Source organism: Sinohyriopsis cumingii, chromosome 8 (genome assembly GCF_028554795.1).
Source record: "Sinohyriopsis cumingii isolate HCF-2022 chromosome 8, ASM2855479v2, whole genome shotgun sequence".
NCBI lineage: Eukaryota > Metazoa > Mollusca > Bivalvia > Unionida > Unionidae > Sinohyriopsis > Sinohyriopsis cumingii.
In genome coordinates this window covers 108,456,253-108,578,148 of record NC_142968.1, presented here as the reverse complement: position 1 = coordinate 108,578,148, position 121,896 = coordinate 108,456,253, and the positions used below count along the sequence as shown (strand labels likewise).

At 34.8% G+C, this 121,896-nt stretch overlaps 1 protein-coding gene across 1 annotated transcript; it reads left to right on the top strand.

The window, feature by feature from the left end:
- Positions 1–327: 327 nt before the first annotated feature.
- On the top strand, positions 328–116,294 carry LOC149794351 (uncharacterized). The gene is made up of 15 exons (XM_089969103.1): positions 328–378; positions 7,198–7,314; positions 13,641–13,761; positions 34,631–34,906; positions 38,264–38,551; positions 40,170–40,454; positions 44,243–44,358; positions 45,745–45,898; positions 49,110–49,218; positions 52,629–52,807; positions 64,311–64,391; positions 67,261–67,548; positions 84,234–84,371; positions 91,287–91,335; positions 103,211–116,294. Exons 1-15 carry the CDS (start codon positions 328–330, stop codon positions 105,096–105,098), a joined length of 4,140 nt encoding a protein of 1,379 aa, XP_089825229.1. The 3' UTR covers positions 105,099–116,294.
- The last annotated feature ends 5,602 nt before the right edge of the window (positions 116,295–121,896 follow it).

Below are 121,896 nucleotides of genomic sequence, written 5' to 3'. Positions count from 1 at the left end.
CTTAACAGTGTGATTTCAATACAAATCAAGATTGTCTTACATATATTAAAATACATAATAATTCTCTGATGACAAACCCGTACTTGATGATAAGCACATTTCCCACTTCATGAAACTTTTATTTGATTTTAATAAGAAAGTTTGAATTGCCTATTTATAAATACACCCCAAGTTTGCTACAAAATTTACAAGTTAAGTTGTTGTTGTTTTTTTTAAATTTAAAATGGCATAGCAACAGAAAGTAGTGCTAAGGAAGTTGGAGTCTTGCCTAAGGACATACCATGGTAGCCAAGGCATCTGGAGCAAAGTGTCTTGCCCAAAGACACCATGGTAGCCAAGGAAACTGGAGCAAAGTGTCTTGCCCAAGGACACACCATGGTAACCAAGGCAACTGGAGCAAAGTGTCTTGCCCAGTGACATGCATTGGTAGCCATCCTTGTCTGATCCAATGCTAGGATTCAAACTTGCACCCTGAAACTGCAAGTCTGTTGCACTTTTTACTGAGCTATCAAGACTCCCACCTCCATTAGTTACCTATACAACTTGCAGAATGGGAAGCCATTCAACACTAGAAAGCTATTTGCTGATATCATCTCACAATTGTACTGTTACAACATACCTATAAATTGTCAGCTTGGATTATAGAAAAGGTCATGTAGGTACACAACTTATGTCTACATACTGGATCTGTCAAAAGGCTTGGATAATGGCCACTTAATTGATGCCATCCAATTGGATTTATCCAAGGACCATATTTACTTGCTTATAAGTCAAGTCCAACTGCAAACATCATACATCCTGATCTGCTATTGCATTGTGCACTTGCAGATCAGGGTCTCTTTTGTTTGTTCTACTGATTACTCCTAACAATCTGCACAGACCCTGGATGGTATCAAGTCTTATTGCAACTTCAGTTATTTTAATGGAATTACTGCAACATTTTAAAAATAATTTCTGGCAGGAAATTAATTCCTTTTTTATCAATCAAAGCTTGTACTTAGGATCAGTGATTGAATTTTACAATCTGGCACTGACCGTTTACAACCTGTTTCATATGTTGCAGCTCAAATTGATAGGTAAATTGATATGTCCTGACTAATTAATTAGCACATTTTCCCAGGCAGGTGATTAGTATCATAGCACATATATATGCATTATTACTTGTTTATGAGGACAGACTGACTGGTTTATGAACCTCTATAATCAGTTTTGACATGCAGTAGAAAATTATGGAATATTAAATGTCAGTCTAGCTGTGCCATTCAGCCTCAGCCAGGTGTATTATCAGGCAGCTGGCTTTTTGTCTTGCTTCAATGGTGGATTTAGAGGAGAAGAAGGGTCTAGACAAAATAGTACATTTTGTAGAGAAAAAGCAAGAAACTCCACAGCTATTTGTATGAACCACCCAGTTCTCAGAATCAAACCCTCCTGATTATGATAACATTTGTAGAACTTCCTGGCAGATAGAAATACATTTGTAGAACTTCCTGGCAGATAGGGATACATTGGTAGGGGTAATAAACTATTTGTGATACCTCATGATTGGCTGGGGCCCTGAGTGGCTGAGTGGTATAAAGTGCTGTCCATTATAGATCACTGCCATCTCACCTTTGTCTGCATGTCTCAGATTTGGCTATGTGGGTATGTGAGTAAGCTTCCCAATAGCTTCTCGTGGGTCGGTGGTTCTTTCTGGGGTTTTCCCAGGTTCTTACTCCACCATTAATACTGGCCGCCATGTATAGCCTGTGTGCTGAAAAATGGCGTTAAACCCTACAGGTGGCACTCACCAGATAATATGTACTTTTGAGAGAGTGACGTATGTAAGGTGAAGTAGTTCGCATTTAAAACATGCACAGTGGAGAGAATGTTTGCATACCTCTATGCTACATTAATGTAATGTGGATGATATTTCTTTTGGATATTGTACTTTTGGAAATTTTACATGATTTAAGCACACTGCTAACTAAAATGACTGCTCCCTTGTGTTAAAAAATCAGTCTGAATTAGTCTAAAGTACACTATACATAGCAGCTATTAAAATAGGGAACATGAATTTTGCCAGACTAGACAATACCAGCTTCTGAAAGTGCAATGAATGAATTACCAAATATATCAAATGTAAAAAAAGTTATTGGCTCTTTTTTATACAATTGACCTCTGAAGTTCAGGAAGTGAAAATGACCAAGTAGAGCTAGCACTTTTTTGAAAGGTGCACATTTGAAGTAAGGCCAAGCTGTATACTCTATAACCCATAGTACACCCATCAATCATACACCAAAATAAAGGGAATTAAAGGTTCTTTGCATTATACCTAAGATATACAAGGTCTTTTTTAAATAGCCAGTATAACCAGTGAGGAAAGCCGGGGACATTCTTTTTCTTTAAAATCCTAACCCTATGCAAAATGTGAAACTGTATAGCGCCACCACAACAAGAACAACATCAGGTTTGGCCAGTAGTGATACATGATGGAATGGTTCTCTGCACAATATATTTCATATTCATAGAAGTTATATATCACCAATTTATCATTTATGCCTGTGGACCAAACCCAAGGTTTCTGAATGAAATGTCATTTCCATCATTAAATGGACAGTTTTAAAAAAGGGTTGCTTGATTATGAAAAAATATTTCTGTACAAGAACAATTATTTACAAATCATGGAACCATTTAAAATCTATCTATTGAGGTAATCTTTTTTGTTTTGACAGCGTTTGCAACCTTAATTATTTTTCCCCCGCTGAATTATTGTCTTTTTTTTGTTACACTTACCTTTTGTAATAAACATTTTATCAAGTACTTAAGTAACTGGTAAAAAGATTAGTATCTAGTTCAACTGAAATAAACTGAACATTGTATGATTCTGATCACTCATTTTATACCAGCATATACTATAATAATTCCTATTATTTTCAAATTAATAAGTCATTGACTAACTGACAAATTGTTCATTTGCATAGTTCCTATTGTCATTAACTCAACCTAAAAATAAATTAAATCTTAATAGTAGGTCTGCCTTCAACCTCCACCATTAATACTGGCCGCCATGTATAGCCTATTGTGTGCTGAAAAATGGCGTTAAACCCTACAACAACAACAACTGCCTTCAACCTCAGACTACCACACACCTTCATTGTTTTCACTGGTGTACTAATAGTAAATGGTGAGCAGTGCCAGTGGCATAAATGGCACCTAGGGTGATGCTGATGGCCCAAAGGGTCCTGATACATGGCCTGAAGGGCCGTAGCCAGGGGATGGTTCTTAGGAGGGGGCTAGTGCCCCTCCCACCAGCTAGGGGGTTGGGGCCTGGGACAGACCCCTGGCCAAAAATGAATTTCCTGCAATTTAATACCATTTGATGGATTTTCATGATATGTAAAATTCAGTCATTAACACAAGACATCCAAGCACCTTTTTATGCATGTCTGACATTTCCTCATTCACCTCCAACATTTTACTGTTAAGCATGTACAAAAACCATAAATTTTAACAAAATCAATTTATTTATTTACTGGTTACAAAAATATAAATATGTATACGCAGCAGCTTGAAGACAATAAGTTTTCCAATCTTATAACACTGCAAACTGCTCAGTGATGCCATTGAAGTAAATTGTAAGAGAGACATCTCTTTCTACTGACAGTAATGCTACATTAGTAACCATGACTGACTCAGGGTCAATTATAAGTATGTTTTAATGAGCTTCTGGATAGAGTAGCAGTTTGTTCATGAAGCACATGCTGGCAGTAAAATGTGCTTCAGATCCTTGTTATACAAGTGTCTTATGTAATTTGCTGAAAGGTTCTGATTCAAGAGTACAAAAGTTACAAACAGGCAATTTTCGTCATTTTCAGAGAAATTTTATCAGCTGTTTTAGCAGCCAAGACCTCTGCCACCTGGAGCAACCCTCTGATCCCCTTCTCATAGTACACTACTGAATTATTGTATTGCCAAAAGTGGATCTTAATTGATGCCTTTCAGTTTTTATATACTTTAATGACTTTGACAATTTCTAGAGCCAACACAAACATGGATGGACATGCTCTGAAGAAAAGAAACAGGCATATTTATGTATTGCTTTCTGAACAAAGGCACACACTGTGAAGCTGTTAGGGGTCAAGAGTTGGGAACATAAGACAAATATTGTGGGAAACCCACAATCCCATACTCAGTGCACAATATTGCATATCAATTTACATGCAAATATTTTCATAGTGCATTCATATTTCTTATACAGCTTCATCCCAAAAATACTACGGCATGATCCTGAAGTTCTAAAACTTTTTACTTGTATAAAACCCCATAACATTTAGACAAATCACATCTATGACAAGACTTTCAGTTTTGAGCATGTAATATAAACGATACTTTGAAAAAATGGAAACAATCATTAGAGTTTTCTGATTGCTATAGATTTAAAACTACCCTTCAGCATATGATAGACTGTGTATGACAGCCAGTATATTTGATGGATGAAGAACACAGAATAGCACTGGGAAGAACCACTGACCCTAGGGAATCTACTGACCCACATTTGGGACTTGAATTATTAGGGTCTTTTTCCTTTCGTTTGTGAATTATCACTACCATGAAGCCAGAAAAGAAAGGTTTGACGAAACAGTAGATAATTGCTGCAATTGAACAGTGCAAGTGTTTGATTGTCTGGTCATCTGTATTTCCTTTAAACAAGATAGAGATTTAGAGGGGGTTTTATTTAATGGCACAGCAACATTGGATGGTTATATCATGCCAAGGCTTTGCACATGACACACACTGTGGTAGCTGGTTTCTGCTGATTCATTGGTGAATGCAAAATCTAATCCTTCTGGTCAGGAATACGGTGCCTTAACCACTGACCCACAATGGTTCCATTGATTTTGAAAGATTATTGACTTTAGTGTCTATATGAAGAATTCTAACAAATTTAAAGGTACATCTTTGGAAATTACCATGTGTTCTGCAGAAATATCATGCTAGATATTCAGTACATAGGGTAGATGAGCCATTTTTGGAGGCTTAGTGATATCATAAACAGGACACACGACAGAGGAGACATTTTACCATGTCTAAGGCTCTTGCAGTTTTGAAAAATATTAAATTAACTCATGGCACTGTTGGCTAGTAAAGTTTTTTTTAAAACTTGGCATTTACAAATCTTTAGTGATTATGTTTTCTTCTAAAGTCAAACTTCTAACCACAAAGTGGGAGATGTTTGCTTCATGGGTGGGTGGGATGAAATTTAATCTGTTGCCAAAGTGTCTTTGAATATATTTTGCATGTATTATCAAGGGAAGAGATGTCAAATCAAATCAGATTAACTCATAGTGCCACTAAGTACAGTTTAATAATGGCATTTTAAACATCATTTGTAAAATAAACGAAAATAAACCAATTTATGTAAATTGAAACTTACTCATCATAAAATTGTGTTGAGATCCTGCATACTTAAATGCCACTATTACATTTGTGCTCACATTCCTGAATCTAAGCCACAGAATATGAAAGACACAATCATAAAATATCATTGTGGTTATCAAAGAGCAACAGCAGCATTAGTAAAGTTAGTGCCCCCTCTTTTCCATAACAGTACAGTTTGTAGATTCTGCAGCCAAAGACTATTTACCACAAACAAGGAATGTCTGTCAGGCAATGGACAGTTATCCCCATGGCTGTTGGAGTACCTGATTAATCAATTTCAGTCACCCACCTGCCCTCAGATATCATGACAGATTTGTGCATTGATTGTTTACTTAATTTTGACATTGGCTTTATTGGCCTTTTCAAAAGATCTCTAATTTGTGTCTGAATTTCTAATTTGGGTCTGAATTTCTCATTTTTGTCTGAGTTTCTAATTTGTATCTACATTTCTCATCAAAAACCCACTCTACATTGTTTGAGCTGTACAGTGATCTAGTTCATATGACTGTCTGTTATTAGTTCAGTTTCCACAAGGTAGATTTACAAAAATGAAATACATGTGCACTTTTTTTAAAGCTCCAGCATAGGAGTAAGTATGTTCTATTTCAAAAATAATTTGGTTGGAGTTTGTCTAGAATATCTTGTGTGGTTCCAATACTCAGCAGATGGAACTAAATAAGGGAAGAAACAGACTTCTTTTTGATTTCTAATTCTTTTGGCCACAGCAAAGCACCAGTCCCTTTCAGTTTTTTTTCCTTTTTTAAAATTACAGTTTTGGAAAATATTAAATTAACTTGTACATGTAATTCTACAGTAGAAGGATAAAATAATAAAGGCCATCTATTTCACATACCATTTTGTAGCTGAAATTTTCCACTTTTGAAAACTAATAAAGTTTTTACAAAATGATTTTTAAAAAATAATGTATTACATGTTCTATCCACAAATTACAGAAATCAGTGAAAACCAGTCTACTGGGAGAGAGGAAATATTATACCAGAACCAGGATCTCAATCCAGTAGCTACAAATTTTAATCAGTAGATTGGCTTCTAAACCAGTAGATTGTTTATCATCACAAATTTTAAGTTCTTCAAGGGGATTAAAAACAATTTTTTGTGCTTTATTATGTGTTTACTTAAACTCCCCAAATTCCAACAATAATGATCATTGTACTGGTGGAACATTTCCAGTCCCCACTAGACTAATTCTGGCTGGTTTCTCAAGTGTGTTGTTTCTTTTCATTAATTAAAAAAAAGTATTTTAAATTTCAAAAGTGGTAGATCCCAGCTGTAACAAAGCATATGCAATAGGCAGCCCTTAAAACAGTATATTGTCCTGCTGCTAATAGAATCACATGTTTGCTGCATAATAATACATGAGATGATACTGCTTTTATTTCTCATGCAACCTGTTGAAAAATCAACAGTGATATCCCAGGCTACATTTCAAGTAACTTAATAACTTAGCACTCATTTTTAGTTCAGAGATTTGACCTTTTTAGGCCTATATCAAGTTTACACACTATCTAAAATCTAAGAAATGCCAGCCTGTTTTCTAACATTACCACTGGACATGATGATTATGGCACCCAGTTAATATGTAAGTGCAACATGCTGAATGAATACCACCTTCTCATTGGTCAGCTAAAAATGAGGTTAATATCAGTAGTCAAAGTTCATCCTTTCAGTTAACCAAATAAAGGGTGACATTCCATTCTGTTTTAATTTTAAAAAATTGTCTGATTCTCATATGCTTTATACTAATGCTAAAAACCACAGGCTAAGAGACATGAGACTCTGGAATACATCTTAAGTACAATGCAGGAACTTGGGGGTGGTGAACTTAGCTCAGAAGGGTTTTGGAAACCAGTCAGCATCCATAAAATCCCAGACACGGTAAAAACAGTTTTCTTTATGGGCATTGTGGTTGTTTTTTTTAAATTTTTTTTTCATTTTAACAGAGATGGCATTCTCCATTCTTCACAAAATAGAAAGTGATTCATTGTAAATCTGGACCAGAAACCTAATGAGAGCCTGTTAAATGTGAAACTTAATCACCACAGTGAATGTCGTTAGTGGTCACCAGCCAGGATCATGTGAAGTAGCTAAAAATGCTTGTGGATTTTATTTTTTACAATCTTTGCAGTGAAATATGAGATGCATAACTCTTCCTTTTTCATTAATTGACAATACACTTCATTATTATTGTAACATTTTCCATCAGAAGCTGATTCGTGTTCAAAACTTGCTGTTAAATAAAATTTATGTCAATAAAAGATTGACTGGTTTAGAAGGCAATCTACTGATCAAAATTGTTAATCTACTGGTGTCATGTCCTGGTTCTGGTACATGTATGTTCATGTGCTGATAGATTTGGTTTGGCATTTTACAGCAAAAGAAGAAGTTTTTTTTAATACTGTTGCAATTAATACCTTTGTCAATGATACACTTTGGTAGGATTCAAACCTGCACCCTTTCAGTCACCAGTTTAGCATGCTAACAAGTGTATCACTGTAGCTTCTTTCTCCAGTAGTGACCTCTTCCAACATAAAGGATTGTGTATTGGGCCTATTCTGTATCCTCATGCTTGCTGATGGAACAGTTTACCACCTCATTTCAGTCTGCTTGCTGATGGAACAGTTTACCACCTCATTTCAGTCTGCTTGCTGATGGAACAGTTTACCACCTCATTTCAGTCTGCTTGCTGATGGAACAGTTTACCACCTCATTTCAGTCTGCTTGCTGATGGGACAGTTTACCACCTCATTTCAGTCTGCTTGCTGATGGAGCAGTTTATTGCCCTATTTCAGTCTTCTTCATAAATATCGATTTTGGGGTTTTTAATAATGCACATCACACCCACCCTTTGCTGGATATATATATATATATATATATATATATATATATATATATATATATATATATATATATATATATATATATATATATATATATATATATTTCTGAAACACATTTTCTGGTTTTAATAGAAATCCCAAAATGGAGGGAAAAATTCCAGCTTAATATAAAAAAAATGACTTCCTCCATGTTATAGTGGTTGATGCTTTATCTTACTCAGACCTGTAACATTTTCCAAAATAAATTTTAACATAGGGAGGGTATGTATCAAATTTCTTTGGTACAGGCAGTCCCATACTACGTTGATGGGTTAGGTAGAGATGTTTCTTTAAAAAAAAGAAGTAAAGACATTGTTTCACCATTATTGATGGGGAAGAACAAAACAGAGTATTTATTGTACCATAGACTTTCCAATACAACTTGCACCTTTTCATTCTTTCTTTATTCAGTACATACACACTGTATACATTTCTTACCCCTTCTTTTTATTCAGTGCATACACATTATATACATTTCTTACCCCTTCTTTTTATTCAGTGCATACACATTGTATACGTTTCTTACCCCTTCTTTTTATTCAGTGCATACACGTTGTATACATTTCTTACCCCTTCTTTTTATTCAGTGCATACACATTGTATACATTTCTTAACCCATATTTGGCATGACCATGACTGTACCAATGTCTTTGTAAATTATGGACATCATACCTTGTACATTTAATAGAACAGTACTTAGTGTTCCAAGAAATAAATGAAAATCTTATCTTAATAACCAATATTTAAAATGTAAATATAATTTACTTTAGGTTTTTTAGCTCCATTGTGAATTTTATATTTCTGTATTAAATAACTTACCTTAATTGATATGAATTACAATGATGCCAGGTTGACATCTTGCATTTGAAACCTAAAAATTACCAGAAAAACTAGATTTGCAGTGACATACATCAAAGTCCTGCACATTGGGGCATGCCACTCCTTGTCTAAGGGAAACAACTCATACAGGTAAATCTAATTGTGTCCACTTTGTCTTATCTATCCATGTGGTAGACTAATCTGGTACCCATCATAGAAATATTGATTTTCTCCAATGATTTTGATCTATACAGCAATGCTAGTGAATTATTTTTTTATATATGCTCCACCACAACAGTCAAAGGGCATAAATACCCTTGTCCACCTCTCTGTCTGCTACAGAAGACTAAGTGTTGGTCAGATCTCTAGCACTATTATGGTAAAGCTGAATGTATTTTTAATTATATAATTTTTTTAAAAATTCTTATGTTTCAGCTTGTTTCTACAAAGTAAAGAACTACTACTTTACTATGCCTAGCAGTGTTGTTGACACCATTTGTACAAACTGAACAACACTACTTCTCAACCATTTCTTCTTAGAACCTTTTGGGAGTTTTTGTTTCATAGCACCTCACCTGTATGAAGGGGAAAACTTTGTAGACATATGTACATATATCTGAAGGGGCCCCGAGTGGTCTAAAGCACTCTCCATTATGGATCACTGCCATCTCACCTCTCTCTGCGTGGGTTCGAGTCTTGGATTCAGCCAACGTGGGTATGTGGGAAAGCTTGCCAGTAGCTTTTCATGGGTCAGTGGTTCTTTCCATGGGTTTTCCCGGGTTCTTCCTCCACCATTAATACTGGCTGCCATGTGTAGTCTATCATGTGCTGACAAATGGCGTTAAACCCTACTACTACAACAACAACAACAACAACAACACATTACAACAATGCAGGTCACTGTGGCCTACGTTATATGTTATTGTTGTAAGTTTTTTGCACTTAGCTGATGACCACAAAGGATTTTTGCAATCTGCATACATACTACTAAACTTAGTGTTGAGAAACTAGTTGAGGGAATGCGTTGTGACAAGTGTTACACCCTCATCACAAAAGTAGGTCACTGTGGCCCATATATTGTGCTTCACTGACTTGGGTTCAAGTGTTTTATTTCTCTACATTGTTCATGCTAGAATCATCAAGGTACATATGCATCTCTATTAGTACTAAACCTTTACAAAAAAATGAAGTTGCCATGACATACATTTCATATTTTACTGGCTCAGGGAAAGATTTTGTACTTAGCTCATGACCACAGAGACATGATCACAAAGGTTGTTTGTATCCTTCATAACATGTTGTTATACCTCAAATCACATGAATAGGAGAGGATTTATGATTACAAATACACCCACATAAAATTGTAGATTACTGTGACTCATATTTCATGCTCAGTCTTTGGTTAAATTTTGTTTTAACTGTTCATGTCAGAATCATTGAATTAGATGATTTTATACATTTAAAGTATTACCCTTGTGCAGAAATGAAGGTCACTGTGATCTGCATTTGCCATTTTATTGGCTTTTGTTAAGTTCTTTAATTGCTCATCCCTGCATCTTAATCCAAAAATATTATTCCTCACCAGGTTAAATTTAGTAAGCTTTTCCAAAAAAATGTATTTCTGCTACTAAAACATAAATAAATGCATACAACTTAGATAGGCTCAATAATAATAATAATAATATTAATAATAACATTACTACTTCTAATAATAATAATAATTATTGTTATTATTATTATTACTACTACTTCTACTATTATTATCATTATTATTATTATTATTATTATTATTATTATTATTATTATTGTTATTTCTCGATTTTTGATTTACAAGCATATTATTTGAATACTGCTTACCTCTCCTACAAAATCAATTATAGCATACATTTTTGCCACTTAAAATTTATTTTGTCCGTTACATCATTTTTGAAGGATGATAATTTATAATTTTATCAAGTTTTATATATCTTTACTTTGATTATTAACAAAAGATTTTTTAAAAATCTGGAAATCATTTTATATTTGATTTATAATCAGAAATTTTGAAAAGAATTTGCTCTAATTTTCTAATAAAATTCAAAATTATGGTTAAGCCTTTTGTTTTCAGTGCCATTCTAAATGCACATAAAATTTCGCTATTACTTTTCATCTTGCTTCTGTATTCTTCTGCCCAGTTCTTACTGGCAAGGCATCTTTCAATGCTGTTTTTAATCGAGTTTTAATACATTTGATTTTTACGACTGAAGTGTCAAAGAAGTAACGTTACGTCTCATTTAGCACAGAAACACATATTTCACTGATATTTGTTTTCAGCCTGCATTTTATAGACATCTTCTGGATACTTGAAAGTCATTTTGCTGTTTTCTGTATCGTAATTTTTGGCACTTGTTTTTAAACAGATATATTTCTTGTCCTGATAAGAGATTTATGCGCGTGTCTCCGACAATTGTTGGGCAAGGAAAGTAACTCCTAAATGTAAAGTTTCGTACGACCACAAAATTAACCTCCCTTGTGTCTGATTTCTGCCTGTTTTGACTATCCTATATTTTCTATGCACGTGAGTTCGATTCGAAAAGTATACATTATGTATTTATAATGGCTATTCACATGGTCCGTTTTTTAGCTCATGACCACTTCTCATTCCAGGCTCATATATAGCTGGAAAAATATATACTTCTCAGAATTAAATATAACTAATAAAATTATTATATCCATTAAACTATTTGAAGAAAATAGTTCTCTTTTGGTAAAAGAAAATTAATATCGCGGCTCGAAAGAAAAATGAAGCACACACCCACCCACCCGCAAACCTTGTATGGTCAATACCTTATAGTAAGTGAATTTTCTTGTCATTAATTTTTTTTTTTTTAAATGAAAGGGGAATGATTGTAATTACACAATAACTGACATCCTGTAATGGGCACTGTGCTGACATTAAATAGCTTCTTGATAAAAAATAAGAAGTGTTGACATTGAAGCCGACTATTGATATAATTAGGCAGGGAAACTTTGAGATGAATGCTAACACCCGGGGCAAGATGTTTATCAGAGATAGAGCCAATAAATATATAACACTGACCCAACAAACGAGAAAATAAGTCGAATAAGGAAATTACGTAATATTCGGGGGGGGGGGGACTGCTTTGCTGAAAATCTTTAGGTGGTTCTCGGACTTACAAAGGAATACTTGTATTTAACACATTATCATACGCTAGTAAATAAAATTTTAAAAAAATAATAAAAAGAATCGTATACGCAAAGACGGAATTGACAGCCTCGCCAGTGGCAGTGTTTGACGGCGGTGTCACCGTTGTTGTAGTAATTGCATTTTTGAAAATAATTATAGTTGTAAAATCATGACAGTTATATAGTTTTACGATAGCCGATTTTATTTCGCAAAATCTTTCACCCTAGCTTCAGAATTGTTTTGTTCTGCCCCAAATTGCATGCACTCGAGTGTGACGATCGATGTAAAGTAACATCGTGGGGTATAGAAGGAGTTGACCTATCTTTGCTACCAAAATCCCAAAGCCCCATGTGATAACTACATAACGTATCCCCATGTATCCCATTTCGCTCAGTTCTTGAATGCATCTCATTAGATACATGTGATCTCCTTAATAATAAAAAAATCTACAGCTTTATGTTTATATTTATAAAGTAAAATGTACACCAAATTCCATTTCTGACTAGTGTATTTGATCAACTATTTGAAATCCCAGACATTCCTACTTTTTGGATCTTTATGGTACCAGTATGTTAGGAGTGTACCTTTTTGTTTACTTAGTATATTTATTGTAACGGATAAAAAAAATGCATCATTGACGTGCTCATCTTTACCTGATAGAAATTGATCTTGAAGAACTTGTTTTATTGCCGTAAACTGCATAAAATCTGCAAAGTATTGCAAAGTTTTAATGAAATAATCCTATTCAAACACCTACATGATCTATTTAAAAATGCTTAAAAAGTTAAGGATTGGCGTGCCCATTGTGACTTTCCTTTTTTATCAACTTCCTCCTTTATACAAGACCACCACACCTTAAACAACTGTATTTGCTTATCTCACAATATAATTTATAGGTCATTCGAGTCCCTATATTATTACGAAGACCAAAGGAAAATATAATTGAGCAAGGGACGCACTACCACCTTGATTAATTAACTCGCTGTAGCAGTTTGCTTATTTTACTTAGATGTAAGTCGCTTATTAGCCAGGTCCGGCGATGAAAGCCCAATAATAGTCATAAACCTGCTCAAAAATGATGCGTTTTTACCATATAGATTATACGATAGTGATGTATTATGGCCAATCGAAAGTAACCCGTTCCCCCTGTGAAAAGGTAATGGTGTATGCCCAAAGGTTTGAATGGGACTCTACTCTCTAGGTCAATGGAATAGGTCACGTTTCAGCGCGTTAGTGATGGTTTCGAGATGTCTTTCTTAGATCGGTATTGTTTTTGAGGGAAAGGATTATGTCCTGAAATTCATAACCTTGATTGCCAGCAAGCTAGGCAGAAGTATGGTCAAATAGAGGATATCATGGAAATGTATGCAGAATATATCCCGGCTCTGATGATTGTGCTATGCATTGTGGCTGACATAACACAAACCGTCCTACCAACAGGTGAGGAAAGTGTATTTGTGAATTGCGGGTTGGGGTAATTTCAAAACTGGGAATATAATGCAGTAAGATCGTGAACTTGTTACACCAATCAAAATGGCACGTGTTGCCTGTATATTAGCTGTTTATCATTTATATTTGAAAGAAATTTTAGATTTGCAGAGAAAATATTTATATATTATAGCCTTGCATACATTAACTGTTCCTTTTTTTTTGAGGAACTTTAAAAGTTTGGTGTAGTATTCATTCCAAATAAGGAAGAAGTGGGACCCAATGACATTGGCACCCACTGGGTACTAAAAACAGGGACAGTTTACAAAAATGGGTTATAAAATAGCTTACCTGTTTCATATTCAAGAACACAATCATCACCACAAAAACTGTTGTCTTGTATTTTTTATTTCTGTAATATAGTCACTTTTTATTACAGTATAAGCATTTCATGATACAATACATTTTGTGTAACATTAGTGGTTTTTGGAAAAATGCATAAAACACTAGCCATTTACTTGTCTGATATATCAGAGCCCCAAATTTGTGTTGATACCAATGGACTATTTCTGGGTCTGATAGCACCTGTTCATTAAATTAAGAAATCGTGATTTGCTGACAAATATATCCACAACTTATTGGTGTACACGTTAGACACTGGTACTTCTCACTTCATTTGAGCTACTCTTGTTTGAAGGATTCTTTGGACGATATGTTAACTTTTAGAATATTTCCAGATCAGATCTTATGCTTGATGATTTGTAAATCCACATGGAATAACACTACCCTATGTCCTGTGGCCATTTTGAATTTCACGCTATATATGGCTGTTGCCAAATACCGTTACGTGTCTAAACCACAGGGGCTCATATCGTTGCTTACAATTGACCTGTCATACATGTACTATATAATAACTACTAAATAATAACTACTTAAGTAGCTATTATAGTACATGTATGACAGGTCAGTTGTAAGCAACGATACGAGCCCCTGTGGTCTAAACTATATCGGGGTGTATTTCATAAGATTTGCATACAGCCAAATTGCACATTTAAAAAACAGGTGATGTCAGACCAACAAATCATCCTGCAGCATCAACACCAAATAACATAAAATATATCAAGTTTTTCTGATATTTGCCATATGCATAAACAGATGTGCCTCATCACAGAAAGGAGTTAACATATTAATTTAAGTAGGGAATATGACGATGTTATTGTTAAAATCACATCAGTTTAAGAGACAACGGTTTATTGCTTGCATTTAAGGCATACATTTGATAAGAATATGCATCAGGAGAATGAGAGTGCTAAAATGGAATGTTGAAACCCATAAAAAAACAAAATCAACAATTCGAATGAAAGATATATATATATAGATAGAGAGAGAGAGACATAAATATACACCAGACAGAACGGAAAGTGCTATCACTGGAATTCTATAAAAGAATGTTAGATAATAGTAGATAGAATTAATATTTTAATACAAATAATACTACCATACAGGTTAGAGAATTTTTAATTCGTACTCTACGGAGATTCGAACCCAGGTCTGTAGGTAAACAGCGCCCATTGCCTTGCCTGCACACACGCGCTCATATTCCCTCCTGACTAAGCACACATCGCCAAAAAATGATGTTACTCAATCTGTGATATATGCACTCGTGCGAAGCATGACAACCTAGTATTTAATTCTCATGTATCTACAGTCATTCTGGATTCCTATGAAAGAAATCAAGGTATATAGAATTAATTATATATATATATATATATATATATATATATATATATATATATATATATATATATATATATATAAATCCATAAAGGTGAGTAACTCAAATGGCATTTTGAGTGCAGCATTTAATTCGTATTTTCCCAGTGAAAAATGTAAACTGAAAGTTGAAATGCCATTAATAAAGACACACATAGCACATTTACATTCTGGCACAGACAATGTCTGAATCAAGCAGCTGAATTCTTTGAAATCAGAGATTGTTCCCAGTTCATTGGGCAATCTGTTCCAGATGCTGGGGGTGTCAAATCTGCAAGAGAATTTGCCATACAGTGTATTCACTATCCTTAGTACTGTTACCAGATTTTAATGTCTAAGACTATAGTTGCAATTTTTTTTACGTGACCTGATTACTCGATATTTAGGTGTTTTCTTGTGAAGAATCTTGTATTCTTCACTTGCCATATATCTTAATCTACATATGTGTAGAATAGGAAGGTTTGCTTTTAGTAGCGGATAGTCATCTAAGTGATTTAAATTAAAAACACCAATTATAGGGCCCAGTAATGCATTCTTGTCAGAGTTCTGTTTGGTACAGAAATGTCAAATACAGGGACACTAGTTGAAGCCTGACCGTGTAAAGCATTTGTAGCTCATTAACTTAGTGGATAATTAGTGGTTGCAAGATATTTAATTGTCTTGTTGCTTTTTGACAGATCTCAGATGTATTGTTGCGAAAATTTAGTTGAGAGTCAATATTGAGCTTTGAATTAGTCCTTGTCAGATCATGGCATGGTTGGCTGGAATTTCTTTGTCCAAATTGTGTTATAGTCTGTCTTGAGGATGTATAATGCTGGAAAAAAGAAGATTTATTCTAAAAATTAATAAATCCATAACCCGAGCACATGGGAACATTATCTGCCTATCCTGTCACTATCCTTCTGCACAGCAATTTAAATTCCGCTTCCTCAAGTAATCATTCCCTCTTGATACAAAAATTAGTTTTTGGAATTCAGTCTTCCTTTTTATGTTCCTTGTATACAACATTCAAAACAAATGCAACAGTGTTTTCTCAGAAAATGCAGTCAGTTCAGTCTAAAATCAGCTGTAACATTCTTTTATATTTTTTTTCTTGGATCTTTTTTTACACGCCTATTGGTGCAATGTGGACAACTTATTGTACCAAAGATAACTAGCAAGGCTCAGCCTAGGCAATAAAATGACCCCTGTGGATGGCCTAAAGAGGTTTTGCCTCTGTGAGGTTTTGGATATTTTATGATTTGGACTGAAGCTTTTGGCCCCAAGTCATACATTACGCTTATTCGTGTTCATATTTTTCAAAGAAAAAACATTAAATCCTCAACATTTTTTATGTTATGCTTATAAGTTTATTTTAAAAGGGTCTTATCTGTTTTTGTTTGCTCTCTGTTAATGATGGATAATTCTTCAATTTAATTTTTGTGCTTGAATTGATTCCTGGAGCAACAGTACCTTGTATGAACATGATAGATACTATAGACCATTCTTAATGAGATCCTCATGAATATTAATGTGTTGTGAAAACGAGGCTAAGCTAGGCAGATCGAGAAATAATATGGCGTCCTACTGTACATCGAGTAACGATCTGAGCTGTTTGTCAAATATTTATTTTGCATTCATTGAGAATTTCATCACGGGTGTCTCCAAAATAAAAAATAAATCATGAATTAGTTGCAATAATTAGTTCTTAAAAATAAATCAAACAATTATTTCAGCACAGGCCTTTGAAATTATGTCACTGTAGTATATATAAAAAAAAAGCCAGAATATGCAAGAAAAAAGGGAGGAAAAAATCATATATATATATATATATATATATATATATATATATATATATATATATATATATATATATATATATATATACATACATACATACATATATATATATATATATATATATATATATATATATATATATATATATATATATATATATGCTTCCCTTTTGGGGGAATTCTCTGACATTAACTTACTACAATGATAGAATTTCAATGGCTTGTGATTTAAATGTGCATTTTTCCTTACGTTTACACACATCAATAGGTTTTGTCAACAGTTTCATCAGTTCTTATCCAGTCACGTTATCTCTCTGTCTCTCTCTCTCTCTCGTAATTTCATTCAACTTGACCTCTCGTCGTATTCATTTTACTGGTGCTATCTCTCTTCTCTATCATGGTCACTGTCATTGTACTGTTTCTGTTTATTTTTTCAACGAGATAATAAAGTTCACTTTTTCTATAATTAATACTCGTACATCAATTCATAATCGCAGATATGAATGCGCTGCGTGGAGGTATGCAGAGATTTTGATGATCCCGTTTTGTGGAATGGGACTAGGGGTAACATTTTTAGAAACATACCATTATAAAACACACATACATACACTCATTTGCTTCATCGACAGAATCTATTTTGTTTTTGGATTTCTCTTTATAACATCATTCAGTTGCAAGAAAATACAAACACACCAACAATCATCCAGTTTCTTATCTCAAAATTCAGCTCCTCCTCATGACATATTGCAAAAATCCATTTTCTACGAAGCTCCATCTTCTTCACTGATGGAATATGGTGGAAGCTTAAATCTGTGTGAATTCTAGCATTGCCATTGCACAACAAAACAAAACAGTATTCGTCACAATTGTTTCCGCTTGCTAGTATCAATTGTAGCAGCCATGGTTGCGATGTAAAATGAAGCTGATGCCTAGCTTAGTCTTGTTTTGGATTTGTTGACCCAGGGTCATATGAATATATGAATACATTCTGAGAATGGTCTATAGACAAGTGGATGGATGTTAGGAAGATAATTATGACAACATTTACACAGCTCTGAGAATGTTGTTTTGGGTTTAACACTATTTTTTTAGCACACAGTAGGTTCCTTTGCATGGCGGCCCTTAGATCTGGTGCAGAAAGAAGCTAGATAAACCCTGGTAAGAACCAACGACCCATGGAAAGCTACTGGCCAGCTTCCTCACATACCCACATTGACTATAAGAATGTGCTGTGTACAAAAGTTGTTAATCAGAGATTAACTTTTTGATTTTTCATTTAATCTGTACCATTTCGATTTGTAAAATTTTAATAATCTGCAAAAGTCTTAAATAGAAAAATGTCTGAATTTATTTGACAGTGTGATTGCAGGATTCGTCATTATTTGTAAAATATTCTGCTCAAAATTAACAGAAAGCACTAAACTATTACATCATACCTGCTGGTTTTGCATCTGTGTCATGGTTAAATCACTCCTTCATTTAGAAAATTCATATCCCACCTCTACATTTTTTTAATGGGGGTGAAGGGAAGATGTAGAAAGATCAGTTTTACTGAACAATCAAGGCAGTTTATTTCTAACATTGCTTGAAATAATGGGGTGTGGTCTTAAAAAATAGCAAAGTTTTCTAAACACAGATTTTGACATTGACTTACATTGATATATTACTGTTGAGAAAGAGCAGTGACTTTGTGGTTAGCATGCCAGATTCAGTTAAAATGGTGCAGTTCAGGTCAGATCAACTAGGGTCGGTCAGTTAGATACCTTGTTGATCCCATGGGCAAGGCAGTTTGTTCCATTTTGCCTTTGGCACTAAATAACCTACTTGCATTGCTGCACTGTGTAACACAAAAAATAATTACTCTTGAGGATTTAGCGACAAAAAGGGGGATTTCCACATAAAACTCTCTCCTTGAGCAGGTACATATACACATTTACCAAAAGACTATAATGTTGTGACTATTGGTAACATGCTCAGTGTTAAAGAGAAATGTTCTTTATAAAAAGCAAAAAGTTGACATGCTTACAAGTCCTAGTCCAACTACAAACAGCAGAGACTTAGATCTGCCATTGGATTATGTGCTTCCAGATCTGTGTCATTGGAGTTATGTGTAATCAGTAAAACAAAAAACAGACCCTGATCTGCTGGTCAAAACTTGTAAGTAAATATATATGGTAAATGCATCCAGATTGGTAAGAGAAAAAAAAGTAAAAGTGTGCAATGAATAATGATCAGTTTGTACTGTCATATTAATATAAAATTAAATGTAAAATCTTGTAAGTTTTATGAAAAAATAAAATGTTTACTCTCATGAATATAAACTTGAATTGTTCAGATCTAGTAAGGTTTTGCTTTGTGAGCCAGATCCCTAGATGCTGCCTCTCAGTTACACAAAGGATGTTTTATTGTTTGCCTTTGTGTTTTGTTTTATTTCCATTTGACAGAATTTTGACATCTTTACCTTTTATCTTTATCTTCCTAAGGTTTCTGTGCAATTATTTATTGTAACATTTTTTAGGGTTATTTTTAATTGACACCATTTAGCCATTAAAAGCAAATACAATCATCCAGTCATGTAATAGTAATGTTGAGAAAGACTGATATAATCTGCTCACCAAGAGGACAACCCAGTAGGTACAACACCAGTTGAGAAGTAAGGTTATATACATGCCTAATTGAGCAGGGATTTGCCTCTGTATTAGTCAGTTAAGGTTTTTGTATTGAGTAGATAACACCTGGATGATATACAGGTGTTTTGCACCAATCATGTAATATTATCAAATTATATTCTCGCAGATCAAAATTGAGCACAACAAAGATTAAGAGTGCCTTGAAATGTAATTTAAGTGTTAAATGACAAACTTCAATTCTTTTAAAGGTATTTAAATCTAATATATTATTTTTGCACAAAATTCAGTTCAAGTTGGGATTTGTTAATACATTATTCATATTTTTTTTTCTTTTAATAAATCATAAGGAATAATAGTAAAAAAGAACCTAATATGATAATTGGAACATAGTTGAAAAATAAAATAAGGATTTATATGATGCAGAATAAAATATACTTTTTGATATTTATGTGGATCATGTCGGTTAAACTGTAGTCAAAAATGTGAAAATACACAGATTATATATATATATATATATATATAGTGGGAGAGAAACAGAATAATCCACCACATGTTTGTTGTTGTTTTTACATCAGGATAAATGTCCGATGCAATTATACCAAATGAGAGTTGGAGATGATACTTTTATAAGGAAATATATACTTGGACCTAAATACTCTGTCCAATCTTGCTGTGGTATAAATAAATGGGGAAAAAAATTTAATCAAAATTTTTAAATGCTCAATCTTTTGGACACGATTATCTAGTGATGAGAAAAGCTCCACTGCTGTTGCTGATCACAATCTAACATTAGTAACAATGTGCAACTGTCACCAAAAATTATAAAATAAATTTCTTTGTTAAAGTAACAAAAATGTTCAGACAGTACAATAAATCATTTTGATTCCAAATTCGATATTTTCTCACAAAATATTCACATTTTACTGACTCGGACCGAACTTGAAAATGCTGAAACTGCTGATGACTGAAACCACTTGGGAACCCAAAACCCCGTGAAAATGGCCAAAATCTTAGGTTACCAAAGTGTTATGCAATAGATGGCTGTAAATCTTAGCTAGCACAGTAAATTTTTTATACATGTAGCATTCTAGATAGCTGACAAAATCAGTAGAGCAGTGTTAGGAACCATTAAACATAATTGGCAAAAAGACTGCCAACAGTAATACTGCAGTTATCTATCATCTCTCTGTTACCTCCAATTTTCCACTTTTCCACGTCAGGACTGTAATAGTAATTAGTAATTATACTAGTCTCTTGATGTGATTTTCTGCAGAGTGTATGGGAAGAAATATTGTAACTCACAAAGACTAATAGACAGGCAACTGCAGTTGCAGTCGGGGTGAAGTGAGATATACATACAATATGTAGATCTGACAGCTGCCAATTAAAGTTTGTAAGAATTTTTGAACCTGCGCTATTATTATTTTTGAGAATCCATTAGAAAAAGCATTGCATTTCATGTTAGGGGGAATTATTGTTTGAAACTGTAGGCTGTGAAGGAGTTTTCACTTTCATTATGTGAAAGATGTATTTGATTGGCAGTCAGAAAGCCTGGTGTTGGTGTCTATCAATGCACCATTATGCCTTATATTCTAATATAATCCAACTGCCAACCAATGCTGAAAGTATCTGAAAATACTTCTGAGAATTTTCACAAAAGTAATATAATAAACAATGACTTTCCAAAAGGTGGTGTCAGAATTGGTCAAATTTCAAATCACATATAGTATTCTAGTAGGCTACTGCAGGAACAGAACCTGATGATCCTGTCTTGTATTCAATAGATAGTTCCTGAATGCCATTGTTAGGAGCCATATTTGTGGTATGCTGGCAGATTTATCATTCGAGTTTATATGGTGTTTGGAAGTTGAAATCAATTCATTAGATCTGATGATATTGTTACAAAACATACATAACTAGAATACAAAAAGGGATTCTGTAAGTATCTAAGTATCTATATTAGTTATTTATAAGTTGATTTTGCTTCAGTTTTGGCTTTAAAATTGTCAGTTTTGGTGGTTGCATATAGGAAAAACTGCCAGATTGTCCATGATCCAAGTTAAGTGAGCAGAATATCGTCTGCTATTGACCTTCTAAGGAAGCATCTGTAAGGAAACTGTTAGCATTAAGACTTGCCAGCATTATCATATGGTTGCTTGAGGAGGGATTTTAGAGTCCATTTTGATGGTTGTTGAACAGGTTGTTTTATGGACATTGCCAAGTGCATGTACTGATGACTCGTCAGAAAAAATTCTTTATAATTATGCAGTTTTCCTATTTCAGATGAGAGAGATCAGTATTAGTATACTTTTAAATTGTTTATTTTTCCCACAATTTTCAATTCAGGGGTAGTCAAATCATATGCCAGTGAGCTTGGGACAACTAAAAATTGTTGCTTAGTGACCATTTTTCCAATGTGAAAGCCAGGTCAAGCAACTGAAAACGTGAAGAAAAAATGATGATGTTAAGAATATGAATGGAATTTTATATATTTTCCAGCAACAAACATGGGATCATTAAATTAGCCTTTGGGGTACCAATATCAGGGACAGGAATTATCATTCCATAGTTGAGTGTTTGATAATTTCTGTGGGTAAGAGGCCAAACTAATCCCCACATGTCAGCTAGTCATTATCTAATTACAGTCCATAATACCAGCCCTTGGGGAAAACCTGTAAAGAAACAAGACTTTTTTCTTTCAGCACACCAACATATGGTACAATGTATTTGAAAAGGTTTTAATATTTTCTTATAATTTTATATTTCTTTGTAACCTGTCAATAAATTTAATTCCAGTAGACAAAGTAATGTTACGTAAAATGATCTGCACATGAAGCATGCTGGAAACCTGCAGATACGTGTGCGATGTAACATAAGTAAATGATGGTGAGGTGAAAATGTTGAAGAAAGAGAACATGTCTGCAAAGTGCATTCTCTAAATTCTGGACACTCATTGGACGCTTTCTGACCGATATCAATTCCAGCTTAAAGTTTATGGATGTAATTCTGTGTCATATACTTTGATTTTGAGATTTGATCGTTTAATTGATAATAGTGACACCACATTCTGAAAGTCCTTTATCTGTAATAGATGATCAGATAGTGACTACTCTGAATGGGCAGCTGATGAATTGATGCTCAACATATTATCATAGTACTAGAATTCATTATTTCAGGTTATAGTTATCTATGTCTTAGATGAATAGATACATTTATATCTAATTCTTTTGATAAATGTAATTATTGTTTGGTTATGATTGAAGGGCACATCTGTAGTTAATGTTAAATTAATAGCAGGAATCTCTGTTAATTTCCCCAGTCAGAGATGTTATGTGGATCAGTTCAGGCATGCCAAGCAGTTGAAAGCTATTATTATCAAGTAATGGCTTGGTTGTAGACTTGCATTAAATCACTGATAACAAATTTCCCTTTATAGCCAAACATTTACATTGGTGACCATTTGTTGCAAAAAGTTTAGCTCCTTGAATAGGTGTAAAGAGCATTACAATGATTCAGGTATTATCCCTGTCTTACCTATTATCCAGTCAAGAGTTGCCCTTATTTTGGTGGCCATGGGGTAAAGGAATGCAGTGTAATGGCAGTGTATATATCTGTTTCAATTAACTTAAAGTATTCCAGGTTTATTGATTAAGATGCCAATCATCAAAAGACCTTAAAGGGGCTATTATTTCCAGTAATGACCTCCCTATGCCCCTCGGCTACCACCCTGGGGACATGTATGTTGGTCAGGAGCAGTTTTGACCTGTTAATACCCGACAGGTATGCAGAAGAAATACCTGCTCATGACCTGAAAAGTCAGTGAAGAAGTAAAAATAAATATAGTGGTTTGATAGAAGAGAAATTTATTCATTGTAATCATCTTTTAAGATGTTTATATTTTTTCATGGAAGAGTGAATAAAAAACCCAGATTCAACACAAAAAAGAGTCATTGCAACTTTAAGCTTGGAGGAGGTAACAAGACATAATCTGTTGTTTTTTTTTTCTTCTATAAATAAAACAGGAACTGCCCACAAATTGAGTTGATGAGGAAGGTCACACAAATACTACCAATGTTAATCTGTGTCAATGATTTCTTACAGGTCGTGTTGTAACCAAGACATAAATGCCAACATTTTTTAAATTCCCTTGATGTTCCTTGATTATGTTAAAGCAGTGCTCCAGCTAGGATTTTCCTTCAGATGGGCACATTTAACAAAAGGGAAAATTGTTGGAACAGAGGGACCATGTTAGTATTATGACTATAGGACTTGATGTCAGTAATGAAACTCTGAATTTAATCTTTCTGGAAGTTAAAACAGAAAAGCAAATTCATACATTTATTCACATTAAATAAATGGGGCCCAAAGTGGTCAAGTGGTCTAAAGTGCTTGCCTTTACCAATCACTGCCTTCTCATCTCTGCCCATGTGGTCTCAAGTCTCAGGATCAGCTAATGTTGTTAGATGAGAAAGCTGCTTTAGCTTTCTGCAGGTCAGTGGTTCTTATCAGGGTTTTTCCAGGTTCTTCCTCCACCAAGTTGTACTTGCCACCATATATAGCCTATCTTTGGTTGAGAATGGCATTAAATCCCAAAGTGATAATATTAAATAAACAGACAAAAATGAAATAGGAAACAAGTTTATAAGAAGGAATTATTGTGATATAGAAAAGGGCAAGGAAAGGGACTAGAAGGGTGCATATGGCAGACAGAAAGCAGCAACCCTCTATTTCTCCCGAACTGGAGCACTGTAAAGGTATTTATTTTTTTAGATGTTTGCTTGTATGAAATGAACAAATTTGTTATCTTCTGCTTCTTCAAGTGAAGAACTGAACACTAGGATAAACTGGAGAACATCAGTGTTCATGAGTTTGGAGTTTTTTTTTAGAAAAGTCATATGGGACAAAAAGTATTTTTTTAGAGATATCTTTTCTATGGATTGCCCTAGGTTTTGTAAATGAATTTTCTCTGTAGTGGGATATGTCATTTTCGTATGCCATGTTTGATGTCAGTAAAGTGGAGGTAGACTGCTACATTATGAGAAATAAAATGGCAGTTTGTCCAGGAGACGAGAATATGATGCCTTGGCCTGTGAATTGTCTATTTTCTAATCAGTTTTGCATGTTGAAAATGACTCGACATGTTTACCACAAATGTTGAGAAATTCATTTGACAAATTTATTCACTCTGTTCCCTGAATTAAGTTGCCTTGAGTAACTGTCTCTTCCCAAAAAAAAAAAAATTTGTTTCATGCCATGTATTTTTATCCATCATTAGTTTAAAGTGTATGTGGATTTGTCAGTGTGTATCGTGACGGAGTTGTTGGTATGAACGATCTACCAGGTAACTGACTTGACAGAGTTGTTGGGATGAACCATCAATCAGGGAATTGACTCTACAGCGTTGTTGGGTTACTGCAGTTCATGGAAGATGTCTAGATCTTATTCATGCAGATCTCTTCCTTTAGAATTGGAAAACATTCTTGAATAAGAGCTTGAAAATCAGTGCTTTTGCCTCATCACTGCAGTATTTCAGTTGCATTATGAGCATGGAAGGACATCTCCACAATATCTGCATCCGTTAGTGTGCCATAATTTGTAATGTGTCAATCATTTGTCAGTCTTTTAACACTAAAGGTAAAGTTTACCATGCCTTATCTTCAGACAGTTTTTCTAGCATGAAAAGCTGGTTTAAATGTATAAAAGTGAGATGGGTGGGAGCTCTTATCATCAAGCATGAGCTTTTCATCTGATAAATACAGTATTATTTACATGTCATTGCCTCATAGGTATGCAGGGGCATTACAGTATTTAGGTTGTGCATACTTGCATGCACATGTTCAAATGTACATCTCAGATAGTTTTACATAATGTTCATGGGACAGGATGTAGCCATGAAACTTACAGATGATGCAACTTGGATTTGTTATCAAATTTGCATGAGCTACCTCAAGTTCACATGTACATATGCCATGTATACTGGCTTATAAGTCAAGTCAAACTGCAAACAACAAAAATCCTGATCTGCCATAGCTTAATGTGCCTGCAGACCATGGTATATATTGTGTGTGTCGCTGATTACTCCTAACAAAATGCACAGACCCAGATTTGTGGGTGCACTATGCAAGTATATAGGGTAAGTACATCTTTTGACCATGTCTAAAAGTCATGCAAGTAGATAAGAGTGGTTCCCAGCATTAATCACCTCAACCTGAAAATACGTACCAGGTGCAAAGTTTGCAAGCAGCCTTCTTGCGTAAGATGGTAGTGAACCAAATAGAAGGGAGCTGCCCCCTTCCTCTCTGTGAAGCGCCTACTTCAGACTTATTTTCTCTGTATTTCACCTTTTCTGTTTATCAGGTTATGATAAATATATGAATGTGCTATTCCTATCTACAAGATGGAATTTTTATAAAATTTTATCAGTTGAATCAAGAAAAAAGCCCCTTTGTTCCAAAAAGGGCTTTATCCTTCAAAATAAATGCATCTCTTTGCCTCTCATCGTTAATAAATTCCTAGTACAAGGTGGATATTGTCCTTTGATATCTACCAGCCCCATATGATCTGAAGATGAAAAAATACAATGTTAACCAGCATGTTTTGAAGACTAGTAAAACTAGGGACCTTTTTGTAAGCCTTGTCCTTGGCTGCTAATTTCAAAGCACTTGCTATATACCTATTATTTGCTCTGTTGGAGGCATTAAAAAAATTCAGTGCAATTCAGCTGTGTGAAACAGTAAATACCCATGTACCACAGTAAATTACTTTATTTGTTGAAATACATGTACACTTTCAAACCTAAGGATCTGTTGTAAAGTAGAATGATATTAAGATGTTATGTTATTACAGTCTTTGCTTTAACCCTGTACTGTGCATCAGTTTGAAAGCTGAACTTGCCAAAGGCCCCCTATAATGTGTTTTTGCTAACACATAGGAAAAAAATGTCAATTGTCTTTTGTTTTTGTTTTTTTAATTCATTTTTTTGATATGCCAATACTGTTTGAACATAGCATATGATCTATATTTTCTTGTATGTAATGAATAAATTACTGAAAATTACAGAAGTCTGTTGACAGTTGATTGAGTGAGCAGAGACAGACATGGCGGGGGTTAATTTGCACAGAATTTTTCAGCTAAGTCTGTAATGCAGCATCCCAATATGAGTCAACCTGTACAGGATACATTTGTTAATACAATAATGTAATTTCTTGTAAGGACTTGATGGGTATTGGGTATGCTTTATTTCAGCATGGAAAACGTTGACATAGTTGATTATCATGTCACACAAATTCTGCAGAAAATGACAGACATGTTTTTTAAATATGTGAATTGTACATGTTTTGTATGGTGTTGTTGTTCAGTGAATCCTATGGGGATCATTAATGCACAAAGGATGAGGATTTCAACACACCTCATATCACTACCAAAACTTTATTGTGGTGTCAAAGATGTTGGAAAGCTTTATTAATCCATAAAGATATGTCTTGAAACTCATGAAGTTATGTTTAGGTTTTAATTTGCCAAGATAGCACTGTAATGGTAGCTTCCAGTCTGCATGGCTGACTTTTAATTTGCTAAAATAGTACTGTAATGGTAGCTTCCAGTTTGCATGGCTGACTTAATTTGATGTCGAGAAATTAAAAGTAAGTTCTTTTTTAAAAAAATTTTAACCAGATACCCAAAATGAAAATTTTATGATTAAATTTTCTTATTTGTAGAGAGCTGTTTTTTTAAAAATATAATTTTGTTATGACTAATGCACAAACACACAACTTAAAAGTGCTGTAATTCATCAAATTATGAAACTTGACTTAAAATGTTGTCTGGTCGGTTTTATTAATAGCTCAGCCAGGGGCCCCGAGTGGTCTAAAGTGCTTTCCGTTATGGATCAGTGCCATCTCACCTCTGTCTGCGTGGGTTCGAGTCTCGGATTCGGCCAATGTGGGTAGGTGAGAAAGCTTGTCAGTAGCTTCTCGTGGGTCGGTGGTTCTTTCCAGGGTTCTTCCTCCACTATTAATACTGGCCACCATGTATAGCCTATTGTGTGCTGAAAAATGGCGTTAAACCCTACAACAACAACAACAATAATAGCTCAGCTGGTAGTGTTGGACTTGTCATCTCAGGTGTCATGGGCTTGATGCCCACTCAGGTTAGTTTGGGTCAGCAGCCTTAGTGCCACCTTGGGGAATTAAGGCTTGTAACCTCCAATTTCCTTGGCATTATATAGGTAATGATGTGTTTTTAAAGTGCTGACTGATTTGCATGTCAGTGAAGAAAAATGGTTTCCACACAGTAACATTAGTTCTAAATCACAGACCTGGACCAAACATTGTGAATGGCTTGCACCTAGGTTAAGAAAGAATCTCATTAATATTGGGGTCAGAAGGTCACTGTCCCTGAGTAAAAGAACAAGGGCTTCTACACACAAAAATCAGTTATCAACCACATATTTTCACATTATGGGAATGATTTATATGCTGGCTGTGAAGTCTGTTTATTTTGGGGTCATAGGGTATTCAGTCATGGTTACTGACTACATGAAGAAAATTGGTTTTAGCATAAGAACTACTATGTGCGTTAACCATAGTTTGTAGAAGGCTTCAACTTAAAGTATGGAAGAAACTTGTTGATTTTGTGGTCAGAAGATCAAAGGTCAGGTTCATTGTCAGGTGACCATTTTAGAGTAAGTTTCTTGAGCAAATGTTGTGGATGACTTGCGCTTGGGTGATAACGAAATTTATTGATTCTGTTATGTAAAGGTTAAAGGTCACAGGCATTGTAAGTATTATTTAGAAAATAAGGATTTTTGCATATGAATCGTTGTTCAAGACCACATATCTTGACCAACAGTTAAGGTAATTGAGACCATTTGTCAGTAATTTCCTCAGTTAACCATATTATGCTAGTGCCTTTGAGCATGAAATACTTTTCATTTCATTTAGGTCAGTTTCTGAGATACTGGAAGCCTGAGTCATGCTAGTTTGGTTTGGCTTGCTTTGGTTGGTTTGATGTTTACAGCACAGCATTGTGTAAAGGTTATTTTCTGAGTTGGGCAAGCTAACCACTGAGCCGTATTTTTTGTGTTGATGCTTCTTGATGAGCACAGTAGCATACTACGCACTGTGACCTAATATCATGCTTCATTGTGTTAGTTCCTTTTTAATCCGGTCATGTAGGCATTTGACCTTAAGTAACTTTGTTGAAGTGATTGCAATCCTCCCTTCAAAAAGTAGGTCAGCTTGGCCTATATTTCATGCACCAGAGGTTGGTTTCTGGGAAATTGTTACAAACATTGTCAGTTAACTTGTATGTGGATGCATCATGGTGAGTATAATAACATATTATCAAAGTTAGTAATGTTGAACTATTTTTTATACTTCACCAACATTTGTAAAGTTTTCATTTTGGCCTGTTTTTCATGCATATTTGGCCTTAGAATCATACAGAATTGTGGCTGGATATTTATTCACTATGAACATGTCAAGTTTTTATGTCTTTCATGAGACAGAGTATATAATCTTATGTTGCTTATCTATATGTACATCTTTCTATTTCCTAATTTGTTTCTGCACAGTAACTTGAATTCTTCACCATCTGCCATTACCAAACTTTGTAAGTAGCAGGAATGAAACCTGTCATTTTCAGGCTCATATGGTCAGAAGTCAGTGTCAGACTGTTGAAAGTTGAAACTGTTTCTACATATTAACTTGACTAATACACCATGTACCTTAACCAAACTTTTGGCAATTTTGTTAACATATTTTGAGTTGATATGCTCTTTTCATTTTTGGCCTTTGGTAATTGTTGCTTTCAAAAATCAGTCAGTCACTAGCAGTTCAAACCAATAGAGGATGATGACATTCATTTCTGAAGTTAATATAATTTTTTTTTTATTTGCTACAAGTATGTCCTGAAACAGTTACCAGCCAGTCCTAAGCAGTAGTAAATAAAGGCTTCTTGCAAGGTTTAGTTGACACCTCTTAGCTCCATCCCAGCACATATAGCTGGTTAGAACTTAGAACTGACACCCTGTTTTTCAGAAAGTGTGTTTTGGTGTGGGTTTCCCCTATCCTTCCTTTTGTGTGTAAGTGGAGGTGTATAAAAATAATAATGCGGTAAAAAATTTGCAGGGTTGCTTTATTTTTTATCCATTAAGTCATTGAGTTTCTTTATCCCATAAAGCTACTTGATGTACTATCTACCCTATGTCACTGCTTACGATGGGCCTGATTTCCATCATAGTAGTTTGGATTTAGAGTTGTACTTATTATTCCATAAGCTAGATACAGCCATGAAACAAGTTCCTCTCTTTTCTAAGAGATTTTGTTTTAATATTGTGTGACTTTACCGGAGTCAAATATCCATGTGTGTATATGTTGGATGTTTTGTTGCAAGGTGATCCTATCTGAAGGATATGAAAGTGCTAGGTTCATTTTTATTACAACACAGTATCTATTCATAGTAGTAAGGTGTTGATTCATTGGCCTTTTTCTCTACAGATTTGTCTTTATTTTGTTGACAGCTTTATCTGCCTAGTATCACATTAGGTCACATTTTTGGGGTGGAATTACATATACATGTCAGAAAGGTTGTGTTAAACAGTTGATAATCTCCTGCAAACTAAGATCATTTTTAGCACCAATTTTACATGGCTAGGCACATACATGACACAGCAGGAATGGCAAGGAAATAAACTGGATTAAATCCAAATCAGTCACTCTGAATATACTGTCAGATAAAGAAACAGCTTTGAGATCAGACTTGCCATAGGGAAATGGAAGGGAGTAGATTGTTTTTGTCTTTCATTAAAGGTGATTGGGGTGAAGGTGTTTCTTTAAGAACACATCATGATAGCTGGTTTGGACTGATCTAATTGTAGAATTTAGCCTGCATCCTTTTGGTCATTTGGCACACTGATCCACTGCATTCCTGCCTACATTAGGCAACCTTAAGACATAAGAAAGGGCACATCAGGCTTTATTGTAAATGTACATCTCCAAGCTGACAGATGCTTGAATGGAGTAGGTCCTCCGAATTTTAAAAATATTCAAGTTAAGCATGTATATTATGGTAGTTATTTTTAATGGTCCATTTGAGTACGTCAAAATATAACACTATATGTATATTATGTTGCATATGGTACCAGTTGTAAGGGCATCAAAGATTTTTCAGATGAAAAGTTTTCAGCATTATACTCCATCGTTGATTGTGACTCTACCAGACATAAAATTTCAAAATCAGATGATAGAGCAGCAAGGCCAGACAAAAATGCATGTTTCCTGTTACATTGATTTTAAAATTAGGTATTTTTTACAAACATTATATTATAATGATTAGTTTGTGTATGTGCATTTATATATATATATATATATATATATATATATATATATATATATATATATATATATATATATATATATATATATATAATGAACTAAGCGCTTCAATTACTGGGCTATAGTACAAGTCACATGGTTCATGTATGCGCATTTACTTATCTTAAATTGAATATAATCTGTTCTTTTAAAATCTGACACTATTTTCCTTTAACCAAAATCTATTCAATCCTGATTTTTTAATGATCTGCACCTTAAATGTCATCAAGAAACTTCGCAACAAAAATTATCGATCTCTACGGTCTTTTACAATGGTGGCCATGTACTAAACATCAGTCATGAAAAGAGCACTTCAAGAGGAATTGTCACAATATAGGGTACTCAGATTTGTTTATCGAAATGCATAGTGTTCATTGTGACACCATGGCACGCAACATTCAATCCAGATTGTACTTGATCACACCTTTTAAGGTTCATTTTGTCCAAAAATGTCTCCGTACTTTAACATTGATTTTGCCACATGCACTTTTCGGGGCATGTAAATAATGACTTTTAGAAGGAATGTGGATGTATAAGAATCCAAATGAAGTGAATATTTGCCACTTAAAGGTATGTAGAATCAAATCTAAAATGACATTCATTACTGAAATATCTGTTTAATGCATACATGACCTGTGTGACTTTTACTATAAACTGGTTCAATTAGATGCACAACTCAAATTTGGGAGAAGAAAAAAATTTACCCAGGGGGACAAAATTGTTAGGGTCAGCAATGAAAAATGGAAAGTTGGCTGACAGGAAACAAATTTGTAGAGAGGAGGGGGCTAAAAGAAATATAAGCCAGAGAGACATTTAAGTATGTCACTGTTTTAAAGTTTCCTTGTTTTTAGTCATTCTCCTTTGTGAAACATTCATCTTGTTTATGTTTTGAAAAGAAATGTATAAAAGTTATTATGTCATGTAGTAGCCCATTAAGGCAAGGTGAATTTAACTTTGATTGTCCAAATCCCAGCTATAATAGCCTGCCTACCACGTCTAGCTGAATTGAACGTCCGTAGCCCAACCATAGCAATAAGTACAGCACCAAGGCTAGCTGAACAGAAATTATTGTTAGCCAAGACCCAGCAAATAGTGACCTGTAGACCACCATGGGCTAGCTTAAGTAAACATCCATAGCCTACACTCAGTTATAGTAGACAACAACCCAGCAAGGCAAACTTAATTAAATATTGGTTGTATAGACCCAGCAATAACCTGCCATGGCTAGCTGAATTCAACATTTTTAGCTCAGATCCAGCTGTTATAGTCCATTGCCTATGAAGACCAGACCAGCAATGACAGTCTCAGGTATGCAGGTGACTGAAAATGGTCCTGTGGATTGACCAGGACAAACAGTGTAAACTATAATGCAATAGAAACACAGCCATTAAATCCCATTAGTTTTGTTAAATCTGAACTCTCAAAAAGATACATTTGCTTGTGATAAAAGCCAGGTCTGTTCCGAAAATCAAGCAAATTGCAATCTGAGATCGACAAGATTTTGTAATCTTGTGCTTCTGACTGAAACTCATCTGTATTAGATAAAATTGCCACCAGTTTGTGGATTTGACGCTAATAATGATAAGACTGCTAGAAATATCTGTAGTTATTACAACTGCATGGAGAAGGAAGGGAGGGGTAATGAAATCAGATCTTCCATCTATGCTCCTTCTAGACATGCCATAGTTATTGATTCATTACACTGTGAAACTTTTCAATATACTGCTGCTTTTATTTTAATGGATTTATGGTTTGTAATGCATACCATTCAGTTTTGTTAAATTCTAATTTATGATTGCTCCATGTACACAAGATTGTTTCACTTCTTTCTTGTTGTAGACAAATGAGAACCAGTCATAATATGGTTTCATGCCATATTTTTGTTTTTTTTATGCACTATTATGACAGACTTTTTTTAATATGCTTCAAGATAAGGGTCCCTCATTATAACACAGTTCACATTTGTATCTCAACTGAATGGTGTTATTTACAGGGAGTCCCAGTTCAAAGATCTCATTTTAATCAGATTGTGTTGATGTATTCCTTAAAAATCCATGTAAGCATAATTCATATATCCAGGATCAATTTTTTTCAGGGATTAAGTTGCCATTCCATAAATGCAATACAAATCTTGAAAGCTATACAAATTTTGAAAAACTGGTGCAGTGATGTAGATCTTTTACCCATTCAAGAAAATGCACACATGTTACATACCATATAACATGGAGCAACTTTCTGAGGACCTACTAGTATTCCATTGAGGATGTGTCATTGTGCCCTTTACTTTTTTTATATCTTTGGTGGATCACTCCAGTGGCACAAGTGGTTAGAGCATCCACCTCGGATGCAGAAGATTGTGGGTTTGAACCCCTGCCAAATCATACCAAAGACTTATAAAAATGGTACTAACAGCTGCTCTGCTAGGTGCTCAGCATTAACAGGTTAATGTTAGGACTGGTCGGCCTGATGTCAGGATAATGTGTCTGGGTGGGACATGATGCTTCATGTCTGTGGCATGATACCCCAGTGCTACACATGACTATAAACTGCCACACTGCAGACATCATAGCGATATGACTGAATTTTATTTAAAGCTACGTTAAAATTCAAAAACACAAACACAAATCTTTGGTGCTACAAAGTTTCCTCCATGATGCCCATCGGGTGCATTGGTAAGACCGCAGAAAATAAAGATAGATCATTGCCATTCAGTTAAAAAATGGTTAAAAGCTCATTAAAAATCCAAATCATTGAATTTAAGTTGGCTTACAGAATAGTGTTAACATTAAGATAATGGTTAACAGAAATGCATTAATGATTTTGATTCACTTAGGCACCGTTTGAGAACAGACACTGTTGGTGATCATGGTTAGAAAATGTGAGGAAGATAATTTGAAATCTTCAGTAAGACACTGATGCATTTACCAGGGAGAAAAAATGTAGACTAATGGCTTATCTATTAGATGCTCAAAGACACCAGTTTTATTTATGACAACAAAAGAACATGTATGAAGTCACTCTTTCCCTGGTCAATTTTACATATCCTTGAAGAGCAGGTGATTCATCATTTCCAAAACACCTGTCTTCAAAGATCTGATCTCCAATTCTTTTCCATTAAAATTTGTACATTTCAGCCTTGAGAGTTCCAGAGGGGATCTGTATGTTGTATACAACACTCTTATAACACATTTTGAACTCTGTTATTTACAAAAAGTATTGCATCACATTCACGGTGCAGCTCAGCATGTCCAGCCAGTTTATTTCAGTGTCCTTGCAATATATAACCAAACAGGAGAATAATACAGTATCAAAATATCACAATTTTCAGTCCCTCCTAAAATCCTTGACAACACCCCAACCTCATTCCATCAGCCACAAGGAACTGAAGTTCGACTATTCTGTACTGGCACTGGTTCGCCCAAGCCAACCATTACATGGACAAAAGATGAAGTGCCTCTTCGTACCTCGCAGCGAATTGTATTACAAAATGATGATAGTGTAGTTATTATTCATAATCTGCATGAAGATGATGGAGGAATATACAAATGCCGATTTAAGAATGCTGTTGGACAGATGACACAGTCAATACATTTAATAGTTGAAGGTATTATGTTGTACATTTATGTCAAAGCAAGATTTCTGTTTACAGTATTCCCTCACTCTTAGTCTGTTCATGGAAGCCAAGTGGACGGCCTTGTAGGTGTGGCTGCGTTGTATTAAAGTACCATATATACCCATTTGTAAAACAAGTCCAACTACAGAGACCTAGATCTCCCATCACACATTGCACCATCAGATCTGGGTCTATTCAGTATGTTAGGAGTAATCATTAGAACAAACACAATAGACCAAGATCTGCTGGTGCATTATGCTACAGCAGAGCATGCTCTTTCTTTGCAGTTTGACGTAATTCTTGAGCATAGATGGTATTATATACATAATATTTCTATTAAGTAATGAAATGAGATCCATGAACAGACTGAGGCATCTTGAACTGAGGGAATACTGTTTTGTGTTTTCTTTGAATGGAGAGCACCATTATTGAGCATCTTTGAACTTAAAATGCAATAATCCATGTTTCATTTACAAATAAATAGGGTGTTTTTTTATTCACTATCTCAGTGCTGTTTTTTCAGCTGTCCTTGCATAACTGTAGGATTCAGTTTGTTTATCTGTTTGTCTTCATTTTATTATTTTATAAAGCTCTTACTCCCAGTGCATGTACCCATGATGCCACAAAACTAACCATGTAAAATGTAAATTCTGTGACCTTAACAAACTTCATTGCACCCTTGAACAAGTTGAAGCTTTTTGCAGTTTAAGTAAGTTTGTATATTATTTGACCAAAATTTTAGATAAAATATTGAGAAACATTTTGGAGTTTTGTCTAATTTTATGAGATCTCAATTCTGCTTGAGCCAAAAAATCTCAGACGTTTCCTGCGTTGTGTTCATGTCATTGGATTACTTGTTTTGTACGTAAAAAGCAAATATTTTTCACCTACCCTATTTTTGTCTGAATACCAATTGTGGAAAATTAGGTATTGGCAAATAACAGTTACTAAATTTTATTATATTTACCCATATTTATACCCCCCCCCAACCATACAAGTGGAAATGTTCCAGCTAGGCAGGTAGTGAAGAGCCTGAAGCCCTGCCCTCTTCCCCTGTTTCTGGCCTTTGATTCACACTCTGTCCTCCTCTCCAATTTCTGGCCTTTGATTCACACCCTGCCCTCCTTCCCAATTTCTGGTCTTTGTTTCACACCCTGTCCAGTTTTCATTTGTTAGATTTTAACTAGGGTGTTTTTCCGCCACCATGTTACTGACAGTGCAGTCTGAAATAATATTTGTCATGTGCCATTATGGCAGAGAAAGTTTGTGACTTACCAAGCATAGGCAAAAACAAAAAATGTTGGCAGTCAAAAATGGCTTTATATTTAAAGACTGGAATAAATATAATGTACCAATTGAGATTAAGATAACTCCTCCCATAATAAGCAATTTGTGTTTGTGGCTGTTACTCCCTCTTTATATCACTATTCCTGGGAGTCATAAAAGTGGTCCAAGTTAGGTAGTCATGTACTAGGGGATGTTCTAGCAGGTTGTGTCATGTAAGTGCATAAGAACACAAAAAACACCCCCAGAATTTAATGGTATAAATCACATTATAATTGGTCCTCATTAGCCAGAATCTAAAACTAGGTGAAATGATTAAATTAGCTGTTATATGATAAAATTAAAACAATGGGATCCATGACAATACCCATTTTTATAAAAAGGGCATCAGTATATTGAGACTTTTTAGTGAAGGACCACTTGTAGGCAAGATTGGCAGTTAGCTGGTTTTGTGTAGTGAGAGAGTATGAGTAAGTTGGATTTCGACTGGTTTCTGGACTAGTTTTAACATCACAATTTCACATATAAAAGAGTTTTAGCTCTCTGTCAAAGTTCTGAGCAAATGTAAACTAGAATACTTGTGACAAAGTTCATGAAATCCTCTAAAATCCAGCAGTAGCAGATGAAAATGTATGCAATTAATTTTTAGTTACATTTGTAAAACTTAATTAAAAGCAGCTGTATGACAGTTCTTCCATTGGTAATGTTTTATATATGTATTTATATTGTCTCCTGTACAGGGGCGTAAAAGGAAAAATTCATACACTCATTGCTTGTGGGGAGAAGGGACTGGAACCCAGTTCTTTTCAGATTCTAGCTGGAATACTGTATGGAGGAGCATGTAGTAATTTTCCTATTTTTTGTTCCATCCCATCCTGGACATCGTCAGTTTTGTTTCTATCAAATAACTTTGGAAAGACTGCATAAATTTCACCCATATTTGGTGTCTTAACACATTAACCTCTGGAGGCTTTTGTCGTTTTTGCCTGAAATTCGAGTAGGAAACACATTTTGAAAGCTGTTTCTGAATACATCCTAATACATCAACTTCCAGCTGATTTTCAAATAACCTAATGCCTAGTTGTGTTAGAAACATCGTTTTTCATTTTTTTTTCATTGGCTATGAGCAGAAGGGTAAAAGTTGGAAGTTCTTTTTTTTTCTTCTTTTTTTTTATGCTTAACAGATCTATTAAGACCACTCTTTATTCCAAATGCCCATCTTATCCTACTTTTTGCAATGGTTCATCTGTCCATTTGCAGTTCATACAGTTCTGTCTTAGATCTGAGACCAAAAAGTCTAAAATCCAAACACAAAATACGATTCCAAACACGGGCGAATTTTGGGTGGAAAAAAAATCAGGTAAAAAAATGAGGTTTTTCCCACTGTATTTTGTAGTGCAACTAGAACTTCAAGATTATTTGGTATCATTGTTGAGCTACATCTGTCTACCTTTCTATAATACCACCCACTTTAGTGTCTCATACATGACCTTGATGCTACGGAGCTCGGCAGTAGGCTACTACCTCCTGCCACGTAAATTCGTCACCAAGGGTTAATGTGTTAAAAAAAGACAGGATAGATTTGTTTGACGTAATTCTCTAAATTAAGAAAACATAGATCAGGTTTTCATTTCACTTTTTATATAACAGAATTTATCAGAGTTCTGGCCCCTGTCTATCCTAGCACTTTGTCCTTCAACTGGTAGGGCATTTGTGTCATATATATATATATATATATATATATATATATATATATATATATATATATATATATATATAATGTATCCCCTAGGGGTGAAAGACTGAGTGTTAAAAATCCCCTTGGTGTCAGAATTGGGGTCAGACTGTAAAAAAACAAACTTGGTTATCAAAACTGGGGATCAAACAAAAATGGTGGGGGTCCCTGAAGCACAAATGAGTGTAAATGGAAACTATATACACACACACACACACACACACACACACACATATATATATATATATATATAGAAAGTTTAAGCACAAAATTTAACCTGGATAACAGGACTCTGCTGTATTGTATCTAACATAAATTTCTGATTTCAGGCCAGGCCTACATCATTCAACCGCCAGTCAACAGGACAGCTGTGTTGGGCCAGAGGATTCAATTCACATGCCTGGCCGAGGGTTATCCAAACAACATCACCTACAGATGGTACAAGGACAATCGCAATGTCAACACACTGCCTGGGTACTTCTCCAGATTTAACATCTTTCCAGATGGCAGCCTCATCATCAGCATGGTTGATAAAGTGGACATGGGCTGGTATACCTGTCGCCCTAGCAATGGCATGGGGCAAGACCCTGAAGCGACTGCTTATCTCAATGTAACATGTATGTTTTTAATACACTTCTTTCATTATGGAGAATTTTTTTTGGAATACCTTTAAAAATATATAGTAGTTTTGTTAACTGGATGCAAACCATACTCGTTTAAAATGTGACATTAACCCATTTGTCATCAAAATAATTTTCATTGATAAACAGTATAACTTAAAATTATACTTGGACCTCAGTTTCATTTTATTTGTTTGCAGAGTTATAGTGTGGGTGAATTTTGGGGGGAATTTATGTTGTGCACCAAACTAAGTCACTGTGATCTAGTGTACTCAGTGTTACTAATTCATACCACATGAGCATGGTTATACTGTAAGGTTCTGCTCATTAATGACTCTTGTTTCAGGTGTATCACAATACAAAGGTAAATATTTGTATATTTTCACACCCAGACTCTTTTGTGGAAATGGCATTTAGTTTTACCCATGTCTGTCTGAGTAACCTTCTGGTTAAAATTAGCTTTCATGTTGCTCTGGCAGGGAATTTGCCATACACTAGGTCTGCAAGGTACTTACCCACTGGCATGTCAAAACTTTGAGGGGGAGAGGGGGGTTGTGTTCAGTTCAAAAATATTGTTATGTTCTACAAGTAAGTGAATTCGACATACCAAAGATAAACTACCTGCAGGCAGTGTTTATCATCTGTAGTTTATGTAATATTTACAAGAGACTGATACATACTTATTGTTTGGCAAATAATTCAATTGATAATTTTAAAATTGTTTTTGAATCATGCACAAAAGTCAGTTTGTCAAAGATTGTTTTGATGCATGTTGCAGATTTGAAGGAAGTTAGATTACAACTATTAAGTAAATGGCTAAAATTAAGCATTCTCAAATCATTCATTTGGAAGCATAAATAAATCATTGCAAAAAGTTTTGCTTTTGTTTATGTTGATAAGGTTAAAGACAAGAGTCTGCTAACTTATCTAGGCAATAAAAAGAAACTTGACAAAGGTTCCACAAATAAAATCTAATGAATCAGTTTGAAAGGAAGCATAGCCAGCATGATGCTACAAAATATACAGGAAATTTCCTCACCTTTACCTTTTTTTTTACTGGAGGAATCTACATAATCAACTGAACTTATAGTGGAAAAGTAGACCAAGAAAATTATTAAGATATATTAAAACATGATTTAAGTTAACTCAGTTCTGTTTAATTTTTCAGTTCAAGTTCTTTTACCATCTCTTTCTCTCGCTTTCTTAAAAATCTAGTTACTTCCAAAACCCTTATCTGTCTATCCGTTTACCTATCTCCATGCAAGTATATGTCTGTCTCGGCTCTTCTGTCTGTCTGTGTTTGTGTGTGTGTGTGTGTGTATGTATGTATGTATATATGTGTGTGTGTGTATATATATATATATATATATATATATATATATATATATATATATATATATATATATATATGTGTGTGTGTGTGTGTGTGTGTAAAGATAAAATCTTACTGTTTAACTCTTAAGTTTAGTATTATGTTGTCAGATTTTGGGGCAAGCTCAAATCTCCCAACTGCAAGCTCAGTTTGAAAGCTGACTTTTGTATAATTTGTAAACCTCTGACTTAAGTTCATTTATTATAAACTTGATTAAAAGATTATCATTGTATTTTTTTCCAGATTCTCCAGAAGTACTGAAGAACAAGATGACCCAGCATCGGATATGGGCGCTTGGTTTTTTCGAGAAATTGGATTGCCCCGTTGATGCTAATCCACCAGTTTATCAGTTTGTTTGGACAAAAAATGGGCTAATTGTTGACTTTGCACCCAGTAAATTGACTCTGGCACCAAATGGATCCTTGCTGGTGAACAAGGTTGAAGAATCAGATGCAGGGAATTACAGATGTACAGCAATTAGCTCGGTTGGGCGAGGGGAGTCCGATATTATACAGGTGGAGGTGAAAGGTAAACATGTCATTGTTGGAGTCAAATGTATATTCACCAATGTTATAGTTACAGATCATTCTGGGGGTCCCAGGAGGCTTAAGGGTCTAAAACACTCACCTTTACTAATCACTGCCATCTCACCTCTGTCCACTTGTGTTCAAGTCTTTTGCTGGGCCATTAAGGGCATGTGAGAAAGCTTACCAGTTAGCATCCCTTGGGTTGGTGGTTTTTACCAGGGTTTCCTGGGTTCTTCCTCCACCAGTTATACTGGCTGCCATGCTTTGAACAATGGCTTTAAACTCAAAGATAACAGCAGTGCACCTGCAGATCAGGTTCAGTGTTGTTTGTTTTCTTCAGTACACCTTATTTATTGCATAGACCCAGATCTGTGGGAGTATTATGTAATGGCAGGTTTGTGCAGTTTGAAGTTGATCTTTTCCTGTAAGTGAGAATAATTGATACACCACTTATATGAATGAATTCACTGTAAGTGTAGAAGGTATTTACACAACATTTTTATCAACTTCATACTTCATGTTATTAATGGTTGGTTTTACAGTAGCCTTTGTAATGGTCCATGTCAGGTCATGTTGAACTGAGGCAGCTTTGAGGGTCTCTTTAACCAGACAAGAGCCTCTGATTGATTGAGAATGTATAACAAGGTCAATTCAAACGCACACATTTCTTGACATTTTTATTAACATTTGCATTTGAATACTTTGTCAACACCAATCATCTTTATTTCATTTAATTATTTAAAAACTCATATTTTTTTTATTACTTGTTAGCATAATAAATGGAGAAAGGCATGATTGTACAGTATTTGTGTGTGTGTATTCACAAATGTGGATATAAATACTTTTATGCATATTAAATCCGCATGTCTATAAGTTAAAATAAGTTTTACATTAAACATCAATGTGAATACTCAGTGTTTCCCTTTACACACATTTGTGCTGTGCGTTTTTTTTACACAAAGGATTCGCATAACGTGATCAGGATTTATTTAATATCCAGTTCATTGGATGAGGGATGGCATCGAGGACACACGATACTAATGGTATGGAAAAATGGGAACTAGCCTGGAAATGGGTGAACATGAAATAGCGTATATATGGGTTAGGCTGACCAGGATTGGTTAATAATGTAAGTTATGGTGTAGGAAAAAGAAACTTTCGAGAGCTTATCCTAGTTGTAAGAGAAAAAAATGGAGACATTGTTTTATTGATGGAATTTCAGTCCTTTAACAGTCTTGAGTTTGGAACACTCATTACTAAAATTAGCACCTGACTCTTTGGTGCGGAATTGAAAGCACATGTTTCAAACACATGCAGGTCCTGAAAATGCTGCGGCTCATATCCTTTCCTCTGCACAGAAGCTGACATCCAGGTTTCATCTATACTGATCAATATAGGTTTGATCAATATAGGTTTGATCGTGAGCATTCAAAACTGTTAAGTTACTGAATTTTTAATATCATGGTCTTTGTATAGGTTTATTATGGGAACTGAATTAGAACCATGAGTCCCCAAGTATACTTCAAGCATAGGCATTGACTGGTTCCCCACTTTGTTTTCTCCTGGTGTTGCGCTCTTCTATTCATATAGCAGAGTGCCATGCAGGGAACATAGGAAACAATGAAACCACAATGGCATAGGCAATGTTATGATGGAGTAGCTTCCCCATAATCTCGCGAGCTCTCACATGATTTCCATTGAGCTCAGCAAGCTGTCATCTAGGTGTTTAACCTCAATGCTTGTTGCACTAGAAAGTGATCTCCAGATTAAAAGGTCGTGCACTAAAAATCATTAGCAAAGAAAGTGAAAGAAGCAGAACACAAAAGAGTAACTGTGGATCTAACTTTAATGAGAAATGGAGAAAATAATTCCTTTGGCTGGAATATGGCACATTCATTAGGATTACCAGTGTGACTTCTGATCACATGATTGCAAAGACTTCAAAGGTCTGTAATCCTTTTGTGACAGGTCTTTAAAATTTTTTAAAGTCTGCCCTCGTTCGCCACAAGATATCTGGAGAATAACCCAAGACATTCTTTCACAATAAAGACATCAGTAAACTTGCAGAGATTAATGCATTATTTGGATTACAAAGTCAGCGGGTCATTGCAGATCTTGTTGGTTTTTAACTTTGCTGCAATAAAAGAAAGATCTTAAAGTTCAAGTGTAACTTATTAGAAGATGAATTATTATCCTCCTTTATTTTAGAATAAATTTGTTCCAGGATGAAGTACAATGAAATCGATGATAGTACACATTTTATAAAAGGCAATAAATTAACTGCCATTTGATTAAAAAGATTTTTTTGGCTTTTTGCATTGGCTTGTATGTAATGTGTTGGGCTATAATATTGCTTCAAATAGATTATAAGGAGACTGTTAAAAGTACGACTTTAAAAGAAAAGTGAACTAATAAAATTATTCTTTGAATGGACAATGTATTTGTTTGCTAATTGTGCATGTTGGTGTATCTGTATGTTTAGGGAGAGAAAGAGAATGTTGTGCAAGTTGCATTATCCTATTTCAAGCTGAAAAAGTCAGATGAAAATTTGTCAGTACAGTTTTGACCCCCACAATTTTCATTTGACCTCCATTTCTGACACCAAGTTGGGTTTTTTTTAACCCTTAATTTTACACCCCTGGAGGATACACTGATATTCTATGCATGCAAAAATCGCCATGTCTAAGTTAAAATAAGTTTCTACATGGAACACTAATGTGGATATTCTATGCATATTAAATCCACATGTCTAAGTTAAAATACGTTTCTGCATGGAACACTAATGTGGACATTATGCATATTAAATCCACATGTCTAAGTTAAAATAAGTTTCTACATGGAACACTAATGTGGACATTCTGTGCATATTAAATCCACATGTCTAAGTTAAAATAAGTTTCTACATGGAACACTAATGTGGATATTCTATGCATATTAAATCCACATGTCTAAGTTGAAATAAGTTTCTACATGGAACACTAATGTGGACATTCTATGCATATTAAATCCACATGTCTAAGTTAAAATAAGTTTCTACATGGAACACTAATGTGGACATTCTATGCATACAAAATCGCCATGTCTAAGTTAAAATAAGTTTCAACATCGAACACTAATGCGGACATTCTATGCATGCAAAATCGCCATGTCTTAGTTAAAATAAGTTTCTACATCGAACACTAATGTGGATATTATATGCATCTTAAATCCATATGTCTAAGTTAAAATAAGTTTCTACATGGAACACTAATGTGGACATTCTGTGCATATTAAATCCACATGTCTAAGTTAAAATAAGTTTCTACATGGAACACTAATGTGGACATTCTATGCATTTTAAATCCATATGTCTAAGTTAAAATAAGTTTCTACATGGAACACTAATGTGGACATTCTGTGCATATTAAATCCACATGTCTAAGTTAAAATAAGTTTCTACATGGAACACTAATGTGGACATTCTGTGCATATTAAATCCACATGTCTAAGTTAAATTAAGTTTCTACATGGAACACTAATGTGGATATTCTATGCATATTAAATCCATGTTTAAGTTAAAAATACAATAAATCATGCCTTAGGGAACAAGCATAAATATAGAAAGAAATCCATTTAATGAAACCTTTATTTCTGAATATTGTGCATTTATAGACAGACTTTCATTTCTTTAATGAAATTGTTGCAACCTAGTAATTCAAGCATTGTATAAATTATTTAACAAAAATACATAGACATGCTTTAAAATTTCTGTTTCAGCTGACATTACAGTTTTGTTATTGTCAATTTCAGATCCTCCCCATTTCACAGTCCGTCCAGATAGTCAGTATATCAGACAGTTGGCTCAGACCGTCATCATGCCATGTGCTGCTATAGGGACCCCAGCCCCAACCATCACCTGGAGGAAGGTAACAGTACATGTCCTTGGACTATAGACACTGAACTTGCACAACACCACATAACAATGCATAGCATAGTACTTCTTGACACCATATGTGTTAAATTTATTGCACTACACAGTATGTCACTACAGTACAATGCACCATGCTTCACCGAATATAGGACCAGAAAATGATTTAGGAAGTGAGAACATGCAGCTTGCAGATCAAGGCTGTCACTGTGGCATATGATACAATATGTTCTCTCATGTGATGACGTCACCCAAAATTTTGTGAATAAATGTAAAATTACACTACCTTACACTGCATCAGACTACGGACCTGCCAACCCTTATGATTTTGGCACCAGTTCTACAAAAATGACCCTTAAAATACAAACTTACAGAATTTAACCACAAACTACGGAACAATTCTTGTTGCCAAACAATCCAGATAATTTGTTCATCCATGTTTGATTTGGATCCAGGTTTCATGTTAGAGTTAGTGGAATTAATCAGGGAACCAGGCTAACGTTAACAGCAGTACCAAAGACCTTTAAACTGTACATATTGTTTTCATTTGAAGCATCTGCATGATCAAGCAATGCATGTTGAAGATGAAGGGAAAATAAGCCTCTTAAAAATAGTTTCTAATCAGCACAGAAGGATAAAACAAAATATTCAGATTCTCCTGCCACATATCTTTTACATGAGATGATGCACCCAAGTGAAATTCCTTGATATTATCAATATGGTTTGAAAGTTTATGTTATGATATGCCTGGGGTTGCTGTCTTGCCTGTCTTACCTGTTTATGCATCATGGTGAACTTTGTTAAAGTTTTTAAAGGTCACATATATTCTAAATCAGTGGCTGCATTCAAATGAACCTATATGATAATATTTCTATGGTTGCAAAGAATATAAACTAATGCTAGGAGTTCCTGTCTTGTCTCGCCTGTTTACGTTGAAAGATTAGTTGATCAATCTTTATGTTTTTATTAAAGTTTATGAAAGTCACATATCATCTGCATTTCTTGCTGATTCAGTTTTAATGTAATATTACCATACATCTTATGTTTATATTTTTATATTAACTGTTAGGAGTTCCTGTCTTTCCAGTATTGCCAGCTTCAGCAGAAAACATGTTTTATCATTGGAAAATATAATGTTCAAGTTTTGTGTTAAACTTTTTTTTATCTCTGATTTTAAACATCAGTTGCTGCATTTAACTGAAATTTAAGATAAGGTTAGTTTTAGATCTTAAATTTATACTGTTATGAAAGGAGTTCCTGTCTTGCCTGCTTTAGTATCATGGTCAACAGGTCAGACATGGGGTTTTGTGAAAATTTGTATTTCTTTGATTTAGCAGTTTGCCCCAGGCCATTTTTCACTAAAATCTGATCTTTTTGCACACAGGTTGGTGGTTCACTGGAGTTTGATGACCGGATTCAGAAGCTCCATGGCAACCTGACTATCAACAGTCTGCAGAAAGACGATTATGGCATCTATGAATGTGAGGCTGCCAATGAAGTCCGAAAAATCATCACAAGCACAGAGCTTATCATTCAAAGTGAGATGGCTGTTTTTGGTTTACATTCAATTAAAACAAAAAAATGATGGATTTTATTCCATTGTACTTGGTTCTTTAGAGGTATTACTTAATTTTTATTATCTCACTGAAGGCAATCCAACTAGTAGGACCAAAAAAGATGATGGATTTTATTCCATTCTACTTGGTTCTTTAGAGGTATTAATTTATTATCTCACTGAAGGCAATCCTACTAGTAGGACAAAAAAGATGATGAATTTTATTCCTTTGTACTTGGTTCTTTAGAGGTATTACTTTATTATCTCACTAAAGGCAAGCCTACTAGTAGGACCAAAAAGATGATGGATTTTATTCCATTTTACTTGGTTCTTTTGAGGTATTACTTTATTATCTCACTGAAGGCAATCCTACTAGTAGGACCAAAAAGATGGATTTTATTCCATTGTACTTGGTTCTTTAGAGGTATTACTTAATTTATCTCACTGAAGGCAAGCCTACTAATAGGACCAAAAAGATGATGGATTTTATTCCATTGTACTTGGTTCTTTAGAGGTATTACTTAATTATCTCAGTGATTGCAAGCCTACTAGTAGGACCAAAAAGATTACTGTATGATATGCACACAGCTGCAAGCACCATAGACCCTGATCTTTTTTCACATGAAAAAAGAGAACTTGATTTAAGTTTATTCTTGTTGAAAGATGTTTTAAAAAAATATATATATATGCTAACTATATTTTCTTGCATCATTGAAAGTTTTAGTGAATATTCCGCATTTCAGATAGATACAGTCCAGATTGTCTTGGGTTTCAGGGATACAATTTTGATCTAGATTTTTGAATAGACACAGGTAAGGATAAAAGTACTTGAGCACTAATCTGATTGACTGGTATATACGAAAAAGTTCTCAATGCAATTACAATGTACCTGGTAAGAAACCAGTCCATGACACTGTACATAGGTGAAAATTAGTATCAGAAATAAAGAGGACATAAAGAAGCAGATAATTTGTCGAGTAAGAGATGTTTATGGTTACTTTTTTGGCCCGTGATGTTGGGGGTATACAGGCTTCTGGAATTTGACCGGTGGATACACCATTTATCCTGATCGGACTTGAATTGTCACTGACTGTATAGATTGGTATAAACTCGTACAGGAGGACAGAAAATAATTCTTTAGTGTTATTTCTGTTATTAAATATATTATCCATGCTCAGCAAATTCCAAAACAGAGATGTTGGGATTCTAGATAAGCTGGTTCATGTGTTGCCATCTCTGTACCTGAACAACACAGCATCACACATTCTGGTTTTGCTGTACAAAATGGTTTTACTGGACAAAAGGGGGTAATATGATGAACGTGTTTAATGTGTATACTGTTTCAAGTAGTGTATTCACATATTTTTGCTAGGTCCCCACTTGCAAGATATGTCAGTTTTTACTGTTTAAGATAGTATGTATATGTATATTTTTGCTAGGTCCCCAAATGCAAGGTGGGTAGCTGTACTGTTTCAGGTAGTGTGTACATGTATATTTTTTGCTAGGTCCCCTCCTGCAAGATATGTCAGTATGTAGTTTCAGGTAGTGTATATATGTATATTTTTGCTTGGTCCCCACATGCAAGGCAGGTCAGTGTGTACTGTTTCAGGTAGTGTGTACATGTAGATTTTTGCTAGGTCCACACATGCAGGGCAGGTCAGTGTGTACTGTTTCAAATAGTGTGTACATGTAGATATTTGCTAGGTCCACACATGCAAGGCAGGTCAGTGTGTTCATCTAAGGTAATGTGTACATGTGTTTGTATGTCCATAACTCATTAACCCTGAGCCAAACAGCTAGGCATTCCCCTACAGCATACATGCAGAGAGGTCACCTGGAACGGTGTTAGCCTTACCAGTGCCTGAGACATGCTGACAGCACTTGGCTTGCAGAGTTTTACGTAGGTGGCTACTTGAAATAAATTAAGCAGTTCTCAATAAAATAATGTACATAATGGCACGATTTTCATGCTTCATGCAAAAATAAAACTCACACATAAAGGTAAAAATAAATTATTTACTTACCAATTTACTTCTCTTGCTATGAGCATACCTAAGCAGGACAGGAATGTGGGGTTCTGAGTGGATTTTAAAAACGCATTCTGCACAGTTTGTCAATCATTGTAAAAATAATACAGAACCCAACTGCATGTGTTTCTTAACTTGTAACATGGATTTCAAACAGTGAAGTCTTCTTCTGCATTTCATGACAGTAGGTTGTTGCAGTAACATTGAGGTTTCTAGATCAAATGAGCAAGCAAGTAACATTGTGAGCAAAATAAATAGAAAATCAAGGTATGGGGAACATTATTCAGGGTGGATTGGGTGACAACCATAACTGGTCATGTTGGCAACAGGTCTTAGTTCAGTGATAGCAAATTCATAAGATTAAGTTTAGGTTTCAATTTTTCGCTAGTTATATTTGGCTCAGAATAAGTAAAAATTCTGCCATTCTCTCAGTTTACAAATAAACTTGAAATATTTTTGCTGACCCTTCAATAGGATAATTAGATTTATAGTAAAACCAGATTTCATCAGATTGTATGGCATAGATACTTAATGGAGTCTTCTATTTTCAGGTATGAAGTTTATTTCCCTTTGTCATTATATACCTGCTTGTAAGTCGAGTCAAACTACAAGCAGCAAAGATCCTGATCTGCCATAGCAAAATGTGCTTGCAGACCAGGGTCTACATTAGTTTTGCTGATTATACATAACAAACTGTATAGGCCCAGAACAGGCAGCACACTATATAACAGCAGATCTGGGTCTGTGAATCTTGAGTTGGACTTACATTTAAGTGATTATATACAGTAGATACATAATGTCTGTGTGACTTGGATTTTTAACATAGCATTAAAACTTTTCCAGTCATTGCTATGGTGTCTGCAGTGTAGCAGTTTATAATGATGTCTAGCACCATGCTGCAGACATGTAGTATCATGTCCCACCCAGTCACATTATTTGAGACCAGGCCAATCAATCCTAACACTAACCTATCATATCTGAGTTCAAAGTGAGGCAACTGCTATTACCATTTTTATAAGTCTCTGGTATAACTCAGCTGGGGTTCAAACCCATGACTGTCTGCATCCAAAGCAGATGCTTTAATCATTCAGTAGATATAGATGTGCTATAATTAGTAAAAACTTGTAAGACCATTCAAATAATTTGTTGTAAATCTTTCCATTTCAGACACAACCCCTTATGCACCTTACAACGTTTCAGTGTCCACGCAGCTATTTTCCGCAACTGTGAAATGGATCCCTGCGTACAGCAGCACTCCTCAGCATTATTTAATTTGGTAAGGATATGGTTACAGCCACCAAAACTACTGGGGAGAGAATGATGGTAGTTTACAAGCAGTTGTTGACTACCACTATTGATGTGGTCATCTGGGCATGAATTATAGATTGTAGATAATATTAGGAAATTTTAAACCCTGGTTCCTTTTCTTGGCAAGTTATTGGCATGACTGATTGTTTACCTGCACAACTGGGACAATTATATTGTTTTCACGGAAGTCTGTGCAGATCAATAAACATCGATGTTCAAATTTTTAACTAGAATTTCCCAGACTAATTACCATATCTGACCCCATAAAATCTGACACGTTTCATTATCTTGTTTGCCGTAAATAGCTAGTACAGAATTGTTTGGGAATAGATTTTGTTGTCAACTTGGTCTTCACCTATCGTCTTTCTGTATTATGTAAAATAAGCATCTTTTCTCAACAGCAAACTAAAAATAATAAGTGTACATGGTAAATAACCACACACATGTCCTTGGGTATTTGTGTAGCCAAAATAAACATATGAGTGCATAAAAAATGTTTTGAACTTTTTAAGATCTTCAGGGTCTTTTTTTCCTGATGCTGTTTTGTGTCTGACTAGATGAATGGTACGATTATTTGTTTTTTCTCATTCTGATTCTTATTTTTGCTTTAAATCCTCTTCCCGATCAACCATATTCAAATAGTATGCTATACCCATATTTAAACAGTATGCTGTACCCATATTTAAGTAGCATGCTATGCCCATATTTAAACAGTATGCTATACCATATTTAAGTAGCATGCTATGCCCATATTTAAACAGTATGCTATACCCATATTTAAGTAGCATGCTATGCCCATATTTAAACAGTATGCTATACCCATTTTTAAACAGTATGCTATACCCATATTTAAGTAGCATGCTATGCCCATATTAAAACAGTATACCATACCTATATTTAAACAATACGCTATACCCATATTTCAATAGTATGCTATTCCCATATTTAAACAGCATGCTATACTCATATTTCAGTAGTATGCTGTACCCATATTTAAATAGTATGCTGTAAATTGTATACCTAAGCATCAACAGCGTAACTTTTGAAATGATTCAACATAAATTTGCCAAACAATAGTTGCATTTACTTAAAAATGATCCAAATTTAAGAGTTTATCTTTACAAACCAATGAGTTGATTTTTATGCTCAATGATATATTTCTACAGTTTCTTCCTTCAGAAATTTCACCCATTTTGTCATTACTTCAGCCTCAAAAATACATGCACTAGTGTCTGTCAGTGACTTTGCACTGAAACACGGCAGACAGCTGAACAGACTGAACATTTCACCAACTAGATATATTGTTTTAATTTAAATAAATCCTAATTTGAAAATTTTATAGCTTTTGTTGACTTTGCCAATCACTTTCATAGAGTTAGGATATGCCATTGATTTGCCTTATTTTGTTTGGTGTCCTGTGCTCAACTACTTTCCATCCTTATGACCATCAACTGTTTTTTATACACCTTTGTCTCTCCAGCATTGAACCATACCATCGTCAATCGTTAGCAATTCATATGCTCATAATCTTAGTGGGAGCTTGTGGAATCTGAGTTTTAGCTCTAATGGCCACAGATCAGAGGAACTTAATTGATGGCTTTTAGTCTGATAAACTTTGCACAAGTTTGTTATCTCTAGTCCTAAACTACTGGGAAAATTGCCATGAAACTTTAATAAGACTTTGATCCCAAGGTGTAATTGGTCTTAAATGAAAATAGTGCCACTCGGAGATCATTTATGCCCACCTTGGCTGCAGTTTTGAAAATAATGTTATTGCTACTGACACGGTCATATTGATCTGATGTGTTCACCAAAGAAAACAAAAAATTATGCCTAATTGGTCATTTAGATGTCCAGTATGGTTACCTTGATGGCCATACTGAAAATCTCTATTATCACTATTCCTCTTGAAGGGATGGTCATATCAGTATGGAGTTTCCACTAAAAGACTTTTTAGGAGGTCTGGTTAGTCATAAATGAAAATGGTGCCAGTCTGACATTCAGTGTTTTAGTATCTTGTCACTACATACAGGGCTTGTATTTTAAGGATCTTGATTGCTCTCTCATGCTGTTGTACTCCTTAAGTTGCTTCCAGGGGAGTGATTCATCACTCTCCACAATCTTGTTGTGCAATCTTATTGTTCGAAACAAAGATTTCCAGATATTTTTTGAGTGAACTCCTTTTTTTTTACCCCCTGATTTCATGGCAGTTGTCTTTCACAAAAAATAATACGTTTACAATTCCACCATTTTGATATATGACATCATGTGTTATAAACGATGTCAGTGTCATAAATATTTGAGAGAATAACTCTCCTCAACGCTACCAGGAGAGCTGTTTGCACCTGCATTCTACAAAACACAGGCCCTGACTATTTATCTGTACTGATGGTCATATCAACATGGTGTATTCACCCTTGGTCTTCCTGTAATCAGTTTTTGGTCATAAATGAAAATGGTACCCCTCATAATATGGCCACCATGATGGTTATCTTGAAAATCTTGCTATTTTTCCAGAAAGGATGGTAATATTTTCACACAGAGTTCCTGCAATATTTAATTGGTTTTGAATAAAAATGTTGCATTCTGGACCACCAACATATTCACATATTTGTAAAGGACATTTGAAAAATAATAAACCCTGGAATAAGTTCAGATGTTATTCTTGCTTTTTTTGTCCTTCATTGAGCTTATGAACACAGTGACTTGTACTTGTTAAATTTGACCAGTCATGCAGTTTAATTCCATTCCATTGAACAAGTTGATAGTCACACTGATTTTAAGGTCAAAGGTTTTGACTTCAGGTAAAGGCTTTTGTAAGCATGATGACACCACTGATTTTCAATGGTACCAGTAAAAGAGCCTCATTTTTTTTTCACAAGACATACTACTAATAGATTGAGACAAACTTGGCATATGGATACCTCTTGACCTTGACATTGACCATTTCAGGGATCATTTATCCATGATGTTAGGTTTAAGGTCAGAAGCCATGATAGAGAATTTTGGATTGCACTTACAAGTACTTTTGAGAACTCAAACACAACATTTTGTTACAAAACTTAATACACTGGAATTACACAAGAATATGAAGGATGGTATCATGTAAAAAGAAGAAACTATCTTATCATGGAATTCATGGAATTTCTTTGGTCAGTAGAGAATTGGACCCTACAAGGGCCTCATATTTTGCTCTACAACATGGATATGCATGCATTCCATATGGTTAAAAGTTGATAAAGTAGATACATGTCAGGTTACCACACAAAAATGGGATTATCTTGCTTTAGCCAGATTTATTTATTTGTTAAATGTCATAAAGCATTATTTGTGTATGTTCTGTCTTCATATCAGCTTTCAGCAATGCCTTTTTTTTAGGTTTCGTTCTATTAATGGTGAAATAAGTCAGTGGCAGACAATGATGGTCGAGCCCCAGAATGCGACCAGATTTACGCTGTACAACCTGGAACCTGACACAACATATGAGTTTATGGTCCTTTCCCGCAATAGCCTTGGAGATGGGCAGTACAGTGAGAAAGTGCGTGCCAAAACACTGGGTACGGAGATAGAAAGATATGTTAGATCAAGGTTATGGGATCCAAAACTAACACAGTTTTCTGAATTTTGTAGAAAGTTTTAGCCTGTGATACTTTTCTATAATCTAAATATTAACTTTAAACTGTTTCTGTCAAATATCAAGGGACCAGCATTTTTTTTCCTTGAATGAAAAATTTGTTAAAACTAAGGAAAAATACATAGATGATGGAATTTATTTGCACCGAAGTTTATAATAGCAGAGTTAGAGTTTGTCAAAATTGGGTCCATTATGTGAATCGAAATGCAGTATTATTAGCAACAGTGAAGTGTTTAAAAACCTGATTTTATTTTGGTAAAATACTTTATCTTACTTTACTGTAGAATGAATTACAAGTCTGCACAATTAAATAGAGTGGTACATACAGGGTCTTGAACTGAAAATTTAGGGGGACATTTCTCCTCCACCCATGAACACCCGGGGGGGGGGGGGGGGAGCTGAATATAGAAGGAATTTATCGAAGATATGAACGTATGGTTTGAAACTATAACACATTTTCATACATTAGGTTGACATTTTGACCCTATTTTGTTTCTTCATATTAGCACAGATCTAGCAATTACACATCCTAGAATAGACTTGGCACTTCTAACCACAGAGAGGTGACAAAACCATAAGCATTGCAGGAATAAAGGTTGTACAAGACCACATTACACTCGGGACTCTTTTTTTTTACTTGGTACTCTGAAACATGGTATCCAATGTAACAGTGTATATACATGGTTTCCAAGTATTCTCTTGAAAATTGTATCAGATGTAACAGTGTATATACATGACTACCTAGTGTTCTTGAACATGTCAAATGTAACTGTATATACATGGCTACCAAGTGTTCTTGTTGTTGTAATGTGGTTTAACGCCATTATTCAACGCAAGATAGGCCATACATGGTGGCCAGTATTAATGGTGGAGGAAGAACCCTGGAAAGAACCACTGACCCACAAGAAGCTACTGGCAAGCTTTCTCACATACCCACATTAGCTGAGCCTGAGACTCAAACACGTGCAGACAGAGGTGAGATGGCAGTGATCCGTAACTGTGAGCGCTTTAGACCACTCGGCCACTCGGGGGCCCCCACCAAGTGTTCTCTTGAACATGATATCCAGTGTGACTGTATGTACATGATATCAAATGTGACTGTATATACATGATATCAAACATGACTATATGCATGATATCAAATGTTCTCAGAAACTTGATATCCAATGTATCAGTATGCATTGGCTACAGAATGTTTCCACACTAATTTGGGAGAGAATTCATGAGAAAAGGAGATATTACTTTAAGCAGACAGTAAGATTTCACGCGTGCTTCATTAAGCTAAGGTGTTTCTTTTAAGAGGTTAATATTGTTTTCTTTCTGAGATTATCATTGTAAAACTTTTCATTTGCCGACTTGTGCTGCAAATAATGACTGAAGGGCATTTTACAAACTGTGTGAGTTAGCAACTGAGATTTGATACAATGTCAAAACTACATTAAACTCTCTTAATAGCAATTTTGTATAATTTTATTTATTCTTTTATTTTTACTTTGCTCTTTTAAAGATATTTCCTATCAGTTTTAGAGCTTTATGTAAGCACATGAATTCTTGTTGAGGGCTTCTGCTCTGTATCTGTTTATTGAACAGGGGATTTTCCAGTAATGTAATAGCTACATCAGCATAAAACATGTAATTCCACCAGTGGTAGTCAGTCCCAGGTTTTGAACATTTGACAACATGGTCTTAATATTTTATCTAATTTGCCAGGTGTTGTCAGCAGAAGTTCAGTATTCAAAGAAAAGGATGTGTTGTTTTTGTTGGACATACACGTGACTCTTGGATTTGATGTGAGTTGAATGTGACTCGGCCGAATCATTATTGTCTAGACTCGTGGGTAACCATTTTTCATTTTTTAAATCTATTTTTGTGTTCATTAACAGGTTGGGCTACCTACAGGTGCTACTTACAAAAGAAATTAAGACTGTCGGTAGTGGTTATGGTGATTGTGGTCCAATAGTCAAACAAAGCAAGGCATCAACCCTGACAGTTACGATGGGGGAGGTGTGGGGCATATCTTCCACCCACCCCCACATTGTAACTATCCAGATCAGCATCTTAGATTGTAGGACTTTGGATCCAATTGTTATAATGTTAGTGTGTGAAGCTACTCCCAATCCTTATATCCCATTACCTATAGTTTTAAATTCATATGTAATGAGTGGCAGTGAAAGTGCTGTAGCCCCAAGGTTCTTCTTGGCAGATTTGGAATTTCCAAGCTGTTTTTGCAAATTTTTTTCAAAGAATTATTTGTTTTCAGACCAAATACAATGATTGATTATTTGACTCCGTCAAAATCAATTTATTAAGTTTCAAAATAAAATATAGACCAACCATTTTTATTTTGTTTTAATGACATGCAGTGTGTATTGCCTCTGTTTCAGTGTTTACGGTAGTTACTTTTCATGCGACTCTATTTATATAAGTTTGCATAATGTAGTTCTCCATTCAGTTTATACAGAAATGCAGCTCTGTCTGATCGCATAGTTATGTTCTGGCCAGTGGAAATCTTTGCTACATTTACCAACTAAAGTAGATGCAATTATCACATAACCCCAGATCATTTACTTGCACACTTTGGTATTACTGTATTTAGACAGCTATTCCAACCTTTATCTGTGTGTATGATAGTGGTTACACATGATGTGTTTGGTTTTCCGTGTTTTTATTTTTATTTCATTTATGGTTCCACTAAGTGATTTCGCATAGTATGAAACAGTGATGAAGCAGATAAAACTGATCAGATGCTGTCAGTATAGTACAGTAATGAAGTGTGATGAAGCAAATGAAGGTGATCAGATGCTGTCAATATAGTACAGCAATGAACTGTGATGAAGCAAATGAAACTTATCAGATGCTGCCAATATAGTACAGTAATGAACTGTGATGAAGCAAATGAAGCTGATCAGATGCTGCCGATATAGTACAGTAATGAACTGTGATGAAGCAAATGAAACTGATCAGATGCTGTCAATACAGTACAGTAACGAACTGTGATGAAGCAAATGAAACTGATCAGATGCTGATATAGTGCAGTAATGAACTGTGATGAAGCAAATGAAACTGATCAGATGCTGTCAATATAGTACAGCAATGAACTGTGATGAAGGAAATGAAACTGATCAGATGCTGCCGATATAGTACAGTAATGAACTGTGATGAAACAAATGAAACTGATCAGATGCTGCCGATATAGTACAGTAATGAACTGTGATGAAGCAAATGAAACTGATCGGATGTTGTCAATACAGTACAGTAACGAACTGTGATGAAGCAAATGAAACTGATCAAGCCATCAATACAGTACAGTAATGGAGGAAAACAATGGCAAGATTTGGAGTTAATTATAGAATAGTTTTTTTGTATTATAAAGAGTCCTGAGTGTTTGAATGATGGATCTGATGATTTGCACTTTGACTTTCTAATGTAAAATGGGGCAAGATATAGGAAGAACTTTTTTCTGGTGGCATATTCCTGTGTTGTAGTGGATCAGCATAACATTTTGGTGCTATATTTCTGATGTTGTAGAGGCTCAGCATAATGTTTTGGCATCAAACTTTGTGTCGGACATTATTGCATGCACAGTATTACTGCTAGCAAAAGTCATTCACAGTGACATTTTAGTTTTAGTTGGGAATTCTGCAGTAATGGAGAAGGCAGGACTGTGCTTGATGTAATTCTGTTTTTTTATAAAACAGTTGCAGAGTTCAGAATGTGAGAAATGTTCCAATAAGTTCACATCATTCTTTCCAGTTGCATTAGTTTACATTCTAAAGATACAAAGCATCATCATGTTGACATGAAGGTGAAAAAAATTTGTTCTTAACATTTTTGCAGTTATGCATATGCTTGTATTGTAATCACACAGCATAGCAATAATCACACAGCATAGCAATAATCACACAGCATAGCAATAAAATATATTATTATGATAGATCAGTCAGAATAAGAAATGATGAATATTTATGGTCATTCTGATGTTATTTTGTACAGGCAAGGACATTTTGTAAATTATCTTAATTAAAAAGTAAATCAAGTTTGAATTGGAGAGCAATTATCTGGCAGGACTGTTTTGAAATACATAAATTAAAGATTATATTATAAATCATTTTTAACTGTACTGGTAATAGAGCAAAGGAGCCATTGTGATGGCCTTTAATTCAGTGTCTGTTGGAACAAGTTATCACTATTCTTTCTGATCTACTGGTAGGATTGCAGACCTGCCAATTCTTACAATTTTGCTCTAAGTCTTACAAAGTTTACCCTTTAAATACAAACTTACGGCATACAAGCAAAAACTACAGAAAAATGATCATTGCCAGAAAATTTGTTCATTCATGTTTTTGATTTGGATCCGGGTTTCATATTAGAAGTAGTTAAATTGGTCAGGGAACCAGACTAACTTTACAGCAGCACATGAGACACTTTAAACTGCACATATTTGTTCATGCGAAGCACCTGCATGATCAAACTGTTGATCATAGAATATTTTTTTAATGGCATCCAGCGTGATGCATGTTTGAGACAAAAGGGGAAATAAGCCTCTTGAAAAGTGTTTATAATCAACACAGAAAAATAAAAAGGAATATTCAGATTCTTGTGAATATAAGCTGGAAGGGACACAGTTATGTTTATTGGACATCACGTGCCAATTTGATTATGACTTCTGACGGGATATATGATTGCCATCATCATGTGAAATGAAAAAAGAATTTCCAAGAATTACATCAAGTTGATAGATAGCAACAAGCCATTGAGCTCCATAGGGTTTGGAACTAAAATTTGTTCAGCTGTACAGGTGGTAAATAAAGTCTATGCATACTTTACAAACTTTTCAGTTGAACATAATGTTTATCATCGCTGCACTTTCCAAATACCGAACTTTTAATTATGTTTTCCAGCATTACAATGAGACTTGAGAAAATGGGTGGGTGGTAGTGTTGAGGAGAGTTATTCATTCTCCACAAGTCTTATGGAAATGACTCTTAGAATATAGACTTAAGAATAAAAATATAAATCACAGAAATATTGTTTGCAGTAAAATCCAGATATTGGCTTGTCTGTGTTTGATAAACCTTAAAAAATTTTAATAGTACAGAACAATAAAAGGGATTATTCGGATTCTTGGGGGGAAAAAAGCAGGATGGGTGAACAACTGTGTTTAGTGAACACCTTACTAAAAACTAGTCAAGTTTATGGAAAAAAACTGACTACCTTACGAGAAGATCATGTTAGGGTTGGTAGGTCTGAAGTAAATCACTCATCACAACCACAACCACCCATTTTCTCAAGGCTGTGTAAAAAAAAAGGTAGATAATCATCTAAATGAGACTATCTCCCAATTAAGACCATTTTGCCATGGTTCAGTCAGTAGTCTTAATGTGATATTTTAATGTAATTTCAAAACAAAATTTTTGACCCACTATAATGGGCTCTATAATCATACCTGTCTTATATAAAGGACTGCTACATTGAGCACACTATAGTGAAACATATCTGTTATAATAGGGATAGTGTTATCCTGAGTACACTATAGTAAAATGTAACCATGTTATATGAGGGATAGTGTTATACTGAGTACACTATAGTGAGACACCTATGTTATTTAAGGCATGGTGTTATAGTGAGACATACCCATGTTGTATAAGGGACAGTATTATACTAAGTACACTATAGTGAAACATACCCATGTAATATAAGGGATAGTGTTATACTGCACACACTATAATGAAACATACCCATGTTATATATGTGACAGTGTTATACTTACTACACTATAGTGAAACATAACCTTATTATATAAGGGATAGTGTGATACTGAGCACACTATAGTGAGACATACCCATTTTGTATAAGAAATAGTTTAGACTCGGTACACTATAGTGAAACGTATCCATGTTGTATTAGGGTCATTGTTATACTGAGTACTCATAGCGAGACATACCCATGTTATATAAAGGATATTGTTATACTGAATACACTATTGTGAGACATACACGTTATACTGAGTACACTGTAGTGAGACGTACCCATGTTATAAAAGGGACAGTGTTATAATGAGCACAATATGGTAAGACATAACAAACAATTTTTATGAACCCATTTGCCGTGTTATTGTAAGGAACCACTGTATTTTATTTGAATGAACCTCATATATGTACAGTATATGTATTTTATTAAGGGGAGAAAAAAGTCATTAAAATTGCCAAAACAAGTATCAAGAAGGTATTTGAAGAAGAAAAAAAATAATTCAGATCCAGGGAATTTCACGGTAGACGTATAAAAGTGTACTTACTTAATTCCTATAGTTTAGAGGTAGCAGTAGCATGCAAAATCTGCCATTTTAGTTATGTAGACCGTGATTCGGATAAAATTTATTTCGAGTACTGATTTTATCATATAAGAAAACATGCATGTTGAATGACATTAGCCAATGTTCATGTTCTACATGATTGAGTAGTCTTAAGCCAAAGATGATCGTGTTTTACTCTGCATGCATTTAAAGATTTAACACCATTTTATTACAGGAAATGAATCTCAGTTATCGACGCAAAAGATTTCCGGTACTAACAATGTTTATGTGCTATATTTTCTTTAGGTGTTTTTATTGTATTCACTCACCTTTTTCTCTGCATGCGTCACCATAGAAATTTATTATGTTATGTGGCATCCCATCATGCTTTGCTAAATGACAGGAAGACTTCCTGTCTGTTCTTGGAATATCACACATTATTCATTTCATAAAGATTCTGTGATTTTATTTCTTATATGGATGTAAGAACATGTTGTTTTTTTTTTTTCATTTTCAGTTTTCTTCATCAGTGGAGATGGTATTTCATCTCCCACATGTTGTAAGCTAGATACTGAAAAGATTTTTTACTTTTCATTCAACTTGCTTTTGAACTTGCTTCCTAATAATTTTTTTTTATCGTTTGATATGTGTGGAATGGGTTTCACAATTTAATATGAATATTGTAACTTATTTTAATATTATATATATATATATATATATATATATATATATATATATATATATATATATATATATATATATATATATAGATAGATATAGATAGATATAGAGCTTAATCCAATTTTGTCAATATTTAATTTTGTTTGGGTCCTTAATCATTTTAATTATACATTACTCAGACTAACAGAACTATTTAAATTGTATGTTATTAACCATTTATATTTATAAGATGAGTTAATTCTCATTAGTCATATGCCATTATTTTTATTCAAGGATGTTAGCAAACCATTGTAACATAATAGCATTTAAAATTCGTGGTAATATTTTATTGCCATAGTCAGTGTAGATGCTTTGTGTGAAAAAATGCACCCAGGTTTCATTATGTGGTCATTAGCAGCACTCCAATGCAATCACATGCTCTTGGCTAGTCATGGCCTGTCCAGACTGTCTGACAGAAAATTTGCCAATATCATTTGATGGAAAGTGCAATAAAAACTACATCCTCTAGCAGATTGTTAAAATGAAGATGATGTACTTAGTCCCAATAGCAATTGTTGACATCATTGAGATTGTGTTGTTATAATGTGCATGATGGCAACAATAATATTATGCTAACCACATCAGTAACATAATCCTTCAACATTGTGACTCATAAAAATGGTTATTTTGTATGTGACTGGCCTGCTTTGCTTTTTCTTTATTAAGTTAATTTGCCTTTTCAGTGCTCAGTGTCATGTAGCACTCCGAAATGTTTGTATCATATTACTTTAGTTTATCTTCAGGTCCTGGTTTGGCTTTTTGTTGCAAAATTATGAAAATCTGAAGTGGGCCAGGTGACCCAGGCTATATCCTGGCTTGTACCATGTGAAGAATCCACTGAAATGCAATTAGCATAAACCCAGATCTGCAGATTCTGTATTTGGATGCAGTTTCATAATTATCACTGATTTTTAAGACTAAAACAAATCATGTTAAAAAATAAAATAATGTGCAAAACTTGCATCATATTTTTGCCCTGAGGTTGAAAATGACTCACCCAACTCAAAGTGGCAACTGAAAATCTCTGGCATTCAAGTTAATTTTCCAATCACTCATCCAATCTGGTGAGTGCCAATACAAAGTTGACCATTGTTTCTCCTTAATGAAAAGTATTTGACTTTGTGTATTGAAGGATGATTCTTTGCCCCAGAAGTTTGCTTTCCTTTTGTTTTTATCAGGCTTATACAAATGTCATTCTTCACTACTGATAAGACTAGCCAGAGGGAGATCAGACTGTCTTCAGTTTGGAATTACTTAAATCTGGTATTAAAAGGTTAAAACAACAAGTTCTGGAAAAGAACCTTTCTTATCAGTAAATTTAGGTTGATGTTAACTTTCATGTTTCTGTAGTAACTGGTTTAGCTTGACTTTATTCTGGGTGAGTAAATATTTTTCTAGTACTTGCCAGAATGGACAGGTGGGATTTTTGTTATTAGAGATTTTTCAACCCTAAAGGTCACCTTTATTTTACTGTTAAATCCATCCTGTACTATAAATTCATTATTTTCAGGTGCTACCCATTTTTGTGGATTTTGTGAAACTGAATTAAAAGGTCTACCTTCCCCAGTTAGCAAGTTTAAGTAGCAACATAAATTTACAAAGAATTGTTTTCTCATCAATAATACAGTTGATACCAAATTTTTCTGATCATGGGAAGAGTATTTATACAGCTGCCCCTCAGGACAGATTAGATTTTTAGTGTATTGAGTTTAACTTGCTAGATGTATGAAATTAGGTGTTACTTTCTTTCAAAAAGTCCTTTTTTTTCTAACCAATTTACAGAAATAAGTGAACATAAAATGTCAGGAGATGAGAATGAATCTTAATACTGTATATACTTATAAGTCAAGTCAAACCATAAACAAGAAAGGTCCTGATCTTCTGTAGTATAATGCACCTGCATGCAGATCAGGGTCTGTGTTTTCTGTTCTACTAATTACTCTTAACTGCACAGACCAAGATCTGCAGGCACATTATGCAGCAGCAGATCTGGGCCTGTGCATTTTACAGTTGGACTCCACTTATATGGGAATATATACAGCAGCTACTAAATCAGTTTTAAAATGTTTGAACACCTGGTTGTTTATTTTATGATCGAAATGGCCCCACACTTTTTCTTAAAGATTAGAGGGACCACATGCTGAAGTAACACTAGATACGAGTTTATACCAAGTGATTCAACATATACTGTAATTGACCTATTAACTGTATTTATACTGTAACTGACATATTATCAATATTGTACTGTAATTGACCTGTTAACTGTATTATACTGTAACTGACGTATTATCAATATTGTACTGTGACATTGACTGTATTATACTGTAACTGATGTATTATCAATATTGTACTGTAACAGACATTATCTATATTGTACTGTAATTGACATTGACTGTATTATACTGGAACTGAGGTATTATCAATATTGTACCATAATTGACATATTATCTATGTTGTACTGTAATTGACATTGACTGTATTATCAATATTGTACTGTAATTGACATATTATCTATATTGTACTGTAATTGACATTGTATTAGACTAACTGACATATTGTCAATATTGTACTGTAATTGACATATTATCTATATTTTACTGTAATTGACATGGACTGTATTATACAGTAATTGACTTGCTGACTGTTTATTCAACTCGTCAGCATCTTAGAGTCTACATAATTAAAGGTTTTCTTGTCAAAGAAATTTAAACATGCTAGTGTTGCTTTTAACTGTACATTTAAAATTTCATCAGAAATTGAAGAGGAGGGGGAATGAAAATGCTAAAAATGTATTAATTTTTATTATGCTATGTAACATGGTGTAATCCAGGCCAAAGAGTTGTAACAAATAACAGGTAACTAGGTGACTTTGTGATGATTTTTATGTGACTGTAGATAGAGTTTATTGAATCTCCTGGGTTTCATCCTCCATCAGTTATACAGGCCACCATGTATAACCTGTCTGGTGCTAAGAAATGGCATTAAACCCAAAACAACAAGTTACTGCAGTGTAATCATTCAGCAGTCTGCTGTCATTGCCGATACATTGTACTTAGTAGACAGGTGTTAGCTGTCTATATTTAATCAAGATCCAAGGCGACACCGTGGTTGGTATGCTGGATTTATGTCTCAGAGGGTGAAGGTTTAAAGCAAACAATCAAATCAGCACAGGTTAGATACCATGGTGTGTCCTTGTGCAAGGCACTTTGCTATAATTGCCTTTACTGTGCCATAAAACAATTCAAGAAGAATCCCAATCCAATATATAGATGAAGAATGAAACTTTACATTCATCCAAGTGCAAAGAACAGCATGAAAGTATGGTCCTTTTTTTATTTATATTAATTGTTTAAGGTTCTAAGAACTTGTACAATAAGAAATGTTGGCTTTAGGTGGTCTACAAGGTTGAGAAAACTGGTGAGCCCAGAAGAGACAAAAAACCTCGATAAACAACCACATAGCCTTGCTGATGCAAAAAAAAAAGTGATCAAACTTTGCATGTGATATAAACTCATTGGGACTTTGCTATAATGGCTGAATTGACCTCTTGGCTGAGTATGGCAGGTGTCAGTCAAGTAACAGACATTTCATTGCCCAGGTTTCCATACTGTTCACCCAGCTAAGGGTGACTATATACCTAATTGCATTTCAACTCAGTATGTTAACAGCCTCGTTTGTTTTTGACAGAAGCCCAGTTGCATACTAGACTTATACTGTATTACAAATCTTCAAAATCTATCATCTAGTTGCTATGAAAAATTTTCATCTCCCATAACCATGTGTTCTAGTAATAACGGTGATTTTTATTCAGGGAGCAATTTGTTGATATATGAGATATTGTTGTGTTAATTAGTGAGTGGATCATTCTTAAGGTTTTGAGTGTGTCATCTGCCTCAGTTTTCACAAAATGTAAGGTTCAATTTTTGTGGTGAAAACCAATACTGGGACCTTTTCTTCTATTATAATCCAGGATAAAATTGTCTACTTTTATCATACATTAAAGTCAGAATTACTCCACACCCATTTGAACTCAGTTGAAATTTAGATAGTTTTGCTCTGTCGCTAATTGTGAGACCTAAGTACATGAATTTGCCTTTCGTTAGACAAAATTTGAAGAAAATCTGATTGGCAAAACATTTTAAATTTCATTTCAAACATTTGCTACACATTTTTGTGCTTCAACACTGAAATTGATTGCATAGTTTTGCATCCAAGCCATGCGGTAATGATAATGAGTTAGACAGCCACAGCATGCTGTTTGCTTAAATAAAACTGATTTACACCAACACAGCACATCATAATACATGATCCCATCTGCCAGGTGTCAAGATTCACTTTTTATTCAACAAGTGCAGAATACAAAACAGTGGAGTGAAACCTCATTTTTCAGATTCCAATAACTCAATATTTACAGGATACACGGATGACATGGCCACAGCCTTGCCAACGGATTCCTCTGGCATTTCCTACATTCCATCCATTGTGAAGCCTCTTGGTGAGTTATAAATCTACTTCATTTTTAAGGGCACACTCTGATTGACAATTTGGTGTGTAAGCTACGTTTGCAACAGTGTTTTGCAACAAAAAAAACCCACTAATTAATCAAGTACACATTCTTTGTAAAGCAGGTATGTTGCTAAGGATGCTTAATCAACTTGATTGCCAGTAATTTGAATTTTAAAGACATTTTCAAGAGTACTTAAACTCGTGGACTTGCTTGTCATAGTTTGCATATCTGTAGGTTTTTTAATTATCTTCTGTAAATAACCAAAATGAAGAGTACAAGAGAAAAAGGTATACCAACAACAAATGGTGGTTTGTTCATTGGTTAAAACAGTTCTACTTCCTGTACAAATCACAAATCAAACACCTGTCAAAATCAATCACTTAGAGTTAGCATCAAAGGGATCCAATGGTTACACTAAGCTAGTTGGTTATAAAAGTAGAGGTGTATGATCTCATGCTAAACACACTGTCCATAATGTTGTGCCATCTATACATTCTGATGATCATGGCATTAAGAGAGTAGCATAAGAGTGGTAAAATTCATCTTAGGTCCCCATTGATTTGGATTTTGTCATCATTCATCTTAGGTCCCCATTGATTTGGATTATGTCATCATTCAACTTAGCTCCCATTCAGCTAAGGTTCCCGTTGACCTGGATTATGTCGTCGTTCATCTTAGGTCCCATTCATTTGGATTAGGTTACCATTCATCTTAGGTCCCCATTAATTTGGATTATGTCATCATTTAACTTATGTCCCCATTAATTTGGATTATGTCGTCATTCAACTTATGTCCCCATTAATTTGGATTATGTCATCATTCAACTTATGTCCCCATTAATTTTGATTATGTCATCATTCAACTTATGTACCCATTAATTTTGATTATGTCGTCATTCAACTTATGTCCCCATTAATTTGGATTATGTCATCATTCAACTTAGGTCCCCATTGATTTGGATTATGTCATCATTCAACATGTGAGCCTAACACATTACCAGCTGCTCCTTGATCAGTGCAGTTAGAAAGCAATGTCAACATTTGATGTGTTCAGAAGATGCTAACTAAATTGAAAGAAAATGGAATTTCTCCTTTGAGCCTGCCGCATGTTCTAACCAACTTCATTCACTAAACTTTTCAATAAATAAAGACTTCTAAAGAAGTAAAATCACATTTCCACATCTGGTATGGTAAACTGGGCATGGAGACCTCAAAGCTTCGTCATTCAAGTCGATTCATGGTAAATGGATAATTGTGGCTCACTCAAAAAGATCAGACCTAATTATTCATGGCTTTGAGAATGCTGGACTTAATTCAACAATTTCAGGGTTATTTACCTGACAAACATTTGTGTGTACTAGTAGACTTGATAGAATGTTTGTCAGACAATCGGTAAATTGTGAGGTTCATTACTCCACTGTATATTTATTGTTTCATTAGTAATTGTGCTTTATTAGTAATTGTCTTTCATTACTAATTGTGCATCTTTTGTAATTGTGCTTCATTAGTAATTGTGCTTCAAACAATTGTTCAGTGTATTGCCTGTAGCTACCCATAGGTTGGTAATTCTTACCATGGTTTTCCTGGGTTCTTCCTCCACCTATTGGCATTAAATCCAAAACAACAGCCATGCATATACATATGCATTGAAACAATCTAAAATGCATTAAAATGAGCACATGTGAAAGTTAATAATTCATTACCCGATTTTTAGAGATATGACATTGATTGGAATGCATCAGTTAGAAAAGAGTGATTGAAGTGGGGGGGGTCAGTTCCATATAGCATCTGGCAAATTTTTCGTTGGGTTTTTAACTTTGTGGTTCAGGGCAACAATGAAATCCATGAAAATTGTAAAAGGGCTATATATGGCACTGAAATATAAAAATTATTAAACAGTTTTACGACAGATTATCTTTGTGATGTCTAAGGATAAAGTAGGAATAGAAATTACTAGGTCTAAAAGGTGAAAAATTTCTGTTGACTTTGTTCCCACACAGTGTAAGTAACCATGGATAAAAACAAGCTTTAATAGGGAATACTTGAATGGTATTTTGAATATATATGCTGGATTTAAAGAATTTATCTAACTTGATTCTGAAAGAAATTTAATAAAATAAAATGCAGAATATTTTCTTTTTCTGCATTGAAGCCAGATATATTTAGTCTTGTGGTACCAAAAAACATACTCTGTGGAAAAGCTTCAAGTTAAAATATTTCATTGTTTTTCTGCAACAAAGTGACGTATATCTGGAATTCATAAAAGGAAAAGAACATTTTATTATTTAAGGAAATCAGTAGATTTTGGGGGATTTAATCTGTTTCAATAAATTATGTTTTAGACATTATATAAACTATTGTGCCCTATCAGACCACAAAGCAAAACCTATTAGAGTGATGCAGCAAACCTTGTTTTTAACATTGTTGACAGGGTAGTACAGGGGACATGACTTCATGTAGTTTTTCTTGCTGCAAGTATAATCATTGTAGGCACATACAAACATTGTCACATCATATGATGGGAAATTTTGTTTTTTCATGTGTGAAATTATCAGGATTTTTTTTCAAACTTTAAAATGAATGGAAACTATGGTTAAAAATATTTAACCAATAATTTTGTATATTTCAGTCTTAAGTTAATAATAATCCTTAATAAACTTCTGAAGATTTAAAAAAAAGGTATATAAATTTATTACAAATGCAAACTTTCCAAATAAAAATTACGATAATGACAGATATAATCAATTTTAGGAGACAGTAAGTGTTAACACGTATTGGCCGACTATATTACAGGCATGACTGTTAGTACCAAGCTTTTTCTGTCGTTTTTTACTCTTTTTATTTCTCCCATTTTACAGGTCCTAGACCTTCGCCCCCAAGGAATCTCTCAGTCAGTGGGGACCCATTGGGCATAGTTCTGTCATGGCTGCCACCTGAGAACACCTCTGTTCCTATTTTTTCCTACACTGTAGAATATAAGACAGATGGTAACTGGGTGTCAGAACAAAGTAAAGTCATCCATCCGAACACGTCCTACATACTGAAGCCAGTTTTGGCAGGAAAGACATACCAGTTTCGAGTTATTTCCTGTGGTGTTCTAGCATACAGCTATCCCAGTGAATCTATTGCATTTACAGTTCCCCCAGGTAAGATTAAGTTCTTCCCTTCTCATATACATGTATTGGAATTGTTGAGAAAAACTCTTTATTTGCCTTGCCTTTTTCATTGGTTAACAACTTCTTAGCCTATCATTGCAACTCTCAGTCCGTGATTGTATAACATAAAATTCCTATGGGCTTCTGACCAGTCTTTTCCAGGGATGTGGGTGGCCAAGTGGCCTAAAACACTTGCCTTTCACTGTTCACTGCCATCTCATTTCTGCCCCAGTGGGTTTGAGTCTCAGGCTCAGAAATGTGAGTATGTGAGAAAGCTTAACAGTATCTTCCAGTGGGTTGGTGGTTCTTACTGGGGTTTTCCCAGGTTCTTCCTCCAGTTATAAAGGCTACCATGTTTAGCTTATCATGTGCTGAAAAAAGGCGTTAAAGCTAGAACAACCAGTCTGTTCCCTCAGCTAGGTGTGAATGTTCAACTAATGGAATTTATTTTTATAATTGTTGGGTCATAAGTTGGTAATATGTACAAAATATCATAAGATTTTTTCATGTGTTTGCAGTTTTTATGGTTGATATAAATCACAAATTCAAAGACCCTGTGAACAGTGATACTTTTGTAGAAACAGTAAAACTCATTGTACAAATATAAATATAATTTTTCACAACATGACAAAAATAAATTACTCCAGTATTCAATTTCAAATCTTTGTAATTTCTTTCTTGCTGAATTTTAATGAAATTTTTACCTCTTCAAATGTGAATCACTCTGATTTTATGAAAGGGAAAACCCCCGTTTTAAAGAAACTCCTATACAAAGTTTTGGTCTCAGGTCAAGAGGGCAAAGGAATATAAATCCGATACATTGCGTCAGATTTCAACATTGTATACACCTGCCATAAGGTAAAGAGTATTATGTTTAGATGTTTGTGCATCCACATCTGTCAATATATTTGTCCGTTACTAGTTTCATTCCATGCAACAGCTCAAGATCAACACCATATCAAACTTTGTCAATGGCTTAAACTTCTTGCAAAGTAGAATCTTGTTGATTTTTGGGTCAAAAAGGTTAAGGTTATACAAAAATGAAAAATGATTTATGCACAGTAACATTAATTTTACATATTATACTTGGATCTGTCTTTGTGGATGGCTTGCTCTTAGATAAAGGAAGAACCCTATCAATTTTGAGGATCAAAGGCCAAGGTCGTTGACGGTAAAAATGAAAGAAAATTGATTTCCTCTCAGTAATATTAAGTCTACATTTGAGACCTGGATCAAACATTGTGGATGGCTTTTGGGGGTCAGAAGGTCAAAGGGTTAGGGCATTGTGACTAAGAAGAATAATGGTTTTGACACAGTAACATTCATTTCACATAACAGAGACGAATCAAACTTGTGGATGGCTTGCAGTTTCCATTAGGAAGAAACCTGTCAATATTGGTATCAAAATTCCAGATTTCAGTGTCAGTTTGACTAAAAGAAGAAAATGGTTTCTGCTCATGATTTTCATTTATCAACTGTTTCCCCTCCTTAAAATTTGTGGGTGAGAAATAAACCTGTTGATTTTAAGATCAAAAGTAAAGATTGGTGTGACTTAAAGAGGAAAAGTGGTTTTTATGTAATTCAGCATTATAGACTTTGAGCAAACATTTTGGTTGGCTTGCACTTAAGGTATGAAAGAGGCCTGTTGAGTTTGGAGTCAAAAGATCAGTGGTCAAGGTCACTATGGCTCAAAGAAAAATGCATTTTGCAGAATACCTTTTGTTCTAGAGCAAGTTCCTTGTCCAAACTTAAAATGGTTTCTGCAAAGAAACTTAAGATCAAGACCACATACATTGACCGAGGGTCCAAGAAATTCACAGCCATTGGTCAGTAATCTCCAGAGTCAACTACGCCTACACATTACCATTTAAATATAATGTTCCATTTAAGATGTTCCTGTTTGTTTTAAGTCATAATTATTTAAAGTTATAGAATTCCAGAAATTTTCAAATGTCAGAGGAAACATTGAATAAAACTAGCTTTTTCCCAAAATTGTCAATTTTGTAGAATCAGCAGATTAAACCGATCAATATGGAAAGTATTCCAAGTTGCTTTACGTGTCATTTCCTTCATTTGGATAAGTAAATAATTGACATTTTTCAATTTTTGTGTTTCAGTGATTTGATGATGATTTTAGGTTTAATTTTGATATTTATATACAGAGAATCTTTTGATAAACCCATGATATCCAGGCCCCAAATTTCGTGAAAATTTAAGCCTAGACAGTTGATTGGTCAGTTTCAAGACAGACCTCATTTGCAGCCAATAATTGTGGTATCAAGCCTGGTTGTTGTCATAGAATATTATAAAGAACTACACAAGACAACAAGAGCACAATGTTTGTACATAATATTTGTGATTGCAGGAAATTCAGTACCTCGTACCAGTGTGACAAACTATGCTACAGAGGGTATATTAACTATATTGTGATGATCAGTGCATGTTGTTTACTCTGCTTAGCTCTTCTGTTTTAGTTGTTGACTTACCATATATATTTGCTTTTAAGTCAAGTCAAACTGCAAACAACAAAAATTACGATTTAACGTAGTATAATGTGCCAGCATATCAGTGTCTATGCTGTTTGTCCTACTGATTACTCCTAACAAACTGTACACAACCAGATCTGACGATGCATTGGCAGGTTTGGGAATTTGCAGTTTGACTTGTCATTTAAGTGAGTATATACAGTAATAAATTGGTATTGTGGTAGGATGGTTTTAAAGAAATTTCACCATTTTTGTTTGCTTCTGTGAATGAATTTTGTTAAAACCCATACATCAAAGAGAAAAGTCTGTCATTACCAGAGTTCCACTAAATCTGGGGTCGGCAACCTATTTTACACATGCCACTTTTTCCAGATTAATTACAAAATGAACGAGTGTGTGCCACCAGTAAGAGAGTAACACTGTTAAAATTGAGATTTTTTAGATGCCCTTTGAGTGCCACACAAAACCTCTTGACGTGCCATCTTGTGGCACATGTGCCATAGGTTGCCAGCCCCTGCACTAAATTGTAGCTAGAATTGAGTGTTTAGAAGTGGGTGGGTTCTTTCAAACAAAAAGGAGAGTCTGGCCTGCATGACCACAGAATGTCAAAAGCTAAAACACTGAATTAATATGCTGTATGTCCTTGCATACAAGTCAGATCCAGCTGCAAACAGCATAGATCCTGATCTGCAATCATGTGATACTCCAGCAGATATGGGTATATGCTGTTTGTTCAAATCAATCAGCAGAACAAACTGCAGACCCTGAACTGCAAGTGCTTTACAAAGTGACAGATCAGGGTCTCTGCTTTATGGTTGGAACTGACTTGCACTTGAGTATATATGGTAATATGTTTGCAATTAATTAATTGTCTGGCTTTGATCTTCTCCATTCAGATGAAATGATGTTACACCATGTCTGCTTTGGAATGTTGGCAGCTAATACATTTATCCCTTGTTAAACTGCCATAATCGGGGTACAAAACCGCTGACCACATTATGTACCAAACTGTGGTAAAGAAAGAATGATAAATTTGATGATTTGTGTCAGAGTGGGAGGGTATGAGCAAAATGTGAGTCAAATATGTGGTAATAATTGTAATATAAGCTAATAAAATACATGTATATATTTTTCAATTCATAGTACATGTATATTTTGTCAGATCCTGTTTTAGAAAGGAAATAAAGATACAATACTAAGCAATAGGGGTGAAACGAATCATCGATATATTGATGCATCAATACTTTTGCTGAAACAATACACATATAAATACAAGAGACGGAAAATCGATAACATAAACGATACTTACCGTATGCATGTTATTTTAGTCTTCAGCAGTCATGAATAATTATTAGTTGCCTTGTTATTCTATAAAATTATAACCCATCTGAAACAGCATTTGCAGTCACAGGCACTCATGTTTATTTTAGTAAAAATGAAAAATATTAATTGAGAATACCCACTTTCCATCTACAAGTTAACACAAAGTGACATAGTTTGTAATCTTGTTCCCCCCCCCTCCCCCCCCCCCCAATTTCATGCTAATTATCTTAACTTAGAAGTATGTTCAGCATATGGGGGCGCTCACCAGTTAACATGTACTTTTGAGAGAGTGACATATGTAAGGTGAAGTAGTTTGCATTTAAAACATGCACAATGGAGAGAATGTTGGCATACCTCTATGCTACATTAATGTTGTTGTTGTTGTTGTTGTGGGGTTTAACGCCATTTTTCAGCACACGATAGGCTATATATGGCGGCCAGTATTAATGGTGGAGGAAGAACCTGGGAAAACCCCAGAAAGAACCACCGACCCACGAGAAGCTACTGGCATGCTTTCTCACATACCTACATTGGCTGAATCTGAAGACTCGAACTGGCGCAAACAGAGGTGAGATGGCAGTGATCCGTAACGGAGAATGCTTTAGACCACTCGGCCACTCGGGGCCCCTACATTACATTAATGTAATGTGGATGATATTTCTTTGGATATTGTACTTTTGGAAATTTTACATGATTTAAGCACACTGCTATCTAAAATGACTGCTCCCTTGTGTTTAAAAAAAAAAGCCTGAATTAGTCTAAAGTACAGTATACATAGAAGCTATTAAAATAGGGAAAATGAACTTTGCCAGACTAGACAATACCAGCTTGTGAAAGTGCAATGAATGAATTACCAAATATATCAAATGTAAAAAAAAGTTACCAGCTCTTTTTTATACAGTTTACCTCTGAAGTTCAGGAAGTGAAAATGATGAAGTAGAGCTAGCACTTTTTTGAAAGGTGCACATCTGAAGTAAGGCCAAGCTGTATACTCTATAACCCATATTACACCCATCAATCATACACCAAAATAAAGGGAATTAAAGGTTCTTTGAATTATACCTAAGATATACAAGGTCTTTTTTAAATAGCCAGTATAACCAGTGAGGAAAGCCGGGGAAATTCGTTTTCTTTAAAATCCTAACCCTATGCAAAATGCGAAACTGTAGAGCGGCACCTATACATTCCAAACACGTTTCACTTGTTTAATGAAGTACTTTGCTCATCGTTTAATAACCACTTTCATGCAAAATTTCTACTTTGAATGGTATCTTGACTTCTTTGGTCGATTTGAAAGCTACGATACCGGTGTGTTGCACATTGAAATATGTTACATTGAATTCTCATTTGTTGTTATTGCTTTTTCCGCTCCAGGTTAAAGAATAACCACCAATCAGAAATCAGTGTAGCTTATTCTCTGCGTGATAAACAGGGAGTATTGGCAGAGCAGCAGAGACTTTGCACAAAAGTCATTGTATGTCAAGTACTTTAGTGGATATGCTGTCATGGTGCCGTTGCATGAATTGTACAAAATTTGTGCAAATTCACACGACTGGAGAATAGTGAAATGCAGAAACTCTCACAAATTTGTTAAAGTCCCACAAATGAAAATGTGCTGGGCAAAGTATACAATTTTTATTTAACCGTTCTTGTTGAGATGTCTGTTTTATGGATAGCAACTGTTCCACATCTGGGGTTTTCAAGCACGGTATGAATAGTTGTGAAACTAAATATGATTAGAACAACGTGCCCAGGAATAAAAAGTATTGTGTAGTTTGAACCATTCATGAAAAAAGTTTTCAAATGCATGTTTATAACATGGGCTACCTAGAAAACCCAAAATGACTGATTCCCAGCATGGTTCATTATGATTTCATTCGGCAAGTACTGGCTGATAGTGATGATGACAATAATTTTAAAGTTATGAAGTATATCTGATTATTGGAGCTGGAAAAGCATTAATGGAGACATCAGTGAGTGATTTTGAGCCTGAAATGGTGTTAAATGTACATGCTGGATGGACAAGAAATAGATGGCATGACCCTTACAGTGATATTTCAAAATTAAATGTACAAAAGGCAGAATACTGAGCCTAATTAAAATACAGACAATTAAAAAGTATAATGCAATTTTCATTTTAATAATTAATCAAATTCACCCTGCAGATCATATGCTACAAAAACCATATACATGTATCCATATCAGGGTTAAGATAAACTGAATAAATTAAGGGTTAAAAAATGCTATTCTTAAGTAAAGATATTTATTTTAATACCTCTGTCTGCACAAGCATCGATGGATTAAATACCCGTATACAGCGTTATGGAACAGATACAAAATTTGGCATATTAGTCAGTAAACTACTGATTTAAAGCGCTCTCCGTTACGGATCACTGCCATCTCACCTCTGTCTGCGTAGGTTCGAGTCTCGGATTTGGCCAATGTGGGTATGTGAGAAAGCTTGCCAGTAGCTTCTCGAGGGTCGGTGGTTCTTTCCGTGGTTTCCCGGGTTCTTCCTCCACCATTAATACTGGCCGCCATGTATAGCCTATCGTGTGCTGAAAAATGGCGTTAAACCCTACAACAACAACTGATTTAAAATTCCTGTTTTGAAGCAGATGTATCGAAAAGATATTATCTGTGATTTATGGAAAATTGTATAAAGCAGTCCCAGAGAAGATTTTCCCAACATATTCAAGCTGACAAAGCTAGCTATGCATATGCCCCTTCATAAAGAAGCACAGAACAATATCGATACAAAGAAAAGAGCAGAGTATACTCAGAATTAATTGACAGATTAATGCTTTTACAACTAGAGGTGACATCTGTCAAAGATGTTGATTTCAGTAGAGCTATAAGAAAGTGGAGCAGGAAGAGAGATATTGAAGTTTAAATAAATATTGATCTATGATTGTTTTCTCCTCCCCTCCTTATTTCTTTGATAATGTGGGAAGTCTCCCTTAAAATAAAATCATGTCATCATATCTCCTTAAATTGTACATGGGAATTTCTCTTTTTTATGCAGAGATATTTAACCAGTGAATGAAGGTGCTGATGAAATAAATGAAATTAACATAGATTGAGCAATGGGGCAGATTTTAAACTGCTCAAGTTTATCACCTTATGTAAGTTACAAGATAATCATAGAATAGAACTGGGTGTAGTCAGTTGTTTTCCTTCTTCACTAACAAATACAAGTACCTGTGGAAGCAGCAATTTTTTGCATCTGCAGGCAATAAAATGTGATAGATTTTGTTGGTATTCAACCTTATTCCCAATGTCCAGATTGGTTCTAGATGAGATTTTCTTTGCACAAGGAAATTACATTATTTCTTCTCTTTTGAAGATAACATCGTAATGTCTTCCAAGTGTAACTGAGACACAGAATTGATAATGTTTTCAAATCATTCCTATTGTACAAACAAAGGGAGTTAAATGGGACCATCATTAAATAGCTTAAAATGTCTGTCTGTAGTCTGCATACCGGAAATACAACCAAGAATGTCAATATTCATGAAAGGACACCACCTACTTTCCAAAATTGGAAAGACCATCAAGTTCATATGTGTATCTATATCATATCACAGGCTGTGTATCATGAATTGTATCGATACATGGCACATGTGTATTGTTTCACCACTACTAAGCAAGTTGTTGTCATTCAGCCCAAGCATTTGATAGACCAGTTCAAGTACATGGTGTAATTTTGGTTACAGGATTCATAGTGGTGCCACATTATATCCAGAATTACATTATAATAGAGGGCATTATAGGAAGGGATAACAATTCAACATTGGTAACTCAATCACTCAGAAACTTGATATCACTTTACAGATTTGTTCAGTGTAAAATGCCTCCTGTCATCTGCAACTTCACTGAATATAAAACAACCAAACATTTGAAACAATAATCTTGTCCTACAGTGCTTTCAGTATTCAGATTGTTGTGTTGTTATGTTTCAAAACCAGAAAAGAGAAATATATCCTCAGGCTAGGGTTCAATGTGTGCAGACAAACACAGACAAGCAAAAATGTGACAGGTGAAATAGCTTTAAATTCATCCTTATGTTTTATTTTTTTGTAAATTTAGACATGTTATTTATAGTATCATTTCAGATGTTACATTTATCTTTCTCCCCAAGACTTATTAGGAATATATTCACTGTTGGGTTTTTTTTAAAGAAAATTTGAGATTTTGTATTGTGTTGTAAGGATTTATTTTTAGTGTTGACGAATGTATTATATTCACCCAGCTTGTATGGCGTAAGTATGAATTATATCCGCATCTTTAGATTTATTATCCAAATTTGTTTTATCTGTATCATTCATTATAGGCATTGTCATCCATTTTGTATTTTCATTTTGTAACTAGGCAAGACCAAGGCTCAAAATTTGCACTTGTCCATTCATATTTATGATTGACAGGTGACCAGGTGCAAGTGACTTTTTCAAGATGTTTGCCTGACTAGATGAGTGCATTTTTAAGCCAGTTATCAAATAAAAAGGAGGAAATGTTTTCTCTAACCAGTGGCATCCTTTATTCAGAATTTCTCTCAACTGATAACATAATCAACAAAAATAAAATTGTTCATTGCTGTTTCATTACAAGCACATGTATTTCAATGGATTTCTGTCAGCCAAATGCGTATTAATCAAATATTAAAAAGTAATAATTTTTGGTCATTTAACATTAATTAGATTTACATAAGCATCCCATGCACCATGACTGCTCCATCATATCCTTTTTTTTGTAGCAGAAGTGTTTCACTTCAGGAACTCGACATCCTTTTCTGTATGTTTGAAGGGTGCATTTTGAAATTTCATAATAAAAGTTAGAAAAACATTCAGTGTATTGAGCATGAAATGACATTACTAAAGCCTGAATGTACAAAACTTGCCAAATCATTGATACAAAATTATGTTTGTCAACATTTAGGTTTGTCAGTCTTCAAAATTTTACACCAGTAAAGGATGACTAAAATTTATGCAGATCAATTCAAAGTTAAAAGTCACTTGCCCATTAGGGATTTGGCTAGATGAAATTGATGGAGTCCTGAAGATGTCTATATTAGAGATGTACATGGAATATGTGCCGTTATCTATTCCAAATGTTTGGGCTGTGGTAAATATTAGGAAAAGTTTGGATAATTGGCCAACAGTCACCCAATCATAGGCTCATGCTTACTGATAAGTCTACCACCACCTTACTCCTATTTAGCACAGTCTTAGCTAATATCTTTGATAAATACTACCCCCAACATTATGACATTTATTAGACGAGCCTCCCATGTCTTGCCAGTGGTAGAAACATACTGTAGTCAGTAATGATATAAGAATTTAAATTTTGTGTACAGAACACAGATGCCCCTTTCTCTGGGTGAAGTGACCTAAATGCAAACATAAGAAAGGTGTGACATATGGACATAAAGTTACGGTAGCACTAAAGGCTGCCTACACATCGTGGTTGGGAATAAAAATCATACAGTTTCCTGCATAATATCTCCAAGAGACCCATACAGACAAGTTGCATTATAAATGAAGACACTTTATTGTGAGAGGTAATCTGACAAGTCAGGAATGCAATCTTCCAAACAAAATATAAGTTCTCATGATGTGAAATTGCTCTCTAAGAACTAAAATCAAGTCAATGAAAACTAGAGGATAATAATGAAACAAAATTTAACCAAGCTAATAGAATTCATGAGCATACTCACATATAGGAAGTTCAGTGGTATAATGAGGGACTTTATTGTGAGAGCACATTATATCACAGGATACTCTTTAAAAAAATGTCCAACAAACTGTCAATCAGGCTTAATTAGGTGAGACACAATTAATTAGGTAAGATTTAGCTAATACTCCTTGACCATTGTGTCTGTTGCACACACCAACTATCCATTACCTTGACCCTTGGTGATATTAAAACATCTCACCAGACATCCGATTGTTGGAACAGTTACACCAAAGATAATTATTAACTTTACATAAATGAATTTCATTTCCAAAATAACATCAGAGTAGGGAAATGACATTTTGGCTAAACATAGTTTTAAGTGAAGAAAGAACTGTTTTTTTTAAATTCTGTCATAAACATGATCAGAGGTTAAACAGAATTCAGATAAAGATGAATAGACTGTATTTTTCAGTCCAGATGTTAAAAATGTGGAACTTTTATTAGCTGGATAATAAGAAGTTTTACAAGGCAGTCGCCATGTTTGTAATAATCTTTGACTGTGAAAACTGGAGTGTGGGTGCATCCTTGATTGTATGTCATGACAGTGTTGCAACTTGGTGCAGATTGCAAATTTCCTGAAAATGTTAAGATCCTATGTCTTGCAAATTTTTATCCCTATGCACCACTAGAGCATGCTTTTTTTGACATCTGATGCAAACTATTATTTGTCCTTTGAGGTTTTTTTTCTTTCTTTCTGTATTCCAGATTAGGGAACATGGAGACCTTATGACCCACCCAGGTTCAACACTGTTGTGATATATCACACTTGGTTGTGGGATAAACAGCATTTGCCATATATACTTGCTTATAAGACAAGTCCAGCTGCAGCTACATAGACCCTGATCTTCCCTCACATAATGCACTAATATATCAGGGTCTGTGTTGTTTATTCTACTAATTACTCCTGACAAACTGCATATAGACAGATCTACCGCAACATAAATGCAACAGCAGACTTGGGTTTGTGCAATTTGCATTTGGACTTGTAATTAAGTACTTACAGTATATATCTTAATGGGTTATATTGTCATCAGAATTCCATCAACTGCCACTTAGGGTCCTACACATGGTAAAGCAAGGTTTATGGAATCACTAAGGGTCCTACACATGGTAAAGCAAGGTTTATGGAATCACTAAGGGTCCTACACATGGTAAAGCATGGTTTATAAAATCACTAAGGGTCCTACACATGGTAAAGCAAGGTTTATAAAATCACTAAGGGTCCTACACATGGTAAAGCATGGTTTATAAAATCACTTAGTGTCCTACACATGGTAAAGGATGGTTTATAAAATCACTTAGTGTCCTACATATGGTAAAGCATGGTTTATAAAATCACTTAGGGTCCTACACATGGTAAAGCAAGGTTTATAAAATCACTTAGGGTCCTACACTTGGTAAAGCAAAGTTTATAAAATCATTTAGGGTCCTACACTTGGTAAAGCATGGTTTATAAAATCACTTAGGGTCCTACAAATGGTAAAGCAAGGTTTATAAAATCACTTAGGGTCCTACACTTGGTAAAGCATGGTTTATAAAATCACTTAGGGTCCTACACATGGTAAAGCATGGTTTATAAAATCACTTAGGGTCCTACACATGGTGAAGCATGGTTTATAAAATCACTTAGGGTTCTACACTTGGTAAAGCATGGTTTATAAAATCACTTAGGGTCCTACACTTGGTAAAGCAAAGTTTAGAAAATATTATAGGGTCCTACACATGGTAAAGCAAGGTTTGTAAATTGTAAACCTTATACAGTATATTATATAGGTACCATACATAGTCACTTATAAGTTGAGCCAAACTGCAGGCAACAAAGATCTTGATCTGCAATATTAGAATGCACCTGCAGTTCAAGGTCTTTGTTGTTTGTTCTACCAATTACTCCTATCAAACTGCACACACCCAGATCTGCTGGTGCATTATGAAACAGATCTGAGTTTGTACAGTTTGTATTTGGGACTCATGCGAGTATGTGTTTTGTGATTTGGATTTTTAATGTAGCTTTCACAATTTTCCCATCATATCGCTGCAATGTCTGCAGTGTGGCGGTATATAGTGATGTCTAGCACTGGGGCATCATGTCCCACCAGTAATATTTTCATGACACCAGGCCGACCAGTCCTTACACTAATCTCTTAATGTTGAGCGCCAGGCAATGCAGTTGCTAATACCATTTTTGTAAGTTTTTGGTATGACTGCCTGGGTTCGAACCCGTGACCTCCCGCATACAAGGCGAATGCTCTAACCACTTAGGCCACTGGAGCAGTTGAGTATATGTCATTAGTCCATAATAAAAACCTTTTAGAGGTATGTTGTATTGTTTGAAATTATAAAGTGAGGTAAACAATCCTTGGATGTATAACCAATCCAAACTTCGCCCATAAATATCATAGGATTCTTGACACTAAATGTTGTGGTGAGGCAGCCAAAAAAGAGAGCATGAAATAAAATCGTAACCATGTTAACATGTAAGGAACCAAACCAAAAGCTTAAAAAATCCTGGTATACGCCTTGATGTACCATCTGTATTGACTCTTTGCTTGCAGTTTTGGTTTATTCAGGGGTGAATATATGGAATCTGGTATTTCAGTTGATTTCATCATGAATAATAGTTAGCTTCTTGGCTTCTGTTATCCAATATAATTATCAAATTTATCTCATATATTAGCATCGGTATAATCAAAGAAAGCTTTTCTGTGATCTTTCATATTTAATAACCTTTACACATTTTAATTTAACAACCTGTACACATTTTAATTTAACAACCGGTACACATTTGACTTCTTTGTAGCTTTAGGTTCAAGGTGACATTCTGTAATAAGTTGTAGGAAAATGACCAAAAGTTACTAAAATTTTGAACTGTAAATGTAAGGACAGTTCCTGTCAGTACATTTTTTTTACACAAATATGTTATCACTAATACATGTAATATTTGTATTGATGCATCTGTACTCAGTTTTAGATCACCATGCCATTCGGCCAGGAAAGCTTACGGCATGGTCCTGCACCCTCACTCTAGTATCCATCTGTCAGCTGATGCACTTTAGAAGTCCATATTTCAGATCCAATTTAAAAAAAAACTTGGAATGTGAGTTTATATAATCATGATCTCAGATCTGATTTAAATAAAACTTGGAATGTGAGTTTATATAATCATGATCTCAGATCCAATTTAAATAAAACTTGGAATGTGAGTTTATATAATCATGATCTCAGATGGGTTTCATGATTGAGCAGTATACAAGCATTAATAGAGGTGACCTTGAGTCTGAGCTTGTTGAGACTGGTAGTCATATTTCTAGTTATGTTTGTATTAGACTTAAAACACATGCTTATATCATCATGCTAAATTGCAAATTTGATGAACTGATTTTTCATTTCATTGAATGAGTTTGTTGCCATTCAAGAAGCCATTATGATGCTGCAATTTTTATCAAAAATGAAATGTTGGCATTTATTATCATTCTCTTGCGTGGATTTGATAATAAGTGAAAATTACACATAGTAATGATTTAAACTTGAATCTGATTGGCTCAGCTTGTTACCACTCTGGAAGACATATTTGTGATTTGATTTTGTTCAAACATGGAATTATGCCAGTGTCTTAAAGATCTTGGACTGTTTCAGTAATGAGTGAGATCCATGCATGTTAATGAGATGATCTTGCATTTGATTGGCTGGGCTCATTACCACCCTTGAAATTATGTTCGTCTGTTTTATCATCATCAAGATCTTGGATGACTTCGTTTTTGAGCAAGAGACTATGAATATTAATTAGGAATTTATCTTTGCAAAGATTTTGAACAGGATATAGTAAAATAGGTAAAAACAACAGAAATTTTTTTAGTGATATTTTACATAGGATGTGTTCTTTCACTGCTACATAAGCCTGCTTAAAAAAAGTCAATTGGTAAGAAATGTAGGCCAGGTGAGTGATATCTGGCTTACTTAGGCTTGGTAAGCAATGTAGGCCAGGTGGAGATATCTGGCTTATTCAGGCTTGGCAAGCAATGTAGGCCAGGTGAGTTGTATCTGGCTTACTTTGGCTTGGTAAGCAATGTAGGCCAGGTGAGTGATATCTGGCTTACTTATACCTATGATAACATTTGTCACATTGAAAGTAAGTTGTCTGTTTAGTTCATTTTGAAAATTATGAAGTCATCAGCAATCAAACTTGACCATTGTAATTTTGTATGGAGAACATGAACATGCAGTTTTGTCAGCTTTCACAAATTTGAAATTAATTTAATTTGTTAAACATAACCTTTTTTATAATATCATGATTACTGTTTCATAACTTTGTAATTTTGTTGTGCAAATTTTGTTTATTGATTGCACAGGTGAAATTTATTTGATAGCAACAAAAATGAGTAATAACAAATTCAGGTTTTCAAGCTTATGATACCTACTTTTGCCTAAGAAATATGAAGATGTTATTTTCCTCACATCCATTTTTTTAACACATTAACCCCTAGCGACAACTTTACGGGGCAGGAGGTAGTAGCCTACTGGCAAGCTCTGTAGCATCATGGTCATGCATGATACACTAAAGTGGGTGTTATTATAGAAAGGTAGACAGATGTAGCTCTACAATGATACCAAATAATCTGGAATATCTAGTTGCACTACAAAACACAGATAGAAAAGCCTCATTTTTTGGACCCGACTTTTTTTACCCAAAATTTGCCCGTGGTCGGAATCTGATTTTGTGTCCGGATTTTAGACTTTTTGGTCTCCGATCTAAGGCAAACCGGTATGAACTGCAAACAGACAGATGAGCCTTTGCTAAAAGTAGGATAAGATGGGCATTTGGAATAAAGAGTGGTCTCCATACAAAAATAATGGCTCTGTTTAGCAAAAACAAAAACAAAAAAAAGTCCAACTTTTACCCTTCTGCTCATGTGCGAGTTAAATAGCCAACGAAAATCTATGTTTCTAACACCACTAGGCAGTATGTTATTGAAAGATGACCGAGGATTTGGTGTTTTCGAGTCTATTCAGAAATAGCTTTCAAAATGTGTTTCCTTCTCGATTTTTAGGCAAAAATGACAAAAAGCTCCAGGGGTTAATATGTTAAACAGCAGATTCTGATATACTGATCTGTGAATTTCAGGTTGGTTGTTTTTTTTTTTGTTGGGTACCAAATTTTATAATCATTCTGTTTATACAAAAGGGTCATTTCCACACACAAGCATTGCAAAAAATGCTAATTTTTAAAAAATCATGAAACCATGACACTTATAAAAATAAAATGATTCCCAGTATTCTTAGGTCATTGTCATTGTTAATTCCTGTATTGTCAGGTCATTATTATAAATGAATTCCCAATATTGTCAGGTCATTAATGTAAATATTTCACAATATTGTCATGTCATTGTTGTAAATGGATTCACAAAATTGGCGGGTCATTGTTTTAAATGAATTCATAATATTGGTAGGTAATTGTTTTAATTTAAGTCTCACTATTGTCAGGTCATTGTTATAAATGAATTCACAATATTGTTGGGTCAATAATTCCACAGTATTGTTGGGCCTTTGTTATACAAAATTCAACAGTATTGTCAGGTCATATTTATAAATAATTCCACAGTATGTCAGATCATTGTTATAAATATTTCCACAGTATGTCAGATCATTGTTATAAATATTTCCACAGTGTGTCAGGTCATTGCTATAAATATTTCCAGTGTGTCAGGTCATTGTTATAAATAATTCCATAGTATGTCAGGTCATTGTTATAAATATTTCCACAGTGTGTCAGGTCATTGTTATAAAAAATTCCACAGTATATCATGTCATTGTTATAAATATTTCCACATTGTATCAGGTCATTGTTATAAATAATTCCACAGTATATCAGTTTATAGTTATAGATTTTAATACACTGATAATACTATATGTACTCATTTATAAGTTGAGTCCAACAGCAACTGCATAGACCCAGATCTGCTATAGCACAGTACGCCAGCAGATCTAGGTCTATACATTTTGTTAGAAGTAATCAGTAAAACAAACAACATAGACCCAGACTGCAGATCAAAGTCTGTCATTTGCAAATGAACTCTGCTTATAGGTGAAAATAAGCAGTTTTAATACAAAAAGGTTTTTACAAATTTTTATTTGGAAAGGTCGATTTTCATCAAACCTGCCTTTGTGGAAGGTCAATATGGTGATTGCGGGATAACTGTGACATCCTTGGTCATGTCTGTCCACACGTCTCCATGCTTACATCCATCCACACTATCGATCAAGCTCAATGTTAAATAATATTGCAAGTCTTTCATAAATAAATGACTTCATTAATGAAGGTCGGGGACAATCTGGACAGGCAGATCGGGAACATATTCCTTTGAGTATTACAAATACATTGGGGTATGAGTAAGTAATAAATCATACATGCTGGATCAAATACAATGGGATAGGAGTAAGTAATAAATTATACATGCTGGATCAAATACATTGGGATTGGAGTAAGTAATAAATCTTACATGCTGGATCAAATACAATGGGATAGGAGTAAGTAATAAATCATACATGCTGGATCAAATACAATGGGATAGGAGTAAGTAATCAATCATATATGCTGGATCAAATACAATGGGATAGGAGTAAGTAATAAATCATACATGCTGGATCAAGTACAATGGGGTAGGAGTAAGTAATAAATCATACATGCTTGATCAAATACATTGGGATAGGAGTAAGTAATAAATCTTACATGCTGGATCAAATACACGGTCAGTGGTTAGTGTTATCAGTTTTTAAATTTTACCATTCAAGATAAACGGATGCAACTTGGTAAAGTTATATATCTGTACTTGGAGATGTGTTTGATATCAGAGTTTGGGTTACAGAGGCTATTATTCAAGAAAAGATGAAATTGTATATCAATGTATTTTCTTGTGTATGTATGAAAACTTAGGGTCTTTGTATCTTCAAATCAAGTCATATATATATGTGTATATGCTAGATTTAGTAACATTCCACACCTTTGAATGTAAAGCATGCATTATGATTACTGTTACTGTGTTCTTTTTGTTTTTAAATCTATGCTCATGGACAGTATTCTATGCAATATGATGCTGTTTGTCTTACATATAATTTGTGCATCTGTTTGTCTGTTTACAGAGGAAGGTTTCCGACTGTCTGAGGCAGAGATTGGAGGCATCATTGGCGGGTTGCTCTTTCTGATCATAGCTGTAACTCTTGCAATTATCGCTGTCATCTGTAGTCGAAGGCGTGAGAGAAAACAAGTTGCTAGATATGGTAAGTCAAATGGAAAGTTAGATACAATCATTTTTTTACAAACTCATTCAATGTATGAATGTGAAATACTTTTTTATGTTTTTTACTTTTTTCTTTTTATCACCGATCATAAGTTGCCATGTATTACATGTTATATCAGATATATCAAGGTTTTTCAAGTGTCAAGCATTGTACTCTAAGAATTTTCAGAAGAGTTAAGCAGTGTTTTTTTTAAATTTATATCCGTTTGCACATCATCAAGTAGGGTTGGGATGCAGGGTTAGAATCATATGACAAATTAACCCACCAATCGTTTTTTTATATATAAATATCAGTTTTGTTTCCAGTCTGTTATGCTGCCAGTGTAGGAGCTGGTTACGTGCAATTGGTTTTAAGTGATTCACTTATGTGACTACTGTATAAACTGTTTACACTGTATACACTGTTTAATCGGACTGCACAATGAATGGCCCATATGTGACTGCAGGATATAAAACAAATGACCCAGTTGTGACTGCAGCATATAAAATGAATGACCCAGTTGTGACTGCAGGATATGAACACTTGGATCAAGTCTATGCTGACTCATGGGACAGAATTTATGCTTACTGTAAAATTTAAATTTATGTTTAATGACTCTGACATTGCTTAAAAATTTCATTGTGGTAGATCAAAGGAACTACTATTGTTAAAGAAATTGCAGTCAATACTGTATTAAACTTAGCTGAAGAATGCAGAATTGCCCATTCACTATTTCTACAGATGGAAGCAATGATCTAGGAAGCTTCAAGATCTTTCCTCTTGTTATCAGAACTGTTGATTTAGTATCATCATCAGTAACCTCAACTGCAACAGGTGAAGAAATATTCAATCCGATACAGAATGAATTACAAGTTCATGACATTTCTTGGAAGAATTGCTTGGCTTCTGGGTCTGACAACAATGCCCCTGTGATTTTTGAGAGTTGAGAAGAGTCTTTGGTTTTATGATTAAAGAGCAACCAGTTTATATCTTTCAGGCTGTGTATGTCATCTGATACATATAGTGGCAGAAAAGGGTGCTGCATTTCTGCCACTGAATGTTGACCAGCTTTTGACAGATGTTGTTGTTGTAGGGTTTAACGCCATTTTTCAGCACACGATATGCAATACATGGCGGCCAGTATTAATGGTGGAGGAAGAACCCAAGGAAACCCTGGAAAGAACCATCGACCCACGAGAAGCTACTGGCAAGCTTTCTCACATACCCACATTGGCTGAATCCGAGACTCGAACCCACGCAGACATAGGTGAGATGGCAGTGATCCGTAACGGAGAGCACGTTAGACCTCTTGGCCACTCAGGGCCCCCATTGACAGATGTATATTATTATTTGGACAAAAGCAGTAAATGGCAAGCAGTGTTCAAAGATAGGCAGATATGATACGAAAGCAAATAAAATTCTAAAACACGTTTCAACTAGATGGCTAGCATCAACAGTTGTTTACAAACACTTTTGGACAACTGAGAACCTCTTCATGAATTTTTCAAAGAGCAAGAGAAATCTATGTCATCCACATCTTTAAAAGAAAGATAAGTAAGCTGAGACACACCTCTTCTCCAACAAATTGCTTTGTATGTCTTTCTTGGAAGATGCTCTAAAACCATGTGATGATGTGAATACAGAGCTACAGTGTGATGCACCATTAATACATGTGCTAAAAAGACGTCATGAAAAGCTTGTTAAAACCATTCTTTTGAAGTTTGTGAAGCCTTCAGCTATGCTTTATCAGTCTGTAACAGAAGTTTAGTTTGAAGTTAAGCACTATCAGAAAGAGGATAAAGATATTTTGATTGGACAGGCTGCAACAGATTTTATTGCTAGAAAAGATGAAGTCCACCCAAGAGAACATAGGCTGCAAGATTTGTATGATGGGGCAAGAAAGTTTTTTGAAACATCAGCAAAGTACATTAGAGACATGTTGCCCCTTAAAGATGATTTATTAAAGCATGCTGAAATTTGGATCCATCATTGCAACCAGAAGTTAAACTGGCATCTTTGGATTATTTCTTTGAAAGATTTTCAGTATTATTACCTGAGGAAGTGACTGCAGCAGATGTGAAATTGGAAATGCCACAATATCAGTCCACAGATAGTCATGTCTGACAAATAGAATCGATGAAACCTGGGTTGCTATGAGCCAGTTGAAGGAAGATGGAATAGCAGTCTTCAAAATATTGCCAAAAATAATGCTTTCATTAATGGCAGTACCTCATTCATCTGCACACTGTCAGCAAGCTTTCTCCCTAGCAAAACAAATCAAACAGAGTTCATTAGTAAATTGAGTGCAGAGACTGTAGAGGCACTTTTAATTTCAAAATGTAGACCAGGGTCAGCTACAGACAGGATCTACACTGAAAATGAGCTGCAGGACCTGAAAAGTGCTTACTACAGGTCCCTTTGGATGAATTGAGTAGTCCTGGACTTGACTTTTGTATATTTGTATATATCGTAAACAGGTGGGTGCTGGATTTTATACATAAATATTTTTTATAAATATGCATTACTGGTATTTAATGATGTTTTGAGAGAATTTATTTTGTTTATTCATGCTAGCAGACTTATGTTCCTTATTTTCATGCTCTGTCCCTCATTTTTGGTGATTGCATCCCTCAAAAACATTTTCTGGGGTAGTCATATCTGACATAATGAATATTGCTGGTAAATTCCCCATACAGTATCATTTATTAGCAGCAATAGCTTACATATAGCTATTGTTTAGCTTTCGTATTCATGCCCAAAAAATGCATCATCCATTTGATATGCATACATTCTCTCTTCGAGTGAAGAATTATCAGTATGATGCAATTCCTCATGCAACTTCTTGATATGTTATGTGCAAAACAAGCACAGATAGTTATCATTTTCAAGGACACTGATATGATCAGACATGTGCCAAATTCACCAGAGAAAATTTGCCTGTAGCAATTTTTTTTTAACCACAATTGCAGCCTGGCCTCTACAATAATTTATTTCTAATAGTTTTACATTATCTATTTATTTTTTCCAAATCCTTATGTGGTAACCTTTTCCCTCCAGTTTTGGTTCCTTCGTGGACTTGGGGTTACTTCGTTTATACTGGCAGGGGTCGGATACACTTACTATCTAAATCCTTTTTTGTCTTGGTACTGGTAAATCATTGTATGCAAGGACCAGATGCTGTGTTCTTCAGTTTAGATTAATGCTGCAGGAACAATGTTATATACAGTATCTGTACTAGATATTTGATTCAGCACAATTTTTTCACATTGTTATTGTATGTATGTTTATGTCTACTGAACTGGGACAGGAACAGTCCTAGGGACTTGAGCCCTCTCCTGCCATACATCCCACTACCAGGCATTCTTGTTTTAGCTTGCTAGGCCACTTTTCCAAGGCCTCGTCAAGCATCACAGAGAATGGTTGGGTCCTTTCAATAGTGAACAAGGGGTACCAACTCCATTTGCAGGAACTACCTACTCTATCCAGGACCCCCATCTTTCTTCACCAGTCCAATCTGGTGAAAATGAGGGAGGAAATGCATACTTTTTTATAGAGAGGGGCAGTCAAGAGGGTCCTAACAATCATTCACCCGCCTTATATTCCAATATCTTTCTGGTCACCAAGAAAGCAGAAAGTTTTGCATTATAATCAAACTCTCCAATTTAAACCAATTTCTTCTGGAATAACCTTTCAAGATGGAGGCCACCTCCTCAGTCTCGAATGCACCTTTGACTCTCTGATTTGGGCAGTCTCCATGGACCTTCAGGATGCCGATCTACACATGCCCATATTTCCTCCTCACTGCAAATATCTCCGGTTTTGCTTAGACCAGGAAGTTTTTCAATTCCAGGTCCTACCATTCAGAACTTCTTCTGCACACTGAGTTTTCACCAGAGTTAAGGGAATAGTACTGTGGACACCAATTCTCTAGTATTTCACCGATTGGCTGGTGTGCAATGTTCACATCCAGTCCCTTCATCAGTATCTGCACCAGTGGTTGTCCATGGCAACTCATTTGGGCCTTTTGCCCAACCTTGTGAAATCAAGAACTTCGTTTATGTGGGTGGATGAATCGAGACAGATTCATGATTGGAGTCTCTATGCATGCACCCGAACCTCACTCCTATCTGTTTGTGTCTTTGCTGACACATTGGATTCTGATTGGGGTGCTGATTTAGAACCAGAGGGAATAATTCTACAGGTCCTTTGGACCCCATCTGAATTATTCCGCCACATAAACAACCTAGAAATGAAGACTGTATACCTAGCATTGCAAGGTTGCATTGACAGAGTAAGAGGTCAGTGTGTCATGGTCTCCTCCAACAATATCAATAGAAATCCCCAGTCTCACAATGTGTCATGGTCTCCTCCAACAATATCAGTAGAAATTCCGTCTCACAATGTGTCATGGTCTCCTCCAACAATATCAGTAGAAATCCTGTCTCACACTGTGTCATGGTCTCCTCCAACAATATCAGTAGAAATCCCCAGTCTCACACTGTGTCATGGTCTCCTCCAACAATATCAGTAGAAATCCCCAGTCTCACAATGTGTCATGGTCTCCTCCAACAATATCAGTAGAAATCCCCAGTCTCAGTCAAATCTGTGCTGTGCATGATACAGATAGACATCTATATCCCAGTTCATTTCTGTCTTAAGACATCCGAAGGGAAAGAAAGGGTAGGACGCATATTTTCCTCCCTCTCAAGGGCTCCATAGACATTTCAGCCATCACTATTTTATGATGGATTGTCGCCATGATGCTAAGAGTGTACAAATGTCTCTTACTGATTGAGACCTTTCCTTTATGAAACTTAAAGCCCGTGAGGTTCAGGCCATTGCTACTTCTTGGGCCTATCTTAATCACTCCTTCTTGGAGGACATCATGAAGGCAGCATTTTGGCATTTCCATACTACCTTTTCCTCCTTTTACCTCTGCTTATTATCACAACAAAGCACAGACATTTTTTCTCTGGGGTCCAGTCATTATAGAACAACATGTGGCCCTGAGAATTGCCAACATTCCATGACATTGACCTCTCCACTAATGGTGAGTACTTTCCGTTTACTGTTTTCATATCACTTTAAGGGAGCATCAGCCAACCCTTCTTACTGAGAAATTCAACAAAAGCTATGGGTAAGTGATTGCTGCTATTAAAATGTAGTTTTGGCAGTGGGGGTAAAACTAATTTTAATTATGCCTTACTTACCCATAGCTATTGTCAAATGCCCTCCCACCCAACCTGCTCTGATGTCCTAATGTAATAGTCATCTGTGAAAAAGATGAATTAGCTATGCCTGTTTTGCACAGATTTTAAGAACAAGGCCAGTTGCATGGGGAATTGCATCATACTGACAATTCTTCACTTTAAGGCAGAATGTATGTACAGACGGTGCATTTTTTCCAGCCCAAAAAAGAAAGCTAAACAATAGCTATAGGTAAGTATTGCACAATTTAATTAGTTTCATCCCCCCCATAAAAAACTTAATGTTGAATATTTAAAATGTCATACAATTTGCACAGGATGAAAATCATAATTTTTTTTATCAGATACACTAAGGATAGTGAATATTGTCAAGAGAACTTTCTCAGTATGACATAATGATTTCGCATTGATTTCAACATAGAAAGCATTTGCAGCCAGTTCAGAGTAACTTAGAAATAAGTACAGATTTTTGTTGGCTTTGTCATTTTCTTTCACAGAACTGTTATTGCACTTATTAAAATTGCATAAGACTTTTTCACTTTCTTCATTGAATTAGAAGTTGCTGCCATGTCCAGTCATTCAATACACTGCAATACAGAAATTTAAGTGACATTGTATTAAGTGCATCAAAATGCAATGGTTGCATCTTTTCCAGCCACTAATAGAGCATTGATTTTACAAACATTGAAAAGGATCTATATGCAAGGACCTAAGTAACCTCTTCCCAATCAGAGGAATAAATTATTTTACCAATGATATGCATTGGTCAGTTTTGCAAAACCATGAAAATGGATAAATGAATTGACTGTATGAGTAATTTCCACAAATGTTCAACTTTTACATTCCTGACCAAGTTTTGCATCGTAGGTGTTCATTGCTTCAGTATCTTGATTTCGTCAATGCATGAGGTGTTTTTGTTCATAAAAAAGAAATGTTTTAATGTAACATGCATTCTTATTGGTAGAAAATCAAAAATGTGCTGCAGCAAATTTCAGTTAGGACATTTTAGATGACTTATTGCCACTGTGAATCACATTTTCAGGTCAACATTTTATAAAAGGGTGAATATTACAGTAGAGACTGTCTTGAAAGACCACCCATTCTGCCAAAAGTGATTGTCTGAAAAAAACAGGCAGTTTCTCATACCAAATCAAAACAATGCAGTAGTACCTGTCTTGAAAACCACAGATTGCGCAAAAACATGGTCTCTCAAGACAGGCAATCTTGCATATCAGATCAAAACACTATATAGTACAACCTTTCTCAAAATACCACCCCTTCTGCCCAAAATGATCGTGTCTCTAAACAGGCAATTCCTCATACCAGGACAAAACACTATATGATCAATACCAAAATGATCTGCATTTGAGAATCATTTCTCTCAAGACAGAGTCTTATAGCATTGGTCATTCAAGACAGGTTTAACTGCATTATGTTTGAGGATTATAGAAAATTAATGGGGGTTTTATTTTTGCAATCACGAGTATCCATTTTCAGCTTCACTCATTTGTCAGTGGTAAAATTTGATTTGCAAATCACAATTAATATCTTCAACACCTGAAATACAACACTGTTGTGAAATAAAATGTACTACTTAGGGCTGTCAGTGAAACCAGCCCACTCAACCCCACCCAAAAATACACAAGATTTGTTATTGCTCACAGTTCTACAATCATAGAGTAACATAATTACTATGCTTTTTATTCAGGAAATGTAAAGTATAGAGGACCAGCAGATGATCTTGAGTCACACAAGCCGTAAGTATTTATTTTTCTTAGCAGAAACTTCTCATGTTAGGATCACTGGTTATTCTGTACAGTTTTGGTCATAGTGTATAACGTTAATATTTATACAGTCTATAATCATGTGTCAGATTATTGTGTTATGACATAAGGCATTGCATGCAAGACCAATCCAACTAGACCCTGATCTGCTGCTGCATGATACACTGGCAGGTCTGGGTCTGTGTTCTTTTGAATGCTCCTAACAAACTGAATGTACCCAGATTTGCCGGTGCACTATTTGATGGCAGAACTGGATCTGTGCAGTTTGTACATGGGCTTGTTTTGCAAGTCAATTTATGCTGTTAGTGTCTCGTTTGTTAATTGATAAATGGTATCACAGTCTGTCACATTCCACAGACATCAAATTTATATATACAGACACCAGAGACACGTAATGTTGCTAAAAAAATGAAACCAGAATGCAGAAAGAACACGTATCAAATGATGAATACGGTATGAAGGAAACATAATAGCAAATGCAGAACACAGAGTGATGAATGACAAAAGAAAACAAAATGAATGCAAATGAAGTGCAGTATGAATGGAATGCAGATGAAATTCAAACATGAATGCAAATGAAATCTTGAATTGGTAATATTACCCATTACGGAAAAGTTTCTGTGGTTTAATGATAAATAGAATGAATCATAATATCACATTCATCTACCACTACCTTAAATAATGGAAAACAAAATTCTATTTATAGCTGATGGCATATCAAGTTATTCAACTCAAATTAATAATATAAATGATAATGTGACACCAGTTATTATGTACTTTTGAGAGAGACGTATGCAAGGTGAAGTTGTTTGCATTTAAAACATGCACAATGGAAAGAATCTTGGCATACCTCTATCCTTCATTAATGTAATGTGGATGGTATTTCTTTGGAAATTGTACATGATCTAAGCACACTGCTATCTAAAATGACTGCTCCCTTGTGCTAAAAAAATCAGCCTGAATTAGTCTAAAGTACACTATCCATAGCAGCTATTAAAATAGGGGAAATGAATTTTGCCAGACTAGACAATACCAGCTCCTGAACGTGCAATGAATGAATTACCAAATATATAAAATGTAAAAAAAAGTTATCAGCTCTTTTCTGTAAAATATACCTCTGAAGTTCAGGAAGTGAAAATGACCAAGTGGAACTAGCACTATTTTGAAAGGTGCACATCTGGAGTAAGGCCAAGCTGTATACTCTATAACCCATATTACACCCATCAATCATACACCACAATAAAGGGAATTAAATGTTCTTTGAATTATACCTAAGATATACAAGGTCTTTTTTAAATAACCAGTATTACCAATGAGGAAAGCGAGGGAAATACTTTTTCTTAAATATTCTAACCCTATGCAAATATATGAAACTGTAGAGTGCCACCAATAGTATTTTTTCATTTTATATCTCACTGGTGCAAGATTTTCATTTCAAATATAAATCTGAGATTCCAAAATCTTACAGAAATATAATCTCATAAAATCTGGATAAAATATTTTGTACTTGTTGACTGCCAAATCACATTCATATGAAGGGTGATGAAAGAGCAGATAAAACAGCCAAAACTGCCCAAGTCACATGTTTCAAAATGGAAGACTCCTTATACTGACTTCAGTTATGTTATATCTGAATCCAAGATTCCATATACTGACTTCAAATATGATATCCAGATCTAAGATTCCATATACTACAAATATGATATCCAGATCCAAGATTCCATATACTGACTTCAAATATGATATCCAGATCCAAGATTCCATATACTGACTTCAAATATTGTATCCAGATCCAAGATTCCATATACTGACTTCAGATATGATATCCAGATCTAAGATTATGTTTACTGACTTCAAGTATGATATCCAGATCCAAGATTCCATATACTGACTTCAAATATTGTATCCAGATCCAAGATTCCATATACTGACTTCAAATATGATATCCAGATCCAAGATTCCATATACTGACTTCAAATGATATCCAGATCCAAGATTCCATATACTGACTTCAAATATGATATCCAGATCCAAGATTCCATATACTGACTTCAAATATTGTATCCAGATCCAAGATTCCATATACTGACTTCAAATATGATATCAAGATCCAAGATTCCATATACTGACTTCAAATATTGTATCCAAAGTCAAGATTCAGTATTCTAGCATTGAAATTTACATCCAAATCCAAGATTCAGTATTTTTGAAGATTTGTATTTTTTTAAAATGGTTAATATTACCAAAGTGGAGATCGATGCAATTGTTACTTTAACATTATTGGAACTGAACTTTTAATCAGCACCAAATAACCAAGATATTTAAAATCTAAATCACACACACACTCTCATTGTTATGGCATAAAGTACACTTGCTAGTTCATAGTTATAACATAACCTACACTTGCTAATTCATGGTTATAACATAAACTACACTTGCTAATTCATAGTTATAACATAACCTACACTTGCTAATTCATAGTTATAACATAAACTACACTTGCTAATTCATAGTTATAACATAAACTACACTTGCTAGTTCATAGTTATAACATAAACTACACTTGCTAATTCATAGTTATAACATAAACTACACTTGCTAGTTCATAGTTATAACAAACTACACATGCTTATTCATTATAACATAAACTACACTTGCTTATTCATTATAGCATAAACTACAATTGCTAATTCATAGTTATAACATAAACTACACTTGCTAATTCATAGTTATAACATAAACTACACTTGCTAGTTCATAGTTATAACATAAACTACACTTGCTAGTTCATAGTTATAACATAAACTACACTTGCTAGTTCATAGTTATAACAAACTACACATGCTAGTTCATAGTTATAACAAACTACACTTGCTAGTTCATAGTTATAACAAACTACACATGCTTATTCATTATAACATAAACTACACTTGCTTATTCATTATAGCATAAACTACAATTGCTAATTCATAGTTATAACATAAACTACACTTGCTAATTCATAGTTATAACATAAACTACACTTGCTAGTTCATAGTTATAACAAACTACACATGCTAATTCATAGTTATAACATAAACTACACTTGCTTATTCATTATAACATAAACTACACTTGCTTATTCATTTTAACATAAACTACACTTTTACTTGTTTATAGTTATGACATAAACTTTACTTGCCATTTCAAAGAATTACACATGACTGAAATTATCATGTAAAATCAGTCAGAAAGAAAAGGAAGATAAAAATGAAAACAATTAATATTTTTGCATTTTAGATGCAACAAATATAAAATTACCTGAGCATGGTAAAGTAAAATTTGTACAAACTTGAAAAAATCCAGAGTTTGAGAGGTAGGCTGGAAAATTTCCTTGAATTTGTTGAAAAAATAAGCAAATGCAAAATGCTCTAACTGAAGAAATATAGAACTTGTTATTGTTTAAAACAAATTATTGATGTATTAGCTAAAAATAAATAAATAAAATCCAATAAAATTTGGCAGATCTGATGGCCTTGACTGGTAATTTGCAAAGTTATTTTCCATAAGACAAAATACTCCTTGAAAACATTCAAATGTCCTTGAAGAAAAGCTCTTACAGGGGTCTCTTATATATGTGTTGGATATTTTAAATGATAACCTGTTGTTTTTCCTTATTATTTCAACTAAATATGCACTTCGCATAGCATTTAATAATGAAACTTCACAAGTTCATATGAAATTGCATATACAATTGTACACATTCCCTTGTATTGCTCTCTCTTTTTCTGTATTTTGAGACAGTTCTAGTAAAAGGTGAGATTTTCAATAACTGGAATCTTGTGCTGTTTGTTAAACTTACCTTGCTATGTTTTCTATTTTACTTGCAACTTTCATGTTACCATGGAAACAGGATAAACAAAAAAGGTGATGTAGCTAATTTGAAGGATCAGTTGTTGTATTTTCAGCATGTTGTTTCAAGTTTATTACCGTAACCTTGATTTATTTTGCTACCCATTGATGCATTCGCTGAAGCTTTAGCAACTTGTTGAAGCTTTGCATTTTATCCATCATATTTATTTACTCTTTAGTATTTTTTAGATCACCCGGCCTTAAGGCCCTGTGAACATGTGTTTTGGGCCAGTGTCTGACATGCATAATTTATTGTACATTGTCTGTTAGTATTTATCATAATAACTGCAACATGGAAGGGTGAAGTGGAAGTGTCACCTATTTGCATTCATATTTATATATTTCATTCAAACCAGTGAATGCATTTTGCAGCGACTATTCTAGAATTGCAGGATGGTGAGTTTCGTGTTTGTTTCTGAAACATCACAATGAAAATGAATACATGCTTTTCATGGATTATATTTTTAAGACCTACCATTATTTCAGAAAATATCCCACTTGTTTTACATGGAAGCAGAGATTTCCTTGAAACATTTTCAGTTCTAGAATAGGCCTTCATTATCATTTACAAAACTACTTAATACTGTTAGCTTTCCATGGCACCAGCTATTGGATATGCAAATTAGTAAAAAAATGTCTGGTCTTAAATTTGAAAGCTGACAAAATTTAAACATATTTGCAAATGAATGAAATAGACTCTTCCACATGACCTCTAAGCTCACTTCATTTTATTTTATTTTTTTATAATAGTGCAGTGAGTTGGATTTTGTTTACATCACTGTTTTGTTAAGACTTTCCCCATTTGACTGGTTATGGATTGTACTAAACAGAACTGTTGAAAGACATATATTCTCACTCCACCCACCCACCCCAGGGTTCATTTGCACTGTACAATTAAACTAAACTGAAATTTGAAGATACAAAATAAGAACAAATAATAACTAAACTCAAAATTACAGGTACAATTTAAACTTCTGTTTTGTATATTTCTTACCTTTAAAGTCAGCTGCCAAGACATAAATATCCAAACATGTATTCAGCAATAACATTATTTATAATCAGAAAAGTGACGACGATGAAGTAAGTTCAGGACAACTGCTGTCAACTTTTCCAGAAGAGAGTCTCAATTAAAGATAATATAAACTTAAGTTGCTGATTGGATTACATTTACACTTCGGCAGAAAAACCAGATCCCAATCCATTACTTTTGCATCAATTCATAAAAATCATCTCCCAGTGGGCTTGGCAATATATGAAAGACCTGATTTGCACTTGTGCATATTGTAAAAGTAAACTAATAGTGGCTGGAATCATGATGACTTTGTGTTTAATGTACCAGACTCCAGGGGTTGCCGAGTGGCCTAAAGCACTTTCCGTTACATATCACTGCCATCTAACCTCTGTCTGCATGGGTTCGAGTCTTGGATTTGGCCAATGTGGGTATGTGAGAAAGCTTGCCAGTAGCTTCTTGTGGGTTGGTGGTTCTTTCCGGGGTTTTCCCTGGTTCTTCCTACACCATTATTACTGGCCGCCATGCATAGCCTATCGTGTGCTGAAAAATGGCGTTAAAACCCACAACAACAACCAGACTTGGACCAAACGAGTGCAGGTTCGAATTTTACAGTTGGACTGGTCCAGCTTAGCTACTGTCATGTACCCATGGGCAAGGTATTTGATTACCCCAATTGTCTTGCCACTAAATAACCTACCATAAAACACCAAACCTAATATCTGTTATATGCCCTCATACCTGTCCGCCTAGCTATATTGTTCTTTATTCATCTATTGGGGCAAGGGGGTAACTCCACTTTTAACCATCCTTGTTTTTTAGCGTAGTAACTTTCCATAGTCTGTGACATTTTGCTGAACTTCTTTTTGTAAAAGAAAATTACTTCACAATTTATAATGTATAAACAAAGAAAAGTTCTCTGTAATACTTCATAATGTCTTTAATAGATCCCTGCTAATTAGAATTGATAAAGCATATGATATTTTGTATGGTGGAAAACCATGCTTCAAGCCTTCCACGTGTTCAGAATGTTCTCACCTGCAATTTTATCAAGAGTTACATAATTCAGTAAATTTCTATTAATTTATTCCATATGATGTGGAACACCTACACAGGTGTGGTTGACAGATTCCAAAAAAAATGTCAAAATGTTCACAAGTGTTATCCTATCAGCAATGCAAGTTGATGTTTTATTAAAATCGCCCTTTTGAGGGGCTGACTCTAGTGGAACTGAACAAATGGTGTCGTGACCACTTTTCTGTCAGATTACAAATAAGTTATTGCTGGAAAATACACATAAAAAATGTTCTGGACAGAGCTTAGCTAAGGTAAAGAGTTATGTCGCTTCTTGTACAAGGGTAAGCAAGGCATAGCCATGCAAAGAGAATTAATACAGTTGCATGACATTTAATAAAATCATCTTAAACATTTCTGTTATGGATGACTTTTTTTAAAAGTGGGATGACTTGTTTGAAGATGGTTCTCAACATGTATAGATAGAGCAATATACAAAAGTATATGGCATACTGGGATTCCAAATATGCATTTCCAGTTTGAATCATTAAGCGATAATTAAACAAGCTTGCTTGCCACTCCATATGTGTTCTGACATCATGAGTAGTCATTTTTGTGAAATAATAAATTCTCTTTGCACAGTCTATCCAACAGCTAATTGTGAAAAAGTCGGGGAAAAGTTGGTTTACCTTGTTTTCAAATTTTTGGGAGAAAATAGAGATATTGTATAAAGAAAAATAGCATCAAAATATATGTTAATTACTGATAAAACCTTCAGTTATCTTCGTAAACCTGGGAAAAAAAAGTGTGCTCATATGTTCATATAGGCTATCTCTTTTATCCTTGGCAAATACTGAGCATATATTTTAAGAATTTTATATTTTTTGGCTTTATGGGGAGGCTTACATTGTACAGAAATTTATATTTGATGTTGTAGTATTTATTTGAAAGTTTGTATTCCCTCCTGATATTGTACAGATATTAATTTTTACTTTATTTAGAAATTTATGATAAGGTGCCACTAAATGCTATATAAAAAATATATGCGTCTTACATCAGGACTCAGTCTGGACTGAGAAGTGACTTTTCTGTTTGGACAGAAATATGTTTCACTATGCACAATTGCATCTAACATTGTGTTTAGCAATGCTTTATCTTGAATTATAGAATTCTGTGTTGTATGTTTATTATGTAAATGTGTGTTTGGATGGATATATATATATATATATATGTGTGTGTGTGTGTGTGTGTGTGTGTTCACACACATTGATAGCTGAATGAAAGATGGATGTATGATTGTAAAAAGAAACTTATTACATTTCAGATTTTAATAAATTAAGAATTCACATTAGATCTTAAATGTACTTCAACACATGCAATCTATTAAAGCAAAACTATACAGTATATATTTCTTTCTCAATTTGTCTTCTTTCGTTTAGTTGCTAATATAATTTTAACTTAACCTAGATTACATTATTTTAATTACAGATATGTAGAAGTATGTAGTCAACTGCCACTTTGAAAAACACATTGGTTTCTTTTTGTTTCTAAAACGTGACAGGCAGGAGGTTTTCCAAACTAGTTTGAAATAGCCCAAATAAATTTAAATCATAACACATGCAAAGATGTCTTCACACCATAGTTTTTATTTATACAAACCAGAGTGGTCACTGATTTTGTGGATGAGTAACCTGAACTTGATAATTACATTTTCAGGGGCTTCATTCAAACTAAGTGTCACTCTTTTGGACTGTCAATCTTTTGGAAGTTTGGAAATGTGAAAGTAATGACTTGCCAATGTGTACCTATTTACACCAGACTGTAATTACAGTGATGTAACAATTAGAATTAATTACAATTCTTGGTTTCTACTGTGTTTATGTGAATTCAATTAGCCCAAATACATGGAGTAATGATCAAGAAAGGCTTGTAAATCACACATAACATGGCCATATTTGGAGATTATCCACACATCTCCTGTTGATAATACTTCTACATTCTATTAATGGTCAGTTAGCTATTCAAACATAGGACTCAAGTTTGTTCCACTGCATACTCTTTAGAAAAGGTTGCCTCTGTCTTATTAAACATGAGACTCCACATCACAGAGACCATATCTTATTAAACATCAGGCTCCACATCACAGAGACCATATCTTATTAAACATCAAGCTCCACATCACAGAGACCGTGTCTTTTTAAACATCAGGCTCCACATCACAGAAACCATGTCTTATTAAACATCAGGCTCCACATCACAGAGACCATATCTTATTAAACATCAAGCTCCACATCACAGAGACCGTGTCTTTTTAAACATCAGGCTCCACATCACAGAAACCATGTCTTATTAAACATCAGGCTCCACATCACAGAGACCATGTCTTATTAAACATCAGGCTCCACATCACAGAGACCATATCTTATTAAACATCAAGCTCCACATCACAGAGACCATGTCTTATTAAACATCAGGCTCCACATCACAGAAACCATGTCTTATTAAACATCAAGGTCCACGTCACAGAGACCATATCTTATTAAACATCAGGCTCCACATCACAGAGACCATATCTTATTAAACATCAAGCTCCACATCACAGAGACCATATCTTATTAAACATCAGGCTCCACATCACAGAGACCATATCTTAATAAACATCAAGCTCCACATCACAGAGACCATATCTTATTAAACATCAAGCTCCACATCACAGAGACCATATCTTATTAAACATCAGGCTCCACATCACAGAGACCATATCTTATTAAACATCAGGCTCCACATCACAGAGACCATATCTTATTAAATATCAGGCTCCACATCACAGAGACCATATCTTATTAAACATCAGGCTCCACATCACAGAGACCATATCTTAATAAACATCAAGCTCCACATCACAGAGACCATATCTTATTAAACATCAAGCTCCACATCACAGAGACCATATCTTATTAAACATCAGGCTCCACATCACAGAGACCATATCTTATTAAACATCAGGCTCCACATCACAGAGACCATATCTTATTAAACATCAGGCTCCACATCACAGAAACCCTGTCTAAATTCACTTTACTATGGCCATTCATGCAGTGTGTAACTGATTTTCAACAGACAATTTTAAAAAAAAGAAGGGATGGTAGGGCCATTTTGGAAAAGGTAGGGAAGAATAAGAAGTCTGACAAAAGGTAGGAAAAGTGTGAAAAACTAGGGCCATTGGAGAAAAACATTCATGGCACCATATGCTCGCTTATAAACCCAAATGTAAACAATATAGACCCTGATCTGCCTTCACATAATGCATTTTGTGGATCTTCATGATTTGTTTGTTTTGCTGATTACTCATAACAGATTGCAGTGACCCAGATCTGCAGGTGCATTGTGATGTTAGATCTGGGTCCCTGCAGTATGTATTTTGATTCAGTTTATAAGCGAGTGTATACAGTGAAAGATAGGAAAACTTTTTCTATGTGAACCTCTGAAATGTCTTCTTGGTATAGTCTAATTGTACAGTTTTCATTTTTATAATTGTTCAGTTTTATAACATTTTGTTTTTAAGCTTTTAATTATTAATCTTTGTAAACTGGGTAATTAACAATAAATCCCATTAATTCCTTTTTGGATTTGGGTCATATTATCGCCTGTGCAAACATGGCAAGAAATGGGTATTACTTCCCTTATGATGGTATTAACATTGTGGTTCTATATTTACGTTCCTGCAACTTACAGATGATGAGAATATATCTTGGCAGGCAAGACAGTATGTTAAAATATGAATATTAAAATTGCATATTTTTCATCACTGTGAGTTTTATAACATTGCAGTGAATTAGTATGAAACAATGTATTGTCTGGCTACAGCAGGTTCAACTGCCTTCCATTGAATGCTTACAATTATAGATTTTTTCATTACAGTATATATTTGCTTATAAGTCAAGTCAAACTGCAAACAACAAAGATCCTGATCTGCCATAGCATAATGTGCTAGCAGATCAGGGTCTATCTTGTTTGTTCTACTGATTGCTCCTAACAAACTGCATAGACCCTGATTTGCCATTGCATTTTGTGATGGCAGATCAGGGTCTGTGCAGTTTGCAGTTGGACTTGTAACTGAGTATATATGGTATTTTGTGAAAATTTATTACATTTCAGTAATTCTTTGTATGAAACCATGTAGTATCAAGTTTAAAGTGTTTCTTTTGCAGATTTTATTGGAGTCCAGCACATAAAAAGAAATTTGTGTTCTCCTTTTCACAAAGAAACAGCAGATATAAAATTTGCTTTCTTGTTCATCAATTGCACTTTTCTTTCCAGCAGTTATGAGTCAAGATCAAGTTCATGAATCTGTTGTTAAGCTTTCTGTCAGACTTTCCTTCCTGTACTATAACTTTAAAGCTGTTTAAGGTTAAAACATGGTATTCTTGTACATCATTATTAGATGTATTGTTTACCATATTGGGGATTTTGTCTTCAAGGTCACAAGTCAGTACTTTGTTTTTCATCAGTCTTTTGTTTCCTCAATAATTTTGAGCCATTAGAGAGTATTGGATGAAACTTGGTATACTTGTACATCACAACTAGAAGGTGTGTCATGTACCACAGTGGGGGTCCTATCTACAAGGTGAAGGTCAGAGATCAAAACTTTAGGGTTCAGTAACATTTTCTGTTCTGTTCTTTTGCATATTAATTGTGTTAAATGGATGAAACTTGGTATATTTATGTATTGTCACTAGAAGATGTATTGCACTCCACGTTTTGGGGTCCTATCTTAAAAAGCAAGGTCAGAGGTCACTTGTGTCTTCTTTACATTTTAAAAGCTGTGCAAGGTACAGGAATTAACCCTGGTCCACTTGTGCTTCTCTGTTTGATGGCATTTCATGTACTGCAGTCAAGATTTTGTATTCAGGTGATGCACAAAACTTGATTTTTTTTCTCCATATCTGCTGAGTAACTCTGCAGCTCTGTCATGGTGGTCCATGAACTACATAATGTTTTACTTAGAGAATAGTCAAGGAAAATAGGTTCATATTTGATCCATAATTTGCTGTTTTGTGTATTACAAAAAAGGAAAACAAATTCATCACAACCATTGCATGTTATCTGAATTGAATTAAGTCCTTGAAAATTATTTTATTTGTCCTAAAAAGTCCCAACAAAGTGTTTGAATTTTTTGCTTGAATCCTTTATTAACGCCATCATTCAGCTCTTGCAGCTGCAATATGTGCTTGATGGCTTGGATGTTGGCATAATTTTGTCTTGAAGTGAAAGGAAACTGGAGAATGTGGAGGAAAATAAACCTTGCACAAGTAACTTGTTATATTTTGACAAACATGCAACATATTCTGCTTTTTTTATACAGTTTTATTGTGGTTGGTTTCACAATGTCTTTTATGGGTAGCAGGGTTTAGAAAGAGAACTTCAGCTTACAGAGTAAAGACTATTTAATTGACATACATGTACTTGGTTTAGACATTGAAAATATCTCATACATAAAGCGTACAGTTATGTTATCACAGTATGAATGAATTTGTCATGTACTAGCCAGAGTATCTTATTTAAATTTACAATAAAAAATATACTTTTTGTTGCTATAATGGAACATAGAGTGATGACTGATTGCTTTACTAGAGAGACAGAGGCCTCTATGTTATTGTGTTCACATTTTAAAAAAACTATCCCTTTCATAAAATATATGCCCACAACAAAGGCGATTCTGTCAGGCTGTACCTTTGCAGTTATCAGAACCAAGGATGAAATCAGAGATTGCTGAGGTGCAGCTGAAGTGTACTACTGCTAGGCTGTCCCATCCTTATATATTGATGTGAAGATGGGATAAAACTCATCAAAGACTTGTTCCTGTTTTCATCATAATCATTATCATTATTATTATTATTATTATTATTTTTATTATTATTATTATCATTGCAGTGAACATACGCCAGAACGGAGTTACATCAGCCAGGATCCAAGAGGATACTTTGTAAGGCCACCATCAGAGACAGGATATGATGGGATATTTGTTCTTCCACACACAAAAGACATGTACACAGGATTCAATTCTGGACTCTTAAGAGATCCAAGAATCCATGATCATGGCACTCTTTTATATGATCCAGATAAGGGATACAAAGTTCCACATTCTCCTCAATCAATGTCACATTCTTTATCAAACATTCCAGAAACCAGTCAACTTTCTGTATTTAGCAAACCTTCTCATCATACGGATGAAGTGATGGAAGAGAATGGATTTATTCAGAGGGATGATTCGTGTTTAAGTAGACACTCAACAAAATCATCCAGATCTAAAGTGCATAAGAGAAAGAAAATTAAATCCCTTCCCAAAGATATGGACATTGAGGAGAGTCATGATGAAAATGGATTTTTGTCAGACACTGTAAGAAAGAGACATACTGGATCACGTCCTGGATCACATCAGAACACATTTGATAGGTCAATTTCTGTGAGATCCACAGGGAGACAAACTCCTGTCTTTTCACCAGTGCCTAAAGATAGATATTTGCCACATTCTAGTTTCTTTGGAGACGAGGATGATGAGGTATTTGTGCCACCTTCACGAGAAAAACCAGGCTTCCCTCGTCATAGTTCCATGAAACCAGGGCGCCAAACATACCTCACTGAAAATTTTGACAGCTCTGGACGCCCATTGTCTGTGAATGATATTAGCTCCGTTCTCCCATCATTCAGTGAGTTTTCTCCTCATTCCTTGCATCAACCTTCTTCATCGTCATTAGCAAGTCGTTATCATCCATATGTGAACATATCTGATATTCAACACATGCCCTCATTCCAGTATCCTGACACAGTAAGATCTGACCAAAGTTTCCCTTCATCTTTACATTCCACTAGAAGACAACCAAGTTATCTTAGTCCCAGTACCATGGATGACACAGTAATTCCACAGAGATCTTCTGCCAGTAGGATCAGACCCCAGAGAGTCATATCAAATGATAGTAATAGCAGCGACAGTAGTGGACAGCCAATGATGTACACAAGAGACAAGCTTCAGGGTGCTGTCAATCGTGTGCGGAAGTTTCCACGCACACGGCAAAGCCGTGGCCTCCAAGAATCAGCAGCTGAGCTGGACAGTATATTAGAAAACCCTGATTCACATTTCACTTTTCAAGGATACAATGACCAAACACTGACCCCAGAACCTAGTACACTGCTGACTGTTAGAGATCATCCAAGTGGCTATCCATACAGAGACCAGTATAGGTATACATCAGGTAGCAGGGGCAGTGTGAGTAGCTCTGGATTAGGAAGTTTGTCTGGCAGGAATCGAACTCATGATTCAAGATCTAACACCCAGGAGGACTTTACCCCAGATTCTCTCAGTAGTGGGATAGGTAGTCGAAACACATCCTCACAGCTGACTGGTTCTTCAGTACATTCTCGTCCATCTCAGATGTCTCAGAGTTCTTTCCTTTTATCTCCTGATTATGATGCAAGATTAGATTCACTGCCATATTTTGATTCCAATGGAGGACAGCGAAGAGATATTTCTGGGGATGAAAATTACGAGTTTGATTCCTTGAATGCCCTCGAGTCAGACCTTCTTGACGCGTTGCATAATTATTCACAGGTAAATCAGGATTTTAATTTCAGTCCACAACCAGCAAATTCATCAGAAGTACTTTCTGGATTGTATCCCAAACCTCGAGTTCCAAGTCGATATTCAGATTCAGAGCAAAGATTTGAGAGATTAAGAGAGGAATTTCAGCGTTACCGTCAAAAGCAAAGGGAAAGACAAGGCGAAGGACACAGACTTTCCTCCATGGACAGTGAGATGTTATGAAATGTGAAGAGCATGTTTAATCTCTTACAGCTATAAACCAATTAAATGTCAATGTTTTCTCAAAAATAGGCCTTACTTTGTATCATTATTTTACTGTATATACTCACTTATAATGTGAAACCCAGACTACACAGATCCAGATCTGCTGGCATATTATAGGATGGCAAATCAAAGTATATGTTGTTTGCAGTTTGACCTGACTTATAAGGAGTATATATGATAATTACTGTTGGTAAATATTTATGCATTCTGTGAATGAAAATGAACCATCATTTTTAACTCTACTGGTGATAGACGAGAGGAGCTTATAGGGATGGTCTGTTGTCCGTCATTTATTGATCCATTAGCATAAGTTTGTTATCGCTACTTCTCCTACACTAATAGGAGGATTGCTATGAAACTTGACACGCAAATTCCTCACATCGTCTAATTCGTCATAAATGAAAGTGGTGCTGCTGTGGTATCCAGTATGGCAGCCATTTTGACAATCTTATTATTATTACTGAATGGATCATCTTATTAACATTCACTGAAAGATTTCTTCTGATGTTTATAGTTGGTCCTAAATGAAAATGGTGGCAATCTGACGTCCAATATGGCCACCACAGCAGTCATCTAGAAATCTTGTTATCATTACTCGTACATGGATGATCAACATGGGCTTTTCACTAAAAGACTTCTTAAGTTTGTCCTAAATGATCTAACATCCAGTTTGCTTGCTACAATGGCCATCAGTGGGTTTTCACTAAAAGACTTTTTATGATGTCTAGTTCCTCAATAAAAATGGCACTGTTCTGATAATCAGTATGACCACCATGGCAGCCATCTTGAAAACGTGGTTATTTATCTTTAAAATCTTGTCATTGCTTCTAAACCTACATGAATGGTCACTTAATTACATGACTTCTTTTTAAATCAGATTAATCCTAAATAAAAATGGTGCCAATCTGATGTGTAGTATGGCTGCCATGGCAGCTGTCTTGAAAATTTTGTTATCATTACTTCTCAGTGGATGGTCATATCAGCATGGGGTTTTCACTAAAAGACTTATTATGTCTAGTTGTCCTTTAAAAAAAGGTGCCAATATGATGTCCAGTATAGCTGTCACAGCAGCCATTTTGAAAATCTACTTATTCCTTCTCCCCTTAACATGGATGGTCCTATCAGAATGTGGTTTTCACTAAAAGACTTTTTATGATGTTTAGATGGTCTTAAATAAAACTGGTGCCAGTCTGATGTCCAGTATAGCAGCCACAGCATGGATCTTGAAAATCATATTTTTGCTAGTCCAGAATGGAAAGTCATATCTTGAAAATATCGTTATCTCTACTCCTCCCAAATGGATTGATATATCAGCATGGTTTTTTTTTTCACCAATAGACTTCTTAAGATACTAAGCTGGTTCTAAATGAAAATGATACAAGTTCATTCAATAATACTGTCATAACGACCATAAATTGTATTGTCAATACTCTCCTGGAATGGATGATCATTGTGACATTCGGTCTTCACCAAAACATTTCTTATAATGTCTACTTTGTCCAGAATAAAAATGGCGCCAAGCTGACATCCAGTATGTGCATCACAGCCGCTAATGTGAAGAAATAATTATTACTGAAGAATGTCAGAAATGGTTTCAACACTCAACAGTAAAAAGAAATGGTCTTATCATGAATTCCAGAATTTTTTTTTGCCCATTAGAGAGTCAGTCCCTTTCAGGGGACTCTATTTTCTTACAATGAAGAAATTTTAGCACTTGAAACTTAGATTCTGCCTAATTGAAATTAAAGAAACTTTCCTTCCTATTCTCACGTTATTCAACAAATTTAGACAAACTTTGATGTTTTAGATTACCAGCTTCACACTTACATGTTTTACACTATGTAGCCAAAAGTAACTTCCTTCTTCACAGGTCACTCAAATCTCACCTCTGTCCATGCGAGTTTGAGTCTCGGCAGGACATGCATGGGTATCTAAGAAAGCATGCCACTTGCCAGGAGCTTCCCATGTGCCGCTGGTTTTTCATCCACCAAATATGCTGGCCACCATGTATGGCTTATACTTAACTGAAAAATGGCATTAAACCCCACAAAACCAAACAAAATCTGACTCAAGGTGGCCAAGTACAAGAAAGATTTTGAGATGAATTCCACTGAGTATTATACTTTGACATAATGTGATGTATCATATTTCAAAAATTATACTCTATCTTAAAAGTCCATCATAGTTTCAGAAATGGGATTTAATTTCCGTCCAATGTTGCAACTATGAAAATCAAACCTAAGATAACACTAAAGACAACTTTGACTAATTCATTGCAGTGAGAAAGCCATGTAAGTGATTTATATATTCTTGCTTGCTTTACAAGTGAGACAATAGGAATCTTGGAAATTTCATTTTAAAGAGATTGAACAAAACATTAATGCAGGAATGAAACAAAGTTTGGCCTTTTTTGAGGTAACAGATGAATTATTCAAATTTAATTTTAAAACATTTGCTCATGTACATGTCCTGATATGTTTTTGATGTGTAATCAGATATGACAATTATTGAAAATTAGGCTGTTTTGTGCAATATAAGAGTCTACAAAATCATTCCCATGTTTAATGTTCCCACCTGATTTCATCGCCTTCACCCGACCACTTTGACTCAACCCTCCAAACATTCCATTTACATATAGAATAGGCACAGATGTATATACAAAGTATTATTCATTATTTTCATGTACATGATCATTTCCATGACATTGTACGATTTCAGTTGGCTTGTATGAGTTAGATATACTTCCAAAATTTATAAAATCACTAATGAAGATCCACCATGCAAATTTATTAACTGTAATTATTCTAAACATATTTTGAATTTTTTCATTTTATGTGCCATCAGAAGTTATAAATGCTCGAGGAAAATCGCTCAAGAGAAATGTATAGAAATTAAAGTATGTACATCTCTCCCTCGATAACTCGGGTACATCAGGGTCCAAAAACACAGACTGCACTATATGTGAGGGTGCGAGTTACCAAGGGACCTCCCAAAAAATCCACTAGACATCCAGAGAACCACATGTTTGGGGGAGGGAACTGGGCTGTTTAATGACTGAATCCTTGTTTTATAACCACGACAAGAATAGTAAAGCGCTTCTTCTAATGAATTTTTCTTTAATCTCTATAAATTACATTTATTTTCAAAATGTCCAACATCTGAAAGATTAATGACATGATTCAACAACCAACTTTATTTTACGAAGTACTCATTTCGCTTGGTTGCCTTGCTATCTTTAATCAGTTATGATTGAGTAGGTTAATTTAAGGCACTTGAATTAGATTTTATACACAGTAACATTTATAACAAAGTTTGATTGATCAATTGAAATGAGTTACCCAACATACAATGGGGGCCACTGGTTCTTAAGCATGTAGGGCTTGTATGCTTTTTAACTTTAAATTCCACCTCCTTTATTTGATTCAAAAGACATAATTAACTTGATAATAGAAAAAGGATGCCTGCTTTTTATTTAGTGCAACAATACAACAATTGCTTCTGCTAGTCTGATACCAAAGCATGGTGGGCTCTTAATTAGGTTCTCAGAGAAACGGTTGCAGACAAAACTGTTAAAGTACATTGACACATTTTACATTTAATTACAAGAGAACACATTGTCTTTAAGATGATTACGCTTAAAAGGAACTAAAAGATGGAACTAGAACACAAATTTCAATTGATAAAATTTTTTATTTAATATTTATTTATTAAAGTACTGCCTCCACTAGGCGTAAGTGCCATTTTCATTGCTCAAAATTTCCTTGGAAAGAAAATGTAACAAATTATGTGACTTCTTATTAAAAGTTGATATTTCATAATGTTGATTAAAGTTTCCAGGTCCTATCTACCATTTTCGATGATAAAATTAGCGATTTATCAAAGTTTCCATTACCAACTTTGATCGTTCCTTTCCCTAAATTCAACAAATAGGAATCAATTTTTTGGTATTTTCTGGTTTTAAAAATGGGATCCATGCCTGACCCCGCATTATAAGTGGGTTCGTGAGTTATCAGGGCACGAGTTTTTGAGGGAGTGGTGTATATTATTTTATAAAAGAATTGATACTACCGACTGACAGATGCTCTCAAATATATACTGTACAATATTATTCACAAACATACCATATATACTCACTTATAAGTTGAGTCAATCTGCAAGCACAAGAGAGATCCTGATCTGCCATAGCATAATGTCCCTGCAGATCAGGGTCTGTGTTGTTCTACTGACTACTCCTGACAAACTGCACAGACCCAGACCTGCCAGTGCATTATGCAGCAGTAGATTTTGGTATGTGCAGTTTGCAGTTGGACTCTTCTTGTAAGCAAGTTTAGATGGTAACATCTGCCAGATGCTGACAAGTATAACAAGAACAGAAATAGTCACGTGTTTCACTTATTAAAGCTTATATATATTACAAAGAAACAGTTCATTTTCCCCCACAATATAGTTTGGAGTTGACAGTATCCCAGGAAACAGTTTGGATTTGACAGTATGCCAGAAGTTTGAACAGGTACTACTGTGACATATTTAAGTGCATTATCACATTATTTCTTAAAGTATGAATGTCACAACCAAATTTAGTACAATTATTAGTAATTGCAGTTTTATTCATGAAAAATAATTATTAGCATTTAATGTTATGATCTTTAATTATACTGGAACTTTATTGTACTGTTGAAAAGTGTCTAATGCTGTACTTGTAGTGTAATTTGTTCTTGAGGAAGGTACAAATTATTTCACTCCTGCATATAAAGAATCTTGCTGTGAAGTATTTCTGACCTTGGTGCTTATTTCTTGTAGTTTAGTCATAATCTGAAAGTTATGGTTTAAAATAGGGAAGAATTATAAACAATTCACTTTGTATGATTCACATGTGACATTATGGTAGATGTGATTGTTGCAATTTATTAACATGTGAATGCACATTACTTGTTAAAAACATATCTGGCAGTGTCTTCTTTGTTTGTCAATCTTATGAAATCACTATTATATACGAGTTGCAGTGTGTGTTGCAGACAAGGATGGGTTTGCTGGATAAGAGTTGCAGTGAGTGTTGCAGACAAGGGTGGGTTTGCTGGATTATAATTTACAACAAGATGTGAACAAATGGTAGTATTTATCATCATGTGTTCTTTATAATACAGCCACCAAAAAATACTTGAACATTTACCATATATACTTGCTTAGAAGTCAAGTCTAACTGCAAACTGCACACACCCAGATCTGCCTCACATAATGCCCCAAGCAGATCTGGGTCTGTGCAGTTTGTTAGGAGTAATCCATAGAACAGACAGTATAGACTCTGATCTTCAGGTGCATTATGCTATGGCGGAAGATGAAGATCACGTTTGGCAGTAGCATAATGCACCTGAAGATCAGTGTCTATGCTGTTTGCACTTTGGCTCGACTTATAAGTGAGTATATATTGTACAGTATTGTATTGCTTATGGTTTGAACACATAGCCATAATGAGTTCAATGAGTACTGTATAGACTTGCATATAGATCCATCTGCAATTTGTTAGAGGTAATCGGTAGATCAAAACAACATTGACCTTTATCTTCCAGTGCAAGATGCTACTGCAGATCAGAGTCTATATTGTTTGCAGTTGGACCCAACACGAACACTAAAACTTGTGGAATATTTGGCAGAACATGACCAAAACTTCGATAAGATCTTTGCTAATGGATTGCCGTGCATAAACTTCAAGTTCTTTAGATCAGTAAGAGCTTCACTGTTGTGTTGTAGAGTAATGAAGCATCTAGCTTTGTAATAAGCATGGTTTTTTCATGAAGTGTGCCCTGGTAGAATATTGACGTGATGATCACTTTGGCATTTATATGTGGGTCAGTCCTTATGTTCATCCATACTCTAGACTAACTTGGGTGTTATTTTTACATGCAGTTTATTTGTCTTTTCTAGGTAAATAAAAGGCAGTCTCATGTTCGGGGGGGGGGGGGGGGCTCAACCTTGACTAGTAGAGGCATATCCATGTGCCAGTGCTTCTGTCCTTCCAGCAATGTTTGAATTTAAGACAGGTCGCAAATTCTGTAGTGGTACATGTGTATTGTATGAACTTATCTCTAGTTGTTGCTCTTGTTGATGTGTTTCTTTGAGGATGTTTTTCTGCACTAAATAATATGTATAAGACATTGTGTTCTGTATTTGTGTAAAGAGAAAGGAGTAAGATAAATCTCAAAAGCCCTCTTAGAAATAAACAAATGTAGCTAAATATGCTTGTGTATGAGTCCCAATAAAAATGGTTCGTAAGAATAAAAAACATTGTTACCTGTATTCATTTCCATAGTGAAGGAGCAAAGTTTAGGTGTCTTTGTTGTTTGTTATTTTGTCTCACCTGCATAAGTAGTCACACCTTTCTGGTGGTGAGGGAGTCATTACCATAAAGGTTTTTAGTACAAGTTTTACAATTCAGATGCAGTGTTGGGGGATTGGAGGTAAAACATAGGATGCAGTGTTAGGGGAGGAAAGGTTAAACATACGGATGCACGTGAGACACTGGGTTCATCAAAACATTTGTGAAGATGATCCAAATAGTAAGCTGGTCACACCAAGAGAAAATAGGTAATAGTTGTACTCTGTCTGCACCTCTGTTCTTTGCAATGGTAACTTGATATATTCCGAATGTCAATATCTGATTGATACGAATGTTCAGGAATAATGTAAATTGTGTTACTTCACGAATGTTTGCTGGAATTTAAATTTTCCCATCTTTACATGAATGCTTTCCAGTTTAATTTGTGACTTTCAGCTCTTTGGGGGGTGAGGGTCTCCTGAGAATAAGATGTTGACTGCATACATGAGTCGAACTGATATAAATGCGTGGTTATGTTTAAAGTAGAAATTTTATATAATTGCCTCAAGTCCTGACATATCATAGGGATCTGTGTGAAAATGTATAAGTTTGTGTGTTTGTTGTGGGGGTTATTTTGTGTGTGTGTTATGGGGATTATTTTGTGTGCTTGTTATGAGGGTTATTTTATGTGTTTGTTATGGGGGTTATTTTGTGTGTTTTCATGGCCTTTTTAATAAATTAGTTGGTTGTATCTTGCTGAGAAAGTGGGAGCTAAGTGCTATTCCGAGAGCAGCTGACACTGACTGACCTGAGTGGGTACCAAACCTGCAACCCATGGATTATAAAACTGATGCTCTACCGTCTAAATTACCATAGCTCCCTGAAAATATATGAAGTGTTTTACCTATATGACACTATCTTAACATTGTTTACAGTGTGTGGTTGGAATTGTACAGAGTGTTGTAGCTATGTGACATTATTTCACATTTACTGCGTATGGTAATATTTTTTAAGCGAATACCACTGAGCACCTTACAAGTTTTAGTTCTTTATATAGATACTGTTTAGTTTTTTGTGAATGGTATGTTTACAAGATGTATATCTTTCATTCTTTTTATTATATCTCCACTGTGAGCTTGGTCTGGTCTGTTCGTACATGTCCATCCCAAGAAGTCTGTTTTAACATGTATGTGCAGAAACAGTTAAATGTAGATAATTGAACACATTAGTATACCCAGATTAGATTTTCAGTCCATTTTATGTCAGTCACAAGGCAGACATATCAAGGCAGACATATGCCAATCCACCCATCCTGTTTCATAGTGCTGTATATACCCGCTTATAAGTTACGGCAAACTGCAAATGACATATCCTGATTTGCCAGTGCATTATGATATGGCATATCTGGGTCTGTGCAGTTTGCAGTTGGACTCTTCTTATGAGCGAGTATGTACAGTAACTACTCTTCTCAACCATATACAATTACCAGACTTTGAAAATAGAAGGAAGAAAACGTTTCCACACAATAACTTGTACATCAGCCAAACACCATTACCAAACTTTGTAAATGGTTTGTATTTGAGATAAGAAAGACACCTATAGTTTTTGACAAAAGGTCAACAATACCATTAGTTTTTGGAAGAATGTCAAAGTCACCATGACTGTAAGAAGAAAAAGGCATTTCTGCATGATATCTTGAGTTCTTTGTCATCTACTTTCACCAAATTTAGTGGAGGATTTCACTGCAGACCAGGAAGACACTCTTCATTTTAAGGTCAGGGTAACAGAAGGTATACAATTTACACAAAATAACTCAAGTCCTAGCCCACAAACCATGACCAAACTCTAGATGGTTTGCATTTTAGACAAGAAAGGCATCTATAGATTTGGTAATCAAAAGTCAAAGCTACCAAGATTGAAAGAAAAAAAATGGTTTCCACAAAATAACATTGTGCCTTACCTTGACCAACGTTTGAGGATGACTTGCATTTTAGACATGGAAGAAACCTTTCATGGACTCAAAAGAAGAGTATCCAAAGAGGATTTTACATAAAAGAAGTATATTATGTCTACATGATGGACATATAATGTACCATTTGTGGGACTTTTTTGTATCTAGAAAGCCATTTATTAATTTTCATGCCAGCATAGAAATTCAAATTTTTTCAGACTTTTTAATTAGCAGTATGGGCACACGTTTTTTCACAAACAGAAATCTAGCTAAATGCTCAAAGCAATCATATATTTATTTGTTTATTTTCTGCTTATAAAATGGAGGGGGGAGGGGCCAAAGACTTAATTGACTCTTAAAGAATCATGATTAGATATTTGACATATAAAGATTGCAGGTTACGAAATTACACAAATGTTTCAGAGACCTATAAATACTTTGAAGATGACCATAATGTTTTACCTTTACAATGAAATGGTTTTCACTGACATTATCAAAATCCTAAGAAATGCAATAAATTAATTGAAGTATATTTTGTTAACATTGAAGGCAGTGCCATTTTACTAAAATGTTGTCATATTTTTCTACATTTATTTTGGGGAAAATGCATATTGACATTGACCAGTTTACAGAGTTAAATCTGATCATGAAATTAGGCAACTGTGACCCAAATCTGCAATTGTTTTATCTTATCTGACATGGTATCAATTTTCTGATGTTTTTGTTGTTGGTGTTGGCTTCCACTTTAAAGAATTTAATGAGTACTCATACAGATAAAGAAAGGTCACTGTCATCTTTTCACACTCCAGTGAATTTGTAAGTTCTTACATTTAGCTCAGTTTCTGTAGGAAAATCTTGAAACAGGTGAGGCATTGCATCCTGCAAAAGTCTTGTGTGATAAATTGACATAGTAACGTATTCCCAGTTTTCTTGTTACAGTTGTTTTTAGATGGCACAGCAAACAATATCCAGTGCTATATCTAATAATATATATGAGAGTTGCTTTCACACGAGTTTCTGTTATTTTGTGATATTCTTTTCTATGTTAACAAGAAGAAAATGCATTCACCTAGTCCTCTAATTGTCACGACATTTGTAATGTTGGGTTTTGCAGGCAACTTTCCAGCTATTTCCAGCATTTACTTTTTCACCAGTTTAAGATAATTTATCTCATTTTACAAAAAGTTCTCTTTCATCTATAAGAATCTTTTAGTATATAGCAGCATTGCCAAGAGCTTAATCTTTTGGGGTGAATCCTTTGCATTCTGTTCACATCAACAGAAGTACAAATGAGATGAAATAATTAAATCACATGTAAATTAAACTCTAATTATGTATTTTTCATACTGTTTGCATTTATTTATTTTTACTTGCAGTGCTGGATACTGTCAGGTGATAGTCTACTCCATTTTTTTCTTCTTCAGTTTGTGATTTGATTTAAGTAGCATACAGAGGAGGCAGTTCTAGTAATGGCTTTCTTGCATGGATTGAAGAATGTATGGAAAGCCAGCTCTAAACATTTAAAAAATCTTTTTTCTATATGCAAAATTTGGTTTTAGGAAAGGAAAGTTTATTAATGCAGCCATGAGTTTTGGCTGTCCTGGTAAGTTGGCTGTAGGAATTGTCTCCCCTAGCATATGGTCTCGGATCTACCTTTGCAATATGTGATGTCTCTCCAGAGTCTGTTATAAACGGATAAAAAATGGCAACATCTGTGTAAAATTGAGCAACCGTCTCATAAGCAGGGGGAATACTATGCCATACTTTGATTTCATTCATCAGTTTAAATAAAATAATGAAATGAATGAAGAGATTTATTTTTGTATGTAATGATTGAGTGCATTACAGATTCTGCCTTAACAGTTTAATTGTAATATTTATAAATCATCAGCTTGAGTGATAAAATATAAGAGTCATTTTTCTCTTTATAGACTTATTCCAGTTCACAGTTATGTACATAGTTTGTATTAATAATAATTTTATTAATCGTTTGAAAGAGCAGTGTAGTTTCCAGTCTCGGTCCCTAAGTAACTGTTGAATCATTTAATAAACTACCGTAATAATGTATTGCATCTTAATGCCAATAATGGCAGTATATGTTTAACGTGAGTACCCTTTTCATGGCAGTACATATTTAATCCATGTACCCTTTACATGGAAGTATATATTTTATGTGAGTACCCATTACATGGAAATATATATTTAATGTGAGTACCTATTACATGGAAATATATATTTATTCTGAGTTCCATTTACATGCCATTACATATTTAATCCTAGTAACCTTTACATGGTGTTTCATCTGAGTACCCTTTTCATGGTATTTAATCTGAGTACCATTTACATGGCAGTACACATTTAATCTGGGTACTGTTTACATGGAAATGCATATTTGAGTACTGTCTGCGTACATGTTTAATCTGAGTACAGTTTACATGGAAATACATATTTGAGTACTGTTTGCATAATATTTAATCTGTGTACCATATATATTGTGAGTCATTAGGGTACCTATTTATAACATTGTAATTTAAATGCATATGTATTTCAAGGCTCATCCATGTTTGCTGAAAAATAGCTAGCTTTTCCAACGTGTGTTGTTGTAATAATAGTAGTATCTGTTTTATTTGAGACTAGCAAATATTGTTAAGAGTTTACACTGTGTTTACCTCAGTATTTCTTTGTAATTGTCTATTTTTTATTGTCTTAATTGACAAATTAAATGGCACTTGCTTTGTTGCAACTTTATTTTTGAGTTATGTTTTGTTTTTTATCTGTCTCTGAAGTATGTATGTCATCATCACATATCACTGCACTATCATGCAGATAGTCATTATGTTTGACACTTATGCCTGTAAGAAAATTACAAATAAAATGTCATTTTACAGTGTGACCTTTTGCTTTTTTTTTCATTTTTTATATGCATCCATCATAAGGTGGAGCATATTATCTTAGCCTTCTGAATGTCCCTATTTTGTTTCCACACCTCAACTGTATTTCTCTTTAACCATGTCTTGTTACCAGACTGTAGATGGCTTGCACTTGGGGTAAGAAAAAATTCTTGACTGGGGGAGAGGGGAGGGGGCAAAAGGTCATGCTTACTTTGACTGCAAGAAGAAAAATGGTTTTGGGATAATATCTTTAGTTACAGAGATGTACCTTGACCCAGATTTGTGGAGTGCATGCACATAAGGTGTGGAAGAGGCCTCTGGATTTTGAGGTCATAAAGATCAAGGTCACTGTGGCTCAGAGGAAACTTGGTTTTGCAGAAGAATTTTTTTTCCTGCAGTAAGTCCTTGGCCACATTTTGTGGAAGTTTTCACTAAGGACAATATTGAAATCTAGCGACCCTTTCAGTAAGCAGGTATTTTCGTTTGCCTCCTCCAGATGACACCAAATGAGGAAAACAAGTAGCATCTGCATGTGTACAAATATTATTGCTAGCTTCCATAGACGAGTGAGGTGGAAAAGGCTTCAGTCATCATTTTTTTTTAAAAAACTGTACTTGTATAAATGTCTGGTTATTATAAACTGATTACTGGACTCACCACATGAAAACGATAAATGAATACATAGGGTCCAAACAGCACACTTTTAACCCTTTTTTTAGCAGGTGTGAGATGAATATTCTTTTTATTGTGTGTGTGTGTGTGTGTGTATCATTTCGGTCAGTTCAACTAACATGCCATATCCCACTTTTGACGTTGCAATCCATGGGCTCAAGCTGTGCAAATTTATGAACTGAGATGCATAGTTCTAGTTAACATTTATGGGTTAGATTTTATTCCAACTTTCAGGATCAACTAATGGCATTTTATTAAACTAACTTCATATCGTTAACAAAACACCATTAGAAAACAAATTTCTTTTTATATTCTTTGATAGAGCGGGGTTGAAAATTTTCCAAAGAAGTCATTTTGACATTTAAAATTATCCTTACAATCAAATAATTTGTAATTAAAGACACTACACATACTATATTTGTTACGATCTAGGAGCTTAAACTACATAAGGAGCGACAACCAGTTTTGCATAAACTTAAAAATATAAATTTATTTTCTTAAAGTACAAAATTGAAGAATTAAACAAGAACTTAAATGTTTAATGAATTTCTTGCATCCTAATCTATCAATTCCGATAGTATCGATTAATCTGAAAATGTTCCAAATTTATTCCGAATGAAAATTGTGATGTCCTTATGTACGAACAGCACATAAGTTTCAGTTTTTAAATCCAAATCCTTGTATGTTTCAAGATAAATCCGTTCAGCTATTAATATCAGGATGTCTTTAAAAAGACGGTACAGCAATGTAGTTAAAAAGAATGATAATAACAAAATCAAGTTTATCACTATCTCTTCCAAGTTCACTGCACCGGTGACCTAGTGGTTAGAACGTCCGCCTCGGAAACGGGAGGTCGTGGGTTCGAACCTTGGCAGAGACATAGCAAAGACTTACAGATATGGTACTAACAGCTGTCTCGCTTGGTGCCCATCATTAAGATGTTAGTGTTATGACTGGTCAGGATACTGTGACTGGGTGGCATGATGCCCTAGTGCTAGACATCACTATAAACTGGCACACTGCATACATCGTAGTGATATGACTAAAAAATTGTTAAAATTACGTTAAAAATCCTAATCACACACACACACACACACACACACTTCCAAGTCCAGGTAAAGGCAAGAATGAAAAATTCTGCATAAAAATCCTTTTATGAAAGATAATGTGTAGTAGCAGTACAATAAAGTTTTAAAATTAATCGTTTAGTAGTTAGAAATATTCAAATTCAGTAAACAAACCAGTTGTTCCAATCTAGAAAAGAATTTCTCCGATATTCCTCACTATTTAAAAAGAGACCCATTATATCTTAAGATTTGTTCAAAGAAAGTTTAATTCCCTTTATTTTGCTGTATGATTGATGTGTGTAATGTGGGCTGTAAAGTATACAGATTGGTCTTACTTTATACCTTTCCAAAAGCTGCTAGGTTCGTTTGGTCATTTTGGTCATTTGGTCGTTTGGTCATTTTCACTTCAAGGACTTAAGATGTAAATTGTACAAGATGCTCAGTAAAAAGACACAGGTGCCTTACAAATACATATTTTATATCGCAATATAGAGTTCTAGCTCATGTATATAATCCGTTTTATTTATTTATTTATTTATTTATTTATTTATTTATTCATTCATTCGTTTTATTTTATTTCCATATTATTTTATAGTTATCCTTTTTTTTAAATTATTGGGCTGGTTCCACTAATGACATATTTGTGTTATCCCAATATAAAGATGAATGCATGAACTACAGTGTCAAGAAGCGTGATAATAATTGATTGTCGTTTGCGTTTGTTAACCAGGTATATACAGAGTGCTTTAGCGTTTTTTGTGAGGTTTTCTATAAATTTGTTTGTCTAGCTATTGTAAGAATGTTGTCTTTTTATACTTTTTCAGTGCGTCATTTTACCAGCTTTATTTCTACTTTATAAAACCATTTCTTTATTCAATACTTGTTTAAATGACTATTGATTTTACTGTTAGAAAGTATGTTTTGTGTTTTTATGTAATTACGCGTTCAAGAATAATCCTTTACCGTTTAATGAACAAAGTGTGTCTAAAAAGGTTACAGTTTAGAACTCTAATGATGATAATGTAATTAAAATACTATTTGTAAACTGTCAGGGACCTGAAATGGCCACTAAAAACACTTGTCTTTATTTTTTGTCAAAGAAAAACTATAATATTGTGTTTATTCAAGAATCTCACTTTACATCAAAAGAAGAGAAATATATTGAAACATAATGGGATGTTTTATGTTTCACATGAGTTGAATTAAAGAGGAATAATTACAATGTTCAACATCAACATTAAATTTAAATTACACAAAGAAACTAGGGGTGGGGGTAATTTACTGGAAATAGACTTGAATATACAAAAGAATACATTAACACGTATTAACTTGCATGGCCCAAATTTATATGATCCTAATTTTGTGGACAGGATGGAAGAAATAATTCAAAGAGTTTAGTAATTTAGTTAGTATTTTAAATATGGTGACTTAAATTTAGTATTGGATCTAACTAGGAATTGGAATGATTTTGTGAATGCTAATAACACTTGTCTACAATTTTTTAGAAGTTGTCTGCTTCAGAGATAAAATGTACTACTTATTATGGATTTTGATCTGCTGAATTCAAATATGACAATTCAAACAACTGACTGGCTACTGTTTCCAACATATTTAAATTTTTACATTTTACATCTATGTATATTGTGTAGATAGTAGAGTTTTAATAATTAATTGTAAACCTATGTCTTTCGTGTGATTATGATTGCTTTACATGATAATATTTCACCCGTCCTGTTTACCTAACACTTCTTAAAATAGCAAAAGGGTTATATAAATAAACCTTATTACGAAACAAAAGGCGAAAAACTATTATGTATATATAAGTACGTAGTTTAGTCCTTTTTCAGTGTCTAATCTGCGTTTCTTGGCTAGTCTATTGTTTTCATTGCATGGAGCATCTCTTGTCACTGTCCAGCAATAGTCTGAAAGCAGTGATGGGTTCCATTTGCCCTAATAATGATCGCCATGCTCATCGCTCACTTGCACGCAGTTTGGGGGAGGGGGGAATCTGGATGAGAGTTCAAAAAATTTATCTTTAGTGACATGTTGCAACCAAGGCTTTTGTGTGCCATGAGGACGTTTTCCAACAACTCCCTGTCTGCCTTGTTATTTCCGAGAAAATTTGTTGCCACTAACTGGAAGGCTTTCCATGCCATCTTTTCCTTGCCACGACGTGCACGGACAATGCATCATCTCGAATCTGAAGACCAACAAAGACACCTTCCTTTATCTTTGTGTCACTTAACTTTGGAAATTTTCCACGGAGGTACTTGAAAGCTGCTTGTGTTTTGTCAGTGGCCTTGGCAAAGTTCTTCATCAGACCCAACTTGATGTGCAAGGGTCGTATCACACTTTTCCTTGATTCAACAAGTGGTGGATGCTGAACACTTTTTCTTAAGGCTTCAATGACTGTCGGAGTCTTCAATCTCTCTTGATGTAGTGGGAATCGCTCGCACGACTATCCCATTCGCAGGGAAAACAGCAGTACTCTGTGTATCCATTCTGCAGACTAAGAAGGAGAGCAAGAACCTTCAAATAGCTACAAAGCTGCCACTGATGCTGGTCATAGTTCATGCACCTCAAAAGTTGTTTCATGTTTTCACAGGAATCCTTCTTATGGACTGCATGACCAACCGGAATTGATGGCAACATATTGCCATTGTACAGCAAAACAGATTTAAGACTCGTCTTCGATGAATGAATGAATGAACAGTCTCCATTCCTCTGGATCATGAACGATGTTGATTCTGGTGCATCAGGGAACGGTAGTTCTTCTCCGAAGGGTACTGGGCGTATAGCTGATGGAATGTTTGGATAATGCACAGTCCACATTTTCTTCTTTGAGACACCTTTAGCAACTGAAGGCATCATGTAGAAGCAACAATTGCTGATGTGATATGTTGGCTCTCCCCAAATCAATGGCATTGCCAAAGTTTGCTGTTCAACCACTGCCAAAGATTTGTTTGCACAAGTGTTGCAGCATATGTCTGGGGCCCACCTCTTGTCCTGGTTTCCAATTTTGCAACCAAAATAAAAGTGATAGGCTTTCTTAACCAAAGGGTTTATACTGCACGTTTGTGATGCAAAACGTCACTTCACCACAAACATAGGAAAAGTTATCTGCATTGTTCACACAAGTACGAGGCATCTCTATTCACTTTGGCTAAACAGAAGTGTATCCCTTTCAAAATCAAACACTGACAAAAAAGTCAGCGCGGCACTGTATGATTTCTAGAGCTGATATAGGGCAATTTGTTCAGCAGAGTGATGTAAACATAGTCATGCTTGTATTATCCGTGACTTCTAGGAATAACATGATGCAATTGATATCATGAATGGCACATTACCATATTCAGATTGCATCATTCATTGTTTTGCCTAAAAAGCAAGTACTGTCCAAACCCATAGATTTATTCATAGATCCAGTCAAAGATGTGTTGTAGTCTTTTCTGGTTTAAATTGAGATCATTTCCATTATAACTCACTTTTCCTCCGCCATTCCCAAGTCAATGGTCTTATATACTGACCGAGTATCATATCTTTAAAACTAGAGACAATCAACACTTTAAAGCATCATTTTCGTTCTCAGTGATCAAGAAATAGTCAAGTTTGACTACATTTATTTCTGAAGCATTTTGGCTGTAGACCAGTGTATTCCAAGAGTTGTAGAAAGAATTTTTAAAAAATGCTAATGGAGGTTCATAATATGGTTGACTATTATAGAGTACTTAATTCACATCTACGAAGATTCAGTTGGCACAGGAAAAAATCCAATAAAACAAGTTAGCTTATTAGAGGTTTTCTTATTTCCGAGATTCTAACAACTTGGTAAATTACATAAAAGTTACACCAGGCTACAAGA

Excerpts from the sequence above, each read along its gene's own strand:
- LOC149794351 (XM_089969103.1), top strand. The coding sequence starts at position 328 with ATGGTAGCCAAGGAAACTGGAGCAAAGTGTCTTGCCCAAGGACACACC. Across the intron at positions 7,315-13,640 it reads TCCATAAAATCCCAGACACG|CAAGCTAGGCAGAAGTATGG; the intron begins GTAAAAACAGTT and ends CTTGATTGCCAG. Across the intron at positions 13,762-34,630 it reads ACAAACCGTCCTACCAACAG|TCCCTCCTAAAATCCTTGAC; the intron begins GTGAGGAAAGTG and ends CACAATTTTCAG.